The following is a 143,104-nucleotide window of genomic DNA, read 5'->3' as shown; positions in this document are numbered from 1 at the left end:
AAGAGCTCTTGCATTGGCAGGCTGGGAGGGCCTGGACTTGGACATAGTGTCTTGGTTTCACTTGTTTTATTTTATTTTATTTTTTAACTAAAGCTATATAAAGCTTGTGGATTAAACAGAATAAATTTCTAAATTTAAGAACGTTGCCACTCACTTTTATTCACTTTCCTGGGTACTACGAAACAACTTTAACTTCTTGGTAGAGGTGGGTGTTGAGGGAAAACAAAATGATGAAACAGGACTTTCCCTTTTTATTTTAATAATTAACTGCAAAGGGTGCTAGGGGGGGAGTATGGGGGTTCTCTGAACGTGAAAGGCAGGCAGGCAAATTCACCAGCAGAAGCAGAATCTAGTTGAAGTGGAGAGCACAGTATCATTGCACTCGAGTGTGGAGGGAGCCTGGCACTCCCAGAAGGGAACTTGGAGCAGCCTGTGTATGTGAAGGTGAGAACTTGGGCACCAGGAGTCTGAGCTGAGTATTTGGACCCATGGGTAAATTTGATAGTAATTTCTGACAGTTGAAACAGAAACACAAAATGCACATGTCTTATTTCAAGATAACTTAAGGGTTTTTGTTATTTTTGGCTTTTATCCAAAAGACCCAAACAGTTAAGACGTCGGCAGTGATGGGCTGGTTCTACATGAGTATGGTGGGGGGGGGGCTAACAAGGATTAAGACCGCCCTGCAGGACCCCATACCCGGGAAGAGTGGAGTCTCACAAGTGCACAACTGCCCAGGTTCTCCCGTGTGTTAACGTGGAAAGGAAACTTGGATGACATGGGAGACGCAGTGTTGAGCTGCTGGAGGTTGACTCCCAGTGTGAACAAGCAGTGAGCGCCAGTGGAGGATTTCAGCCCTTCATTTGGAGCATTTATGACGACTCCTGAAGCTCATGAGTTTTCAGTCTTCTCTTTAGCTGCTCTTAGCAGTGACTCCATATTACCCAACTGAAACCAGACAAACAGCGGTCTTCGACTACACAGTGAGGTCAGGTTGTTTAGAGGCTAGCCCAGGCTACATGACACTGTCTCAAAGATGGAGCTGGGTGTGTTAGCACACAGCTATGATCCCAGCACTCAGGAACCGGCAGGAGGGTCGTCTTTCTGAGCCTTGTCTCTAGTTTGCTTTGAAACGGGTCTTGCTGTTGCATTCTTGAACTCATTACAGTTCAAGCTACAGCCAGCAGGATGAGTCAGCATTTCAGCAGGCAGCACTAATGGACTCAGTTAAAAAAGTAATAAATGAGGTGGGAAGGGGACTAGAGTGGGTATAATGATTTTTTTTTTACACGTACAAGATTGTCAAATTAGAGCATTTTTTGTTCATTTTTAAAGCTTTTTTTTTTTTTTTAATTAAGGAGGGCTGGGCATGACGCCCCAGGTTCAATTCCAGTGCTTGGTAAGTGTGCTGAAGAATCAAGTTCAGGTTAACATGAGATCTTAGGGACAATGGAAAAGTTGGGGTTTAAAGTGATGGGTTCGGGGCTTCAGGAGAGACGGTTCAGCAGTCAAGACACTTGCTGAGGTCCTGAGTTTAATTCCCAGCAACCAATGGTGGCTCACAATTGGGATCTGTGCCCTCCTCTGGCCTGCAGGTATACATGCAGAGCACTCATACATAAAAAATACAAATAAAATTTTAAAAATTTAAAGTGACCTGTTCATGTGCCAACATGGACAAGGGATCACGTGTCATAGTTTCAGCTGTCAACTTGACACGGTCTTAGGAATCGCCTGGAAAGAGAGAACCTTAGCAGAATAATTGCCTTCATCAGGTTGGCCTGTGGCCATGTCTGTGAGCCATATTTTCAGTTATTAATTGTGGGAAGGCTCAGCCCGCTGCAGGCTTGGGCTGTTAAAGAAAGGCCACCGAGCCAGGCCGTGGTGGCGCACGCCTTTAATCCCAGCACTCGGGAGGCCAGCCTGAGCTACAGAGTGAGATCCAGGAAAGGAGCAAAGCTACACAGAGAAACCCTGTCTTGAAAAAAAAAGAAAGCAAGCCAGCTGAGAACTGGATGTGGAGGCACATGCCTTTTTAATCCCAGCACTTGGGAGGCAGAGGCAGGTAATTTTTTTTATTTTAATTTTGAAAAGTGAAAGCTAGCTGAGCAAGCCTGTTAGAAACATTCCTTCAAGGTTTCTTCTCTAAGTTCCTGCTCTGGTTTCTGTAAGACAAAGTAAACCATTTTCCTCCCAAGAACTTGTTTTTGGTCTTGTATCACAACACAGAAGTAAGCTAGAGTCCTGTCTTTTTTTAATTATGTGTATGTGTGACCCAAGGAAGCTATAAGACGGCATGGAATGGATCCTGTGAAGCTAGAACCAAGGCGCTGTGTGACCTTTCCATTGTGGGTGCTGGGAACTGAAGTTCTTCTCCAAGAGCAGTATGCTCTTGACCTCTGAGTCCAGTGAGGATCTCCAGACAGTCTCACTGTAGCCCTGGCTGACCTAGAACTCTCTTGTAGATCAATCTGGACTTGAACTTACAAGAGATCCACCTCCTTCTGCCTTTTGAGTGCAGGAAGAATTAAAGGAAGTGCTGACAGATGCGCCCACTTTTCCTGTGCTGACGGTCTAAGGGCCTCATGCATGCTGCGAAACACTCTCCATCTCCACCTCCCATTTTTATGTAGCCCAGACTGGCCTTGGTCTCCCAACTGCTTAGGATTACAGGAATAGTATACATTTCATTTGCTGGGTGTCAGGATCTGAGGGGGGTTATGGGATAGATGAACTGAATACCCTACATATGAAAAAAAATTTTTTTTCTGAAGTACAACATGAGTTTGTTAAACATCAGGGGGAATCTGCTTGAACTATGCAAAGTTAAAAAGTGGAGGTGAGGCTGAGGAGCAAGTGTGAAGACCTGAGTTCAAATCCCCAGCACCCCCGTACAGCTATAAGCATGGCAGCATGTGCTGGAAATCCCAGTACTGGGAGATAAGACCAACAGAATTTCTGGCCAGTGAGGCCAATCAATTGGTGAGCTGTAGGTTCATTGTGAGATCTTGTCTCAAAGAATACAGCTGTGGCAAGAGGCTGAGGAAGAGACCCAACATCTGGCCTCTCCATAGGTGTTCCAGGGTACGCTTAGACCACACAAAACGCAGTTACAGTCCTCCTGCCAACGTGGTTCTTACAGCCATTACAAAACAACTTTCTGGGGTTGGGGATTTAGCTCAGAGGTAGAGCGCTTGCCTAGCAAGTGCAAGGCCCTGGGTTCAGTCCTCAGCTCTGAAAAAAAAAAAACAAAACAAAAACTTTCTATAAAGTGATAGCCTTGATGGTCACCTCATAGGGCTCTGTAAGGATTCAGCGGGCAGGACCTGCCCTGGGTAAGGCTCAGATGCGCAGGGGTGAGGTCGGCAGCTGTTGTGGGATGGGGCAGCAGGAGCAGTGGGCATAACTAGTGTCTCCGATTCCATTGCTGCTAACTGGGCCGGCATGGGTTGCCATACGTAGAAGGCTGTGCCCTGTCATTAAAGGTTTGATAGTGTCTGTCACATTAGATTCTGGTAACTTCTAGCACACCGTGTGGTGCTGTGGATCATGGCAAAATACAGAAATGGAGGCAAAATACGGAAATGGAGGGGTTGGTGGGGGTGGACCTGGGGCAAAGTACAATGTACAAAAGGATGAGAATGTCTCCGTGAGACTTGTAAACTGATGCCATTTACAATGGATTTGCACACAGAAGCAGGAGGATTACCCGCTTGGAAGCAGCCTGGCCTACTTAACAAGAACCTGTATCAAAATATAAAAGTTATCCAGGAGTGGTGGCACTACCTGTAATCCCAGCACTCAGGAGGGAGCAGGTGCATCTCTGAGTTGTAGGTCAGGCCTAGTCTACAGTTCAGAACAGCCAGGGCTACACAGAGACACCCTGTCTTGAACCTCCCCGCTCCCCCCCCCCCAAAAAAAAAAGTTGTGTGGTGTGTGTGTGTGAAAAAACCAGGCTCATACCTATGATACCAGCACTTAGGAGGCAGAGGCAATAGATCTCTGTGTGTTCAAAGCCAACCCGGGCTGCAAAGCAAGCACCAGGCCAGAACAGAAGACCTTTAGGTTTCATTCTATGCAGTGCTGTTCATGAGGCAGTTTTGACTGCTGAGGCTGACTTCCCCAGCCAGTCCAGTACCTGCCTTGCACTCTAATGCTTCTGTAGGTTGGCACAAGAGGAACTGCAGTTAGAACTATGAGTTTTACACTGTAATAAATTTCAAATGAGCTGGGCAGTGGTGGCACACGCCTTTAATCCCAGCGCTAAGGAGGTAGAGGCAGGCAGATCTCTGAGTTCGAGGCCAGCCTGGTCTACAGAGCGAGATTCCAGGACAGGCACCAAAACAACACAGAAATCCTGTCTCGAAAAACGAAAATAAATAACATAAATTTCAAATGAATCTTTGGTTTATTTATTTTTTCCAGACAGGGTTTCTCTGTGTAGCCCTGGCTGTCCTGGATCTCGCTCTGTAGATCAGGCTGGCCTCAAACTCACAGAGATTCACCTGCCTCTGACTCTCAGGTGCTGGGATTAAAGGTGTGTGCCACCATGGCCTGTTGAGATTGGCAGGGTTTTTTTTTTTTTTTTTGTTTTGTTTTTTTTTGTTTTTTTGTTTTTTCGAGACAGGGTTTCTCTGTGTAGCTTTGCACCTTTCCTGGAGCTCACTTGGTAGCCCAGACTGGCCTCGAACTCACAGAGATCCGCCTGGCTCTGCCTCCCAAGTGCTGGGATTAAAGGCATGCGCCACCACCGCCCGGCTGTTTGTTTTGTTTTTAAGATTTATTTATTTATTACGTATAATGTTCTGTCTGCGTGTACGCCTGCCGGTCAGAAGAGGTCATCAGATTTCATTATTGATGGTTGTGAGCCACCATGTGGTTGCTGGGAATTGAACTCAGGACCTCTGGAAGAGCAGTCGGTGCTCTTAGCCTCTGAGCCATCTCTCCAGCCCCGAGATTGGCAGTTCTAAAGGACAATTTTTAGATTTCTAGTCAGCTCACAAAGCACCCACTTAGGAAGGTTTTCACCTGTCCTGTTTGCTCCAAACGCTGAGTGAGAAACTCCATGCTGAGTTTGCTCAGCATCTGCTCCTGTGGCAAATGATTGCTCCCCCTTGATCGCCGTCAACATCCAGTAGCCATCTTCTGCTGTGCTCATCTTCAAGGGTCTCCTCTCATCTGGAACCATCACCACCGGTCCCTGTGATGGTAGCAGATCTCCGGCTGAGGGCGCTGTTGTTTCCAGTTGTCTTTAAACTTCATGACCCATTTGGACACAGAAATTACTGGAATTTCCATTTTGTTTAGCTTAATTTTCATAGTGTAAAACAGAAATTAGACAGCAAGTAATAAGTCGTTAGCATAAAGCACAAGGTGAGACATGCACACTGTACATCAAGGCCATTTACTGAGAATATATTCCAGCCCAGTGGGAGTGGGAGGCCAGCTTGATCTATATAGCAAGTTCCAGGCCAGCCGAAGCAATATGGGTGAGTTTCTGTCTCAAAAAAAAATCCATTATTAAATGGCAAATTTTAATAAAGCAAAACCCAGAATTCCTTTGGCACCATCTGGCAGGTGCTTTTCAAACGATTCCTGGTCTCAGCTGTTCTCTCAGATTCGTCCACTGGGTGGCACCTAGCCCCTGCTTGATCACAGGGGGAGCGAACACCCTATGGGAGTTGGTCCTAAGCCTCCTGTCCTCCATTAGCTTCCTTTTTAGTGTTAGTATTTTCGGCAGGGTCTTCTGTAGCCCAGGCTGACCTTGAGCTTGCTGTGCAGCCAAGAATGACCTTGAACTCAATCCCTGCCTCTCAAATGATGAGGTTGCACCCCCCTACCCATGTACACAAGCATGGGTACACACACACACACACACACACACACACACACACACACACACACACACTGCTCTTCTCCGTTCCCCTGCACCCTCTCCCCCTGTCTTTGCCCTGGAAGCAGGAAGCCCTCCACTGCTCCGAAGGTCTCCGTGGGCTTCCAGGTGAACTGGCTCCTGAACTCTTGCCGCCTCGGCCCACCCTGAGCGCTCAGAATTCATGGCTGTCCTCAGCTCTCCCAGTCCTCTTCAGTCCATACCTCCGTACTGGGGGAACTCATTACTTCTTGAGGTGTTCACTGAGCGGATCTGGGTTCTGTCTGTCAAATCCAGAGCCCACCTCTCCCTCTAAGCCCTGGTTCCTGCCTCATTAGGTGACAGGAAGCATCCTGTCTCGGGGTTCTGCCATCTCTATCACACATGGCTGTCACATGCTTGCCGACATCTGCCTCATCTCACTCATAGCCATGTATTTGACTCTATGGGAGTCTCATGAAGTTGAGAGATGGCCGCCCAGGTTCAGCGCTGGCTCTGGGGGCCTCACACCCAGCAAGGCACCTCTTTCCCTACGTCACAGGATCGGACTCTGCAGACAACAGAACCTGCGATTTGCAGAGGCCCTGGGAGGGCTGTGTGGAGTGAGGAGCGCCTCTGACTTGTGCAGGGGCTGCTGGAGGGTTCCACACCCTTCCCAGGATGGTGTGCTGAGGAAAGACAGCCGGAGGTGAAGTCAGCAGAGAGAGGAACCCAGGGCCTAGAGTCTGGGGTGCTAATGGCTATCTGTGGGTGTGTGAGAACTCTGCCTGCCTGGGCAGATTCAGGTCTGGGCAGATTCAGGCTGCCAGCTCTTTGGAGGTCACCAAGGCCGGGGACAGTCTCAGTTTATTTGTTACTGTTTTCGTAGAGACCTGTCTGCCTTGACCTCTAAAGTTGTGTGTGTGTGTGTGTGTGTGTGTGTGTGTGTGTGTGTGTGTGTATGAGACAGAGACAGAGAGGAGAGGAGGGAGGAGTGTTTTGCTTGAATGAGTATGTATTTGTACCTCCGATGTTCAGTGCCCTCAGAGGCCATTGGATCGCCTGGGACAGGAGTTGTATGTAGATGGCTGTATGTGGGTGTTGGGGAGTAAACCCCAGACCTCTGGGAGAGCAGTCATTGCTGACAACCACTGAGCCATCAATCACACCAGCCCCTAATTTTTTTTTTTTTTTTTTTTAAGATTTATTTATTATATATACAGAAGAGGGCACCAGATCTCATTACAGATGGTTGTGAGCCACATGTGGTTGCCAGGAACTGAACTCAGGACCTCTGGAGGAACAGTCGGTGCTCTTAACCTCTGAGCCATCTCTCCAGCCCTAAGTTTGGGTTTTGTAGACAATGGTTTCCCTGTGTCGTCTTGGATAGCCAGGAACTCAGCTTGTAAACCCGGCCATCCTTCAGCTCTCAGATGTCTTGCATGCCTCTGTCTCCCAAGAGCTGCATTAATTAAGGCATCTGCCACCATGCCTGGCAGGTATTATTGTTGTTGTTGTTGTGTGTGCATTTACACGAGCAGAGCTGTGTAAATGTGCATTTATGTGTGCCACAGTGCACACGTGGAGGTCAGAGAACAAGTTCACGCAGTCGATTCTTTCCCCCTTTAGGTGAGATCTGTGGGTTGAACTCAGGTGGTAAGGTTTCCATGGCAACTGTTCACTTGCTGTTTATCTTTTTGTTTTGGGTTTGTTTTATTTTGTTTTTGGAGACAGGGTCTCATTATGTAGCCCTGACTATCCCGGAACTTGCCGTATAGACCAGGCTGGTCTCCAAAGACCATTCTGCCTCTGCCTCCCGAGTGCTGGGATTAAAAGTGTGTGCCACCATGCTAGGCCCGTTTGTCTTTTTGAGGCAGGGTCTGATTATAGCTCAGCTTAGCCTCCAATACTTGGGAATCATCAGCTTCAGTCTTCCTGTATGTCGGGATTATAAACATGTGCTACCATGACTGGCAGATGTGTTGTGGGATCTTGAACCCAGGGCTTCATGCGTGCTGAACTGCCTCAGCATCCAAGAAAAGATTTTTTTAAATCTTTTATTTTATTATATTTATTTATTTATTTTGGTTTTTTTCGAGACAGGGTTTCTCTGTGTAGCTTTGTGCCTTTCCTGGGACTCATTTTGTAGCCCAGGCTGGCCTCGAACTCACAGAGATCCACCTGGCTCTGCCTCCCCAGTGCTGGGATTAAAGGTGTGCGCCACCACCGCCCGGCTTAATCTTTTATTTTTATGTGCATTATTTTTACATGCATTTATTAGACATTATGTGTCTGTGAATGTGTCAGATCCCCTGGAACTAGAGCTATAGACAGACAGTTCTGAATTCCCATGTGGGTGCTGGAAATTGAACCCAGGTTCTCTGGAAGAACAGCCAGTGCTCTTAACCGCTGAACCATCTCTCCAGCCCCCAAGGAAAGATTTTAACGTAGATCTAACCACAGAGAGGAGAGAGAGGGAGACAGAGAGAGGTGTTGGGAAAGTGATAGAACGCACCAAGAGTGCCGTGAGGGCTTCCAGTGGCTGAGTATACATAATCTAGGGCGTCTAAGGAAGTCTTAGAGGTTTGGTAAGAGCCTTAAAGATGACAGGGCAGGTTCTGAAGTCCTCGGAGAAGGATGATGATTTAGGTGTTATCATAGGTCACAGGGTTGGGCAAGGAAGTTAAGGACATGTTTTCATTGTACCCCAAGTTTATGGTGTCGAGAGTCCTACACTATTTCAGGTTTGCATCTGGAAAGGCAGTCAGGCCACAGATGCTTAGGCAGTACACAGGGCTCATTGCCATTTTAACAGCTTTCTCGAATGTACGTGGGGGTTTCCCTGCATGTATGTCTATGCACCATGTGCATGCTTAAAGAGTGTCGGATCTCCTGGAACTGGAATTACAGGCAGTTGTGAGCTGCCATGTGGGTGTTGGGAATTGAACCTGGGTCTTGTGGAAGAGCAGCCAGTGCTCTTTACTGCTGGCTGAACCATCTCTCCAGCCCCACGTTTTCACATTCTACTTTTAAGTATCTCTACATAAAAGGAACATCATGTATACACAAGCAGCCTTCATAGCAAGTGGTAATTGTTATGGAATCTTGACTTCAGTGTAAAGTAAGAGGTGTCTTTCCCTCCTGCGGTCCTTTACTTTTCTTTGTGTGTCTATCCTGCCTCAAAATGAAGTGACTGCAGCCAGGTGATGGTGGCACACATCTTTAATCCCAGCACTTGGGAGGCTGAGGCAGGCAGATCTCTTGTGAGTTCGAGGCCAGCCTGTTCTAAAGATCGAGATCCAGGACAGGCAGCAAAACTACACAGAGAAACTCTGTCTAGAAAAACCAATGTTGTATGATATTTTGTTTGTATTCTGACAAATAAAGCTTGCTTGGAGATCAGAGAACAGAGCTAGCCACTAGTTAACCATAGAGGCCAGGCAGTGGTGGCACACACCTTTAATCTCAGCACTTGGGAGAAGGAAGCAGGACGATCAAGAGTTCAAGGCCACCCTGGGCTACATGAGATTGAACCAGTCTAAAAGAGAAACAGAGCCCTGCGGTGGTGGTGCACATCTTTAACCCCAGCACTTGGGAGGCTCATGCCTTTGATTCCAGCACATGGGAGGTTCACATCTTTAATCCCAGCACTAGGGAGGTGGAGACAGATTCCCCCACCCCCAACACACACACACCCATTTGGTCTGAGGATTCCTAGAGGTAAGAATTCTCTGGTGGCTGCTGCTCTGATTCTCTGATCTCAGCTTTCACCCTAATATTTGACTCTGGGTTTTTATTTAATAAGATTAATTAGGATCACGTATCAACCAAAAATTATTAAAAGAAAAAAAGTATGACATACACAATTCAAGTTTGGAGATTGGAAGTGGTCTGGATCAATGGTGGTGGCTTAGGGTCTCTGATGGGTTTATAGAAAAATGCTATTAAGGTGTTTAGGGTTAATCTTAAGGCCTGACTGGGGCTGGGGACCCATTCTAAGATGGCCTACCCACATAGCTACTTTCAGGAAGCTCATTTTCCTCACAAGCAGGCTCTCACATCTTGATTACATTAATTGAAATGGAAAGACCCATCTTCATTGTGGGAAGGATCTGGGCCCTGGAAATGGAGAGAGAGGCAGCTGAGCTCCATCCAGCATTGCCCACATTAACTCACTGTTCTCTGCTCTTGATGGGGGGATGTGATGTGACCAGATGCTTCAAGTTCCAGCCACCCTGAACTCCCGATGGCTGTAGCTGGAACCTGCAGGGCCTCACCCTCTGTCTCACTCACTTTTCTATTGCTGTGATAAACACTATGACCAAGGCAAGTGTTTAATTGGGTTTATAGCTTCAGAGGGTTCGAGTCCATGACGTCAGAGCAGAGGCCTGGGGAGCTCACAACTAGATCCACAGTAGGAGGCAGAGAGAGACACTGGGGACAGCACGAGTCTTTCGAAACCTCAAAGCCCACCCCCAGGGACACACCTCCTCTACCAAGGCCACACCTCCCAATCCTTCCCAAACAGTTCCACCAAGGACCAAGAATTCAAACATAGGAGCCTATGGGGGAGGTGTTCTCATTTAAACCACACCTGTACCTGTCAAGTGCAGTTGTGGGAGCTGGGCCCAGGCTCCCAGAGGAAGACTCTTCTCAACTGTTTGTCTTTTATCCTACAAGGCACAGTCTCCTGATCTATGGCCACCACTATCTATGGCTTTGTGAAATTCACACTGCTCTGTGGACTCAGGACCCACAACATTTGGCCTTCCTCATGGATTTCCTCAGGCATGAGTTTCCCATCCTGGGTATATCCCTTGAACACCCATCTGTCTGGGCTTTCAGGGGGGAAGGTGGAGGAACTATGTGTCGAGGTGGGAAGAGCTCAGGGTGAGCTTTCACCGGCCCTTCCTGATGGGGTTGAGCAAGCCCCTGCCCCTCTCCGGGCCTCCGTGTCTCTCTTACAGATGTATGGGTTGTATTGATGTGTCCGAGGATGCTGTAGGCTCTTCATGGCTCACTTCTGTCTAGAGGAGATGTGACATTTTAGGAACAGCCTCCACAGAAGCAAACTGGGTCTTAGGATTCTCCCAGAAGCCAGAGAGGGGACAGGGCCAGGTGCTGTGAGAAGCAGGCTAGGCAGGACCTGGGTGCTGCGGGCTACACAAGGACTCACTGTCAGGACCTGTGACTGTGTCCCTTACTGTGACAAAATGCATGGCAGGAGGGACTCAAAGGAAGAGAGCGTGATGTGGCTACACAACCTCATGGAGAAGACATGGCTGCTGATGCGGCTCGGCCAGAGGTGGCAGGAACTCCTGGTGTAGCTGCTGGGTTGCTGTTCCTGGGGATATGTGAACAGAGGCGGGGCCACTGACGTGTTAAATACAGAGTTCCAGCTGGACGTGGTGTTGAATGCCTTTAACCCCAGCACTCAGGAGGCAGAGGCAGGTGGATTTCTAAGTTCAAGGCCAGCCTGGGCTACAGAGTGAGTTCCAGGTCAGCCAGGGTTACACAGAGAGACACTGTCTCGAAAAACCAAGAAGTGGGCCATGTAGACTTCCTTCTAGGAGTACCGTCAAGCGTGACTTACAGGGCATGGGTGACTCAGAAAGAGCTGTGTCACCCAAAAGTCCCACATCCCTGAGGGATGACCTCACAAGAGCTGCGTTGTGGAGCCCTGCCTTCAGCTTCTCCTCCTTCTCCTGTGAACTCCATGGAGGCAGGAGGGAGGGAGGGAATCCCCAGGTTGGGGACTGGTGAACCCTCCTCCTCACCAATGAAGAGCAGAGGCCCAGAATCCTCGCCACCTCTCTCTCTCTCTCTCTCTCTCTGTGTGTGTGTGTGTGTGTGTGTGTGTGTGTGTGTGTGTGTGTGTGTGTGAGTGAGTGTGTGTGTGTGTGTGTTGACTTCATTGCAATGACTATGGGGCTATGGGGAGGGGGGGAGTCTACTGGTCACCATAGCAACCTCTGCTCCATCACAGAGGAAGGTTGTAACACACCTGGAAGGAAAAAGCTGCCAAGGGCCACAGCTTGTCTGTGTCCTGGAGGATCAGGAAGTGGAGAAGGAACTAGACAAATGGCCAGGCTATGGCCTACAACAGCCTGCTCCTAGTGACCTATGTGTACCAAGCAAGTCCGACACCCCAAAGGTCCACAACTTCCCATAGGCTGGAGACCAAGTGTCCACACACGAGCCTGTGGGGGACATGTTACCTTCAAGCCGCGACAGGGCCTGTTGTTTGCACAATGTTTTCTGCTCACAGTACCTCGGGCACTTAACGGATGACAAGCTCTTCTCAGTCACAAGTCAACCCCGGAGAGTGGCTGCTATAATTATCCGCCCTTACGAAAAGCCGCTGGACAGAGGGGAAGGAGGGATTCCAGCAAGAGCAAGCAGGGGAGAGGGAGGCCGGCCATCGTCCACACAGCAAAGCCAGTCTGCTTCCCTGTTTCCTGTCTCATACACACACACACACACACACACACACACACACACACACACCCTGCAGGCATTATCAGGAGCCGGAGGGTGGAACAAGGCTGACGAGACTGAAGATGTGGGTTTGGGAACCGACTCTGATAGTTCCAAGGCCAGGGTAAACCATCTCTCTGGGCCCCGTTTCCTCCTCTGCAGAATGGAAGGGATGCTTTGCACATAACTGAAAACCAGGGACAGACATTTTCAGCGGGGGCCATGGAGATGGGCGCGCCTTGCAGTCTGTGAAGCCCGAGACACGGGCTGCTTTTCTTAAACCCAGAGCAAGATACAGGACGGGAAGTCTGCTGAGGATGGCCAAGAGTCTCAGGGCCATTGTCCCACCCTTCTCATATGTGAAGGCCCCAGAGTAGGAAAGGCAGGGCAGGAGAACCAAACCAAACCAAAACAAAACTACGAATCTTTATCTAGAACTTTCCTTTCATACCAGAGCCTTCCAGGGAAACAGAAACTTCTGGACTGTCATTGCTGAGTTCCAAACATTCCAAAGGGCTCAGCAGGAAGTCTGTCATCGCCTGACCCAACACTGGCATCAGTCAGACCGAAGCCTGGCTGGGAAAGCCCCTCCCACTGGCAGTCTCTGCCTTGGTCCTGCCCTCCCCCAGCGGCAGCAGTGAGGACAGTGGCCCAGCCCTCCAGAGGGCCAGCTCTAGGAGCCACTGGGAGTCCCTTCTCTGGGCAGCAGAGTCATCCCTGGGCCACAGGAAACCGCAGCCCGAGGACACCAGCGTACGATGTTCCTGGTGCTGAGCTTTACTGTGGGGTCACAAACCTTCCTGGGTCCTCCTTGGCTGGTGGGGGAAGTGTGCACCCCACACCCATCTGTTGGCGGCTGGCAGGGCTCGGCTCCAGGGATGTCATACTCAGGGAGTGGCTGCGTTCCCATGCTTGACTCCAGCTCAGTCTTGGTAGCCTTTAGCCTGAGAGCCCCTGGAGGGCTGTGATGGCGCCTGCTCCCACCAGGTTCTGCTCAGTTCAGGTTAGAACTGGGTACCACTGGTGTGCTCCTCAGCTACCTCCAGTGCCAGTCATGAAGAGCGCTGACCACTCGGGGAAGGACCCCTGAAGGGGCTCTAGCTCAAGCAAGGCAAACACGGCTCTGGCAGGTCCTTCTCCCCGAGTCCCTCTGCCTTGCTAAAAGCCGTTAGATGGCATTCCTAAAGCTGGCCCCCAAGGTCCGTTCCCTTATTTGGCCCCTTCCTCCCCCTGAGACTGACCACCAAGGTCCAGCTACCAAAGTATTGAAGTCCAACAATCAAAGCCCCCTTTGGCCAGGTGGTGATGGCTCACGCTTTTAATCTCAGCATTTGGAAGGCTGAGGCAGGAGGATCTCTGAGTTCGAGGCCAGCCTGATCTACAGAGTGAGTTTCAGGACAGCCAGGACCACACAGAGAAATGCTGTCTCAAAACTAAACAAAACAAAAGCCCTCTTTGGCTCACCCAATTAACATGCCCAGTTAAAATTATGCGCCTCATCACCTCATCCTAACACAGGATTTCCCTGTTATCTTTATGAACCCCATTTTCCTATGGGCCATGTTTGTCCCCTCTCTATTCAGAGGCAGACCTTTGTCCCCCAGGACAAATACCTCTTCCCCCTCTCCCTTCCCCTTCGTCCTCTATCTCCTGTCTTTGTCCCTTGTCCCTGCCTTCTGTCCCTCTGGGGCAAATAAATCTCTGTGCTGAGAACTTGGTCTTTGGTGTCTAAAGCCGACTCGGAGGTTCCCTACAACCCCCCTTCTGCGCAGGCCCTGCTGAGTTCACTCAGGCCAAGTGGCCGGGGGCGAACGAGCCTCTGCCAAAGGTTCCTCCAGGATTCCTCAGCCTGGTCGGCGGAGGTCAGGGACATGACATGCCTTAGTGACAGGGTCAGGGAGGGCTGCTCGCCCAGCCTTACCCTGCCGCGCAGGGCTGCTGGTCTTCACCTTTCATTTGGGGAATTTACACGGTGTCTTTTTTTCTTGTTTTTGAATTGTTAGGGCTTGAACCCAGGGCCTCGCACGTGTTAGGCAGGTGCCCTACAAGTGAGCTATAGTTTTCACAGACTTTTTGCTTTGTTGTATTTCCACAGCTTTACTGCAGTAAAACTGATTATGATAAGTTACCACATATTTCACGTTGCCTAGTTGGAGGTAGTTTATTTATGTATGTATTTCAGACGTATGGGTGTTTTGCCTGCATGTATGTATGTGCATCATGTGTGTGCAGTGCACTCAAAGGTCAGAAGAAGGTACCCAGTCCCCTGGAATTGGAGCTACAGTGGTGAGCTACCACGTGGTGTGGACACAGGCCTGGGGAAAGGAACACAGCTGTCCGATGACACAGGCCTAGGCCGTGACTCAGAAGTTGGGGCTGACTGCCTCCGACGCAGGTTCAGGTCCACCACAGGCCTGGGCAGATCGGCCTGTGAGAGGCCCGGGGAGAGCCGGCCCCGGCTTTAGGCTCAGCTTGGTTTTGGTTTTGTCTGAACAAGGTTCAGTAGGCCGAGCTGACCTCCAGCCTACGCTGGTCTGGTCTTGTCTTCCCAGAGGCCCCAGGGCTGCACACACTGAGCCCCCGATGCTCTCGATGGATGGTGGGTGTTGTTGGTATAGTCTCTGGGTTCTCCTTGGAGACAGCAGGCAAGCCGGGCAGGCACCATGGTGTGAAGGAGGCAGGGCATCAGGAAGTGAGTCAGCCACACTGGACACCTGACTAGGAAGTAGACAATAGAGGCCAGCATCCTGTCTCCATCTGTGTATACCTATTTACTTACTATTTATTTGTTTGGTTTTGCTTTAAACAGGGTCTCTACATAGCCCTGGCTGTCCTGGAACTCACTCTAGACCAGGCTGGAATCGAACTCACAGATCCGCCTGGCTTTGCCTCCCGAGTGCTGGGATTAAAGGCGAGCGCCACCACTGCCCGGCTAGGCCTCAGATTCTTTTTTTTTTTTTTTTTTTTTTTTTTTTTTTTGGTTTTTCGAGACAGGGTTTCTCTGTGTAGCTTTGCGCCTTTCCTGGGACTCACTTGGTAGCCCAGGCTGGCCTCGAACTCACAGAGATCCACCTGCCTCTGCCTCCCGAGTGCTGGGATTAAAGGTGAGCGCCACCACTGCCCGGCCAGGCCTCAGATTCTTAATCTAGAGGTTCCAAAGAGCCTTCCAGACTCAAGCTGGCTCCCTCTCCACACGCACAGCCTCCTCTCTCCCTTTCATTCCCACGAAGGCTGCGGTGGCTTTATGGGCCAGAGGTCAACCAAGGCCCCCAGAGGCCAACAGGGAGCCCTTTCTCCTTGTCATTCTGAGTATCATCCCCACCACTGGGCAGAGGGGTGGGGACTAGAAGGAAGGGGAAAGAGAGAGAAAGAATACCTTCCAGAAACTTCCCATCAGGTTTTCCCTTACTTCAGAATTAACCAAGACCGCTTAAGTCAGTTTGGGTCAGGAAACGCTTTAGTGGGACAGGTCATTCAGACTCTGCCTCCTGAGGCAAAGCGCTTCAGAGGTCTGAGGGACAGAAGGCAAAAGGCACCCGGGTTCCGCTCCAAGGAAGAAGAGGTCAGCCTCGGGATGCGTTTGCTTGAGGTTTTCCATCTGGCGAGAGGCCGAATGAGCTCTGAGGCGTGCTGGGTCTGCTGCCTTTCAGACATCTTTATTATCCTCCCACCACAGAAGGTGAAGCAGAGGCTCACCGGGAGTCTATAATAACAACGTTGCTCACTCCAAAGCAGAATGCTTAGCGTACCAGCCGTTTCTTCTCCCTTACCTAGAGGGGTGGGACTCTCACCCCCATTTTTTTTACATAATAAATAAAAAATGATTTATTTAAAAAAAAAAAGAAAGAAAGCTGAACAGAATAAACACAGACATCTGCAAAGACAAAAGTGCCTTTGCATGTGAGCAGAGGCAGGGATGTTGCTGTAATAGCAGGAGCTGACAGAGGACCCCCTAACTGCAAGTTTTAGCAAGCATCAGGTCTCCTGAGATTCTGTCGGGTTTTTCTCTTCTGGCCGAAAGCCCTTTGAAGCCATGGCCACTTCTCACCCCCATTTTACACCGGGCAAATAAGAACCTTGCCTGGGGTGGGGCAGACGGAAAGTACTGGTATCTGAACTCTCCTTGGTATTCCAGGATCCCAGAGTGTCTAGGGGTCAAGCTGGACACTCACATGATGAGTCAAGGGTCAGAGGAGACAGCCCTGGGCCAAGTAGGGAGCCTGAGCAATAACCAAGGCAGGACATAAGCCCTCTGAGAGGCCCCTCGGAATGGGGCTGAGGCCAGGCCAGCTGGTAGGCCAGGCCAGCCTGCAACCTGAGCCCATCACCACCCAACAGCTCAGCCTCTCCGGTTCCAGGCCTCCGTCCCAGCCCCCTTCGGGGAGCCTGAGGTACAGATGCCAGCTTGATTGGCGACAAGTGCTCACAAGCCAGTTTAGTACACCACAGATACTTCCACTCAGAGGCACCTCCGGAAGCTAAGGGCAAAATGTCTCATTCTGGAGACAGGGAAGCCAAGGGCGGTTATGCATAAAGGATACTGCTCTTGCTGTTTTACTCATCCTGGCAATGGAATGAGGGGATGACAAGGTTTACTGCCCAGCTGACACTCAATAAACACCGTCAGAACGGCTGGGTGAGTGAGAGCCGCTTTCCTGAGTCCATAGTACACACGGTAAAGCAGGTAAAGGCTCAGGTGACAGCCGGCTGTCAGTGCACAGCTCATCCCCAGCCCCCAGTGGCAACAGGGAAATCAGTCACTAAGAACAATAGCTTCGCTCTCACAAGCCTAAGTCGCTCATGGGCACATAACCGGAATCCATCTCCACACCTACACGTGAATGCGCTTACAAAGATCAAAACTAGGGGGCCAGCGCAGGCCCAGGCTGAGAAGTTACCAGCAGGATCCTTGTGTGACCCAAAGGGAACTCAGAAAACTAGACAGAATACTCACTATGCTCCCACCACTGGAGAGGTGGAGGCAGGAGAATCAGTCTTAGCTACAGGGTGAATTAGAGGTTTGCTTAGAATGCTTGAGACCATATGAAGAAGAGGAAGAAGGAGGAGGAGAAAGAGAAGAGGATGGAGGGGGGAAGAGGAGGGAGAGGAGGAGGAGGGGAGGAGCAGGAGGAAATAGAGGAAGAGAGAGGCTGAGACAGAGAAGAAAATAATGAAGGAAAGAAGGAGGGAACAGAGCGGGAGAGTTTAGCTCAGTGGGTAGGGAGCTGCCCATGTGAAAAGCCCTGGGTTCCATCCTAACACAGTATAAACTGGTGTGGTGTCTCATCCTACAACCCCATTAGGCATTTAGAAGGAGGATCATCTTCCACTACACAGCAAGGTCAAAGCCAGCTTAGTCTACATGAGGCTGATCCTGACTCAAATAGCAAAACAAAAACCAGACTATTATGCCAGGCAGTGGTGGTGCATGGCACTCGGCAGGCCGAGGCAAGCGGATCTTTATGAGTTCGAGGCCAGCCTGGTCTACCGAGTGAGTTCCAGGACAGCCAGGACTACACAGAGAAACCCTGTCTCAAAAAGCTAAACAAACAAAAACCAGACTATTAAAAAATGGCACTGGCATGCCAGGCATCAGGGCACACACTTGATTACAGTACGTGTTGGGGGGGGGGGGAGGCAGGTGGATCTCTGTGAGTTCCAGGACATCCTGGTCTACACAATGAGAGAGAGCCTGTCTCAAATAATCTCTCGCTGGACCTAGAAAGAATAGGCCAGGCCTGGATGTGAGGAACGACAAGGGCAAGTTCTTGCACTTGTACAGGTTCGTGGACCTGTCTGCGCCAGGGAAAGCCAAGAACCACGTGTCCATCCGAAGGAATGTGCCTCAGCCCAGCTTTCTCCGTCTTACAGCTCCTCCAGCCCACAGCAGTGAACGCCATGACCTAGCTGGTGCTAGGCAATGCCAAGGTCGAGGGCCACTGCTCGCCCGCAAGGGCTGTGTGAATTGAGCAGGTTGTGGGGTGCGGAGGGAGGTGAACCGGGATTCGGCACTCCTCCGTTCCTTCCCAACCCCCATCTGCCCAGCCGAGAAGTCTTGCGCCCACGCACACGCACAACACCATCCTTTGTCTCTGGCCTTCTCATTGTTCCAGGACTCTTACGTCATCCTTTCTCCAGAACTAGCTCATGTCTGTAGCTGCGGCCTTATGCAAGTTTCAACCAACAGAACCCAGCAGTTCTTCGTGATGATCCTCAGGCTGCCGCAGCTTACCTTACAAGGTGTAAATGCCAGCCCCTGTCCCTATTGGTCAGAGCATTCACACCAGGGCTCTCATTGGTTGATAGCCGACCTATAGGCTCGTCCTATAGGACCTGCTGCCCCACCCCCTGGGCAGAGATGCTGGAGTCAGATTTGGCGTTGGGTTTTGCAGAGGTCTTCTTTGCTTCCTCTGACTTTTCTCTGGCGTCAGGCCAGTTCCGGGTGCTCTTGTCCCCACCCCGATGCATTGTTCATTGTTTACTGAGGTGTAATTCTCCTGCCTCCCTGTTACCCCGCCTTCTTCCTCCCGATTGCTCGTTTTGGATGAGGCGCTGCTCACTTGCAGTGCTGGCCACCCATTATCTCTCGAGGCAAATCTCTTGCCCTCTGTGAGCTTCAGTTTCCCGTTTGTACATCGGGGCCGCTAAAACCCACCGTGTCAGGTTAAGAAAGGGATCTGCTGTGTGTCAGCTGCTGCCTGGGAGCCAGCGCTAAGATGGTGTGTGTCCTGCTTGGACCTAGTGCTCGTGGCTGGCAAAAAGCCCAGAGGCAGAGTTCGGCCAGGAGAGGGAGGAGGCCGGAGTCCCGGCCTCAGAGCTGGGCAGCAGATCTCAGTCCAAGCATCAAGCTTGCTGAGTGACCTGGAGGAAGTCTCCTTCCCTCCGGAAGACACAGTTAAGGACAATTGCACTAGAGGAGCGCTTCCCAAGCTGAGGGGAGTGTGAGGAGACACACTACCTTTGAGGGAATATTTTTCCAGAGGCCTACACCTACTAAATGCAGGATTTCTGAGCCAGGGCCGGGCACGGTGGACACACCTTTAACCCCAGCACTCAAGAGGCAGAGGTGGAAAGGCCTTGAATGTAAGGTCAGTCTGGTTTACATAGAGAGTTCCAACGTAGCCTGGACCCTGTCTCTAAGTAAGTAAGTAAGTTAATTAATTAATTAGTTAATTAATTAAATCCAAGCCCTAGACACTGGGGATGTGGTTGCTCAGCTGGAAGAGTGATTGCCGAGCATTCTCGAAGCCCTGGGTCAGTCTCCAGCAGAACATGAAACCGGGTGATGGTACATGCTGCAATCCCAGCATTCAGGATGCAGAGGCAGGAACATGAGGCCTATGTGGCATAGCCCATGTCCTGAGCAGGCCTTGCTGGTGGCCCGGTTTGCACAGACAGGTTAGAGCAACCCTTTCCTCATAGCGAGTACTGTTTGGCAAGGCTGTGTCAGAGAGACAGTGTAACCCAGCATTTTCCTAACACAGGCGGCCATTGGCTGCTACCTGTATAGAAGAACCTCTGTGGCTAACCCGAGAAATGGCACTCCTCTCAGGAACAAGGACTGCAAAAGCTTGTGCTGTGTGTGTGTGTGTGTGTGTGTGTGTGTGTGTGTGTGTGTGTGGCGGGGGAGTGGTGGAGGTGTTGTCCTCAAGGGCTCCTTCAATCCTGCGCTTGGAAGGAGTCCTGCAGTAAATTCAGTTCCTCCAGGGGAAGGAACTGCCTGTGTTCGGCTTCATTTTAGGCTTAAAGGCCTTTGTGAGTGCCGGAAGCTCGCCCTCGGTGTGGCCGGCATGCACTGGGAGTAAGAGACCAGAGAACCAGAGAACCGCACTGTTCGGGGAAATGAAATGAGGTAAATGGAGAGGCAGAGGTGATGGGAAGTGGGCAAAAGTGGAGTAGGAAGGTGGGAGTGGGGGCTGAACTCTCCTGGCGAGGATGAAGAGAGTCTAAAAGAGACGCGTCTATCCCTCTGGCTACCAGACGATCGAAATAGGGAACCCACGCGTCTCCTCAGGCATCTCATGCTAGAAGAAAGAAAAGGTTGAAGCCAAGCTTGGGTGGCGCACACCTTTGGTCCCAGTGCTCAAGAGGCAGAGGCAGGCCTGGTCTACATAGCTAGTTCCAGGCCATCCCGGGCTACATTGTGAGACCCTGTTTCAAACAAAACGAAAAGCTAAAGTGGACTGGTGAGGGGGCTCAGTGGGTAAAGGAGCTTGCTGCACGAGCCTGGTGATGTGAGTTCGATCCCTGGAACCCACATCAAAATGGTAGGGGCAAAACCAGTTCCCAAAAGTTTGTGCTCTGCCCTCCACACATGAGCTAGCACACGTACACATAGGCACGCATAATTTTTTTTTTAAGCTGAAGCTGGGTATGCTGGAGGGAGGGAGACGCTGTCTAGGGAAAAGGGCCCTTTCACTAAAAGGGATCGAAGAAACGGGGGGCAGCGACAGTTCCAAAACAATGCCCATCTTCCTTGGACATGCTGGATGTGGGGTTCTCCACGACGCCCTCCCCTTGATCACAGGCTCCCTGACTACTTGACCCACAGAATCTGAACACAATGGCTTCAGTCTTGGGAGATGGCAGGTGCCACTTCCCATTTCTTGGAAGACATCCACCATGCTTGCCCTACTTAGTGTTCAGGCTAATTGAGTTGCAAGTTGACAACCAGAAATGACTTCCAGAGGTGTGAGAGGGGAAACCCTAGCTCACACCAGGTCTGGTCACTATTTGGCTGAAATCATAAGGACCCCAGCATCTATCTCCATGAGAGGATGCCAGCCATGCCCAGCCAGCCTGCAGAAGCCCGGGAGCCCAGGAGAGAAGCTGAACCAGCCATGATGGTTTATGTCTGTAATCCTAGCACTCGGCAGGCTGAAGCATAGAAGCATAAGGCCAGCCTGATCTACATAGCAAGACCCCCCCACCAATCTGAAAAAAATAAACAAAAAACAAAAAAACCCTACAGATTGCCTAAATTCACAGTCTGGCTTTACCTCTCTCTAGGCGCTGTAGCCTCCTTACCTCTAATCAAGGGTAATAAGATCAGAGCCCATTTTATAAATGATAACAGAAAGAGAGGGGTGAATGTTTGCAGGGTGTGATAGCACACACCTATAATCCAGAGCTCAGAAGGTGAACACTGGAGGACTAGGAAGAAGCTCAAGATCATCCTTAGCTATGTAGTGAGTTCAGGGCCAGCCTGGGACACAGGAAAATAATCAACAAAGGGCTGGTGAGATGACTCATCAGCTGATACTTGTCACCACGCTCAACAATCTGTATTCCGTCAGTGGGACGCACACGGTGGAAGGGACAGTCACGCCCGAGAGTTGTCCTAAGACCTTCGTGTGTATAGGCGGACCTGTGTGTGTGTACATGCATACACATCCACATCCACAGATGAGTAAGAGAACGTAAAAAGGAGTCAGGGATGGAGAGACAGCTCAGATCAAGGGCACTTATTGCTCTTGCAAAGGATCTGGCTTTGGTTCTCAGTGCCCATGTCAGGAGGTTCACAACTGCCTGTTACTACAGTTCCACTGCCTTCTGGCTTCCCTGGCACCTACAAGCACATGGCAGCCACCACGTCAGGCTTTTTCCCTTTGTTCTTAAGATGGAACTGAAGTCTTCAAGCTTGTGCGGCCAGTACTTTACCAGCTGGACCATCTCCCCAAACACTGGCTTTTGTGTTTTTTTATTTTTGAGACAGGGCCTCACTATGAAGCTCTAGGTGACTTGGAACTCATGGACATCCACCTGCCTCTGCCTCCCAAGTGCTGGGTTCACAGGCATGCGCCACCATGCCGGGCCTCCAGGTCCCTTTCTCCATCTTATCCTGTTTGAGCCTCAGGAAGACCCTGTGAGGTTGGCTTGGCAGGGAGTTGATCCCTATTTGACAGCTAGAGAAACTGAGGCCCAAAGATAAGGCACAATGTCTCAGTGGCTGCCACAAATCTAGTTGTCCCTTCAACAAAGGCACCAGGACTTAGAGGCCGTAGCCCATTCCCTGTGTGGGTTCTGGAAGCACCCTATGGGGGCACTGGCCTGTGCTGCCCTTTGCCCTGGCCTTCTGGAAGGAGGGGCTGTTTTTCTACTTGGTGACAGACAGAACCCAGCCTAAGTCATCTTCAGGAATGCCTGACATTCCTCCATCTGTGATTCATTCTTTCTGTTGGGCAACCGTTCTGGGAACACTCTTTCCCTTCCCCTGACAATGTTACTAAGGGCTCCGAGAGCTGAGGACGGGCTGAGCATGGTGACCTACACTTGTAATTCCAGCATTCCAGAGGATGAACTGGAGAATCACAAGTTCAAGGCCAGCCTGGGACACGAGACCCCATCTCAAAAACAAAGAAAAGAACAAGGCTGGCCAGAGAGGTGACTCACTGTATAAATGCTGGGCAAGCAAGCATACTGAACTGAGTTTCATCCACAGATCCTAGATCCATAGACTTCAGAGAAAGAGAGGGTTGACTCCCGAGTTCACAAACACACACACACACACACACACACACACACACACACACACACACAGGAGAGAGAGACTAATGTACTTCTTTCCACAGATGGAGGAGCCAAGATCCAGGAGGAGGTGTGGCAATGTCCAAGGACACACAGCGGTCCAGAGTCTGGGACGAGACCGCAGCAGGTGTCAGGCCATGTTCCTGTGAGTCTCGCAGCCACCAGGAACCTCCTTCACGGGGCTCACTTCATTCTGGCAACCTTGAGCCCTGACTGGGAGGTCAGGCTGTGTGGGCAGCCCCGCCCACTCCTTCATGTGCTCGATTATGTCTCCTGGGGCTGAGGGTGGGATCCAGGGCCTCTCACAAGTCACACAAGCACTCTCCACCGAGGCCCCCAGGCTTTCCACTTCCGTTTCTTCTGGTAGTAGAGCCTGGTTTGTCCTTAAGGGAACCAGGTGGCCTCCACTCCACCTGCTCTCAGGTCCCTGGAGCCACGTTTGTAGGTGGCCCAAGGCCTAGCTCAGCTCCTATCCGGTGCATGGGGTGGTCTTGGATCCTTCCAGTTCATTCCTTTCTTGTCTTAGTAAGCCCAAATCGGCATCTCCTGTTTGCATTAAAGAATTCTAATTAAAATCAGGCACGATGACACAAGTCTGTAATCTCCACACCCAGGAGATGGAAGTGGAAGGATCAGGAGTTCAAGACCAACTACAGCTACATAGTGAGTTCGAGGTCAGCCTGGGTTACTGGAAGACTCTGCCTCAAAAAACAAATCTAAGGGGTCAGATATGTTAATGTACACCTTTAATCTCAGCACTCAAGAGGTGCAGACAGACAGAGGTCAGTATGGTCTATATAGCGAGGCCCTACCTCAAACAAAACAAAACAAGAATGCTAAATGAAATATCCACTTTGCCAGGCATAGTGGTGCACGCCTCTAATCCCAGCACTCAGGAGGCAGAGTTAGGTGGATCTCTGAGTTCAAGGCCAGCCTGGTCTACAGAGTGAGTTCCAGGACAGCCAGGGTTACACAGAGAAATCCTGTCTCAAAAACAAAACAAAACAGGAAGCCGGGCAGTTGTGGTGTATGCCTTTAATACCAGCAACTGGGAGGCAGAGTCAGATGGGTTTCTGTGAGTTCGATGCCAGCCTGGTCTACAGAGCGAGATGAAGGACAGGAACCAAAACTACACAGAGAAACTATGTTTCGAAAAACCAAAAACGAGCCAACAAACAAAAAACCAAAATAGGAAACCAAAATAGGAAATACCTACTTTCCCGTGAAGAGAGTAAAAGAGGACGAAAGAGTCACATTGGATAAGAATCGGCAGAGTCTGGCCTTGGCAATCCTCCTTTCCTGCCTCCCCAGCCAGGCTGCCGCCACCCAGCACAGTGCCAGCTACAGCAGGCAGGTGGGTTGAGAGGCAGGAATGTGGTGGGGGGATCGGTAGGGTCTAGACTCAGATCCAAGTTTGAATCCCTCATCTATCTACCTACTTGTGAGAGTCTAGCTGGCCGCAGGAGACAGACTCTAGGGACACTGTTGAGTGGCTCACTGAGAGGATTTTGGCTTTAATGGCCCCACCCTGACTGAGTCCCTTTACCTGGGCAACAGCTGCCTAGGGATAAGGATAACACTTGCCTTCTATGGATGTTATGAGGGCCAAGTGAGATATGAAGTTCTTGGCACAGAACTCAGACATTTAGTAAGTCTTCAATAAACAGTACCTAGGTGTTATGACGCCATCATGGCTGGCTCAGTCTGGAAGACCCTGTCGGTCTATCAAGAAACAACAAGTCCTTGGCTCCTCTTCCCAACACCCGCCTCTGGACCTCAAAACTTTCCCGGGATGCCTCAGGGCTGTCGTTCCTACCAGGCCGCTACAGTAAGCTGGGCCTGAGGAACATGGTTCTGGCCTCTTCTCTCCCGTCACGACTTTCAGTTTAGTGAGAGCCTGAGTTACCTCAGAGCCCAGTCTCAGGTCTTCTGCAAAGCTGCAAAGGATCCCATGAGCGCCTCCCTTCCCTCCTCCCCAGACTGGACACAGGTTGAATCGAGGATGCAGGCTCTCAGAGAGCGTGGTCTCTGCAGGCTGCAGCCTCCTGCAGCCGCCCAAGCTCCTCCTGCCTCCTCTCTCCTCTCAGTCAAGCCTGGCCTAGGGCCTCGGCGGGCATCTGCAAGAGAGCCACGTGTGCTGGCCCGGAGCCACTGCGGCTCTTGGGCGGCTCTCACAAAGGCTCCATTCAGAGTTGAGCTGGCCCATGGGACCGGGGTGCGAGTTAAGACACTGAAGAACGGGGTTGCCAAAGATGGGAGATGTGGGAGCGGCCAGCTGACAGCTGGGGCCACCGAGCTTGGGCTCCCCGGGGCCCAGGGAGGGTGAGTGTGGGAGCAGACCGAGGGAAGGATTACTCATGGGTCCTCCGCCCATGCTCTCGCTGGCATCTGCAGGCCCCTAGCCAAGAGTGACGCGGCCTTGGTTTGCAAAGCAATCCCTGCTGTAACAGCTGGGGCCTGTGCGCCATTTCTCCTCCCAGGGTCCCGAGCAGGAACCAGAGGCTCCCTGCAAATGCCTCTGCCTCTCCAAGCTGCTCAGCATGTAGAACAAAGCTCTCGCTGGCTCCCCACTGACCTCACCTCAGAGTCCAGACACACTCCCCTCCCCCGCCCCCCCCCCCCCCCCCCCCCCCCCCCCCCCCCCCCCCCCCCGGCTTTCCCACCTGAGCTCCAAACTCCTTACAGTGGGTCAGGTGGGAAGAAACGCACCCTCACAGCAAAGACAGACACGCGATACCGCCTGACCAATCAGGGTTCCTCCCCATTCCCAGACCCTCCGTTGGGTGATAGTCTCTGGCAGTCACATCACCTGAATCAGTCCAATGCTATGCCATCCACCAGCTTGGGCATAAAGCTCCAGAGAGGGTCTGAGGAAATGGTCCAGCTGGTAAAATGTTTTCCTTGCAAGCACGGGACCTGAGTTCCACCTCCAGAACAGATGTGGTAGCACACATTTGTGATCCCAGTGCTGGGAGACATAGACATTGGAGGCTTCCTGGTGCTTGCCAGTCCGGCCCATTTGGCTAGCTCCAGACCAATCAGAGGCCTTATTTCAAAATACAAGTTGGGCCTGGGTAGGGGTAGTGGCGCACACTTTGAATCCCAGCAGTGGGGGAGGGGGAGGGAGGCAGGTGGATCTCTGAGTTCAAAGCCAGCCTGGTCTACAGAGTGAGTTCCAGGACAACACGGGCTACAGAGAAACTGTGTCTCAGACAAATCAAACACATGCCAAGGTGGGTAGTAACGGAGGGATGACGCTGAAGTAGGCCTCTGGTCTTCATATGAGCTCAGACAGACACACAGACAGCGTTGGAGAAGCATTTCTTGTCTGTTTGAGACAAGCTCATTATGTAGCCTTGGTTGGATTAGAGCTACGTAGACCAGGCTGGCCTCAAACACATAGGGATGCTCCTGTCTCTGCCTTCTGAGTGCTGAGATGCCAGGTGGTGATAGCGCACACCTTTGATTCCCAGCACAGACAGAGGCTGAGGCACAGACAGAGGCAGAGGCAAGTGATCTCTGAGTTGGAGTCCAGCCTGCTCTACAGAGTGAGTTCAAGGACAGCCAGGACTACATTGAGAAACCCTGTCTCAAAAAACAAAACAAAACAAACAAAAACGCATGCCACTGTTAATCCCAATGGCGAGAATAAGACCACTACCACAATTTGAGCCAAATTTGAAGCAAGCTTGTTTTTTACTGGGGTGCATCCAAGAGCTGGCCAGGGACTGCCTACTAAGTTGGGTTAAAGAGAGCAGCCCCGAATCCATCTCTTGGGCCCCTTTTAAGAAGTAAAATCACGAGTAGTTTTACAGAAGGGAGACAACGAGGCAATAAGGAAACACAAAAATTCTTTAAGAAAACATCACATGGTCACCCACCATGTGATTAGGGAGGGCCAGGGAGGGTTAGCTATTCTCAAAAACAAATCAAGGTCATGGGTTGGGGAAGGTCAGGTTCCAGGAAACAGAGCAACTCAACCCTCAGAGATGCTGTGGATTGCAGGGTCGTCCTCAGCAATGACAGCAAAGCTTCAACCTCACGCTGCTGTTTGTCCAGCCTGGTTGCCATGGCGTGGTCTTGGCTGGGACTTCAAGAAAGTCACCTCACCTTTCTCTGCACCTTCATCACTCAGGAACTGGAGATAACCACACACACACACACACACACACACACACACACACACACACACACACACACAGATACCCAAACCGGAGTGTGCTCAGCACAGAGAAAATGATCCTCGGGAGTACTTGCTGGTTCCCGGCTGTAAGGCTTGACTAGCCATTTACCCTTCCTCGGGCCTCAGTTTCCCTGAGCTGTAGGTGTTTCCGTAGGTGACACTTGCTAACTCTGCCCTCCGCTGTAGGGACAGCTCCTGTGTCAGTCTTGTTTACTGCTTGTCCCCAGCAGCTGGCCCTGACTTTCTGACCTTCCTTCCTTCCTTTTTTCTGTGTGTGTGTGTGTGTGTGTGTGTGTGTGACAGATTCTCTTATAGCCCAGGCTAGCTTCCCACTTAAGCGTGACCTGGACCTCCTGATCCTCCTGCTTTAGACTTCTATAGAACAGACACGCACCATCCAGTGCCTTCTGATGTAAGCATACGCACTCTGGAGAGCAACGGACTTACTTCTCTATAAATGAGGCTTTTGAGGTAGAGAGCTTAACAACAATAACAACAACAAAAACCTTGCCTGTCGCCGGGCATGGTGTCAAACTCCTGTGGTGTCGAACTCTTGTAATCCCAGGATTGAGATACAGAGACAGGGGGACTGGGAGTGTGGGGCCAGTTTGGTCTACACAGCAGGTTCTAGGCCAGCCAGGGTCACTCTGCCAGAAAAACAGAAGAGGACCGTGCCTGGACACTTTTTCCAACCCAGATCACCCATCCCCAGAGGTCACCCCCTGATTTTTTGTGGTCCTGTACCCTCTTTAGGAGTTGGGGTACACTGTGTACCCAGACACCCTCTGGTATTCATTGTCCATCCTCTGGAACAGGATCCCCTGTCCTCAGGTGAAAGCTGGGGGGCAGCTGTGGGATTCCGGGAGCTTCCATGGCAGAGCCTACTGACATCTATGTCCCTTTCGGGTCTGGTGGCCATCATAGTTCACATCCTGTACAGCAGAGAGGAGTCCAGGGACATGCTGGAAGGCCTAGCTCAGAGGTTGACTCCTTCGGGGTTTTGGGTGGCCCACAGGAAGGGCAGGGGTGACTGGATGCTCCCTGGAGTCTATCTGAGCCCCTAAGCCACAGTCCTGGACTGTTTCAGCTAGGAGCCTCAGGGTGCTTGTAGACTATTGGGAAGAGGACCATGTCTGAGCCACAGTGTGCCTCCAGGGTGCACAGGGTCTCTGTAAGGCTAAACACGTCAGTTCTTAGCCATCGTGCCTGAGAAGGTCCACGTCTCCTCACTGATGGATAGATACCTGGAGGGAAGGTCTCACCCCAACTGATGACAATGGTCATTTAAAAGTGGGAAGGACAGATAGGCTCCTAGGTGAGGGAAAGGCTTCTAGAAAGATTAGTAGGGCAAGTGGCCCAGGTGACTGATGAGGCCACTGGTCGCTACTGCTCATCACATCTCCCAGGCCTCTCAAAGCAGGCTGGCACAGAGCCTCCAGCCATGTGTGCCACCTCAGCGGCCTTCACAGCTGGAAAATATGGGCTGACACACTTCAGCCTGTGCCACACTAGGTCATGTCAGAGACTCCAGGCTCAGGCTCCTCACCTGTGAAATAGGATAGTTGTTTTTGTATTATTTCCTTTTCTTGATTATCTTATCTTATTTTTACTTTTATTGGAGACAGGGTTTCTCTGTAGCCTTGGCTGCCCTTGAACTTGCTCTGTAGACCAGGCTGGCCTAGAACTCAGAGACCCACTTGCCTCTGCCTCACAAGTGCTGGGACTAAAGGCGTGCGGCTTGTTTTTGAATTGTGTTCTATGGTCAGGTCTTGTATAGATTAAGCTGCCTTGAGTTCTTCATGTAGCTGAGGATGGCCTTGACCCTCAGCTCCTCCTGCTTCTGCCTCCTCACAGGCATGCAACGCCAACCCTGGCTTGGAGTGTTCTGTGTTAAAGATTGATTTGTTTTATTTTATGTATATGAGTGTTTTGTCTGCGTGTGTGTGTGTGTGTGTGTGTGTGTGTGTGTGTGTGTCACTGTGTGCATGTCTGGTGGCCATGGGGGTCAGAAGAGAGCGCCAGATGCTAGGAACTGGAGTCATGGACAGTTGTGAGCTGTCCTGTGGATGCTGGGACTTGAACTTGAGTCCTCTGGAAGAACAGCCAGTGCTCCTAACCTCTGAGCCATCTCTCCAGTATCCTGTTTTATTTTTTACTAGGGCCAGAGAACTAGGTGCAGTTTGCAGATTCAAAAAACATACAGGGAGACTTAGTATCTAGTTCACACAGCAAGTAGCTGAGATAGGAAAATCCAAGTTCCCCCCAAGAGTGCAGTAGAAAGGATGTCACAAGTCACATCTCTCAGAAACGGCAGTCATGGGAAATTCAGGGGGAAGGGCTGGAGAGATGGCTCAGCAGTTAAGAACACTTGCTATTCTTCTAGAGGTCCCAGGTTTAATTCCCAGAACCCGCATAGCAGCTCACAACCATCTGTAACTCCAGGACCAGGGGATCCAATTTCTTCCGGTCTCCAAAGGCCTTGGGCATGCACAGTGTACACAGATACACATAAGGCCAAAACAGCCATACACATGCAGGTGTTTTAGTTAGAGTTCCTATTGCTTGACGAGAGACTATGACCATGGCGACTCTTATAAAGGAAAACGTTTCACTGGAGCTGGCTTACAGTCCATCATTGTCATGGTGGGAAGCATGGAGGCATGCAGGCAGACATGGTGCTGGAGAGGTAACTGAAAGTTCTGCATCTGGATCAGCAGGCAGCAGGAAGAGAGGGAGACACTGGGTCTGGGGCTCAGCATTTGAAACTTCAAAGTGTACCCCACCCCCAGTGACACACTTCCTCCAACAAGGCCACACCACCTAATAGTGCCGCTCCCTATGGGCCTGTGGGGCCATTTTCATGCAAACCACCACAGCAGGTGAAGATACGAACACCCAGCTCAAGTGTTAGGTCACCGACAGCAAGACCGCGGAAGGGCTGGCGAGATGGCTCACAGGGGAAAGGTGCTTGCTGCAAACTCACTGACTGATACCGAGTTTGATCCTGAGACCTGTAACGAGAGCCGCAAAGGTCTCTACGTATCGATTTATTATAGGGTTCTATGGGGAAAACAGACTCACTGCGACAAAAGGAAGCAACGATGTTGTCTCTTTGTCTTCCAGGAAAAGATGGGGAAGCTCCAGACCAGGTCACTGAACCCTGCACCAGGAAACCTTACATGGCCAAGAGAGACCAAGACCCCTTTCCTCTTCCCTTCTAAGAGGTCTCGCAGGCAGGCAAGAAGCACCACCTCTATCAAGCTAGCTAGTTCAAGGTCATGGGTGAAGCAAATACCCACTACACTTCCCCCTTAGTCTAAATAAGAACGTTCTAAACCTAATACAAACTATATATAATGATTATCAAGTATTGTCCAGGAGAAAGAGAGGGTAATAACAAAAAAAAAGTGGAACTACAACCAACAAGAACAACATCGAGTAAGAAACACACTGAATGTCCAGATCACAGGTAACTGGCAAATTACAGAGATTACTCCAATAGCTGTCCTGTCCTGAAGAATCTAACTCTAGGACCTGATATGCTCTTAGCTAAGACACGAAATGATTGTAACTGTAACTCTCTAGTCTTCAACCCATCAAAGACCTGAGAAGGAAAATAACATTGTAATGATATGGAGCACAGGAGGCCTTGGCGGGCTGGGCCAAGGGGCCCTGGTGGGTAAGGGAGACACGCCATGCAGACGTGGCGGCGGTGGGCTGTATGGCATGACAGGAAGTCACTCATATCATGCAGACATAGCATCCACGTGGAGAGTTTATTGTTATAGAGAGATAGACGGAGAAAGAGAAGGAAAGAGGGAGAGAAGAAGAAAGAGATGGAGAGAAAGGGAAAGCAGGGGTGCACACCTCGTGGCGAGAAAGGGAGGAGGGGGAAGAGGGAGACCAAGGGAGGGGTTTTTCCTTAAAGGAGGATTTACACCAGGACACAGGGTGGTCCCCAAGGGGTGGGCCAGAATGCCAACAAATATTACCTGAGTAAACAGGAAGTGCAAGCAAGCAACTTCCGAAAAAAAATGCAAGGAAAGACAGAGACAGTTGGCTGCCTGGACAGTCATCCAATGTTTCTCTGCAACGTTGGGGCATCTACTTATCACAGGCGGGGCAAATACCCACTCCAGGGACCCACAGGTCAGGGGAGAAAACCAACTCCCACAAGTTGTCCTCCAACCTCCACATGTGAGTCATAGCATGAATGCACCCATACGCACAAAACAAACAAATTAGAAAGAAGGGCTAGAGAGATGGCTCAGTGGTTAAGAGTATTTAAGCTCTTGCAGAGGGCCTGAGTTCGGTTCCTAGCACTCATATCAGAGAGCTCACCATTGCTCTCTATAACTCTGGCTCCAGAGGTTCTGATACAATTAACATGTGCTGTAAGTATAAAAAGTAGTAGTCCTTTATGTTCAAATGACAATGACCCAGGTTTAGAGTCTGAACACATATGACCTTGGGCAGGGCATTTCTCCTTTCCTTGGCTATTTCCTGAACCTCTCAAAACTATAAACTGTTTACAGTTAAAGACAGAGGCCTTCCTGTATCCTGGTGGCTTGGTTTCTACCTCATCCATCTTGAACCTGTCGGATGTGGCCTCAGGAACCACCCAGTGACCTCACTTGGGGTTCTTAGCAACTCTTTGAAGGTAGTAACTTCAAACCCCTCCAAAATCCATCGCAAAAACACCATGGATGCCTCCATGAGGAGCCTAGATCCACACTTGCCATGTCTTATCCTTCTTCGAAAGGCCCACACTCACCAGCAGTGGTGGTGCACGCCTTTAATCCCAGGACTTGGGAGGCAGAGGCAGGCAGATCTCTATGAGTTCGAGGCCAGCCTGGTCTCCAAAGCGAGTTCCAGGAAAGGGGCAAAACTACACCGAGAAACCTTGTCTCAAAAAGAAAAAAAAAAAAAGCCCACACTCCTATTCTCCTGTGTGTCTCGCTTCCTTTCCAGGGCCTCTCTTTCTCTTAACTCTTAAGCTTAAACTATCTCATTAAACCTGAGCTGTGCTTCCTATTGGCTAGTCCTGGAATTCTCGGCATCAGAGCCACCAATCACGGTTAGCTTTGAGTCAAGATGTCTACAAGTCTAAACTGCTGGGGCTGACAGCGGGGAGCCTGTCCTCTAGAACAGTCTCAGGAGATGCCAGGCCAGGGGGCTGATGCAGACCGTGGTTCAGTAAGGCCTGAGGAACTTTCTGTCCCCCACTGCCTCTCTCCAGGTTGCTTTGATCCATGAGTAGCTACACTTGTGGTGTCCTGACGGCTGCTAGCAACATCTTGGAAATCAAGTGTCCTAGTCCTGGAGAGAGAGAGAGAGAGAGAGAGAGAGAGAGAGAGAGAGAGAGAGAGAGAGAGAGAGAGAGAGAGAGAGAGAGAGAGAGAAACCAAGCCAGGCATGGTAGCTCAAACCTGCAATCCCAGCACTTGGGAAGCTGAGGCAGGAGGATCACTGAGAGCCTAAGGACAGTATAGCAAGTTTCTGGACAGACTATAGAGTGAAAGAAAGCACCACAACCAAACCAACCCAAAAAGTAACAGAACAAAAGTTAAAAAGGAGAGCAGCCTTAACACCAGCCCTTTTGACCTTTCTTTCTCCATCGATTGGGTGAGCCGAGTCATGTGGCCCACCCTGGCCCAATGACAGCACCCGATGTGTCTCGGCTGCTCAAAGTTGGGAGGGGGGTGTGCCTTTCCCGGCAGTAGGGGCCTGGAGGGAGGAGGAGTTTGTTGGGAAGTCCCGGGGGGGGGGGGGGGGGGAGGCCTGTGGATGGAACTTGAAGAGCTAGTGACCCCTGTGGGGCTGGGGCGGGAGGACCCCGAGTTATACAAACAACCTAAGCAGCAAGGAGCGGCCGGGCACTCAATGCAGTGGATCCCCGGAGGAAGCGGTTTATTTGGACTGAGGGTGGAGGTGTGTTTGCCAAAGATCCCTGGAGGCCTCGCCTCTGAAGCCTGAGATCTGAGAAAGACTTAGAACAACGCAGGAGGAGTGTGGGAAGAGGGCCAGAGGGGCCAGTAAGAGCAAAGATCTGTGGGCTTCAAAAGCCAAGGCACTGTAGACGTCGGCACCAGCCTCAGAGCCAGAATTGAAGCTGGGGGCGTAGCTCAGCCAGTAGTGTGCTTGCCTAGCCTACCCAAGGCCCTGGGCTCGATCCCCAGCACCTCCTAAGAGGGGTGGTGCGTCCCCGACGGTGGAGGCAGGAGGATCAGAAGTTGAATGCCCTCTTCAGCTCCACAGCGAGTTGTGTAGCCAGCCTGGGATGTCCGCATGAGATCCTGTCTCAAAACCCAGGAACAACAGACAGAAGTTCAGGTGGTAGTTTTCTGGGGGGTAGCCCAGTGGGAGAGCCCTTGCCCAACATGCATGAGGTCCTGGGTTCAATCCTGGGGATCACCTCCATGCTGGAGAGGGTGGTCCAGCAGGGAGCATTACTGAGCACGAAGTGGTGTGGCAGCTTTACCTACTTGGGAAAGCTGTTGCTCCTCATAGAAAGCGAGGCACAGAAAGGTTAGGCGATTTTCCCAGAGCCACACAGCTGAAACGGGTGATGATGAGCTTGGAATCCGGATGGTCTGACTCAGGTCCCCACCCTGGCAGCAGGAAGGAGACAGTGCTTAGTCCTTCATGCCGTGAGGCACTGTTGCTGGCAGCAGACTCAGGAGAGACACCCACACCTGGCAGACAAAGAAGGAAGCCCCAGTTCGTCTCTGGAGGGCAGGAAGGAGCATTTGTTGGAGTGCAGCCCTGTCCTCTGGCCTGAGAGCTGAGAAGAGGTAGGGAAGGGAAGCAGAGGGGGATCTGCGAACCAGGAGGTGTGGCTCCCAGGACTTGAGTTCTCAGGGACGCTCTTCTGAAGTCTTCAGCTGCCATGCCGGCGGGAGGGGGCCGTCAGAGCTCAGCCTGAGGATGTCAGCTGTGACCGATAGGGCCTTTTGGCTTCGGGGTCTGCTTTATGCCCTTTATGCTCCTCCATATTCTCCACAACAACTTTGCTTTCCCATGGACTTTGCGTCAAGAAAAAAAAACAAAACACCTCCTTATTGCTAGTCTTCTGGGGGCCCGGAGGTGGCTCAGTGGGCAAAGTGAGAGGACCTGAGTGCAAATCCCCAGCACTGGCATAAAAAGCCAGCAGTCTGGGGGTGGGCATCTGTAACCCCAGTGGAGATCCGTGAATCCCTGAAGCTCATGGACCAACCAGCTTAGCCTATCAGTGAGCTCCAGGTCACTGAGAGACTCAGAAAGTAAGCCGGAAGCTTGGTGGGATGGCTCAGTGGGTAGACACTTGCTGCTGAGCCTGACGACCTGAGCGGTGGAAGAAGAACAGGCTTCTGTAAGTTCTCTTCTGACCTCCACCTGGACGCCGTGTCAGGCATGTGTGTAGACACAAACAAGAGTAAATAAATAAATGTGATAACAATAAATGAGATAAAAATGTCGATACTGACTGAGGAAGACGCCTGACATTGACTGCTGACCTCCACATCCATCCACACACACATGCACCCGTACATGCATGCCCATGAACAAGCATGCGTGACACACATTCAAACAAGCAAGTCCTCTGCGACTATACCTACACCAGCCTAAGCACGTATGCGCAGACGGTCTTTGTTTTGTTTTGAGACAGGCCCTGCCTAGCCTGGAACTCACTCTGTAGACCAGGCTGACCTGGAACTCAGAGATGCACCTGCTTCTGCCTCCCAAGTGGTGGGACTAACGATGTGCACCAGCATGCCCTGGCAAGACCCTGGTTTTCTTAAAGATGAAGAGGGAAGACATGCCATCAGGAGGGAGCTATTGGGCCGCAGCTGGGGGTCCAGCGCTTCTCTCCACCTGGACTCTGTAATGTTTCTTGTCGTTGAAGTGATTTCAAACCAATAGAAAAGTTGCAAGATTCACACAATGAACTCTAAAATACCCCTGGCTGAAGACACCTTTTTTTCTTTTTCTTTTCTTTTCTTTTTTTGGTCACATCTTCTCTATATACAAAAGTTATGAAGATATGATGCATAGCTATATAAATAAGTACATAGCGGGATGTGGTTGTTCACACCTGTATGTTAGCATTTGGGAGGATGAGGCAGGAAGATTATCATATTTGGGAGGATGAGGCAGGAAGATTATCATACACTTGAGATCAGCCTAGCTACTTAGCAAGTTCAAGTCCAGCTTGGGAAACAGGGAGATCCTAGAGTTAGATATAGGCGGATGGAAAAAATGGACTCTCTAAAGTTGTCTTCACACACACACACACACACACACACACACCAAATACATGTAATTAAAGGCAAGAATCATATCTTTAAATATTTTAAGGGACTGGACAGATGGCTTTGTGGTTAAGAGCACTGGTTGTTTTGTCAAAGGACCTGAGTTCGATTCCTAACACCCATGTGGTGGCTCACAAACATCTGTAACTCCAATTCCAGGGGACCTGACACCCTCTAGCCCTCTTCTGAACTTTGAGGGCACCAGGCACACAGGTGGTGCACAGACACACACATACAAAATAAATGCTGGGGGCTGGAGATGGCTCAGAGGTTAAGAACACAGGCTGCTCTTCCAGAGGTCCTGAGTTCATTTCCCAGCACCCACATGATGGCTCACAACCATCTGTAATGAGATCTGGCGCCCTCTTCTGGCCTGCAGTGATACATGCAAACAGAACACTGTATACATAATAAATAAATAAATCTTTAAAAAAACCACCACCACCACCACCAACAACAACAACAAAACCTATGCTGGGGTGGTGGTGGCAGTGGCAATGGCGCACACTTTTTTTTTTTTTTTTTTTTTTTGGTTTTGGTTTTTTTCGAGACAGGGTTTCTCTGTAGCTTTGGTGCCTGTCCTGGACTAGCTCTGTAGACCAGGCTGGTCTCAAACTCACAGAGATCCACCTGCCTCTGCCTCTGCCTCTGGCAGTGGCAGTGGCAGTGGCAGTGGCAGTGGCAGTGGCGGGCGCTCGCCTTTAATCCCAGCACTCGTGAGGCAGAGGCAGAGGCGGATCTCTGTGAGTTCGAGGCCAGCCTGGGCTACAGAGTGAGTTGCAGGACAGCCAGGGCTACACAGAGAAACCCTGTATGGAAAAACAAAACAAAACAATAAAAGAAAAATAAATAAAATATTTAGGAAGTTTTTGTTGACACATGTTAATACATGGTGGTGTGTTTCATTATGGCATTTCCATATGTGTATATAATGTCTTTTGATCACAATCACCCCCATAACTCACTCTTTTCCCACCCCCTAAATCCCCTTCCTCTTCTCAACTGTTTCCCCTTTTACTGTCAGGGTTTGGGTTGTTTGTTTGTTTGTTTTTCTTAATTAAAAAAATATATTTGCCGGGCAGGGGTAGCGCATGCCTTTAATCTCAGCACTTGGAGGCAGAGCCAAGGTGGATCTCTGTGAGTTCGAGGCCAGCCTGGGCTACAGAGTGAGATCCAGGACAGAAACCCTGTCTCGAAAAACCAATATATATATAATGTATATAGATGTTTTGCTTGCCTATATGTCTGTGTACCACATGTGTGCAATACTCATACCAACTCACACCACAGAAGCCAGAGAAGGGTGCTGAATTCTTTGGGACTGGAGTTACAGTTGTGAACAATGTGGGAGCTGTAAGTTGAACCTGGGATCTCTGCAAGAGCAGCCAGTGCTCCTAACCACTGAGCCATCTCTCCAGCTCTTTTTCTTTCTTTCTTTATGAACTTCATTAGGGTTGTGTACAAGTGCAGGGTGAGAGGTCATTTTTAGGAGCATGGGCACATTTCCAGTGCCTGCACCCATGAAGAAAATGTCTCTCCCCCAGCTACTGTGAATTGCTTAGAGACCCTCAGGAAGGGATGGGCCTCATGAGTCTCTCCCTCATCCATGATGCTCCCAATATGGTGCAAGGAATCATAGCTGCTTGTGAGTTCAAGAGTGCAACAGCTGTGTCAGGGCCAGAAGATGGGGTTCTATTACACCCCGCCCCTCCATTACACCCTCCCCTCCATTACACCCCGCCCCTTCATTACACCCCGCCCCTTCTTCATTACACCCCGCCCCTTCTTCATTGCACCCCGCCCCTTCTTCATTACACCCCGCCCCTTCTTCATTACACCCCGCCCCTTCTTCATTACACCCCGCCCCTTCTTCATTACACCCCGCCCCTTCACTGCACCCCGCCCCTTCACTACACTCCGCCCCTTCCTCTGGCCCCTCTTCCATGATCTTCCCCAGCCTTGTTTTTGTTTGTTTGTTTGTTGTTTGTTCTGAGACAGATGTCATGTCCCAGGCAGAGCATGGAAGATCTTGAATTTCCTAATCCTCCTGCTTCCATCTCCAGGCCTTGAACTTGCCACGTACCTGAAACTCCTGCTTGCCTCTCCCAACTGCTGGGGGTATAATTATGCCACCGGGCCTGGTTTATGTGATACTGGGAATGGAACCCAGGACATCATGCGTGCTAAGCAAACACTCTACCAACTGAGCTACATCCCCAGACTGTAATATAAATGTCTCCTTGATAACACACACACACACACACACACACACACACACACACACACACACACACACGGAAATCAGAGGTCAGAGGTCAGAGGGCAACTTTGGGGAGTCAGATATTAGACTTGAGAAATTTACCATTAAGTGAGTACTTTTGTTTTTAGAGCTAGGATTATAGAGACAAAATGTTCAAAATTAAAATAAGACAAAAATCCCCGAATTTTAACATTCAGATCCTGTCTCAGTGACTTGGCACGTCTTATATAAACATGCAGAGCCTAACTCCCAGTGACCCACAATGCTTGGCCCTAAATGGCCCAGAAGGACAAGTCCTGCTATAAATTTTACTGCTTAACAACCCACCCAGCCTGTCCCCTCTGATAGAGACCCAGGCAAATGGCCTGTGAGATAAGACTGAAGAACCACCGCCCAGCTGCTGAAAGACTTCACCCCTCAGCCTGAAGATGGGATCCCTTCCCAGGGCTTCTTACACTGCAGTTCAAGAACTCTCTGCTTCCTTCTCTTCTGTCTTTCCCGTACATCCTTCACGTCTGTCACCATCCACACCTCTCACTCTGCAGCCCAGGTACTGAACTCACCAATGCCCAGGCTCGGCCCCAACTGCTGTGAGTCTAACCACCACACTGGCCTCTGCTCCCACATCTCAGTAAGCACTCACTGTGCAGTCTGAGGCAGCCTTGAGCGCCTGGCCATGCCCCTGCCTCAGCCTCCCAAGTGCTGGGATCGCAGGTGTGAGCCGCCACACCGGGCCCCTTACTCTGCCTCGGCTCTTTTTCCTCCGCTTGTTTTGTTAGGCTTCTCATTTATTTGTTGGTTTGTGTTTGAGACAGACTGACCATGTAGCCCAGGCTGGCCTTGAACTCATGGCCTTTCTGAGTCCTGGGATCATAGCTGTACACCACCCTGCTGGGCAACTTTCCTTTAGTAACCCTGGAACTTTAGAAGAAACAGATGAGTTATTTTACAGATCATTCCTTCAGTGGGGTGTGTCCCATTCTCCTCCAGCTCACCCTGGCCTCTGACCTCCCTCTGGGCTGGAATGTTACAAGAGTGACATGTGGTGCCTCAGTCATTTCCAGAAGCGCCGGGTGTCTGTGTCTTAGAGAGGCTTGATGTTAGATTTGGTCACCTGCACCTTAGGTCCATCAGGTTTTTCCACTCCGAAGGTACAATTTTCCCTCTTGCAAGTAGGGACGGGGCAGTCTGCAGGGACACTTAGCGGTCAGATAACTATCCCCTGCCTACTGGGTCTTGCTGGCTCATTTCTGATCAGCAGGAACGGCTGTGTTTCTCTTACCCTTGGTTATCCTCACCCCTGCGGGTCCTGGGATGCACTTCTCTCAGCCTGGTCTTCCAGCCTTAGGCTGTGAAAAGCCATCCTTGTTAGCAACACTCGGGTCGTGGTGCTCAGACACACTCCTTCAGTCCCGGGAGTGGACCCAGCAGCCCAAGGGCATGGACTGGCTCACCAGAAGACAGGAATCCTTCCAGAACCACACCTCCAAACACAGAGGCCAGAAACAGATGGCCACCGCAGATACGTGCAGGGGGCTCACTTGTCAGGACCCTGACGGTGTGTGGGAGGGATGAGCTGGGACGAGGGGCTTGTCCTTCTGCCACAGGCTGTTCCTGGTGCGTTGTGGGACGAGGCCGGCAGAGGCAGCAGTACACGGTGTCCTGCAGGAGACAGGCAGGCGGCTCCAAATACGGACGTGCAATAGGAAGCTTGGCTCCAGGCAGGAGCGCAGACGCCTCGCACAGGAAGCCAACCAACCAGCCCAACCCAGCTCCCAAGTGTCACACAAGCCACCAGCAAGGGAGGGAAGCTGGGGCTGTTGGGGGGCATGGGGTGCAGCTGGGAAGACATCAGACCTGCACAGCTGCTCTGCTTCCTGCATTGCAAGGGCTCTGCAGGCTGCTGGGATCCCCGCGCACCTCGGAACTGGAGAGCGCCTTCATTCTTTGCGAAGTGAAGGACTCTCCTCTTGTTATCTGGGAGAGGATGCGTTGGCCGTTGAATTTCAAATGGCTTCATGCCCCTTCTGCTTGCAAGCTGTGTTGTGAGGAACTGATTGTTTAGGCTTCAAAAGACCAAATAAATAAGCCGATAAATGAACCGTGAATCACCAAAGAGCCCTGAGCCACCAAAGAGAGGAAGAAAAGTCCTCAGGCAAACCAAACTTTCTGAGGAGGCAGGGCTGGCCTACTCGGCTCTGGTGTTGCTATGAAGCAGCTGAGGAGCTGACTGCTTCTGCGACTCTCCCAGGGCAACGCTGGCTGTCCCTGCACCTTTCAGAATGGGAAATAGTCACTTCATCTGGGCCAGGGCCACCAGCTCTGCGGTGAGGACCATTTCTCTATGTTGAAGGTCGGGTTTATATTCGGAGTTGAAAGAATGGTTGGAAAGGCAGGCAGGCATCTGGGAGACTCCTGGCTACCCCGTTGCTGCCCACATGATAGTGGATGGTGATTGGGGGGCAGCGGGCTGTGAAATGTGCCATCTGAAGTCAGAGCTGAGTTTGGATACCGCCCCTTCCATTCACCAGCTGTTTTACTCTGCTAAGTAACGTAAGCCCATTAAGTCTCCATCTCCCCCTGTGATGGGAACTCTATGACACTCAACCTGAATAGAGAAATGGAACCAGACAGTCTTGTGCGAAGGTTTCCTAGACCGATAAACGAATGTCTACTCAAGCCACAGACCAAAGAAACAATTCACACCCAAGTCTGGCTTGGCAGGGCAGTGAATTCAATTAGGGTTACCTACAGGTGTGTGGCGGCTTGTGAGCATCTACACCCTGAAGAAAAGGTTTCCTAGTCTCCCCTCATCACAGCTACCTGTCCATATATCCTCAGGAGGGGCAGGGTCTTGTGAACATCTTGCCCCAGCAACCTTTAACTGTTTAAGTACACATAGGTTCCTAGGAACGGATGGCTCTCCCAGAGTGCCTTTCATCAATCACAGTAACGGGCTATAAATCCTGGGGTCTGGGCTTCAGGAGCCTCTCCCCTAGCAAGGCTTAACTCCCCTCCCCTCCCCTCCCCAACCCCGACCCCCCACCCCCCACCCCCGTGTGTGAATGTGAGTGTGTGTGAGTGAGTGTGAGTGTGAGTGTGTGTGAGTGTGTGTGAGTGTGTGTGTGTGTGTGTGTGTGTGTGTGTGTGGTCCTGTGACTCCCCTAGCAACAGCTAACTGTCTCTATATCTTCAGGGAGGGGCTGGGCTTCTGAACCACTCCCATCTGGAGACTTTAACTGGCTCAGGCTTCTCAAGTTTCCTTTGAGTAGTCCCAGCTGCTGATAATCCAAGGCGAGGGCCTTGTGCCTAGAGGACAGACAGTGGTCACAGCAGATGGCACATTGCAATGCATGCAAAATGCTCATATTGAGTGCTCCGTGATCCTCTAGTAACAGTAAGGGCTCTAATGATGATGATGGTGGTGGTAGTGGTGATGATGATGATGATGATGATGATGTGAACCTTGAGTAGGAAGCTGCAGCCAGTGTGAACTTGAGGTAGAGATAGGGACCAACCAATGAGCAGTAGGTGGTACAGGATGTCCTCATCCAGATAGCCAATCCTGTTACTACCATCCATTTTCAGAAGCCTTCAATAGAATTTTTAAAGCTTTTATTACAGTGTGTATGGTGTGTGTGTGTGTGTGTCCATGCCCAGACCACAGCATGTGTGTAGACATCAAAAAACAACTTTTGTTTTCAGATAGGATCTTCCTATGTAGCTTAGGCTGACCTTGAAAGTCATCATATAGCCAAGGCTAGCCTTGAACTCCTTATAATCATGACTCTTCAGTTTCTTAAGTGTTAAGATTACAGGCTTGCACCACCACATCCAGCTCAAACTGGCTTTTATAACAGACTTACCATCAAGGTGACTCATTAATCTACTAATCCTGGGCGGATTAGTCCATTCCTCCAGGCAGAGTCCTCTAGACTAATCGTTTCTCTAGCTAGTGAGATAGCTCAGGTCAAGTGCTTTCTGATGAACCTGACAATTTGAGCTCAATCCTGGAACCCACATGATGAATGTACAGCAGTGATTTTCAAAAGTAGCCATCTGGGGGATGACGTGAAGGCTCAGTGGTTAAGATCACTGGCTGCTCTCTCAGAGGCCCTGGGTTCGGTTCCCAACAACACATGGAGGCTCACAACCATATGTAACGGCAGCCCTAGGGGATCTGACGCCCTCTCCTGGCCTCTGTGGGTACTGCTTGCACACGGTGCACAGACATACGTACAAACAAAACACCCATTGTATTTTTAAAAATACAAGTTTTTTTTGAGACTCTATAGACCAGGCTGGCCTTGAACTCACAGAGATCCGCCTGCCTCTGCTTCCCGAGTGCTGGGATTAAAGGTGTGCACTGGCTGTCTCATTCAGTTAACAAGTGTTTCTAAACCCTCTCCTTTACTCTTCATGGTCCAATCTTTTGATGTTCTCACACACAGGAACACCACGATACCTGTGGTTCCCTCCTCCTACCATGTGGATATCAGGAACTGAAACTCAAGTCATCCGAAAGCGCCTTGCTTGCTGAGCCGCGTGGCTGGGGATCCCCTTCATAGCTTTCATTGCTGGGTCTGGACTTGGACTTTTTGATTTGGGTATTTATCTATTGAAGTCTTTTCAAGAGCCAAAATGCTGTCTGATGCTTGACATGTAGTAGCCCCTCAATAAAAATCAGTGGCCAGCCAGGCGTGGTGGCACATGCCTACAAAGCAAGTTCCAGGACAACCGGAGCTGTACCACAGAGAAATCCTGTCTCGAAAAACAACCACCCACCCCTCCTCCAAAAAGCAAAACAAAGTTAGATTATACAGGACTTACTGTATTTGCTGGTGAGTCTGTAGAAGGCCTTCCTAATGGGAGGGAGAGCCGTGATCATTGATACCTAAAACTGACCTTATTTGGGTGGAAGGCCATCCAGGATTCGGCTGTGATGTGTAGGGCCACAGAGGGGTGGGGAAGGAAGTGCTTCCTCTCTCCAGAGCCGCAGAGAGAGCTAATGGCCTCCCCAGGAACCCAATCCAATTAAGGGTCTGGCTTCAAGTCAACTTGGGTTCCCTTCCTGGCTGGAACAACTTCCAAGCGACAAAATGAAACCTGTGACTTCCCCAAGACAAGCCAGTCAGTCTCCTGGCTGCCGAGCTGAAAGGGGCCGGTGAGGAGTACGGTTTCTGCTCCCAGGGGAGCAGGCTGCACGGAGCCTACAGGGTTTGGGTGGCCTTGGAGGAGAACAGAAAAAGGGCCGCTGTGCGCAGTGCTGAGGATCTTAAAGCAGGCCAGGGGTCAGGGCCTGGTCTCTTCTGCTTTCATCTGCCTGTCATAGGGAAGGGAACCTAATGAATGAGGAGGAAGAGCCTGCCTGAGGCCACAGAGCACCTTAAGGAAGAACTGGAAAGACAGGCAGCTGGCCCCTGGTCCCGCTCAGCTGCTCACTCTGAAGGCATTAGCAACTGTTTTTGTTTGTTTGGTTTTGGTTTTGGTTTTTTTTCTTTTAAAAATTTATTTTATTTTAAGCTGAGCATGGAGACACATGCCTTCAATCTTAGTGCTCTTGAGGTAGAGGTAGGTGGATCTGAGTGAGCTCAAAACCAGCCCGGTCTACATAGCAAATTCCAAGACAGCCAGGGCTACACAGAGAAACTCTGTTACAAAACACCAAATAAAAATAAATAAATAAATAAATAAATAAATAAATAAATAAATAAATAAATGTTACTTTAAATTATCTATGTGAGTATATACACCACTTGAGTGTGAGCACCGGAGGAGACCGGATGTCAGATCTCCTGGAACTAGAGCTACAGGTGGTTGTGAGTCCCCTGTATATGGGCTAGGAATCGAGCTCTGGTCCTCTGGAAGAGTATGCATGCTCCTTTTCTTTTCTTTTCTTTTCTTTTCTTTTCTTTTCTTTTCCTTTCTTTTCTTTTCTCTTTTGGTTTTTTGAGACAGGGTTTCTCTGTGTAACAGTCTTGCCTGTCCTGGACTAGCTCTGTAGACCAGGCTGGCCTCGAACTACAGAGATCCGCCTGGCTCTGCCTCCCTAGTGCTGGGATTACAGGTGTGTGCCACCACCGCCCGGCAATAATGCATGTTCTTAACTGTTGAACTATCTCCCCAGTCCCCTCAACTATCTTTTTTTGTTGTTGTTGTTTTTTAAACTGTGTTTATTTTGGTACCAGGGATCAAACCCTTGAGTATGTTAGATGAACACATATCTTAGTTACTGGTCTATTGCTGTAAAGAGACACCATGACCATGACAACTTACAGAAGAAAGAGTTTGTTGGGGCTGGCTTCTAGTTTCAGAGGGTGAGTGCTTGATCATCATGGTAGAGAGCATGACAGCAGGCAGGCAGACCACTGCTTGCACAGCAGCTGAGGACTTATATCTTTTTTTTATTTATTTGATTTTTATTATACTATATTGTTACACTTTTTCCCTCTTTTTATTTGCTGGTGTTGTTAATCTTGTACCATGTCTGACTTATAAGTTGAACTTTATCATAGGTTGGATGTATAGGAAAAACTATATATATATATAACTATATATATAAATAACTATATATATATATATATATATATATATATATATATATATATATATATATGGTATGCTTTGTTTCAGACATGCACTAGACATCTAGACATCTTGGGGGTATGTGTCTTGGAAAAGGGGCACTACTCTACATGGTTTCAAGTTTCCAGAGAAGGCAAAGACTTATGGAGAGGACAGAGCTGTTCGTTTATGTCCTGTTGACAGGAACTCTGCTTCCTTGCAAGGGTGGCTGGGAAGTGTAGTCTAGTCCAGTAGCTGGAGTCCACATAGTAGGCAGGAAGAGTGGGTGGACAGGCTCCAAAGCTACACAGAGAAACCCTGTCTTGAAAAAAAAAAAAAAAAAAAAAAAGGAACAATTAAATGAAGGGATAATCAGCTTAGCTGGGATTGACATAATGTTAATTATTATTTTGATAATTCTTGTTTTATTCCTAAAAAAGTTGGTTGATATGAGTGCCAAGATAACAGGCCTTAGAAAAAGTTACTAGAGAAAACATTGCTATTTTGACTGATAAGTTACAAGCCTTAGAAAAACAAACTAATACAAATAATAGAGCTATTCAGACAAATGCAGAAGAATTTAAAGGAGAACCAACTTCACCATTACATTATAAAATAAGAGAGGAACAGCCCAAGGTTATCAAACAATCAACCTTATTTTATCTAGTCCCCATACAGAACAACCGCCAAATAACAAGTATTCCCAAAGCTATGGAAGAGCTCACTAGATTCCTGTGGATATGTTAGATTTGAGGAGATTTAAGGAAGCAATAGTCTCATATGGTATGCCTTCACCTTTTCTGAAGCAGAGTTTAAATTCATGGTCAACTAGTAACAGAATTGTCCAACAAGACTGGAAGGACTTGGTTACAGCAGTATTGGAACCTGGTCCTCAATTACAGTGGAGGACCTGGTAGAAAGATGAGGCTAGGACCATTGAACAACAAAGTAGGGCAAGACCAACTTCTTGGAGAGGGAGATTATGCTCATGTACAAAGACAGTCTCTATATGATGACCATACCCTGGCTCTATGGCATGCAGCAGCTTTAAATGCTCAGGACAGAATTGAAGAAGTCAGAAAGAGAACTGAGTCATTTACTAAAGTTATACAGGGCCCAAAGAAACCTTCATTGATTTTTTTTTTTTTTTTTTTTACAAAGATTGACTTCAGCTGTAAATATAATGATACCAAATCCAGAAGCTAGACAAATAATAATTGAATCTTTGGCTTTTGAAAATGCTAATTCACAATGCAAAAGGGTAATTAGGCCTTTAAAGGCAAGATCAGCACACATAGATGAATGTATTAGAAAACTAACTTATAAGACTAACAAATGCTTTTCATTTGATCAGATGCAACTTGCCAAAAGGGAAAGTCCTCAAAGTTAGGGGCAGGGTTTTGTTTTTGTCTTTCCAGGAGAATGAAGGCATCCAACTAAGGAATTGGAAGACCACTGGACAAATGAGACATTTGAAGAAAAAGGATGAATCATCCAGAGAAAATATCCCAAGAAAAAGAGTAAATTGGCCTATTAGTATATCATATTTCCAACAGGATAATGTGGGGGGCCCAAAACAGCTTGACCACACAAACTATTATGACAGACTTAGACAGAGGCCCAGACACAGCTTCTGTAACAGGCTTACTGGCAGGTAACACCCAGAACCAGAAAAAGCTATGAGCTGACCCCACCCAGGGAGAGCCTGCATCTAAGGGGAAATACCTGATATTCCAAACATTCCCTATACCCCTAGACAAATGTCAGCCAATCAGGGTCCTGAAAATCCTGGAAATCTCCTCACCCCAACCTCTGCTATGATAAAAACTTCACCCTGCCTGGACTTGGGGCTCTCTGTTCTCATGGCTGCATCAGACTGAGAGTCCAAGCTCTGAGCTTTAAATAAAGGCTCTTTGCTTTTACATATGGGATTTGGGCAGGGCGGTGGTGGCACACGCCTTTAATCCCAGCACTTGGGAAGCAGAGGCAGGTGGATCTCTGTGAGTTCGAGGCCAGCCTGGTCTACAAAGTGAGTTCCAGGAAAGGTGCAAAGCTACACAGAGAAACCCTGTCTCGAAAAAACAAACAAACAAAAACAAAAAACAAACAAACAAACAAAAACATATGGGATTTGGTGTCTGTGATGGTCTGTTGGGGGGTCCTCTCAAATCTTGGGCATAACAGATAAAATTTCATAAATCTTCCCAAATGTTTGTTTCTGCTGTTCTTTACAGATACATAAAGCAAATGGTCTTTTTGTAGTCCCAATTCAATTAAAAATTAAAGCTGAATTTGGAGTTGAAACATGGCTCTCTCTTCTCTAAACCCAAGCATGTTTGTTAAAAGGAAAATCCAAAATCTCTGTCTCATGTCAAAAAAGCCACCTGGTATGGGACAGAAGAAAACCAAAATTAAGGGACTATTCTATTGCCTCTAATCTCATAATCCTTTGGTTTTATTTTGACTCTTTAAACCTTTTCTTTTCTTTCTTTCTTCTTTTTTTCCACAGCATTGGGGCATCATCTTCAGCCTATAAGCTTAGCATATCTGACAGACTCATTTGTGAAGTAGGATGTACACAAGGTCAACAGTTCAACCTCACATTTGGTGAGAGCAGTCCATGTACCAGAAACACCTGAACTCCACTAGTGTCCTGTCATAATTCAGGATTTTGAATTCTGGAAATTGCTGATGTTTTTGAATTTGGCTGTCCATTCTTCTTGGCTGTGTGTATGTGTAGCTTCATCTTGGCATCCCATTCTTCTCCACATCCCTCTATTAAATGTCAGTCTACTATCAAGAGGTGTGAGTTTAGTTACTCTTCTCTCTTTTTTTTTTTTTTTAAGATTTATTTATTTATTATGTATTCAGTTTTCTGTCTGCATATATACCTGCAGGCCAGAAGAGGGTGCCAGATCTCATTACAGATGGTTATGAGCCACCATGTGGTTGCTGGGATTGAACTCAGGACCTTTGAAAGAACAGTCAGTGCTCTTAACTGCTGAGCCATCTCTCCAGCCCTAAAACTTTTCTTAAGATATAAATATTATCAGGGTTGGGGATTTAGCTCAGTGGTAGAGCACTTGCCTATCAAGCACAAGGCCCTGGGTTCAGTCCTCAGCTCTGGAAAAAAAAAAGATAGAAATATTATCTCCAAATTTATAAAATTAATATATGTATATATATTTTAAACTTTTTGTCATGATATTAATGGTCATATAGAATACTAACTCTAGAAAAAGGCATCATCTAGTTTCCTGTACATGATTTCAGATTTGAGTCTTTATCAGGTAACTAGGAATTAAGTTTTTGTACTCTGGATGGATATAACAAATTATGGTCCTTTAACCTCTTTGAAATCTGCTGCACATGACATTTAAAATGTTTAAGTTTTCTGCAGTGAACCATGACCATGCCTAACAGTGCCCTTTGAAGTCTCCAAAAGGATGATGGGGCCCCACAATGATGATTCCACCTGCACTATGATAATGCCACTAAGCTGACAACATCACCTAAAGATCGTCTTTGGACTACAAACTGCTCAGAACAATTTCAAGGTGGCTAGCTGAGATGGTCCAGCTTCACAGACTACTCTAGCTGGAACTTTGACATAAGCCCTGCATTTTCCCATTACACAGAAATCAGACAACAAATGATTCAGCTAGCTCTTCCAGGACTTGACAATTTTCTCAGTTTTTTTTTCAGGGTCCCCTAAAGATGCCATTACTCCTAGACAACAGGAAGTAATTTTAAGAACACAACACCCAACAGTCCCAAGAGATGGGGAAGGTTTGGTTTTTCAGTGGGTTATGAATATTTGTCATCATTTAGGGGTGTTGGTTGCAAGTTGTTATTGGTAATGGTCAGGAAAGAAGCTGAACAAAGGAGATTAGATTCAGGAATCTCATTCTAAAAAGAAAACAGGGATATAGAAAGGGATAAAAGGGTAGATTATTTAATCTCTTTTTAAACCAAAAAAAGCAACTACTAGTCTTAAATATTTTACATTGATATGGATTTTGGTATATTGATACAAATTTGAAGTTATTTTTGTTATACTGTATAGATGTTTCTATTTTTGTTTAAGATGCTTTGTATATTGATACATATTTAAGGTTATTTTGGTTAGAACATACTGTACATGCATTTCTACTCTTGTCCAAGGTATGGTACCTATCCAGCTCATTTAACAATGTAATATAAATTTCTATCCCTTGAAAGTTATTACTTTAGGATAGTAAAGAAATTCAGGTTAGTAGTTAGTCACCTATTACAATCAAGCTTGTAGTCATGTTAGGTGTGTTTTCAAAGTCAAACAGAGATATATTTTAGATAGACAGGTGGTCTTCAAACACTTCAGAGACCTACAGAATATGGCATTTGAGATGTTTTAATAACAAGGTTCTTTTTTTATGACAATGAGACATGTCTGCTGGCAGCACCAATCTACTTCAGAAAAGATTATGGGCATTGAAGAAACTCTTCATGGAGTTTCTTTGTGGCAAAAATTAGCCACTGGGCAAGAAAGTGTTCTTGCCTCAACTGCTGACAGTATGCTGTCCAAATTGGACAAGCAAGACACAAAAGAAAGTGACTGCCAAACTTTGCCAAGACAAGGCAGGACAGTCCTTAAAAAAATTCTGCTTCACAGAAAAGCCTGTCAGCTATTCTAGGTCTGTAGGCAGAAGATGGATGCTCCAACACTGCAGAGGAATCTTGGGTGACTGTCCGGGTAGTCAACTGTTTCTGTCACTTTTCACATTTTTTGTAAATTGCTTGCTTATACTTCCTGCTTACTCAAGTAATATTATTTCCTTCTTATGTCTCTGATGGAGTTGAAGACTAGATAGTTATAGTTTTCCTTGTTAACAAATTCAGAAAAAAAAACTCACAAAAGAGGTGTAAAGTATATAAGGTTGAGAGATATGAAAAGATAATTTGGGTTGGTAATTCAAGTTAGGATTGAAAGTGAATTAGGTACAACACTTTAGACTCACCAAGATAGGATAGTTAATGGAGTATTTTCTCTGAATTTATCATATGCTATGGACTAGACATTGTTAATGCAATTATTGCCTGTATATATTTGAATATAATTATTGTACTTATTGTATATAGTTTTTCTATGTCAGTTAAAAATCTTTGCTTTTTATTTGGACAAAAAGGGGGAAATGTGTGATATTTTGATTGTGTTCTGACAAATAAAGCTTGCTTGGAGTCAGAGGGTAGAGCTAGCCACTAGCTAACCATAGAGGTTTGGAGGACTGTAGAGAGAGGGACAGGAAGTGGTAAGGCGGGGCTGAGAGAGGATCTTAGCCTTTTTGATCGGAGGAATGAAAGAGGTAGAAAGCTACTGGCAGCTGCTCCTGGTTCTCTGATCTCTCAGGTTTTACTCTGATATCTGACTCCTGGTTTTTATTGATAAGATTAATTAGATTTATGCATCATGTATGTATGTGTTCCTTTGTGTGGGTGTGTGCACATAAATACAAGTGCCCTTTGAGGTCAGAGACATCGGATTGGATTCCCCTGGAGCTGGAGTTATAGGTGGTTGTAAGTTGCCTGATGTGAGCTACACTCTGGTCCTCTGGGAAGCAGTACTAGCTCTTAACCACTGAGCCATTTCTCCAGCCCCATACATTGTTGTGGTTTTGTTGTTGTTGTTGTTGTTGTTTATTAGTTTTGTTTTTCAAGACAGGGTTTCTCTGTGTAGCTTTGCGCCTTTCCTGGAACTCACTCTGTAGCCCAGGTTGGCCTCGAACTCACAGAGATCCGCCTGCCTCTGCCTCCCGAGTGCTGGGACTAAAGGTGTGCGCCACCACTGCCCGGCCATACATTGTTTTTTTGAGTGCTCATAAGAACCCTGTAAGGATGCAGAGCAGGTGACAAGAGAGAAATTTGGTTTGACAGGCTCTATTACTTACTCACTGTGTGGCCCTATGCAAGCTGCTTAACCTCTCTGAGCTTTGTTTCTTTTCTGCTGTATACATTGTGTCTAGATGGTCTTTTCTCTAGGGAAGGTCGAGCTACTGGAACAGGCTGGTGGGCAGGAAGAGCTTCTGAGCATTTGACTTATTAGCATTTTACTTCTTGAGTTGAGACAAGCTGATCTGAAACGTCTCCACTCTCAGGTTTGTTCAATGATTTGCTCCTTCTTTGGAGGTTGGAAAGGCCAGTCATTCTATAAATAGTGCATTCAGGTTAAACTTCAGCCAACTTATGGCTTGGCCACAGCTGGCAGAAAAATATAGGATCCAATTCCCATTGTACTGACACACTTGAATTCAAAGCCAAACTGAAATTTTCCGTAGCAGAGTTGATTCATACTGGTCTTGACTGGCATCACCAAAGATTAATTGAGGAGTTATTGTATGTTAGGAGCCCAGAGAGAAACAGCCAAGCAAAACTCCGGAGATGGGAGGTGTTCATTCATACATTCACTTTTTCTTTTTTTTTTTTTTTTTTTTTGAGACAGGTATCATATGGCTAGGTTGGCTTGAAATCACTGTGTTGCTGAGGATGACCTTTGTCTTAGTCATCGTTTTTATTGCCATAAAGAGACACCATGACCAAGACAGCTCTTATAAAGAAAGCATTTAATTGAAGACCTGCTTACAGTTTCAGAGGGTTGGTCCATGATCATCTTGGCGGGAAGCAGACAGGTATGGCTCTGGAGCAGTAGCTGAGAGCTTTATATCCAGATCCACAGGCAACAGGCAGAGAGAGAGACCCTGGGCCTGGTTTGGGTTTTTGAAACCTCAAAGCCCACCCCCAGCAACACACCTCCTTCAACAAGGCCACACCCATTCTAACAATACCACACTTCCTCCAACAAGGCCACACCTCCTAATCCTTCCTAACAGTCCATCAACTGGGGATTAAGCATTCATTCATTCATCATTCATTTATATTTATATTTATGTGCATTAGTGTTTTATCTGCATGGACGTCTGTGTGAGGGTCCCCAAATCCCTGGAGCTGGAGTTACAGTTTTGAGCTGCCATGTGGGTGCTGGGAATTGAACCTTGGTCCTTTGGAAAAGCAGTCAGTGCTCTTAATCACTGAGCTAAATCCCCAGCCCAGGATTAAGCTGGCTCTAAATACTGAGCCTGTGAGGGAGTTCTCATTCAAACCACCACAACCTCGAACTCCTCCTGACGTTTCTTCCTCTGCTCCCAAGTGCTGGGATTTCAGGTGTCCGCTGCCATGCCTGGCTAGAAGGTGGAAGTTTAAAAGATAATACTTGAGGGCTGGCAAGACGGCTCAGTGGGTAATGTGCTTGCCACCAAGCCTGATGACCCGAGTTCAATTCCTGGAACCCACATGATGAAGAGGAGAGAACTAACCCTTGAATGCTGTCCTCTTAACATTGTTTTAAACAATCCCAACCCCCAAAACAACAACAAAATCCACCAGCAAAATCTCTGTGTGTGTGTGTGTGTGTGTGTGTGTGTGTGTGTGTGTGTGTGTGTACATGAATAAGGTTGCTTGCCTTCTAAGACCATAGTATGGGGCAGGAGAAATGCTCTTCCGGAGGACCCTGGTTCAATTCCCAGCACCCACATGGCAGCGCACAGCTGTCTGTAACACTGGTGTAAGACTGATCTCCAGGGATAACATGTCCTCTTTTGGTCTCCCCAGGCATGTACATGGTACACATGCAGACAAAACACTGATACGCATAAGAAGAAATAATTTCAAAAAAGAAATCTTTAAAAAATATGGATAGTTCTGGCTATTCTGTAGAAAGTGAATTGAAGGGAGGAAATAAGGTAAAAATTACTCACACTGGCGCACAAGCACATAATTAAAAAGAAAATAAATGTTAACAAGGAATATACCAAGAGGAGACTTTCATATGAATATTGGCGGCTAACATTGATCTATGATTCTTTGTTCTGTGAACTATCCTCATTAACCCTCTCAGTGACTGCGAGTTGGCACGTCCCAGGTCACATGGCTCAGGTACTTTCCCACTCTCTATGCTGAGCAAGGAAGCTCCTTGAGGCAGAGGTGTCTGATGGAGATTCACAGATGTTTGGGGTTTTTTCGGGCCACACTCACTCACGGTACAGCAGTGCAGAAGAACACTAGCTCGCTGACAGTTGATGGCTCCACCATCTTCAAGTCATGTGACTTGGGGTAAGCCGTTCCCTGAGCCTAAGTTTCCACATCTGCAAAAAGAGGAGGATGAGAACTGTGCCTGAGAAATGTCCCCACGAGGACACAGGGGTGACTAGGAAGACCCCGGCTAGGTGTGTGTCACACAGCATGGAGCTGGGTGAGTGGCCCAGTGTGCTGCCTGAAGGGTATCACACCAACAGCCGGAACTGACAGAGCTCCGATTGCAAGCACTTGCCCATTAATTCACGGCTGAACCTGTTAAATGGGTTCCGATTGAGACCTATTCTACACAGCACAAAGAGAGTCAGTAAGCCACCCTGAGCTGGGAAATGACAGTCAGGACTGGATGGAACCAGGCAATCAGCCTGCTGGGAGCTCACTGGAGGCCTACCTTGTGCTTTGGAAAACTCTACCCCTTTAGACGTGGTATTTATTTAGAGACACGCATCTCACGTAGCAGTAGGCCATCTTAATCCCTAAGCCATCCCTCCAGCCTCCCTTTCTTTCCACTTTCACGTGGGTTCGGGGATTCAAACTTGGGTTTGCCAGGCTTAAGAGGCAAGTGCCTTTACAGCTGAGCCGTCTCACTGGCCCCCACCCTCCACCCTCTTGCTTTTTAGGCACAGGGTCTCACAGGACTGGCCCAGAGCTTGCAGATGTGTTCCTGCCTCAGTCTCCAAGCACAAGGATTCAGACATGAGGCACCAAAGCCTCCTGGTGAGATGTGCCCAGGTACGTGATAGGTACTGCAGTATGGTTGATGTAGTGGAGCTGTTTCCTGTAGGCTTGGTGTGACCATGGAGCAGAGCAGCCGTGGTGACCCACAGAAGACCTTGGCCTGCGGTCATAGCAACAGGAGAAACAAACCTACACACCAGACACCTAAGCCTAAGGTACGGGGGCTGTTGACATTCCCTCTTGGGGAAGGGAGGTCACAAGACCCTCCTCTGAGATTCCACTCACCCCTCCCTCCTGCCTGGCTGTGTCATCTTAGAAATGCCGAGGCTCCTGCGGGCGCAGACCGCGGTGGGATTTCTCCGTGATGGCGGCTGCCGTACGATTCCTGAGAACCTCAGGAATTCTCCAAGGTGGACTTGGCGGTTCTTTGTCCTGTCCCTTCCCTAAGTGAAGTGAATAGATGTTTAAGTCTCCCCAGGAAAGGCACCCAGCCGCAGGGCTCCGTCATTCTGTGTACACTCTTATTGATGACCCAGAGAGATTCACGAACGTAGTCGTCACTGAAACGCAACAAACCTCTTCCCCAGAGAAGTATGTGTGTGCTACTGCGGAGGCAACAGACGCACACACATCAGTTTCCTTCCTGTTGCTGTGACAAACAAGACCAAAAGCCACTTAGGGGAGGAAAGGATTTATTTAGCTCAAGCTTTCAGGTCACAGTCCAGTCCTTCACTGAGGGACGTCAGAGGAGGGACTCGGCAGGAGCCTGAAGCAGAAGCTGACATGATCCCAGGAAGGAACTGCTGCAGGCTGGCTGACTCACACAAGCGTGCTTAGCGAACTCACCTTTCTTATACAGCCCAGGACCACCTGCAGAGAAACGCCGCCGCCCGCAGTGGGCTTGGCTTTCCTGTATCAATTAATAATCAAAGGAATCCCTCACAGATGTGCCCACAGGCCAATCTGATCGAGGCAATTCTTAATTGAGACTGACCTCTCAGATGACTCTAGGCTGTGTCAAGTTAAAGCCTAGTATATAGGACTATATACTAGGAACACACACACACACACACACACACACACACACACACACACAGAGTATACACATACTCACACATACATACACATATGTACACATGTACATGTTCTGGAGAGGAAGAAGGCAGAGGCTGGATGAGTGTTGGTAGGACCCAGAGTGCACAGGTCGTAGCTAGTGAGACTTCTAAGGAGTTACTATTTGAGCAAAGGACATGAGTGAGGGAGAGTTCTGGGAATTCTGGTAGACAAAGGGTTCGGAGGTAGATGAGAGCAAGTCAGTACAAAGGCCCTGGGGCAGCAGTGTGCTCCATACATCCAAGGACTAGAAAAGATCAGGTGGGGCTGGGGTGGGGCACACAGGGGAGAGTGGAAGGGGATGAGGTCAGAGGGGTGTGTGTGGACGAGAACACACCTCCACCCATCTTCAAGATTTCTCTGTCATAAAAACAAACAGGAGCACCGGGCGTAAAACAGTCTTGTCTTTCAAAGCTGGAAGCAAGGTGCTATGGGATCTCCCTGGATAAACACCCTTTCCTCTTCCCAGACCTGTGCTCCCATGCTCGGAAACATGAGAGCGGAAACTGGGACCCCCTAGGCATCACCGAGGCCAGGTTCCCAAGCACAGGCTCCGGGTCTGAGCCAGTGCCTGAGGGTGATCAGGTGGACAGCCGTCCTGGGGAATCACACTACCTTAGGGCTCGGAGGAGAATGCAGGCTTCCTCCCACAAAGAAACCGGAAGACCCACCCCAGCTGTGCTGATGTTTCCAGCGTGGGTCTTTGTGCTGGGGTGTGGTGGGCCCAGCGCAAACACGTGTGGACCCAAACTGACCTGGATAAACCCTAAACGGGACCCAGTGGATGCATGTCTTTGGGCCAGTCTGGGGTCTTTTAGGTTGTGCTGGGTCATTTTAGGTGTGCCCGTGTTTTGAACTTAGCATCTGGGATCATGTCAGAAAGGGTAGGCTGCAAGGGAACTTTAATCTGTTAACAGTTCTGTGAAAAATTAACATGAGGCCCAGTTCAGAGTCCAGCTGTCCTTTTGGTTGGTTTCTAGTTCACGTTTTTGGTCTGTAAGACAGGCTGCTATCATTTCTTACTCTTCAACAAACTCGCTGGTCACTGAGTTGAACAAGGTGCTGGCCTCGCCTGCAGGGGTGGACAGGACGCCCGAAGGCCCCATGAGGTATCAGCTCCCCCAACTACACAGGGCGGTAACCAGCACCACCCTCTAGTCTAGGTACTGAAAGGAAGTCTTGGGGTTTTGTTTTTGAGACAGGGTCTCATGTAGCCCAGGCTGGCTTCAAACTCAGTATATAGCTGAGGATGACCCTAAACTCCCCATCTCCTGCCTCCACTTCTGGGGTGAGGGGTGACAGACAGCAGCCTACTCAGTTTACGCATTGCTGAGACCTGAACTCAGGTCTTTGAGCATACTAGGCAGACGGCGGTCTACCAACTGACTCTATTAAAAATTCACTAGGGAGGCAGAGGCAGGCCGATCTTTGAGTTTAAGACCAGCCTGGTCTACAGAGCAAGTTCCAGGACAGGCAGGGCTACACAGAGAAACCCTGTCTCAAAAAAAAAAAAAAAAAAAAAAAAAAAAATTACTATTATTCGACACCTTTGACCCCAGCCCTTGGGAAGTAGAGGCAGAGACAGGCAGATCTCTGAGTTTGTCAGCCTGGTCTACATAGTGGGAACCTACCTTTTTGGTTTTTGTTTGTTTGTTTGTTTGTTCGGAGACACTGACTCTGCCTCCCGAGTGCTGGGATTAAAGGCCTGTGCCACTGCCGCCCGGCCTGGGAACCTATCTTAGAAAACAATTATTGTCTGTGTGTCTTGACACTCAGGTGGAAGTCGGAGGACAACTTTATTGAGTAGGTTTTCTCCTTCTGCTGTTAGGTAGGTCCTCCACCATCAGATCCAGGCTGCCAGTCTGGCCAGGCCGGTGCTTTTACCTGTTGAATCATTTGGCTGTCCTTATTGTATTTTTTTCTTGAGACCGTCTTGCGGACTGTCTTCAAGCCCTCAGCCCTGCTGTGTGAGCCTCCAGAGAGCCATGCACGGTCACTAAGTCAGGCCGAGGTTTAGGGTGTTTAAGGCCATTGCCAAACTGTGGGCTTAAAAAACAGTTGCACTTCAGAGCATTGCTGGAGAATCTAGCGACTTGCATTGGATTGAGTGAGGGTAAAGTGGCAGGTTGCATCGTATTTTTACACACCATTCCAATGTGTGGAAGCATTCTGATCCACAGCAGGCCGTTCCTCCCCAACCCCCGCCCAAACTTTGGCCTTTCTAATCAACTCGCTCATCACCCTAAGCTGGGAGGAACATAGAATGACTAGATTAAGCAAAGCCAGGAGGCACGTTTTCCTGAGGTGACATTCACCCCAGGCATTCCACTGCAGACCACTTGTCTCTCTGGTCTCTGCCCTCAGGGTCTAAAGTACTCTGGCCCCTGCGCGCTGAGGGCGCCACTCAGGTGGCTCTAATGCGCACTAAAGTTCTTCAGGTGAACGGAGGAAGGGAATTGGTCCAGGTGGTGCAAAGAGCGTGGATAACGCTTTAGGAATCTGACGCTGCCTCAGGCACCGGGGTTGTGATGGAGCGGGATCCTGTCCCATCGTTTCGGCCTAACTCAGAGCCTGTGACACAGCACGGCTTTATACGAATTTTTGAGTATCTTGACATCTAATAGAGAAGCATCCCGAGAGGAAGTCCGCAGTCAGAAGAAGAAAAAAAGTACTTCTTAAGGACATGAAAACTTTCGCAAAAGTTTTCCAGGAAAAGGCGGCCGCGCCTAACAGAAGGAGCCCGGGAGGCCGCCGCCCCGGGAGCGGGCGGGGATGATGAGTCCTGCGGCTGCAGCGGGGGAGAGGACGCGAGGCGGGCCGCCGCATGAGGTCACCTGGCACCCAACCAGCAGCAGCTGCGGAGGACGCGGCCGCGCCGCGGAGGGAGGCGGTGTCAGGCTCCGGCTCCGGGGACCTGGCCCTCCCGCCCCTGGGGGGCGTGGCTCGCGGGGACCGCCCCGCCAATCCGCGCTGCCCAGCCCAGGCCCCGCCCCGCAGCGTCCCCCCAGGCTCCGCAGTGGTCCGTCCGCTGAAGCTAAAGGGCCCCGCCCACCCGCCCGTCCCCGCCTTCCTCGCCCGGGGCCACGCCCCTGGGGGTCCGGCCCGCCCACTTCCCCCGCAGAGTCCCGAGGCGCCGGGCCGCTGCCCCGCCCACGCCCCGCCCACCGGGGCCCGCCCAGCGGTTTGAAGTGGCTGGGACCGCAACCCCCTCCGAGTCGCGCGCGAGGCGTGAGGCGGTGCTGAGGATCCGAGGCGGTGAGCAGCTTTGACGCCGGGACTGTCCAGCGAGCGAGCGAGCGAGCGAGTGAGCGCGGCGGGAACCCGCAGCCACAGCAGCCCCACAGCCGCAGCCGCAGCCGCAGCCGCCGTCCGCGGAGCCCAGCCCAGCCGGCCATGGCGCTGTCGATGCCCCTGAACGGGTTGAAGGAGGAGGACAAAGAGCCCCTCATCGAGCTCTTCGTCAAGGTGAGCGCTCGCCGTCCCGGGCGGCCCGTGGTCTCCCCCCACCCCCGACGCCCCGAAGCGCCCCCACGTGGCGTCCCCGCGGCCCGAGGCAGCGCCGTGCCTGCCGTGCCTCCCGCGCCCCTGCCCATTGTCTCGGCCCCGCGCCTTCCCGCCTCGCAGCGGGACCTCGGCGGACCCCGGAGGGCGCGGCGACACAGCCGACTCCGCAGGGCGGGACGCGCCCCAGCCGCGCCGCGTGGGTCCTGTCACCCTCCTGCCCTGTCCGACCCCACCCCGCCCGCGGAGCCCCAGCCTCCGGCCGCCCGGCTGAGGGCTCAGCCAACTTACTTGAAGGCTGGCGCTCCGCCGCTGTGAAACTGAAACTTTAATTTCGATGCGATGCTAAATAAAATAAAGGGGGAAAACCGGGAGCGGGGCTGGGTGGCGCACGCCTTTAAACCCAGCAACGCGGAAGGTGGAGCCAGGAAGATGGGGAGTTCAGGGCCAGCCTTGGCTCCTTACTGAGCTCAGGGCAAGCCTGGGATGCGTGGGACCCCTCAACCCTGCCCTCCTCCCCCCTAGGGGAGGGGATTTTTTTTTTCCTAATGCGGGCGTGGTGACTAGGCTATGACCCAGCGGAGTGCTTTGAGTTCGAGTCCAGCTACAAATGTGAGCCCACGGCACCCCACCCCCCAACCCAGACAACAACAGGGGGCAAAAAAAAAAAAAAAAAAGAAAGGAAAAGAAAAAGCGAAAAGAAGGGTGGATGCCCCAGGGCTTCCGGAAAGGACGGAGATTCCCGACTCGGGTTTTCCTGTCCGGTATTTTACTACCATCTGGTTTTCTTGTTTCTCAAGCGCGGCGCCTTTTCATATGATGCAACCTTTTTGGCTGCTCCGGTTGGTGTTGCCACCTCGGCAAGCGCTTTTGGTTCGAAAGAAAAATTGATTGCCAGAAAGAATACTTCTTAGCTCCCTCGGGCTTTAAAAGGGTCATTCCTCTCGCCCCGTCAGCTTTTAAATCCTGAAACTGCCTTCTTTGCCTAGAAACTATCCGAATGCTCTCCGCGCCCCTCCCTTTGGAGCGTAGTGAAGGAAGAGAAAAGTTACAAACATCTGGGTCCTCTGCTTTCCTGAACCGCCTTTGAAACCCCGGGATTCTGTCAGCCCCTAAATAGCCAGGCTTATGTAGAAACAGGCAGCACATTAGAAATTCAACAGGAATCCATACTCGTCTGCCCTTTCTTAGTTTTAATTTGAAAGAGCGGAAATTATTGAAGGATGTGTTCCAGAGGTGGAAGGCAGAAATCTGCAGGGTGTTAACAATGTTCGTCTTAGTATTTTTCTTTCAGTTGCTAGTTTTAGAAACGGGTTGGTCTAGAGCAGTTGTTCTCAACCCGTGGGTCGTGACCCCGGGAGCTAACGACTCTTAGGGGCCGCCTAAGACCATCGGAAAACAGATATTTATTCACATTACAATTCATAACAGTACCAAAATTACAGTTATGAAGTAGCAACGCAAATAATTTTATGTCTGAGAGTCAACCACAATATGAGGAACTGTAATAAAGTGTCGCAGCATTGGGAAGGTTGAGAACCACTGGTCTAGAGACTTGAAAGAAAGAAAGGCATAGGACTCCCAAAATATCATTGTCTCTGTGACTGAGGCCGCAGACATAATTTAACTTTGAGGTGTGTAGGAAGGAATCTGAGCTAAGGGAAAAGGAAGAGGTGAGTGGAGAACAGCACAGAAGGGATAAGGCTAGACCAGAAATCTAGACATAACAAATTTTCCTCTCATCTGCTGTCTCCTGTTTTTCTTCTTAGAACTCATTATGTAGTCCAGGCTGCCTCAGTCTGCCCAGTGCTGGGATTACAGGTGTGAAACATCATACCCAGCAGGAAGGAGTTTTGATAAACTAAACACAAAGCAAAACAACCTCCAAACTGTATATATAATCTGAAGAACAGTGCTTATTGGTAAAATCTTAGAAGTGTTATTCAACTCAGAATTATAAGCTGAGTAATACAAGCCCGGCCCTTTAAATCCCGGCACTTGGGAGGCAGAGGCAGGCAGACCTCTGAGCTGGAGGCCAGCCTGGTCTACATAGGGAGACCCTGTTTCAAAATCAACAGCAACAATCCTAACTTAGAGTCACACACAAATACTACCATTTCTAGCTTCTACTCAGTGGGGTTCTGGAGGTCTTAGCCAATACAATAACAACAAGGAAATGTTTAAAAACTAGGAAGGGGTTGGAGATGTAGCTCAGTGGTGGAACACTTGCCTAGCATGGGCCAGGCCCTGTGTGCAATTTTTAGCAACACACAAACACACCCTTAGAAAGGAGGAGATGGATGCCTGATGCCCTGCTCACTGTTGATTTAATGCTTCCATGAGGAGATGGGTGGATGCACTTTCCCAAGGAGGAGTCACTTGCATGCCCCTTCCCAGTCTTCCATGTCTGTGCTGTGAACCATTGAATTCACAGGTCTGTCAGCACTTGGAGCCAAGGCCAGTCATGGAATCCTGTGCTCATTGGTTGGGCCATCCTGGGCAATTATTTGTTTTCTCTCAAGCTTTATTTTTTTTTTCATCTGTGAAATTATTTTTTATTTTTTTATTTTATTTTATTTTATTTTTTTTTTGGAACTGAGGATCGAACCCAGGACCTTGCACTTGCTAGGCAAGTGCTCTACCATTGAGCTAAATCCCCAACCCAGTGAAATTATTTTTTACTCTTCTGTGCTTAATATAGGCCCATTTTATGCTGATCCAGACCCGGTTAGTTGTTTGAAAGGAGGAAAAAGAAAAGTAAAATGTGGTAAAGGGTGTTGGTTTCTTCTCAAAACCTGTATGCGGGGAAGGCAAACGGGGAAATACTCTTATAAATAGTTACTTTGAAAGTAAGAAGGGGCAGAAACTGGTTGTCTAGGGTGATAATGCTAAACAGTGTTAGTTATTCAGCCAACTATCCTGAATTTGTAGCAGATAACTTTTTTTGGGGGGGGGGGCGATGGGGAACGTAGGATCTCACTGTAGTTCAGCCTGGCCTGAATTAGCTCTGGAGCTCACACTGGCCTCAAATTCACGGCAGTCCTGCCTTAGCCACCCAAGTGCTCTATGTATAGGCTTGAGTCACCACTATGTGTCTGAAAACTTTGTGTTAAAAAAAAATTGCATTCATGCCAGGCGGTGGCGGTGCACACCTTTAATCCCAGCCCTGGGAGGCAGAACCAGGCGGATCTCTGTGAGTTCGAAGCCAGCCTGGTCTATAGAGCAAGATCCGGGACAGGAACCAAAACTACACAGAGAAACCCTGGCTCAAAAAAACAAAAAACAAAACAAACAAAACAAAACAAAAAATTCATTGTGTGTGTGTATGGGACAGCACACACATGGAGGCCATTGGGCACTTTAAGAGAGCTAATTCTCTCCTCCTACCTTGTGGGTTCTGGAGCTTGAACTGGCTAGCCAGGCTTGCTCAGGTGACCCACTAAACTGTCTGCCTGGTCTATATCTTGTCCAGAATGCCTGGATGTTAAGGTACTCAGTGCTGGAAAGGAAATTGCTTCTCTCCTCTTTCTGGGCATTTAAAAAATATGTGATTAAAAGACATTTTTATTTTCAGGTATGTATGTAAATGTCTGTATGTGCGTATATGCACATGTTTGCAGGTGCCCTCAGAAGAGGGTGTCAGATCCCCCAGAGCTGTTACGGGTGGTTGTGAGGGGCCTAATATGGATGCTGAGAATCGAACTCTGGTCCTCTGTGGGAACAGTGTGTGGGGGGGGTGTGCGCGCGCATGCGCACGCTCGGACCTTAAGCCCTGAGCCATCTCTAGATAATTTGTTGTTGTTATTGTTAGTGTATGTCTTGTTTGTCCTTTGCAATTGGAAACAATTTTCTTTGTTCTTCCTGACTCCATTTTTGTTTTTTGGTCTTTTTTTTTTTCTTTCGAGACAGGGTTTCTGTGTATAGCTTTGTGCCTTTCCTGGAATTCACTCTGTAAACCAGGCTGGCCTCGAACTCACAGAGATCCTCCTGGCTCCGCCTCTCGAGTGCTGGGACTAAAGGTGTGCTGCACCGCCGCTGCGCCCCCCCCCAGCATTTTTGGTCTTTTTTTTTTTTTTGACAGGTTTTTCCTTTGTGTCTCAGCTATCCTTGAACTCCCTATGTAGCCCAGGCTGGCCTCTGACTTGCAGCAGTTCTGTCTCAGCTTTCTGAGTGCTGACGTTACAGGCATGCAATACCCTGCTCCTTGAAAAACTTATTTCTTAGATCCTGACGTTCTGAGTCATGAACCTTGCTCTTGGTCCTTTGTCCTACTTTGTCTAGCCCCGGTTGCCAATACCATGTGATTTGTATCTACTTAACTCTTTTTTTTTGGTTTTTGAGACAGTTTCTCTGTGTAGCTTTGGAGCCTGTCCTGAAACTTGCTCTGTAGACCAGGCTGGCCTCGAACTCACAGAGATCCACCTGCCTCTGCCTCCCGAGTGCTGGGATTAAAGGTGTGTACCACCACCACCTGCCTCTACTTAACTCTTTTTCCTTCCTAATTTAATACTTCTGATCTTTTCATGTATCTGTCCTTATTTTTCACCAATATTTCTTCTTGGCTGAAGCCATGATTAGCAGCCCTGAATTAGTGAGAGTTTTCTTGCCTCAGGCTCCTGAGTGCAGAGATTACACACAGAGTAATCAGGAGTTTGGATTTTTGGTTTGCTTGTATGAGCCCACCTGGTTTTGACACACTGTTTCTCCCTCTCACTGGTTGGTTGTCTGTATGAAGTGATACATTTTGAATCCCAAGTAGGAGGCAACCCTTCCCAGTGTTTAGTTTTATGGGCTGTAATTTAAACTTTAGGTAGTACCCTTTTGAATTGTGATATCACTGTCTACAGTAGTTCCCAAGCTTCTGCGATTGGGAGTGGTTTTTTTTTTTTTTTTTTTTTTAAATGTAATTTTCTTTTTTAAAAACATTTAAAAAAAGTTATTTTTTATATTATGTATACAGTGTTCTGCCTGCATGTATGTCTGCAGGCCAGAAGAGGGCACCAGATCTCATTACAGATGGTTGTGAGCCGCCATGTGGTTGCTGGGAACTGAACTCAGGTCCTCTGGAAGAGCAGTCAGTGCACTTAACCTCTGAACCATTTCTCCAGCCCCTGGGAGTGGTTTTTATAGGACATTAATCTGCAGAGTGAGTTCAAGACTTGGACTAGATGGTGATAACCTGTCTCAAAGAGAGAACTGGGTTGTAACTCTGGTAGAGTTCTTACTCAGCTTGTTAGGTCCTAGGATTGACCCCCAGTACCACAAAAGAGAACAGACGGCAAGAGGTATGTGCCTGTGGAGTCCTACAGTTCATGGCAAATTAGGCCAGGAGATAGACATAAAGGTTGAAGGAAGCTTGAACTTGACCCTGAAAGGTAGGGGAGTAGGTGGGTTGGAGGTAGGTAGCTGAGAAAGGGAATGCGAGTTTAGACATCATTTGTGATGTGAACTCCAGGAGCAGCTGGTAGTGATGCCTCTGAAATAAGAGCCTCGGTTCGGATCCTGACAAGATCCTGACTAGTCAGCTGCGCTGTTAGTGTGCCCATTTTTGCACGCTTTGCTCTCCCGGACTTCTCCTGTCCCCTCCTGGCTTGTTCTCTGCTCACCCTCCTAGTCCCGTTGGGGAAGATGTGAATGGATCCTGCTGCCGGTCTCAAGTGGGAGTTTTTTATGTTTCCTTTCAAGGGCAGATTTCAAACCTTTCAAACAGATGAAATCATTTTTCTATAGAAAGTGGTGCCGAGATGGAACAACTTCAAATTCAGTGAAAGACAGTGTTCCTCTTTCTAACTGGTTTGCTCATTCGGGCTTTCTAGAGAGCAAGTTAAGGACTTGGAACTAGTGTAAAATGTGAGGTTAATGGAAACTTTGTCCTTGTTACCTTTTCCCAGGGCTGTTTCTGTAGACCTAAAGCAGGTTCCTTTTGGCAAATGCCAAGTGATGATTTTGGTTAAATACAAGATTCTGAAAGGAGCTCAGAATGAGGAAGAGACAGGAGGTGTTGGAGCCAAGGGGACTGAGCCAGGGAAGCCTAATGTAGAAGTGACAGGTAAGGGACAGTCAGGTTGTTCTGGAAGGATGCCTGAGGGGAAGGATGCCTGAGGGATGCCTAGAAGCCAAAGAGGAGTGGTGAGCAAGACTTCCCCTCCCCCTGCTTCACCACAGGAGCTGAGGAGCCTCTGCTTCTCTCTTCCGGTGTGTCCTGAGTAGGGAATGAGTGAGTCTCTCTGGGAAGTGAGTTAGGCGGGATGGGAAGTGTGATTAAGGCATGATGAGTTAAGATTTTTATCAAGTAGAGCAAAAAGCTCGGATAGTTTTCTCAGCTAAAGGCTGGTACAGAGACTGGAAAATGACATTAGGGTTCTGACTACAAACCCTGGAGTGTGATAGAATGGAACTCTAAATTAAGTTCAGGACATGCGATGTGAATGTCTTAGGAGCTTTTAGTTCTGGTGCCTTTTATGAGACTTGGCTCACAAGACCTCAGCGGTCAGTACCAAGTATCACTGAAGAATATCAATTAGCTTTTTATTTTATTTCAGTTTTTGTGGTACTAGGGATGGAACCCAGGGCCTTATGTATGCTAGGCAAGCACACTACCTCTACCATGCCTCAGCTCTTTAAAAACTTAATTTGAGACATGGTCTCACAAAGTAGCCTTAGCTGACCTGGAACTCTCAATATAGACCAGGCTAGCCTTGAACTTGCAGGCACCCACCTCCTTCTGAGTGCTGAGATTAAAGGCAAGTATCCTCACTCCTGGCTCCTTTTTAAAAATACTATTTATCTTATGTGTATGGGTGTTTTGCCTGTAGTGGATTAAATGTGTGTACCCCTCATTGTGTGGAGCTGGGGTGTGGGTGCTGGGAACCGAACTCAGGTCTCTTGCTGCTCTTGCACTTAACCACTGAGCCATCTCTACAGCCTCAGGTCTGGGACTTTTGATCTTCCTGTTTCAGTCTCCAGAGTAGCTGGGACACTGGGCTCAGCAATTTAGCATTTAATTTTTTCCCTCTTTATTGAAAATATAGAATCATTATCATGTATTAGACTAATTATAAACTTGTGAAAGTCACAACCTAATGTAGGTAAGTCGGACCATGTTTAGAATAAGAGTGTTGGAGTATTGTTTGAACACTAACAATATTGTTCCTAGGGCCAAGTATGGACCCCAGAGAGCACCGCAGGGTCTTGTACTTGTACTGTTGGTGGGGTTTTGTTTCCTTTATCTTTAAATTTAAAATGCTTGGAGCCTAATAGCCTTCCATGCTTTGATGTTGCTGTTGTGTATGTGATGAAGTTATTTCCAGCTTTATGGGCGAACTAATTCTTAGGAAGAACATTGAATTCTCATTGTAACAGTTGTAAAGCTGTCAATCACCTGGTGTAGCACAAACACAATTTTACCAGCTCGAAGCATGGCTATTTACTTGTATGTGTGGGAGAAGAAGAAAATAAACTCTGAACAGCGGGATACAAAACTGCAGTTAGATGGAGCCCGGGTAGGGACTTGGTCGGATCTGCCAGTGCTCTTCGAGTTCTTGCCGAACTGCCGGACCAGTTGCTGTGTTTTCGGAGGTGGAGAGCAGGTGGTAGATTACTCAAGTGAGCAGTCCTTGAAACTAAAAAGGAATCCAATTAGGTGTTTGTGCCACTTAGGAATACTGGGAGAGTAGTCGCTGTGAAATCTGACTACATCCACTAGCTGGGAAAAAAAGGAGGTGGTTGGTTACACTTAAGAAATTAGATGTTGGACGTGAGCGTAACAAACATGCAAGGCTGGATTGAAGCTTTTGCAAAAATGTAAGCAGGGTGTACCCTCTTGTATTGCTTGACCGGAGGACAGCATGTTTTAGTGAATACAGAAGTCCACAGTTTTGCCCTAAAGATGGTTAGTGCTTTTCAAGTGTTCATTAAGTCCAGTAAAGGTCTCCAGCCATCGGTAAAATGGGTGTTAATTGTACTTCACAGTCAGTAGGGCCCTTAATTGCTAATATGCCCTAATCCTTTTTAAAAATTTTTACTAATGAGTCCTTGAGAACTTTTGTGTAATGTTTCATTTAGTCTTCCTGTGAGAGCAGCTCAACCTGGTATGTAACATGTATTGAGTCGACTTCAGGAAATCTTGCTTAGATTTTATAAAAGAGACCCGACAGTGTCTGGATCTGTCTTCCTACAAACACATGCCCTGTCCAATCTTTGCTAGAAGGAAACAACAGGTTTTTTTTTTTTTTTTTTTTTTTTTTTTTTTTTTTAAATAAAAGATGGTTTCTCTGTGTAGCCCTTGTTGCCCTTGACCTTACAATGTAGATCAGACTGGCCTCCAACACACTGAGATCAGTTGCCTCTGCCTCCCCTGGGAGTAAAGAAATGCAGGACCACACCTGCCCTCAGAAAGCAAGGTTTTCTGTTTGTGAAACCCAGCAGCAGCTACAGCCGCCCCACCCTCTACCAACCGAGCTGTGAAGAGCACCGCTAATACTTAGAATTGTGCAAACAGGTGTTGATGAAATGCTTTCAAGGTAGGAGTTCCTTTTGTGCTCTTTAGGAGACATCTGTGAAGCAGGCTTTCTCAGACATCCAGCCCCCAAATCGTGACACAGAGACTTACTGGTAATTACGAATGCTTGGCCTTATCTTATGCTGTCTCACTAGCTCTTATAACTTCATTTAACTTGTTTCTCTTCATCCATGTTTTGCCTCAGGGCTTTTTACCTTTCTTTCATTCTGTATGTTCTACTTTACTGCTTCCTCTGTGCCTATCTGGCTGGCCCCTGGCAGGCTGGCCCCTGGCAGGCTGGCCCCTGGCAGGCTGGCCCCTGGCAGGCTGGCCCCTGGCAGGCTGGCCCCTGGCAGGCTGGCCCCTGGCAGACTCTGCTTTTCTCCCTGCCCGCCAGCCCTCCTGTCCCTTTACTGCGTAGCTATTGGCTATTTAGCTTTTTATTAGACCAATCAGGTGCTTTAGGCAGGCAAGGTAAAACAGCAACACATCTTTACATAGTTAAACAAATGCAACACAGTTTTATAATAGTTAAACAATTGTTCTGCAGCACAAACAAATGTAACACATCTTAACTTCTCCCTTCTGGGTGTGTGGACTGGGAAGTGGTGAGATGGTCTGCCTAGGAACTGTTGAGTACATGTTGGGATGGATAATGACCGGAGCAAATAGCAGTTGAGAGACCAATAAACACAGCCTTTCTTTTCTCCTGAAGGAGCTTGCAGTGTAGCTGGAAGATGGGTAGGTGAACCATGGTTGACGAGTGTCAGGTGCTAGCCCCTTCTTTTGACTGTAATATACGATGACTTATTCCATTTAGTCTTCAGAAACCCAGTTGAAGCTGGGAGGAGGAGTTCATGTCTGTATCTTGCATTCCTGAAACTGAGACAGAATTATCACAAGTTCCAGGCTACCTTGGATTACATAGTGTAGGACTCTCAAAAAATTAAAAATATAAATAAATAAAAATGAGCTGGGTATGGTGATACAAACCTATAATTCCAGCACTCAGCAGGCTGAAACACAAAGATCTCTTAGTTCGAAGACCAAAGATCCCATAGTCAAAAAGCAAAACCAAACAGAATAAAATCTAATCCTGGCAGTAAGGAGGTGGAGACCGGAAGATCAGAAGTTCAAGGTCCTGGCTGGCCCTGGGATATGATCTAAGCCAGCCTATGCTACTTGAGAACCTGTTTCAAAAAATAAACAGAAACCCTCTCACAAACAAAAAGCAAAATTCATTGAATTAAGAGCTTCAGAATGATTTTCTATGTGACAGCCTAAATGACGGAACTGATTTAAAGAGGAGTGGAATATTTAAGCATGAAAGGTGTTACTGAAGCTCTAACTGACTTGTTAGTTTAAAGAGGCTCAGTTATTAGTTCTGTATTCCATTCTGGAAGTTTGGTTTATTTAAAGTAAAACTGACACTTGTCTGAAATTTGCTGATTGTTTGTTGAATTTGTTATAAACCCTTCTCCTCTTGTGTGTGTGTGTGTGTGTAGTGTGGGGGAGGTGGGGGAGAGGGAGGGGAGAGGAGAAAAGGAGGAAAAGAAACAGAGGGAAAGGAACCTTGGGGAAGCAGGTCCACACCCCATCACTCATCAGTCCCAGTACCCCTTCCCTGCTGTCTCTCTCTCTCCCTCTACAGCACTTCATCCCAAGCAGGCACATGTCTCTAGTTTTCCTCTCCAACTAAATCTGCATGCCATAGTGATGGAGAAGTTGCCCACTGATGTACTGCACCTGCAACAGTGCCTGAACTAGTTACTAAACAAAGGAAAGGAAAACAACTGGCTTCCACCTGCAAGTTGACATGGGGGGATGGGAAAGGATTTCAGGTGATCATTGGAATGGCAGCAAGGATCCATGGAAGCAAAGAAGTATGGGCATGTTTAACACCAATCCTGCTAGAACATAAAGTACATGTGCAACCACAGTGGGAGATAAGAATTGCTGTAAGCCAGTGGTTCTCAACTTGAGGGTGTCGAATGACCCTTTCACGAGGGTCGACCAAGAGCAGTAGAAAACAGATATTTACATTACGGTTCCTAACAGTAGCAAAATTACAGTTGAAATAGCAATGAAAATAATTTTCTGGCTGGGAGTCACCACAACATGAGGAACTGTATTAAAGGGTCGCAACATTAGCAGCATTAGGAAGGTTGAGAACCACTGCTATAAAGCAATGTTTTTTTCAAAATCCACCTGTGTTCCTCCCCTTCCTTACTCCCCAAGTGCAGAGACCATTTTGTTGCTCTTTGCTAAATAAAAAACTAGCTCCAGATCCACAGCCTGACATTCAGGCTCACAACTGTCACAGTCTAGACCCCGTGAATGGACACTTGCATCCCCTGCCTCCTGGGCCGTTACCCTAGCTAGCTGGAATGCTTCTGTTTCTTATTCCTGAAGCAGCCTTTCCTATTGCAGTCCATTTGTGAAAATCTAGGTGATTCTGTAAGACTGTTCACATATCTTTATTAATTCTTCAGGATCACTTTCCTGTTAGCTCTCTGTGGAAAGCCACTTTTTGCCTCACATGTCTTTGCCATAATAAAGGAGGCCCGTGTAGGTAGGACCCCGACGTTCATCGTTGTCTCCACTGCAGGATTTAGTAGATCGCTTGCTTCCTAACAGGCACGCAGTACGTCTTACTGTGAGTCAATGCATTTAGGTAGAATTGCTAACTCCACTGCTGGTTAGAGGGCTGGAAATCCCCTTTAAAATATGCAGTCCTTCGGAAAAGGACCGTCTGTTCAACAGTTGTGTTTGGTGGGTAGTTGACAGAAAATAAAGCACAGGCTGGCTGATATTGCTGGCCGTGTCCTTAAAACCCCGATGATTTAGTGGTGAGAATTTGCCTGGTCAGCTGTCAGCTCCATTTCTCGGAAGCCTTCACTCACTCTCGTGTGACCTGTCTTTAGTTTGGAGGGGTCTCAGCTTAGAGAGTCTCATTTGACTCTAGCTTTAGGATAGCTGGTGCTGCTTACAGTTAGTGCTGAATTTTAGTTCATCTTCCAAGTCCCAAGCAGTAAATTAGGAGTTTTCTTTTGGAAGCTGGAGAGATGGTTTGGCAGTTAGGAGTACGCGCTGCTCTCGCAGAGGACCCAGTTTGGTTCCTACAACTGCCTATAGCTTTTTTTTTTGGAGAATTAAAAACTGTTATCGTACAAGGGTCAAAATGGATGGGAAAGTATAGCCGTGGCGGGCAGTCACTGCCCTGATTAGCATTGTATGCCCATTCCAGTGGTCACAAATGGACCAAAGGTTCCACCACTCTGCATCAGGGTTTCCCAATGCTGTCCATTTGCTCCCAATCCTGAATTCTGATCCTGAGACAAGAGAAGGTGCCAGACAGTGCCTGGGCCACCATGCCCACAGCATAAAATGCCCATGGTGTAACCCATGACAGCCCATCTTCACGTAGTCGAAGCAGCTGGGCTGGGACAGCTGTAGGGACCCAAGGCCACTGGCATCTCTTTCACAGCCACTGTCGCTCTGCTCTAGGTCTCATCGTGCCTTTAACTCCAGAGAATCTGGTGTTCTCCTGGCCACTGGGCACTAGGCATGCAGGTAATGCACATGCAAAGGCAAAAACACTCGTACACATAAAATAAAACATAAGTAAGTACCCATGCCTTTAATCCCAATATTGGGAGGCAGAGGCAGGTGGATCTCCTGGAGTTTCAGGCCAGCCCTATCTACATACTGAGGTCAGTCTCACCACCTCTATCTGGGGGTGGGGTGGGGATGGGAGGGAGGGGGCGGGCTGCAGCGTTGTAGAACAACTGAAAAATATAAAAACAATAAACAAAACCAAAACTTTATTTTAAAGAATTTTTGTTTTTCTCTGTTTCAGGTGCCTAATTAGTTGTCATCCTCTCCCCCACCCCCTCCCCCAACTGGGGACTGAACTTTGAGACAGGGTCATGTAGTAAACTGCCCTGCTTTCTGGTTGCTGGGATTGCAGACATGAGCCACCACTCATGGCTCTAGGGAAAGCTTTCTTTTTCTGTGTATGATTTTTGTTGTTGTTCATTTGAAATAGGGTCTTATTCTGCAGTCCAGTTAGGCTTTGAAAGAGAACTTTCATATGGTAAAGTATAGGAGTCTTTTCTTCTCTAATGCTGGAACTGAGAGCAGTCTTTCCTAAAACAAAGTGAAATTTGAGCTTCAATCAAGCCTGCTTTCAAGATTTCACTTGATCCCCCCCCCAATGCTTATATCGTCTGTCATTTCACAGACTTTGTACCACTGCTTTCTTCCCTGTTGTTTGTGTCTTTCCCTTGAAATCTATTTTCCTAAGTAGGCTGGCTGTGATGCTGGGGCTTCGGTGATTGCCAAACCTGCCACTTTGCCATGTCTCAAGCAGAGTCAGGACTCACCCAGAAAGCACGTTGTATTTCGTGTCCTCTTCATTGCAGCTTTTTCGTGACTGCAGAGGCACAAATCAGTGCCAGTTTAAGCAATTTTCATTAAACCAGGAGCTGTTCCAGGCCCAGGGGAAGCCAGGCAGATGCACTGTGAGTGCCTGTGGCCAGAGGCGATAGTGTAGGAAGGAGCACTCCTCCGGAGTCCCAGCAAGCCTTTTCCTGGGGAGCCATTGTAACTCTGGCTGGGAGGCTTTTCCCCTTGCAGAAGCCTGGTGCTAGTGTATTTAGAGTAGATGCTGCATTTTCCAACTGCAGGGCAGAAGGGATGCACAGAAGAGCTGTCCATAATAATTGAGCAGATACAGACATTTGTGGAGTGCTGTGTGTAACTGCACTGTGGATTAACTCATTGGACTTTTTATTATTCAATAAAATGCTTGCTGAAGAACAGTGCTGGGCTCCCCCACCCTCACCCCTCTTTGCAAACGCTTTATTCCAGAGGCAGCTAGAGGAAAAGAAACAATAAAAAAAGAAAAATCACATGACTGGGAAAATGCAAGTGCTTGTTAAACTCACAAGAAGCCAGATAAATAGGTTGAAAGGGTGAAGAAAGTACTGGGTTGGGGCTGGGGATGTAGTTCAGTGGTAGAGTGTTTGCCATGAGGCTCTGGGTTCGATCCCCAGTACTATCAAACAAACAAATCCATATAAAACAAATGAAGAAGAAAACAGTTAGGGAAAGTTAGTGCCTTAGTTCATACTTGTTTTGCTTTAGTATCTCAGAGTAGTTCTTAGGATATACTCAAATGCAAGCTTAACTTTTTCTTACCCTCCCACCTCCCCTCCCCCCCAGCTGAGGACTGAACCCCCAGGGCCTTGCGTTTGCTGGGCAAGTGCTCTACCACTGAGCTAAATCCCCAACCCCCCCCCCTCTCTCCCTCCCTCCCTCTCTCTCCCTCCCTCCCTTCCCCCCTCTCTCTTTCTTTCTCTCTCCCTCTCTCCCTCTGTCTGTCTGTCTGTGAGACAGAGTGTCTCAGTGTAGCCCCACACTAGCCTTGACCCTGCAGTCTTCCTGCCTCAGCCTCTGGGTGCTAATATGTGTCTGAGGTCTGAGATCCCCAAGTTAGAGTCGGAGGGTGGTTGTTCTCAGAGTATCATCTTGGTCCGTTAGAAGGCGCAGTAGTTCGGATTCATGTTTCAGGTGTACAGTTCAGTGTAGTGCTTTGCTCTTTGCCAGGGTGTACTGGTGAGGGTGGGTACTGGAGAGCAGGAGAGGGGCCGTGGGACAGTGCTTGCCATGCTAGTGTGTGCACTTGAGTTGGGATCCCCAGCACCCATCAAGCCGGAGTAGCATGTGCGGTTATCTCAGTGCTCCTGGGAGACAGACAGACAGACACACATGAGAGTGAGTCTCTAGAGACCTGCAGGCCAGCTAGTCTGTGTGAGTAGTATGACTACATGAGTGAATGACTACAGAGACCCTGTCTAAACAAGGTGGAAGATGAGGACCCACACCCAAGTTTGTCCTCTGACCCCTACATGCATGATGTGGCACGTATACCCACCCCCACACTTTTTATTTTTAAAAATTGGATGCCGGAGCCATGCAGCATGCAGTGTTTAAATCCTGACTCCCCGCTTCACTTGGTGTCTGCACTGAGGTAGCAGAACCTGACTCTTGGGCTTTGGTAAGATTAGAAGTCTTGCTGGAGAGATGGCTCAGAGGTTAAGAGCACTGACTGCTCCTCCAAAGGTCCTGAGTTCAATTCCCAGCAACCACATGGTGGCTCACAGCCATCTGTAATGAGATCTGGTGCCCTCTTCTGGCCTGCAGTCATACATTCTGGATACATAATAAATAAATAAATCTTAAATATATATATATATATATAAAAGAGATTAGAAGTCTTAATAAGAAAACCACTTAGCGAGTGACCCCCAGCGGGCCCACTCACTTGCTCGTATGCCGCCTTGGGATGCAGCTAAGACTGCACTGGCCTGTGGTTAGTTACGGTGCAGTATGTGTGGTTTCAACCTCTGGGATGTTATGAAGATCTGCTTGGCGGCTTGGTAAAGAAGTGGAGAGCTTTGCATTCTAAATCAGAAGTGAGGAGTTAGTGCGACGGAAGCCCCAGGATCAGTGGGGCCTCCTTTCTGAGCTAACTGGCAGCTCACAGTTGTGCTGGTAGTCACCAAGTGCCTGACGGTGAGCTCCATCTGAGTCCTGCCTCGGCTCCCAGGACTCTAGCTAAAGCATTAGGAAGAGTGTTTTTCCTGCCTCCTCTTCTACAGTGAAATTTCAAAAGAGGTCAAGAGTCCGTCTGTGACATTGGATAGAGTGGTTCTGTAGGGTATTTTTAATTACTGATTTTTGGTTTCCCGTGCTTCCAAATTCCATGCTTTCTTATTTTTGTTTTTATTGTATGCAGTTATTAAATTGATTGGTCATATATTAACTAGTATTAAATAATGCTCTCTTAAGGGGAAACATAGATGTGTATGGATATTTTAAAATCTCCATCCCAAGAGACTTTGAGCTCATTTAACTTGTAGCAGAAGAAATAGAGGTAGTGTAAATTTACATGAAATTTTATTTTCCTTTTTGAGAGAGTCAACTTATGTAACCCAGGCTGTCACTGAAATCGAAATCCTCCTGCCTTTGCTTTCTGAGTGTTGGGTTATATGCCTGTGTTACCACACCCTGATTTACAGGCTTTATGCTTAGAGTTTTCATCTCTAGCCGGCCTGGAATTCCTGATGTCGACTTTGCCTAGAACTCAGGCATCTTGAGTGCTGAGAGTAAAGGCTTGTGCTATCCTGACTGGCTAGTGGTTTTTAAGGGCCAAGGGTGGATTTGCAGTCTCCTAGTCTTCATTTCTAGAGTCTAAGTGTCTAGTTTCATCTTTCTATCACAATGGGATGGTAATAAAGCTGTAAACTTGAGTGTATGGTTGTAATTAGTAGGTGACTCAAGGATCATAAAGTGATGTTATCTTTTATCTTATTATAATGTTATAAACTTTTTGAAAGTACTTAATTTACTCCCACACAGGACACAGTAAACTGATAAAAGCCAAGATGCTAAAGTCGGGATAATAGACAGCTCTGGGTGCTGATTGTGGGCCAGGCACAGGATGCCAGCCTTTTATATGTGTTAGCCAAGTTAATCCTCACATAAACTCTGAAATAGGCATGCCAATTCTGTGTCATATGTGAGGTTCAGAGAGGGCCAATAAATATAGGCTGGGATCTTAGAGTTCCTGTCTGAATCTTTCTTTTCTTTTCTTCTCCCCACCCCTTTGTTTTAGGTGCTGACTCTTGAACCCAGGGCCTCACGCATGTCACTCTGTCTGTGTTCTACCACAGAGTGACAACCCTAACACCTCTGATAACATTTAGAAGGAAATTATGGGGTTTCCATTGCTTCACTTCTTTGTGTTTTGGGGGCCTGGTTGATTAGTCTCTTGTAAAAGACTTTAAAGGGTCTCTCTAGAAGCACAATAGAGGAACCTCACTTGCACATTGTGTATTTGGATTTCAGAATTGTTTTCCAGTTTAGAAATGTCAAACTGGGCCAGGTTTAAAAAGCTACATCCTAATTTGTTAATGTTTTTCTCAAGTCGTTTCTCTTTCCTTTCTTTTCTTTTTTAAAACTCCCCCTTCAGAGGAGCCCACCCTTTGCATTGTTGGTAGAAGAAAAGCAAGGAAGTTTCTTTTTGTGGAGAGAGGAAATGGCTCCGTTCAGGACTTCATCCATATTAGGTATAAACTAAATATAGCTGTGTGATCCAGGGGTGAGGTCACACTTACAGTTTCCTAAGCAGGGCTAATGAGGTCCGCCAGTACTTTTCAATCTGCCTCCCCGGCTTTTTGGCTCCCTGAAAAGGCTACTACATGGATTAGTCCTGTGGTCTTCTATATGGACCTCTGCCCCTTAACATATACCAAACCATTTATAAGGACTAAGAGTAAAGAACTAAAATGTCTTGACCTTCTCATTGTCTTCTCATCCCCTTTCAGGCTGGCTTTATCAATGTTCAGCCTTTGTCAAGGGTATTTGTACTTGAGCTGGACTCGTGTAAGAAGCCTGTTCTATGTAATTTTTTTTTGTTCAGTGTTTTCAATGGTTAGATTCCAGTGTGGTTAAGTTACAAGATTTGCTCTGATTGGCTGCTTGTAGAGGTAGCGGAGAACTGAAAGATGGGCTAAATCTCCTGGTTTGAGCCAGAATACATTTTGTTCTTACTTAGATAAGGGCTCTTGAAGCTCCCAAAGCATTTTTACTCATAGTAAATGTGTTCAGCTCTTGTGACCCTTCCTAGAGCCCTTTGCAAGACACCCAACCACAGAGAATGTACATGCTTCTAAGGAAGCATGGACTTGCTTATGGCATATCTTCTTTTTTGTAAGTTTTTTGAGACAGGGTTTTTCTAAGTAATAGCCGTTGCTGTCCTTGAACTCAATTTATAGACCAGGCTGGCCTTGAACTCAGAGAGAGCTGCCTGCTTCTGCCTCCCAAGTGCTGGGATTCTTTTATTTCATTTTTTTTTTTAAACTTTGAGAGGGGATCTTATTCTATCCCAAGCTGGCCGTACCTCACTGTAGAGTCCAGGCTAGCCTCGAACTTATGGCAGTCGTCTTGCCTCAGCCTTCTGAGTACTAGAATTTATAGTTATGAGAAGCCACTGTGGCCATATAAGGCATAACTTTAAAAAGGTTTTGAAAATTTATTTATTTAGACAGTCCGAGTCTGTTCTGGCTGACCTGAACTTTGCAGAGCTCTCTTTCCTTGGCCGCCCAAGTGCTGAAGTTGCAAGCATGTGCCACAATGCCTGGCTGCTCATGGCATCTTGGGATGGATAGCTTGGAGCAGAACTAATACTCAGCACACTGCAAGGGTCTTAGGGATTAGTTTACGGAGCGAAATGTTCTCCAAGCATAGTTGAGATAGCTCTGCATTCTTCTTCTCTGGCCTCCTGGCTGCCTTAGCAGAATGGGTCCCTTCTCTCTGGTCCAGCTGGTGCCCATTCTGCCATCCATCTGAATCCTTTCTCATGCTTCTTTGTTCCTGGCTGATGTGAATTCCAGGAGTTCAGGATCAGGGGTGTGCTGGTTAATCTTCACTTAGCCAAGAGGCCAACTGTGATGGTCAGGCTTTACTGTAATCACCCAGGAAACACACCTGGGAGTGTCCAAGGGCATTTCTAGAGAGGTGTAACTGAGGACTGAAGATCTGCCCCAAATGTGGACACCCTTCCTATCCTCCTCTATCCTCCTCTGCTTGGATAGAGAGGGAAAGGAGAAACCAAGCTGTGTGCCAGCATCCGTTGTGTGCGTCTGGATGGTGGATGCAGAGTGGCCAGATGCTCGCTCTCCTGCAGTGCCTTGCCTTCCACAGTAGACCGGCCTCCCAAATTGTAAGCCAGACAAACTAACTCTTCCTTAAGCTACTTTTGCCAGGAATGTTGTCATAAAATGAGGAAAAAAATGAATATATCTCATCTTTTATAGCTGCCTATCATATTGGGATAAATGGAGATATAGGAGAGAATCCATTAACTTAGTAAATATTTGTTAGGATTCTGGGGCAAACTTTTCTGCATATTACAGGTATAAAGAATATTATGTTTGTTGCTGGTGTGGTTGGTGTTCCATCTTACATCATAGCAAACGCCACAGATAAAAGTCTATTTGGTCTTTAAGCTTACAACATGCAATTTGGGTTTGGCCAGGAGCTTATTCTATAGCCACTGGTCTCAACTTAATAACAGGTTAGCAAGGGTGTTAGAGTCTTAAAGTCATGTAACTGGCAGGCCAGGCTTAACTCCTGCATGTATGGTAATAGGTCTCTGCTGTTGTCTGTAAAGTAGGTGCTGGCTAGGCTAGGCTAGGTTTATTTTAGATGCCAAGGTTGTAGCCTGGACTTGAGTAGAGACCCTGACAGAAAGTTAAAGCTTGGCCTACGGTGTGTGCGCAGCTCAGCTGGTAGAGTGTTTGCCGAGCATGCCCGAGGCTCAGTCTGATTCCCAGCACCACATAAACTGACCGATGGCCCATGTTGCTAGAAGGTGGACACCAGGCTCAGAAGTCCACTGTCATCTTGTCTATGCAGTGAAGTCAAGGGCAGCCTTGGACTGTAGGAGACCCTGTCTCAAAAATGGGGAGTGGGAGGTAGGGAGAAAGTTGAGACCTCTCAGGTCCATAGTCTGGTCCAGAAAATTAACTTTTCACAATCAGAAAAATAGTGGATTGGAAAACAAATGTCGACGAATCAAAGTGCTTAGCAATATGGAGGCAATCTGTGAGGAAATTAAAAACATTTGGACTGACTTTATTTATTCCAAATAGACTATTTGAATGATAAAGGAGTTTGATTGTATCTAAAGTAAGGCAGGGGGTTGGGGATTTAGCTCAGTAGTAGAGTGCTTACCTAGCAAGCACAAGGCCCTGGGTTCAGTCCTCAGCTCCCGGGGGGGGGGGGGGGGAGGCAGGCACAGAGGTATTGTTTAAATTTGCCTTTATCATATTCTTTTGGGACTGTCTTTAAAATGGTAACTAAAAATTTCAGTAATAAATATGCTCTTATACTATTCAGATTAAAAAAATAGGTCTGCTAAGGAGGTTAAAGAGGTAAATAGGAATTCTGAATATTAAGTTTTAATAGCTGAAGTAAGATAATTTTGTTTATAATTTTTAAAAATTTAGTTTTCAAGTGTAGCCTTGGCTGCCCTGGAACTCACTCTGTATACCAGGCTGGCCTTGAACTCAGAGATCTGCCTGCCTCTGCCTCCTGAGTGGTGGGATTAAAAGCGCGCAGCACGACACCACTGCCTGGCTGTAATTCTGTTTTTAAAGTTTACCCTCACATAAACTTATTTATGTTCTGAATTTGTTTTGTTTTGTGTTTGAGACAGGGTCTTATGTAGCTCAGGCTAGCCCTGAACTCAAAGTAGTCCTCCTGCCTCAGATTCCAGGCCTGGCAACATATAATCTCTTAAAGAAAAAACTACCTAGAAAATGTAGATATATTTGGAGGTAAAAACTTAGGCTTTTGATTTCATAGTTGAACTCTTAGTCAAGTGTCTACCCAGGCCTGTGTATTCCCAGCTCCTTAGGACGTTGAGGCAGGAGGGTCACAAGTCCAGGCCTGCCTGTGCTGCCGAGTGAGGTCCTTGCCCCTCTGGGGCATCTCCTTGAGACCCTGGCTCAAAGAGTGCTTGCCTAATATGTGCAAGGCCCTGGGTTCAGTCCCACTACTGGGGTTGGGAGTTGGGGGACAAACCCAAACCAAACAAAAAAGAAATAGCTGTTGCACATAGAATTTAGGTAGAGGCTAGAGAGGTGACTCAGCATTCCCAGCACCACATGGCAGCTCACAACTGTCTGTGACTCAATTCCAGGGGACCCGACATATACAAAATAAAAATAAATATATTTAAAAAATAAACAAATTTAGGTAGCTGCCATAGCACAGATGGGAGGAATTTTTCATTGTTTTTCATTCATTCCCAGTATTCTTGATAATTTAGGTTGGAGTTATATGTATTTTAAGTTAACTTTAGGGAAGAAAAACTTTGTGCTTGAAATAAGAACAAGTCATTCAGTAGAGCTGGGGTGTGGAATTGGTCTGTCTGGCTCATATCTTCAGTCTGTGGTTGTGGTGACATGACATGGCAGAAGTTTCCCAGGGGCTTTTCTCTGTAGACATCCACCCTCAGGCATAATGGGCACTGCCCACGGGTGACCCTTGTACTGGATATACTTATAAAATATGCACTAGACTTAAAGACTTAAAGAATGTAATGCCTTATGTTCTTTTTTCTTTTGTTTTGGTGTTTTGAGACAGGGTTTCTCTGTGTAGCCCCTGACTGTCTTGGAACTTTCTTTATACACCAGGCTGGCCTTGAAACTCACAGAGATCCTCCTGCCTTTGCCTCCGGGGTGGTGGGATTAAAGGTGTGTGCCACCAATTCTAGGCCAATGCTCTAGGTTGAGATGATGATGTTTTAGATGTTTGAGTTAAATAAAGGTACTATTTATAGTGGAACATGGTGATGCATGCCTTTAATCCCAGCACTTGAGAGGCAGAGGCAGGTGTGAGGCCAGGTTGGCCCACACAGTGAGTTTCATTCAGGGCAGCCAAGGCTATACAGTGAGATCCTGCCTCAAAAAGAGAGAGGTTATTTATATTAATTTTGTTTGTTTTTTGAGATGGGGTTTCACTATATAGCCCTGACTGACCTGGAACTCACTATAATCTTTGTTTATTTAGTTTTTGTTTTGTCTTTTTTTTTTTTTTTGTTTTTTTTTGGTTTTTCGAGACAGGGTTTCTCTGTGTAGCTTTGCGCCTTTCCTGGAACTCGCTTTGGAGACCAGACTGGCCTCAAACTCACAGAGATCCGCCTGCCTCCCCAGTGCTGGGATTAAAGGAGTGCACCACCACTGCCCGGCTTGTTTTGTCTTTCAAGACAGGGTTTCTCTGTGTAGTTTTGGTGCCTGTCCTAGATCTTGCTCTGTAGACCAGACTGGCCTCTAATTCAGAGATCCACCTGGTTCTGCCTCCTGAGTGCTGGGATTAAAGGCATGCGCCGCCGCTGCCCGGCTTGTTTATTTAGTTTTTAAAGATTTATTTTTATTTATGTGTGTATGTCTGTGTCTAGCATGTGTGTGCAGGTGTTTGGAGGCAGCTGGAATTACAGGCATTTATAAGCTATCTGACATCAATGTAAACTCAGGTCCTTTGAAAGAGCAGCAAGACCTCTTAACTCTGAGCCAATTCTCCAGCCATTTATTCAGTTTTTTGTGACAGGCTCTCACTACGGATCTTAGGCAAGGCCTCAAACTTGCTGAGAGTTCTAGGGGTGTGCTGACTGATCCCTGCTGTTCCTAAGAGCTTTTTCCTTTTTCTTTTTTGCTGGGGAACAGGCTGTCTCAGAACTGACAGCTCTTCCCCTGCCTCAGCCTCTGAGTGCAGGGTTACAATTGTGTCCTTTTTTCTTTTTCTGAGACAGAGTCTCCTGTGTTGCTGACCTTGAATTAATTCACAATAAAGCTGAACATGTCCTTGAATTCCTGATATTACTGCCTCCGTCCTTCCCCCTCTTCCGTCCTTCCCTGGCCCCTTTCTCCAATGTCGCTCTTACAGATGTGGGCCACCATGCCTACCCGGACAGTGTGCCTTTATTGAAGAATTTGGAAGAAAAAACGATGGGTCCCCAGGGAAGGAGGTGGGATCACTTTCAGTCAAGGTTCTAAATTATATGGTTTATAATTTCTTCTGAAGAAAGAGCAGCCACTGTTTCTTCTGGGCAGTGAATACAGATAGGCAAAGTTTTTATCGTGGTCCTGCTCTGCTCAGGTGGAGTGTCTGGGTTTTCTCCACCTGACATGGTATTTTTAAAAAAGATTCTGGCTGAGACAGTCCAGGTTTGATCTTTTTTTTTTTTTTTTTTTTTTTTTTTTTTTTGGTTTTTCGAGACAGGGTTTCTCTGCGTAGTTTTGCGCCTTTCCTGGAGCTCACTTGGTAGCCCAGGCTGGCCTCGAACTCACAGAGATCCGCCTGCCTCTGCCTCCCGAGTGCTGGGATTAAAGGCGTGCGCCACCACCGCCCGGCCCCAGGTTTGATCTTAACAGATTAGAACTCCTTTTTTCCTGTTCAGCATGTGCTCCAAGTAGGGAACCAGAGTACTTGGGCATTCTCAACTGGTGTTAATTCCCTCAAGTAATGTACTCAGTATTTTAAAATTCAAGTTCTAGTATATTTAAGCAATTTAATATTTGTGCAGCGTTTATAAACATTTGGTGCATTTTCTTCTATTTTTTCCCCCTTGTGTAACAGCTCTGACAACAGTCTTGTAGACTAAGCTGGTCTTGTACTCAGATCTGCCTGGCTCTACCTCCTGAGTGCTGGAATTAAAAGCGTTAACCACCACCTGGCTGCATTTTCTCAAATGTGAAAAAGGAAAGAAGCTTCTTATTTCTACCTCCTCTCTCCCCAAGTGTGTGCTGAGGTTGGGAATGGTTTTTGGTTTGTAGACTGTCCAGGGGAATAGACCCCTTTACTATGTCTTGAAGGGCTGGACACTACCCTGCTGCAGGCTGTATATCTCCCCACCCCCCCCAGGCTTTTTTCTACCCAGGTGTTTAACCCAAAGTTTCCCGAGCCCCTTGAGCTCTCTGTAATGTCCTGTCATCCCAGTCATTGTCACAAACACAGGGCTGTACTTTTCGGGTTTGGTTGGACCATACTTTCTATCTCCATTGCCTTTCCAGCCAGCCCTGCCCAGCCTGGCTCCATCTGTCTGTCATCAGTCCCATACCTCAGCCTGATTTTTCACTGAGTACGTTCTTACTGCCTTAAATGGAAGTTGGACTTTGGCCTCTGTGTCCCTATATCAATTCCTTTCATTCCTTTCTTGAGTGATCTCTCGCTTCTTCCTCCTGCCACACCCGAAGCTCAGAACTACACTCTCTGCCTTGGAGTGTGTTCTTACTGATCACTTTCCACATGTTGACTGTCTTTAGAGATTTAATCTATTTACTCATTGGATAGCGATAATAATTTGAAGTACACGTTCTTCCCCATTTTATGGAGGAAACACTTGAGAACCAGAGAGGTTAAATAAGTCTCTAGTATCACACAGGTAGTTAGTTAGAAGCACCAGTATGCTTCAAACCAGGCATTCTGCTTTCAGTCCCTGTTAGAGACACTGAGTTCAATACTCTTGATAGGCTGGGCCTGTGGTGTTGGTTACGCAGCGGCACTCGTGGCTGGCCGACGGAGCAGAGTGCTGGATGTATTGGTGATGGAAGATTCACCAGCCATAGTTACTTTTCTAGAGCTTTATTGGGAGAGAGAGGGAGGGAGAGAGAGGGAGCTTTATTGGGAGAGAGAGGGAGGGAGAGAGAGGGAGCTTTATTGGGAGAGAGAGGGAGGGGAGAAAGGGAGAGAGAGAGAGAGGAAGAGAAAGAGAAAGAGAAGGAGAGATTTCGGAAAGAGAGAACACAGAGGGCACGCCCGCCTTTTAGGCTGGGACGCCATCGCAGGCTGGTGATGTAATTAAGGACATAATCCTTATATCTGGCACACACCTTTAATCCCAGAATTTGGGAGGCAGAGGCAGGCGGATCTCTGAGTTCAAGGCTGAGGCCAGTCTAATCTACAGAGTGAATTCTAGGACAGCCAAGGCTGCACAGAGAAACCCTGTCTGGAAAACAGCAAGCAAGCAAGCTCTTGGTAAACATTTGTCAAACAAACCAATGGGTCATTTCTCCTTTGAGCAGGAAAATCTGCCTTTTAATGTTTCAGATGTCTGTTGTGGCCTGGTTTTGTGCTCAATGAGCCTAGTTAGAAACTCTATTTTTCTTAGTCTAGGTGATGTCTGTGAGCTATTCCAACATCACTAAGTGCCCAAGGGTAACCAAGTACTCAGAGAAAGGGAGGAAGGAAGGACGGGCCTGGAGTGGAGTATTTATCTTCAGAGATCAGGTCTGTTCATTCCTGCTTGTTTGCCTGCTGTAGTGCTTGGAGATGAGGGTGTGCACAAGGCGGAGAAAGGAGAGCTGGGTTCCAGGCACAGGGTGTTCTGTGTGATGTTCTGCTCTCAGACCTGGGGCGGGGGGAATACGACCCAGCTCACTTGCGGGAGAGCAATCTAGATGGCAGCCTGTGGGAAAGAGCTAATTATAGATGGAGCGGCACCCTGGGATGCTGGCTCTTCTGTCCTCAAAGAGCTTTCCTTCCCTTGGTCCTCAGCACACAGTCTTCCATTCTCCACACTAGGGCTACCCCTTTTGGTAATACTGGGGATTAACTCCCCCTGAACTAACCCAAGCCCTTCCAGCTAGTCTAATCTAGAGGTAAATGACAGTACTGATATAGCTACTTGTGATTGTGAATAATAGAAAGTCCAAGTTCAGTGTGGCTTCAGCAACCAAGGGAATAAATACATGGATAAAAGTGCAGCAAGAGCAGCAAGCGTGTGGACGGCACACCAGATTCCAGCTGTTTCTTCCTGACTCCTGCCTCTGTCCTCTGGTCACATCCAAGGAGTCCCTTCTGCAATCTTTGGGGTGTGTGTATGTGTGTGTGTGTGTGTGTGTCTGTGTGTGTCTGTGTATGTATGGAAGATTCTGGGAATTGAACCCCAGGCCTTTTGCATGTGAGGAAAGTATTTTACCACTGAGCTATGAGAGAGAGGGGGAGAGGGAGAGAGACAGGCAGACAGACAGAGACAGACAGAGAGAGAATTTGAATGAAAGAATAAATATGAATCTATCTAAGTTGCTCAGGCTGGTTTTGAATTCTCTATGTAGCTGAGTGTGACCTTGAATTTCTGATCCTCCTAATTCTACCTTTCAAGTACAGGAGTTAGCCGGTGTGCGGTGTGTGACACCATACCCAGTATGTGTGTGACACCGTACCCGGTGTGTGTGTGTGTGTGTGACACCATACCCTGTGTGTGTGTGTGTGTGTGTGTGTGTGTGACACCGTACCCGGTGTGTGTGTGTGTGTGTGTGTGTGTGTGTGTGTGTGTGTGTGACACCGTACCCGGTGTGTGTGTGTGTGTGTGTGTGTGTGTGTGTGTGTGACACCGTACCCGGTGTGTGTGTGTGTGTGTGTGTGTGAGAGAGAGAGACACCGTACCCGGTGTGTGTGAGAGACACCGTACCCAGTGTGTGCTGTGCGGAGGGTCTCATGTATGCTAGGCAAGCCGTCTACAAACTGAAGTACACCCTAGGCTCCTTAATTTAAACTTTGGATAAAAATATGTCAGGAAAAAGCAAATAGTTTTCTAAGGCACTGGCCTAAAACACCTTCTTTGCAATTCAGACTTTAATTGTTCACCAATCAGTGAAAGCTAGTAAGTGGTAAAGTATTTATAGCAGCTGAAGTCCCAGGCAGGGGAAGTTAGAAAACCAGTGAGATGGTAAAGTCCAGCACAGGCCGTAGGCATGCAGACAGGAAGAGTGTCAGCACACAGCAGTGACTCAGGAGACCACAGGGGAGTCATGGCTGCGAAGAAAGGATAGGCTTGCTCTAGCCCGTCACTCTGTAAAGGTGGAGAACCTTGATCAGGGCCCCAGAGCTACATCTTTACAAGGTCTCATGATCTGCTGCAACAGAGCTGAGAGGTTGGATGATGGGTTTGGGCTAGAGTAACCCAGAAGTTTCTTTTTTTCTTTTGGTTTTCTAAGACAGGGTTTCTCTATGTAACAGGCCTGGCTGCCCTGGAATTTACTCTGTAGACCAGGCTGGCCTCGAACTCAGAGATCCATCTGCCTCTGCCTCCCGAGTGCTGAGATTAAAGGGGCACACCACCACCTGGCTGAAGTTTCTTAGAGGCGGGATTTGGGGCTTGATTGAAGGGCCAGGAGAGCAGAGTTCCTCTCAGACAGAGGAGACTATGATTTTAGTCATGCACCATACAGCCCAGGATGGAAGGGGCAACCTGGGATCACAGCAGGGACCTCATCTAAGGAAAGAGGCAGAGGGTTCTGACAGACCTCAGCTTTACAAAGTGTGTGTGTGTGTTTGTGTGTCTGTGTGTCTGTCTGTCTGTGTCTGAGACCTTTTCTTTTAAAAATAGAACTATTTAGCCACAGTTGGTAAATGAATCAGAGTTTGGTCATTTATCAAGGAAACTGATACCATCTTGAGTCTCTGGAAGGTGAAGTGTCTGCTTCAGCTCTACAGGTGTAACCATGGGCAGCTGTAACCCTGGGAGCTGTGGTGAAGAGGATGCTTCAGACTTGCACTTAGCAGGGCATTTAGCTAAAGCAGTTGACCCATTTTAGTCACCACAGTAAGTCTGATTCCAGGTGACCTTCGTAGTAACAGGGGCAAGTTTAAGATGGGGGAACGGTAGCTGCTGTATTTCAAGTTGATCTCTCCCTTTTAAATTAAAGAATAGTATGAAAAGACTTTTTTTTTCCCTTCTTGTTTGTTTGTTTGGGACAGGTTTTCTCTGTATAGCCCTGGCTGTCCTGGAACTCAGACTGGCCTTGAACTAGAGATCCTCCTGCCTCTGCCTCCCTAGTGCTGGGATCAAAGACGTGCGCCACCACTGGGCAATTTATGGCACTTTTGAGAAAATGTTAAACAAGTGTTACTTTACTTGAGATGAGGTTGGGGAACTTCAATGTATTTTAGACTGAAAATTTTATGAGTTCTCATCAGAGTAAGCACTGTAGACTACAGGTAATAGGAGGGCAGGAGTCAAGTCGTCTTTCTCTCTTTGGATCTTTTTTGGGTTCATTTGGGTCCTCACAGGAGTAAGGAATGGACAGAAACGTTTGTGTATATGTGTGTTTGTGTGCATAAAAGGTCAGAGGTCAGCCTTGGCTGCTGTTCCCCAGGAACATCTTTCTTAGCATTTTTATTTGATGCATATAGATGTTTTGTCTGAATATATGTCTGTGCATCACTCATGCACCTGGTACCTGCTGAGTAACAGATGGAGGTGTCAGGACCCTGGAACTAGAATTGCATACAGATGTGGATGCTGGGAATTGAAACTGGGTTCTCTGGAAGAGCAGCAAGCTCTCTTAGTCACTGAGCCTTCTCTTTATCCTAGCCTGTTTGCTTCTGGAAAGTAAGTAGGCTACCCCAGCTTCTACTCACTTTAAAACTATTAATCTTTAATTTTTATATTTGTGTATGTTTGTATGCTCATGTGCACGCAGGTACAGGAGGAGGGAGAAGTTGTGGATCTTCTGTGGCTGGAGTTTTCAGTGGGTGCTGGGAACTGAACTCAGTATCTCTGCCAGAGCAGGAAGTGCTCTTAACTGCTAAGCCAGCTCTCCAGACCCTACCCCTCTACCACTGCTTTAAAAAAAAAAAAAAACAAAAAAAAACAGACTGAGCCATCACCTCCAGCCCCTCCTTTTTGGGGGGAGAGGGAGGTGAATGTCATGTAGCACAGGTTAGCTTTTCTTTAACTGGCCCAATCACCAAGAGAAAGAAATTAAAAAAAAAAAAAAATTGAACTCACTGAGATCCTTCTGCCTCCAACTCCCATGCTTGGCCATTCTTGAATTTCTTTATCTGGGTGGATTAATTAAATTTGGGTATGCTTTAGTTAAGATGAGATAGGGTAGCATTATTTTTGTTTGATTTTTGAGAAAAGGTTTTACTATGTAGCCTTGGCTGGCTTGAAATTTGCTATGTAGACCATTCTTGAACTCAGAGATCCTCTGCCTTTGGCTCCCCGAGTGCTGGGATTAAAGGCATGCACCATCACTTTGGACCAAGAAGCCTTCTAGGGGGTGGGGGAACACACATTGCTGTTTACCAACTGGTTATCAGTTACTGGCCTTCAAAGAGCAGAGTCCAAAGAAGAGTTTAACCATGGAGCAAATTCTTTCCAGGTGTTGATATTTTTCCCCCTCTCAAAATTTTTTTTCTTTGTCAGTGTTTATGAACATTCAATGTACCCACCAAATGCATCAGACTTTGAATTACTAGAAGTGTTTTGTAAAACGGCAATGTCAGACCCCCACCGCAGATGTACTGAATCATGTCTAGAGGCGGGATCTCATAATTTGCATTTAAATCTATTTCATTGAAGGCTTTGTCTCTAGGTATTTGAGAGTCCTGCTTCTGTGGACTTTTCAAACAGATTTCCTCCTCTCCAGAGCTTGTCCACTTCTTGCTGCCAGGCAGTGGTGGCACACGCCTTTAATCCTAGCACTTGGGAGGCAGAGGCAGGAGGATCTCTGAGGCCAGCCTCCAGAGTGAGTTCCAGGACAGCTAGGGCTATTACACAGAGAAATCCTGTCTCAAAACAAAAACAAAAACAAACAAACAAACAAACAGAGCTTCTGGAACCCTACTTCTTTTTCATATATTTTGATTTGATGTGTGTGTGTGTGTGTGTGTGTGTGTGTGTGTGTGTGTGTGTATGAAAGGTTCATGCCCATATTGCTAAATACTGTAAATTTATATATTAATTATGTTTGTTGCACACAAATTACACATACTGAAAGGAAAGGACATACAATGAACAGCAGCTTCTTCTGCCCCTTACTTTGGAGCCTCGTGTTATTTCTGACCCTTTGTATGTGTTGACTGTTGATTCCTGTAACAATCCAATGAGGTCCGCACAGTCCTTTTTTGTAGAAAGGGCAAACAGCCTAGCAAGGGCTGGTCACTTGACTAGAGGGAGTGGGCGGCGTTTTCTGAGAGTCTGGGTCTAGATGAGTGCTCCTAGCTACCTCCCTCTGCTGAGTGAGCGGATCCAAGTATTAACTGGATTAATTGGAAGAGCTTGCTTTGCAAGAGCAGAGTTCATCTTCAGGAGTGAAAGCTGCTGTGCTGGCCTGGAGTTGCATCTAGCCTTGCCTGGTTGTGTGTGATTGAAAAGGGATCAGCCAGCTCCTGTCTCCGTGGCCTAGGCTTCAGGAGCCATTGATGCTGATGCTGCAGGAGGAAATGGGAACACCTCAAGTCTGCTGCCTTTCTTTAATGTTCTTTTGAGACAGGGTGGGTCTCTATTATGGAGCTCCAGCTGTGTCCTGGACCTTGTCTGCAATCTTGTCCTTGGCTTGCATTTGCAAATGCAGAGCTTGGAAACAGTGATTCCTGCATGTCATATCATTTGACTTTATCAAATTATAGTACTGTGAGGTGGTACAGGCTGGCCATGGCCTGAGATTTTTGATACCCTAAATAAAGATTATTTTTGTTTTCACTTCAGTTACTGCACTCAGTTTTATTATGTGGAATTGTTACTAATTTATTGCATGTCTGGGCATGGTTTGTGTGTTACAGTGTGTGTGTTTGTGCTGTCTGTCAGAAGACAACTTTGGAGTAGATTTTTCTCCACCTACCTTTACGTGGGCCTTGGGGATTGAACTCAGGCCACCTAGCTTGTGCTGCAAGAGCTGCACCTGCTAAGACATCTCCTTGACCCTATATACGTGCATACATACATGTATATATACACACATATATATGTGCACACACACATACCTACATGCACATTGTATACATAGACAAGCTAGCACACATGCACAACACATCAATACAAATAAATTTTATGAGAAAAAATTGAGAAAGGTTCTTAGAGTCTTTCCCATTTTCTGAAAGAAAAGGAACTCTGGGGATCCTAGTGACTGAGTGCTTGAACTGAAGGTCTTGTTAAACTTGTGTTCCTTTTATTTTTATTTTTTCCAGTGCTAATGAAACAGTCTTGAAATGATGCGGTCTAGGGGTCTTGATTGGGTTTGTTTTATCTGCCAGTTGAAGAATTACAGGCAGGAAAAATCTGTAGCCCAACAGGTAGCAGCAGCAGAGAAATCTTGGGCCCCGTAGACAGAATCAGCAGTTCAGCAGTGTGAGGTCTGGGGGTTTTAAAGCCTCTGAAGAGCCTTCCTCCCCCACTTTATGGTTGGCGAGCTGGAAGACATATAGGATGGCTGATGGGTTCACAACTGTTGTGTGACCTGTGTGATGAGGCCCTAAATTGTTGGGTCAGTCCATCAGCAGGGGGCCTGCTGGTGGGAGGATGAGGAAGAAGCCGGCCATCTTGGAAATTTACCACCTCTATTACTAGCCTTGTCTCTCCCTCCCTGTCTGCTTACCAGAGAGTCGTCCAACTCCTAGTCTCTCACTAGGCTTCAACCTAGGACATGCATGCCAGGCAAGTGCTTTACCGCTCAGCTAGACAGTTTCTCTGTGTAGCGCTGCCAGCAAGCTCTTTTTGTTTGTTTGTTTGTTTTTGTTTTTGAGACAGGGTTTCTCTGTGTAATAGCCCTGGCTATCCTGGAACTCACTCTGGAGGCTGGCCTCAGAGATCCGCCTGCCTCTGCTTCCCAAGTGCTGGGATTAAAGGCGTGCGCCACCACCGCCCAGCAGCAAGAAGTATTTTTAAACTCATTTACTAAACTCTTAGCGCATGTTGGGCGCTCTGGGTCTCTGACCTAGCCAGCCTCTTACGTGTGCTTCGAGTCAGCTCTCACAGATGTTAGTTTACTGACGATCGCACAACTCATGAAGTAATAAAGCCACTGTTCAACTCCAGATGTGAAGTCTGAGTCTGAACTTGGGTACTCCTGGGTGCTCTAGACCCAGTAGAGACATGAGACCTTGAGAGTTCACACAGTGGTGTCAGCAGGCTGACCATAACTTGAAGATAGGTGATAGACATTGAGGGGCATTCATTCACCTCGCTGCTCTGTGATCTGTAGTCATGTGAGTGCTCTGGCAGCTCTTCTTCCTTCCCCGCCTCCCTCCTGCTCTCCTTAGTTTTGTTTTTTGAGATGGGGTCTTGAACCTATAGAGTAAGAAATGTTGGCCTCAGATTCACTGTGTAATCTAGTAGTCAGCAACTCATTCCTTGCTCAGCTTCCTGCATTCTGGGCCTGCAGGTGTGCACCTCCACACCACAAGGCATCTCCTGTAGATCAATAGCACCTACACTAAAGGTAAATGGAGTATTAAAAACGTAAGGCATCCTTGGTAACAGATGGCTCTGTATGTGTGGAGGGAAAGAAGTGAATGGTAAGGACACCATTCAGGTCTCAGCTTCTTTCCTCCCTGTCACCATCACCTCTCACCCCTAGCCCGGAACAGAGAGAAAGTTGTTAAAGCCCCCTCTTCATTATTTTTAAATCTGACTGCTCTAAGGACTGATTAAACTAGGTTTTCTAAGTGAACAGTTCCTTAACCTTGACTTAGTGAAACATTAAACTATTCATGGCATCTGCTACTGCCCTTGTTGTGCTGTGTGGGAGCTAATCCAGAGGTTTCTCGTCAAATGCCAGTGTTGTGCAATTGTAGAATTACACCAGCCCCGGAGGAGGGAGAGCTAGGGAGCAAGAGCCACATCAGGCGGCATGGTAGACAGAAATACCCTTTCAGGACAAAACTCGAGTGCTAAGACCCACCCGTACCTCCCAGTATGGTTTGTATGTACCCTTGGCCGGCCCTGAATTGGTAATCCTCCTGTCTCAGTTTCTTGAGTGTTAGGAACACAGACATATGCTATCAAAAGTCAGCTGATACTCCTTTTGTTGTTGTTTTGAGATAGGATCTTACTATGTGTGGCTCTGGCTGTCTTGGAACTTACTAGGTAGACCAGGCTGGCCTTGAACTCACAGATGTCCGCCAGCCTCTGCCTCCCAAGTGCTGGGATTAAAGGCGTGCGCCACTATGCCTGGCTTTATATATTCGGTTTTAAGCCTACTTTTCCTCCTTTGTTTAGATTGGTGATTTTTATTCTTTTACTTTATAGGTTCTTTCCTCTGGGCCATCCGTTTGACTTTCTAGGCTATAGTTACAGCTTTCTGTTACTATGTGAAATATCGGAGAGAACTTCTGAAGAGAAAAGTTTTGGTTTGGTGGTTTTGAGTTTATGGTGTTGAGGTTACAGCTTTGGGCCTCTGGTGCAGCAGTTGGATGGCAGTGGCTAGAAGTCTACGGCAGAACAAATTGCTGATTTTGGTCTTGAAGCAACAGAGAAGAGGAAGCTATTGAGGTCCCATTATGTTTTTTTTTTTTGTTGTTGTTGTTGTTGTTGTTGTTGTTTGTTTTTGTTTTCTTTCTTTCTTTCTTTCTTTCTTTCTTTCTTTCTTTCTTTCTTTCTTTCTTTCTTTCTTTTTTTTTTTTTCTGAGACAGAGTTTCTCTGCATAGCTCTGGCTATCCTGGAACTTGCTCTGTAGACCTGAGTACTGGGATTAAAGTCGTGTGTCACCCCTGCCCACTGAGGTTCCAAAATCTTGTCAATGGCATGCCTACAGTGACATAAAGCTCCTACTGGTCCCCACTTTCTAGGCCTCTGTAGTGCCTTCCATGTGGGCCATGGGGCCAGGCCTTTACAGTGGACCTTTGGGGACACTGATAACAAAGTCACAGCAGAGTCTGTCTGCTGAGCCTCTTATTTTGGTTACTATAACTTAGTCTAAGATAACTAGTGGTTCTTTGTGTCTCCTTTAGACTATTTTGCTGAGGCTTGCTAGAATTTCATTTGTTTCCAGGTACTGATACTTGTTGGTTGAAACATTTTTATCATGGCTCCTAAGTATTTTGTCATGTAATTTTCTATCTCTGTCATCTTGCTATTGGCATCTGTCGGTTGCCTTTCAGAAATTCAGGGTTGAATTTCTCAGTGGAACCCCAGGCATTTCATTGTAAAGTCCTGGGTCTGCTTGACTCTTCTCGTAAATCCTGAGCTCAGAGAGAGGAGGGAGAGCACTTGTAGGCACAGGGAGTCTAGGAGCCCCACTGGGTCGCTACGGACAACCACAGCGTGGAGCCTTAGAACTGAGAACTGGCCAAGAAGCAAGTGCCTTCTCCACCTTCCCACCGCTGCTTCCCAGTATGACCTACCTGCACTCGCTTTTCCTGTGGATCTCTGCGGTTCCTGTAATGAAGTCAGGGTTCCTGCACTGACCCTGGATTCTCTGAGATTGCAGTCCTGCACTGTGAGGCTGGTTTTGAATGCTTTTTTTGGGCTATTTTATTTTACTATTTCTTACTAGTCTGTGTGTGCTCTTGTCACAGCACACATATGGAGGACAGTGGGCAAATTTGTGGAGTAGGGTCTCTTCTTCCACCATTATGTGGGTTTTGGGGATCAAACTTAGGTCATCATCAGCTGTGTGATTTACCTGGTGAGCCAACTCGTGGGTCCATTCCTTTGGTTCTTTAAAAAAACAATTGTACGTTTTTATTTTAGGTGTATGAGTGTTGATCTGCATATATGGTTGTGCCTGGTGCTCATGGAGGCTGGAAGAGGGCTTTAGGTGGAGTTATACACAGTTGTGAGACACCATGTGGGTACTGGGAATCGAACCTGGGTCCTCTGGAAGAGCAGTCAGTGCTCTTAATGACTGAGCCATCTCTCCAGCCCCTTCTTAGATTATTTTAAAACACAATATAGCTAAAAAGCAGACCTGCTTTAGAAAGTAAATTTTTACACAGTTTGCAGTGTTAGGACTTACTTTCTGATTCATTCTGACTGTATATATTTTGTTATTAATAAAAATTAGTATTTTTTAAAATTGAAGTTCTATCCTATGAGTTCTGATTACAGTGGTGTCTGAGATTCTCTTTATATGGATGTCCCTTGTTTCTTTTTTCAAGTTCTTTGTGACTTCTGTTACTTAATTGAGGAAGCTTTGGCATTGGCTCTGGACCCCAGGGCCTTGTAAGCACTGTATCAGTGAACTGACCCCCAACTGCTCAGTACCCAGTACTAGTTAGGGAATTCATTAACTTTTTACTGATGTTCTGAATGTTTCAGCGTTACTTTAGGAAAACTGTACCCTCTCCAACCCAGAATGTGTATCATCAATGATTATAGTTTGTATTAGGAAGTGACAGAGGCATTGTCTATGGAGGGACAGAAATGGAATAGAAAGTATTTTTTTGTAGACTTAATTTCTTTAAGACATGTTGTGAGTTCAAATGCACCCCCACCCCCACCCCCAGGGTTTCTTTTTGTAGCCCTAGCCGTCCTGGAACTAGCTTTGTAGACTAGGCTATCCTCAACTCAAAAGATCTGCCTGCCTCTTTTTTCTTTGGTAAGTCTAAACCCCAAAAGGACTCGTTCAAATGAACCGGGACGAAAAAGTAATGCTCTTGGCCACACTATGCAGGATTAGTGGAAGTGATTAGAATGTTTCTATCCAGAGTCATTGTAGCTCAGGCTAGCCTCCAGCTTGCTATGTAGTAGAGGATAACTTTGAACTCCTGACCTTCCTGCCTCTATTTCTCAAGTGCTGGGATTATAGGATGTGCTATCATACCACCCCCACCCCCGGTCTCCCTTTTAATCTTGGAACATACCTAATAAAAATTAAAGAGTTGTTTGGCTTGGACTTGGGAAAATTCTACCTTGTTCATCATTGCCTCAGGGAAGTTAACTGTTCATTCAGTAACTAGGATTAGGAAAAGCTTATACAAGTGCCTGATTATTTTCCTGCTCCATGAATAATGTGGGATATTTAGAGTGGATTCTTTTTTACTGGGAGATGATTGGCAGTTATTTAATTCTTTGGAGACAGACATTTATAAATTTCCTGGTTTTATGTTGCCTTATATAGCGTATTGTTGCTGGGTCTTTAATCCCAGAACTTAGGAGACTGGGGCAGGTAGATCCCTGTGAGTTTGAGGCCAGCCTGGTCTTTGAAGTGAGTTCTAGGACAGCCAGGAATACACATAGAAACCCTATCCCCCCAGCTCTCTCCCCTCCTCCCCCACCGAAAAAAAAGAATACTGTCCGACCCATGGCAGCCTTTGTCTTTGTCTGGGTCAGGAATGTATGTATCCTTGGGCATGGTGCACGGTTCAGCATAGCAGCCTGGATTAGTGAACTTTCTGTTGCTGTGATAAAACACCGTGACCAAGGCACCTTAGAGAAGGAGGGGTTATTTTGGGCTACAGGGGTCTAGAGGAATAAGAGTGAGTCCATCACCATCACAGTAGGAAGCATGGCAGCAGGCTCCATGCTTGCAGGCCGTGGGCACCATGCTTGCAGGCAGTGGGCACCATGCTTGCAGGCCGCGGGCTTGGCTGCTGGAGCAGCAGCTGAGAGCTCACATCTCAAACCACAGATAGGAAACAGAACAAATTGGGAATGGCTTATGGCTTTTGAAACCTCAAAGCCCATACCCAATGACATACTTCTTCCACCAAAGCCACACCTCTTGATCATACCCAAACAGTGCCACAAACTGGGGACCAAGTATTCAAAGACAGAAAAATATGAGGGACATTTCAGTCAAACCATCACACAGCTACTAGCCAAATGTGACTTTGTCTTTTGGTTTTTCAAGACAGAGTTTCTCTGTGTAGCCCTGGCTGTCCTGGAACTCACTCTGTAGACCAGGCTGGCCTTGAACTCAGTACAAATGAGACTTCTAAAGATAAGTAAAATGAGATCTTCATTACATTGGGACTATCCTGATTTTAAGTAGTCATTAACCAGATGTTGCTGCTGGCTGCCACACTGGAAAGTGGTAATGCAGTCTCCTTGTAGTACAAAGCATCTGGGGCAATTCTCTACTGGACTGGTCATTTCTAAGAAGAAACTGAGGCAAATGAAATAAGACCCGCATTTCACCCTCCTTGCCGCTCCTAGTGTTTCCGGGTGGAATTCATAGGAAGCTCTGCACGAGTGTCCTTGTTTGTGATCTTGTTTTTAAATGTTTGATTCTCTTTCCAGGCTGGCAGTGACGGGGAAAGCATAGGAAACTGCCCCTTTTCACAGAGGCTCTTCATGATTCTGTGGCTCAAAGGAGTTGTGTTTAGTGTCACAACCGTTGACCTGAAAAGGTAAGACATGGCTGTGGTGTGGCTTGCAAGTTTGTAGTTTATCTGTAGCTTGGATCCTTTTCTTGTCCTTTGCTTTGATTTTACATGAAGGAAACACATGTTATTCAGGTTTTCTGTTTAAGGCTAGATTTAATAAACGAATGGGGGTGATAGTGTACGCCTTTAATCCCATGGAGGCAGAGGCAGGCCAGCCTCGTCTACAGAATGAGTTCTATTACAGCCCAGGCTACACAAAGAACCCTATCCTGAAAAAACCAAAACCAAGAAAGAACGACATTTCCAAATGGTAGTATTTCCTCCATCGGTGCATCCGCCCCCTTGGCTGTGCAGTCTGGGTTTTCCCTGGACCCTGTCAACCTTAAATCTCCTGAGCAGCACCTGAAGCTTTAACGTGGATGCAGCGCAGTCTTGAGTTTCTCAGTGTGAACATGAGCTACAAAGAGCTTTGCTTTCTGCCTGACATCTTCCTGATCTCAGGTGTGCTAAAATGTGAACAATAGCGTTTGGATCCTGAGGGAGAGCCGAAGTGGGGACATAGTTTAGTGGTAGAGCACTTGTCCAGCTGGTGCCACAAAGATTGGGGACAGTCACGGTGTGAGGTGGGCGAAGACAAGAACAGGAGCTTTAGAAAGCTGAGTAATGTGTGGTCTGTTCATTTAACCTATTTTTCAGGGAATAATGTATTTTCTGTGATATGTAAATGATGTCTGGTATAAAATAAGAGTAGTCTTGCTAGGCTAGAATATGGGAGGCTAAGAAGAGTTCTGACAAGTAGGAAGCTTTTTTTTTTTTAAATCCAAGAACTTTTATTTTTCCTTAGCAAATGTGTCTGAAGAACATTTACATTCCCACAGTCCCCAAAGACAGATCCTCAATAGCTTTCCGGACAGTCAGCCTAGCCAAAATGGTGAACTCCAATAAGAGCCTGTTCTTGGGGCTGGAGAGTTGGCTTCAAAGCGCTGGCTGTTCTATTGGAGGACCTAGCTTCAATTCTCAGCATCTACATGGCAGCTTACCACTGTCTGTAACTCCAGTTTCAGGTGATCAGACACCCTCTTCTGGCCTCTGGAGAGCACCAGACACACAAGTGGTACACAGATATACATGAAGGCAACACACACACACACACACACACACACACACACACACACACACACCAAAATTAAAATAAAAAAATATTTGTACCAATGGAAAATCTAGGTTCTGGCAGTGAAATGTATTCAGTTTTCTGATGGTGTATGTTGAACCCAGGGCCTTGTGTGTGCTATGTTAACTATCCCATAGCCCCACATAATGCTCCTGACATAGAGTCATAAATGCCACAGTCTTGTTTGCTTTTAAACATTTCCGGTTAAGAGTGCCTAGGGAAGACCGGTCAGGCTGCTGTTTGACGGCCGAACTGATGGTGGTTTATCCTGAAATGTCATAGAGCTCTGCCCAGTTAGGTTAGCATCCCGTGGGTCTCTGCCATGCCTGATCATTTATTTTTTACTTCTTTGGAACCGTTTTTAAAATTTTGAAGATTTAAAAGTGTATTTGTGAACTGGGTGGGTGACTCTTCTCTGGGAGGCAGAGATAGGAGGATTGTTGTGCATTCAAATTTGACCTGAGCTGTAGAGTGAGAGAGGCTTTGTTTCAAAAAGGGAAGAAAGTATATTTGTTGAAACTAACCAGTCTTTCAGGAACCCCTCGGAGATAGTTTATTAATGTAGAAAATAAGCCTTTGATGCCAGCTAGTAAGAGTTAAACTGACTGTAGGCTCCTGAGAAGGCATGGATCCGTTCATGTTGGGCAGAGCTAGTTTAAGAATGAAAGAAGTCATGCAGTAGCCCTGCTATTACTTTTATTTTCCTACATGTATTCACAAAGGAAGTTCTCAGTATAACTCCTAAAAATAGACCAGACACCAGACACACACCCTTCCTATGTCCTAAACTACGGGTGCTCCCCGATTCCAGTTTTGGCTTGGAAGAGATGAGCTGATGGCCATGCTTTGAAAAGCTTTCTTTGACTGACTGAGTACAGTGCCTGATTGTCTGAAGACCAGGAATACTGAATCTGGTGGGGAAGTGAAGGAGTGCATCAGGGCCTACTTCTCACTTAGACTCTGTAAGGCATTATTGCTGCAGGTTGATTGATATGAGGGCTGGTAGGTTTGAGAGTATTGTACTCCATATACAAAAAGTGACACATAGGAAATAGGTATTTGGGGTCTTATAGCCAGAAAATACCAAGGATGTGCATTTTTCTAGGGTTATGCATCAGATCAAGAGCAGAGAACACCTGAAGTTAAGGTCTAGTACATCTAAAATATATTTCCCTCCTAGAGACAGGATTTGCAATATTCCTCCTGCCCTGCCCTCCCATTGCCAAGTAGAGGTATTGCAGGTGTTTGATATCACATTTAGCTTAAACATTGAGGAGGGTAAAACGAAGGTTCACAAGGCCATGATGACTCCCTCCTCCGGCTCCAGCCAGTTCATCAGTGTTCTTTCATGGAGATCGTTGCTTTTAGGCAAAGTCTGTGATATTTATCCGTTCAGATCTTTCCTACGAGCTTATAGAGTTTTGAACATTCTTAAAAAGAAAGTAACCCAAGAGAATGAACATGGGCTCAGAAACAACATATAATAAAGTTGTCACAAAGAGTGAAGTACTCCGTGCTATGAAGTACCTTCCATAATATATACTTAGTTTTAAAGCTTTGTAACTCTTTTTAGAAATCTGTGGGGGAGAAAATACCCGCTGAGCTCATTTTCCTGCAGATCTTAGAAATTGCCCACTTCCACAGTGAAAGTACTGATCCCAGAGCATGCCAGTGCAGAGTGATGGCCCCCTGAGAGCTACTGAGAAGCCCACTCGCTCTCGGAAGCAGTGATTGTTAGCTTTCATGCACAGGAACAGGCGGGTCTGGCTCTGGCACAGTGGCGCGTGTTCTGAGTCTCAGTTGGTGTTAATGACTGTGCTGGCATATGTTCGCCTTCTGTGAGCCTTCCAACACCGCCATTGCCTGCTCTCAGTGCAGCCTTAATGCTTTAGTGGGAGTTGTTTCCAAGCTCGTTTCTCTGTTCTTGATGAAGTTGTGTTAAAGGCATTTTAGATAAAATGGCACCCAGGCTACAGAAAGAATCTATTTCAGCAATTGCTATTTGAACAAAAGCTGCAGATGAGCATACATTAGAACCGGGAGTCCAGCAGCAGACACGATCACATAGCATCACGGGGAGGAAGAAGCAGGGTGGCTTGGGAGAAAGGAGTGAGGCCTGGCTCTGCACCGAGAGCCCCGAGAGGAGTTCCCGAGTCCGAGGGCACGCAGCCTCATCTTCTTGGGGTCAGTTACTCGTTCAAGTTAGGACAGAGGGAAGGTTATCCTTCAGTATCAGCTGTGTGATGGGCAGTGTTCAAGGTACTTTTGACTATTTTCAGACCATTTTGGCATCTTTTTTGAGACAGGGTTTCTCTCTATGTAGCCCTGGTTTTCCTAGATAGAACTCCCTTTGTAGACCAGGCTGGCCTCGAACTCAGACATCCACCTGCCTCTGCCTCCTAAGTGCTGGGATTAAAGGCCTGTGCTACCGCCAGCAGCTGGTTTTGACCTCTAAATGAATAGAGTTTATTGGTTTACAGGGCTTGTGTTGGCTGACAGGCACATGGCAGTAAACAGGGTTTTAATTTGAAGACTTGTGTGTACTACCCTCATTCTGCCCAGGAGTTCTTAAGCCAGAGACTAGTGTCTCTATTGCTCTGTTACATCATAGTCCAACCTTCCAGTACTATAGCTAGGCATTGCAGGTGAGAAGGGAAGAGAAAGCAGGAAGTATAAGAAGGTGAAGGCGTGCGTGTCATCTCAGAGTTTGGGAGGCAGAGGCAGGAGGATGGATCCCGGTTGAGTTCCAGGCTAGCCAGGTCTACATAGTGAGATGTTGTCTCAAAAGACAAAAACAAAATAAAATATAAGATTGGTAATCTGATGAGAGACAATCAGAAGGACACACACTAAGACACCTGCCTCTGTACAGTAATGACCTAGTTTGGGAAAGTGCATAGAAATGATAACTTTAAGAAGTTAGCTGTGTGTGTGTGTGTGTGTGTGTCTGTCTGTCTGTCTGTCTGTGGTGTATGAATGTGTGTGCAGCCAGAGAGGAATGTTGGATGTCCTGATCTATCACTCATCTTCATCCCCTGAGAACTGGCTCTCTTTTATTTTATGTGTATGGGTGTTTGCCTGCATATCTGTCTGTGCACCACTTGCATGTCTGGTGCCCACAGAGGCCAGAAGAGAGCATCACATCCCATAGATCTGGAGTGACAGATAGTTTGTAGCCTACTATGTGGGTGCTGGGAATTGAATCTGGGTTCTTGGTAGCTAGTTCTCTTAACCTCTGAGCCTTTGCTCCATCTCTGAGAACAGGGTCTCACCATTTTGGCCAGGCTGGCTCTTGAGATCTGACTGTCTGTCCAAATGACAGGCACATGTGCCCATCCCCGGATTTGACCTGAGTCCTGGGGGTCTGAACTTTGGTCTTTATGCTTGTCCAGCAACCACTTTCTATACTGACCCATCTCCCCAGCCCTAACATTAGCTTTCTATCACAAAAAGCAGTCATGTCTGTCACAATACCAATGAATCATATTTTCTACGAGCTTTCCCTTGAGAGAATAAATGGAGGTCATTTTTTTAAGTCCTGGGAAATGTACAGTTCTATTTTCTGTTAAACATGGAAAATCATCTTACTTGCCCCGTCATAATGATTTCCTTCTCCAAATGTAGGCATACCATTTATAATACAGTACATTGATCAGACTCAGAGTCAAGTTACTGTAGTAGCAACATTGTTATGGAGGATTATTGTGGTAGTTTAAACTTCAATGTAGTTTCATAATAGTTTAAAATACAACAACGGAGCCATGAAAATGATCGTACCAAGCCTTTGAAAAGGAGTTATAAACTCAGAGCAAAATCTAATTTCCAAATAAACCCACAAGATGTTTTCAGTTTTATTATGTCTCAAGCTGGGCATGGTGGTACATGCCTGCAATCCCAAGGTTATAAGGAACAAGAATCTTTAGTTCCAGGCCAGCCTGGCTACATGTGAGGCCCTGTCTCAAAGCAGCAGCTGCAGTAGCAGCAGCAACCATCCCTCAAAACAACAGCCCACCATCATGTCTGTCTGTCTTGTCCTACTTTGTCAAGTTGAGAAGTGGGTGACATTTCCTGGTAGATCTCCAGTAACAGATGCATGAATGACACATGCAGAGAGTAACTGTAACGGAACAGGGAGGCTTCTAGAGAATTGCCGGTTTCCTGTGGCTATTAGTCATTCAGGAAAGGCGACTTCATCTTCCTTCATGAAGCTGCTGAGGCTCCTAGTCCAGCCCTGTAGTCCATCTCAAGACAGTTTCACAAATAGATTCTGAACTAGATACTGTGTGTCCGTCAGTCTGTCTGCCTTTCTGTCTTTTTCCCTCTGTGCCTCTTCCATAGGTGAATTTTGCTTCCATAGGTGAATTTTTTTTTAAACCTCTCCAAGAGAATGTCAGAGAGAGTAAGTCCTGAGGCTGCCAAGAGTGAATTAGAAAAGTTATTAGTATTTTTCTTTTTTTAATTTATTTTTTAAAGACATGCTTATTTTTAAATTATGTATAAATGTGGAGGCCAGAAGAGAGTATCTGATCCCTGAGCTGCCTGCTGTAGGTGCTAGGAACCGAACTCAGATCTCTCTAGCCCCATAATGAATATTTTTCTAAATTCTACTTATACATTGTGTTATTAAAATGTCTTCTGAAGTCTTGAGTGATATTTTATTTTTAAAATATTGTTTCTTAGCTTGGCATTGTGGTACACGCCCTTAATACCAGCACTCAGGAGGCAGAGGCAGGTAGATCTCTGTGAGTTTGAGACCAGCCTAGTCTACAAAGTGAGTTCCAGGACAGACAACCCTGCTTCAAATCAAAAACAAACAAGTATGTATGTATGTATCCATGTGTCTGTCTGTCTGTCTGTCCGTCTGTCCGTCCGTCCGTCCGTCCGTCCGTCCATCCATCCATCCATATCTCTTCACAAATTTTGATACTGAAGTAGACAAAAATGAGCTGATTATAACATGTAGCAAAAATCAGTGAAATCCTCTAACCACTTTAACTGGACAGACCTTAGGAAGGAGGCGCTTGTGACTTCCCAGCTGTGACTTCATTAGTCAGCCAGAAGATTCCAGGTAGTAAGTAGTAAGGAACAACTAACTGAGAAAATATCACAAAACAATTAGAGATCCCCTACTAGTAACCTTTGTGAGGCTGGGTGCTTTCTGTTGTTTTGTTTTTGACTGCTTATATAATGTCAAGTATTCTCTTGCTATATATAATGCTATGCATTGAAAATTGGTACCTTTGAAACAACTCAAGAGACGGTCCTTTCTGCTCCCTTTGGGTCAGAGACAGGTGACCCTCAGGAGCCAGCTCCCGTGTGGGGTCACTGTGCTGTGCTCATGTTTTATACTGAGCAACCGCAACCAATCTACCAGCCTCATATGCCTTCTTGTTGTTGTGAGTGGGGTGAATTCAATTTTAATGGAAATTAAGCCACTTAAGCTACTTATAATATTAGCCTCAACTGGGTTCCCCTTTTCCTTTCTTTCTCTCTTGTTCTTTTTCTTGTTTTTGTCTTTCTGTGTGTGTGTGTGTGTGTGTGTGTGTGTGTGTGTGTGTGTGTGTTTGTTGTTGTTGTTCTTCTTCCTGTTTTTCATCTCGAAACAAACTGGGAAAGGACGGAATAATTTATTTCCGTCAGAGTCCTAGAACTCTGGAGTGCTGCACAGCTCAGGCAGAATTTCAAGGTGTAAACTCAGGGCCCTGGCTTTTGTCACTTTGGGAAAACTTGAATGAGCTTACGTGAGCTGCCGAATACGGGTTAAGGGCCTTTTAGGAAACAGATGGAAGATGTCCTAGAGTGGTCAGCCACTGCCTTGGGGTTTCTCTCAAGCTTCAGCCTCTGTCTGGAAAGCATCTGTAAAAGGGGCTGTTGTGGGTCACATGGAACTAGCATCCTTAATGTGCCAAGGAGGACTAGCAGTCGCAGATGGTCCTGTGGGCTGTCACAGAGCCTGTGAAGAGTCACCTTCCTGCCTGGCACTCCTGCAGATTCCCCATCGAGAGAAGCTGAGGTTTTTCCCCAGTTCCCCTCTCACTGGGAATGGAAGGGCCTTAATTTCAACAACTAATCCTTTTACGACCTTGGTTGTTTTCAAAGTCTGTATAGCTTTCAAATAAGATGACTAATTACCAGTCATTAATATTAATGCAAATTGGTAATCACAAGTATGCCTGGTTTTTTGTCTCATTGTCAAATAAATCCTCTAATCAGATTTTATTATAAATCATTTGATCGTGCATAACCAATTCTGAACCCTTAACTCCATTAAAGTTGAAACTGATATAACCTACCCCTTCATATAATGCTTTGTTAATGTGATACTGGGAGTTCTAATGCCCCCCCCCTTTTTTTGCATACCTTTGTTTAGCTGTTATTTACTTGGTCACTGGTGGATCCAGTGACTGTAGAGCTATACAGTTGGAGACTTTACCCGGACCTTTTATTCAGGTTTCATTCACTTTGCCCCTTCCACTAAGAAACATGTTTTTTTTGGGGGGGTGCTTAAAAGTTGCCATGCTCAATTGTGGAAGTAAGAGCTAGTTATGTGGTCCCTTCCATGGGCTATTTTTAAAGCATTGAGCCTTTTCTTCCCCTTTATACAACTCTAATCTGTTCATAAAATAATAATTATAAAAATATAGGCTTTATGTTTTTACTGTGCCTCCCAGTGCTGGGATTAAAGACATCACCACACAGCTAATCTTTATATCTTTGATTGGAATGTACCCAAAGAAAGAGGTCCTTTTTTTTCTAACCTAATTAAAAGATGGAGCCAGAGTAAAGTGTGAATGAAGGGGACCTGGGGAAATGGATATAGCAGGACTTATTGTAGTGTGTAGGGTCCATTCTTTTGGAAATCGTCTTTAATGGAAAAGTAATTCTCCTTTGTGATATACTTAAAGACAGTTTTAAGCCGGGCAGTGGTGGCGCACGCCTTTAATCCCAGCACTCGGGAGGCAGAGCCAGGCGGATCTCTGTGAGTTCGAGGCCAGCCTGGGCTACCAAGTGAGTTCCAGGAAAAGGCGCAAAGCTACACAGAGAAACCCTGTCTCGAAAAACCAAAAAAAAAAAAAAAAAAAAAAAAAAAAAAGATAGTTTTAATTCAGATTCTTTGCATTTGTGGTCAGAAAGGAAGGAAGAGAGCAAGCAGGCCGGCTAATTTAAAAATAAGAGAACTAGCTCTGTGGGCTGCAATGGCTGTGGGAAGCTCTTTGAAGGGATATGTTGCTAACTGCCTTTTTTTTTTTAGCTTAGAGTTTACTTTTTTAATTATGAAAAATTTCAAACATATCAGAATAGAATTAGCCAAATATGGTAGGCAGCCCATGCCTGTAATCCCAGTACTGGGGAGGCTGAGGCAAGAACATTAGAAGTTCAATGCCCACTTGGACCTGGGTTCAAGTGAATTTAAACACAGTGAATTTGGGTCCAGCTTGGGCTACATGAGACCTTGTCTTTAAAAAAAAAAGTAGAAAATCTTTTTCCATATTTTTGATTCAGTTGCCAAAATCTATCATTTTTGTGTTATTCCGATCTTAGCCTCTTTTCTGAACTATTTTAAAGTAATTTCTGGCCATTTCAGTCCTGTGATGTATGTCTCAGGTACTGGAGATGTTTTTTTTTTCTTTGGCTCTCATCTGTGGCTCAGGCTGGCCTGGGACCCTATACAGCCTGGTCTGGTCTGGAGCTAAGTGATTCTGCCTCAGCCTCCCACACCAGTGTTGGGATCACACATGCCAGGTCACCACACTGGGTTATGAGGGTAATTTATTTAATATTTGTATTATTTATAATCGTGTATGTTTGTGTCTGTGTGGATATGTGCACATGAGTGCAGTGCCATAGGAAGCAGAGGCATCAGATCCTTTGAACTGGACTTACAGGTGGTTGTGAGCCACCCCATGTGGGTGCTCTTCCTCTTAACCTCCGAGCCATCTCTCCAGCCCACATGAGTTTTTAAACGTGGGCTGCATAACAAAAGGTCCTAGACCTCACTTTGTTTATTGGTCTTCCCTCCCCGCCCCAAAGACAAGGTCTCTCTGTATCTTTAGTTGGCCTGGAATTCACAGAGATCTGCCTGCTTCTGCCTCCTGAGTGCTGAGTTTAAAGACGTGTGCCACTATGCCCAGTTTAGACCTGACTTGGAAATACATACCCTAGAGGCGAGATTAGATTCAGAGTGAATGTCGTGGTGCTTTGTGATTTCTTTGTCTTGTCACTGTCAAATACACTAATCATCTCACACACTGATGCTGATGTTCACTGGAGGGCTGGGGGAGCTTTTTAGTCAGCTAGGAACAAACAACATTCCTTCTTGTTGGTAGTTATAATCATAAAGTCTAGCCATCTTTATCAGTGTTTTATATTTTCCATTTTTTTCTAGTAGGAAAACGTCTTGTTGCATTTTGGATTTCTTTAGTAATTGTATATTTGGCCATGTGCTCACTGGCTTTTCTCTTACCTCTTTATTGTTTTTGAGACAGAGTCTTGCTTTTAGAGACTCTACTCTCTTTGTTCTTTGAGTGGTTCAGACTAGAGGGGATGAATCTCCTGCCGTAGCTTCCGGAATGTTTGGATTGTAGGTGTGCCACCATACCCCGTTGCCTTTTGTCACTCTTTCTTTTTAGATCTTATTTTCATATTGTGTGTGTGTGTGTGTGTGTGTGTGTGTGTGTGTGTGTGTGTGAGATTTGCCTGTGTGTGTGTGAGTGTGAGTGTGTGTGTGTGATTTGCCTGTGTGTGTGTGTGAGTGTGAGTGTGTGTGTGTGATTTGCCTGTGTGTGTGTGTGAGTGTGAGTGTGTGTGTGTGTGTGAGATTTGCCAGCATGTGTGTCTGTGCAGTGTCTGTGGAGGCCACAAAGGGCGTCTGATCCCGTGGACTGGAGTTACAGCTAATTCTTGGCCAACATGTGGGTACTAGAATTCGAACCCAGGTCCTCTAGGAGAGCAGCCTTTGCTCTTAACTGCTGAGCCATTTCTCCAGGCCCTCCTCCCTCTTACATAATTCTTCGGGCCTATATCTACTTAATCTTTGTTTTGAGATGGGGTCTCTGTCTATACCTTTGGCTGGCCTCAAACTCACCAAGATTTGCTGAGAGTAAAGGGGTATGCTACCATTCCTGGCTTTACTTAAGTTTTTGATGACTTAAAGTCATTTGGACAAGTCCTTACAAAGCGTAAGTATGTTTTACACACTGAATAGTTTGTCTATTTTGTGCTATTTCTTACCTTGCTCATACCATCTTTTACATATTAAGAGACTAGATAGTCTCTCTCTCTGTTAGTCTGATGCATATGGACATGATAAAGGGATCAGGATTTCTTCTTACAGTTCAGAACTGCGGGAGCTTGTTCTTCTTTGTTTTATTCTCACCCCCCAAACAAAGCAAAACAAAGAAAACTGGAAAAGAATGTAGGCCTAGAGAAGTTTGGCTCATCTGTCCTGCTCAGCGGTAGGCAGTGTAAAGTTGAACCTGCAGGCTGACCTTCTTGAGTCTGCCCCCTCATTTCCCAACACCTTTAGGCAGCCTAGCTGAATTTGGAATGAGAATGAAGAACTTTGTTTTTTTTATCTTTTTAAATGTTATTTATTTTTAACCATATGTGTGTGTGCCTGTGTGTGCCCGTGTAATGGAGGCTAGAAGAGGGTGTCAGATCTTCTGGATCTGGAGTTACAGGTGGTTGTCAGTTGCCCTATGTGGGTGTTGGGAGCTAAACATGGGTCCTCTGTAAGAGCCATACATATTCTTAACTCTTGATCCTTCTTTCCAGGCCCAGGATGAAGGATTTGTCTTTTGGTTGGTAAAGCAGAGACTCTTAATGCTCTTCCCGTACATTATGTGCTGTGTGTGTGGTTTCTGCTTGTTAGAGTACTGTGCAACTCTTAGACTTGGTGAACCCTGGGGCTTGCTCATTCTTACAAACTGGAGGGTTAGAACCACTCCAGAACTCGCTGTTGCCTTTTAGAGTGAAAAGTGATCTCATCTTGACCACTGTTTTGCTTAACAGGAAGCCTGCAGATCTACAGAACTTGGCTCCCGGGACCCACCCACCATTTATAACCTTCAACAGCGAAGTCAAAACGGATGTAAATAAGATTGAAGAATTTCTTGAAGAAGTCTTGTGCCCCCCGAAGTGAGTATCAGAATGTGTGGGCATAGTGCCACTGCTTTGAATAAAGCTTTGTTTGTCTCTGGATACTCTTTAAATTCTCACAACGTTGAATTGGGGATAACCAGGACTCCCTTGTAAGATTCATGCTTCATCAGTGTCAAATGGACTTTCTGCTTAGCTATACTAAGAAAGAGTGGAATCAGTCTAAGCTAGAGAGTCCCTAATCTGGCTCTTGGTGAACAAAACAGGTTCCAGCTCACCCAGTTGGAAAGTCTAGTTGGGCTGTGGGGCTGCCAGACCTACAGTTTGTTCTTGGTCAGTTTTGAAGGGAGCTTTTTGAAGCTCCAGTTCAGGGCAACTGCCTGGCATTCCTTAAGTCATTCCAAACTTTGAAGTCCTGCTTGTACTGTAATGGAAATTCAAAATGCAGATCGAAGGTTTTATATCCTACTTTTATTTTCAAAGCATTATTAGTTTTCTTCTAGACTTTACCAGCTTAATTAACCTGAAAATGTGTTTCTTTTCTTTTTTAAAGATGTATTTATTTGTGTATTTTATGTATATGAATGTTTTGTCTACATGTATGTATACACACCAGGAGATGGCATTGGATTCCATTATAGACAGTTGTGAGCCACCATGTGAGTGCTGGGCATTGAACTCAGGACTCCTGCAAGAACAGGAGTCTGCAAGAACAGGAGTCTTAACCACTTAGCTTAACCACTGAGCCATCTCTTCAGCCCTGAAAATGTGTTTCTTTTTTTCTGACCCACCCTTTCTTGCCAGTTGCTTTATCTTTACTCTTCATGTCCAGATAATTTTCCCAACAATGGGGATTGTTGGATCAGATGGTTCCAAAATTAGTTGCTCAGTATCTGTCCATCTCCCCACTAACTCACCTCCATCCATCCATCCATCCATCCATCCATCCACCCATCCATCCATCCATCCATCCACTCATCAGTCTGTCCATCCATCCACTCATCAGTCCATCCATCCATTCATCAGTCTATCCATCCATTCATCAGTCCATCCATTCACTCATCAACCCATCAGTCCACTCATCAGTCCATCCATTCATCAGTCCATCCATCAGTCTATCTTCTATTCAGTCATTATACAGCAGAACAATGTGGATCAGCAGGAAAGGAAGCTTAGCTCCTGCTCTTGAAAAAACATAGCAGCAGCCAGGTGTGGTGGCGCACATCTTCAGTTCCAGCACTCAGGAGGCAGAGGCAGGCAGATCTCTGTGAGTTCAAGACCAGCATGGTCTATAGAGTGTGTTCTAGGCCAGCCAGGGCCACAGAGGGAGACCCTGTCTCAAAAAACAAAGCACATAAGCAGCATAGTCAAATCCAAGTGGGATGCAGGAGTGGGTGGAGGAAAGGTTTGTGTAGGAGAGCTGACCCTCCCTTAACTAAGCTTTACTTGTTCAGTTGAAGTCCGTATACACAGTTAAGTGGAGGTGTGACTGCAGAAAGGAAGGATGCAGATCAGCACATTGTGTGCTGGGTTGGTAATTTTGTGCTATATTCTCTTAATCCTGCTCTAAAATACTAACAGCCTACAAGCCCTCCTCCGTCCTTCCTTCTCTGTGAGAGTCTCAAGTTTCTTTTCTCTCTGCTTTCCAGTAGTCCTGGGATCCTTTCATTTCCTGAAAAGTATCTGTGAACAACACTTAAAAGGATCCTAATTCCCTCTCCCAGCCCATGCGTCTAATTTGGATGCCAATAAACCACAGCCAAGGTCTCAGCAGAAAGGGGGACTTTGTACACTCAACTAGGAACATGCGTCTGACTTACTGGAAATGGCTCTAGATTGTTGCATCATAGAAGCCTCTAGATCTCTCTGTTCTTAAGTCTGTCAACTCTGAGGAAGGTACCAATTGGCAACTTATTCTCAGACCACTGATTGATAGTAATCTTCTCATGTAGCCAGGTTCATTGTGTTGACCTTAAATTCTAAGTGGAGAAGCAGTTTGAAGACATCCAGTCTCTATGAACAAAATTGTATTTTGTCATAAGCCATTTCTGAAATACTCATTACGTGCATTTTTCCAAGGATATTTTAAGTTTTTTTTTAAGATTTATGTATTTGTTATGTATACAGTGCGTATTCTGTATGCCTACACACCAGAAGTGTGTAGATCTCATTATAGATGGTTGTGAGCTACCATGTGGTTCCTGGGAATTGAACTCAGGACCTCTGGAAGAGCAGCCAGTGCTCTTAACCTCTAAGCCTTCTCTCTAGCCCCATTTTAAGTTTTTAAATCAGTGCATGGATAAACTGTGTATCCACTTGGGCCAAGAAACATTTTCTTATGTCTTCTCCTACTTTTCAGCAGCAACAAAGTCAGTTTTAGTATTAGTATTCCTTCTTGCTACAGCTTCTCAGAAGGAGTAGATAGTAGGGAAAATAGAGCTAAAACCCAAATATTCTGGTTTCTTGGCATCCGATGTATTAAATTAGACCTTGGAAATAAACATTTTCCACTCTTCCTTTTTATTATTTGTTTATTGAGACAGGACCTTACTGTGTTGCTTTGGCTGCTACACTGGCCTTGAACTCAGAGCTCTGCCCGCCTCTGCCTCGGGAGTGCTGCAGTTACAGGCATGTGCGACCATGCCCTGCAACTTCTTCCTTTTTTCTTTTCTTTTTCTCTGTGTGTGTCTGGCTGTCCCAGAACTCACTCCATAGACCAGACTGGCCTCGAACTCATAGAGGTCCACTTGCTTCTGCCTCTTGAGTGCTGGACTGCAACTTGTTCTTTTTTATATAGAAATTTCCTCTCCACTTTATTTGGGCGGGTTATAAAGCTGCTCTAACTGGAGATGGGTGGGAAGTCTTTCTGTTTTAGTGTTCATAGTGTGCTAAGCTCTTCCTAGGGTAGTTTCCTTTTTCTTTATAGCCTGAAGAGTTTCTGGTTAAAGTTTTATATAGACAGGATTTTATTTTTGTTGTTCTTCATCCTCCCTTCTCCCTCCTCCTCTTCCTTAAACCAAGGTCTGATGTAGCCTAGGCTGGCCTCAAATTCACTCATGTAGCTGTGGCTTTCTCCAGGCCTAATGAGTGCTCTTCATGCTGTGCCCTGTTACAGGTAAGGGGGATGGGCAGCAGAACTGCCCTGGCAGGTAGACCAGCCTGTCCAAAGGCAGCGGCTGGAACTGTGAGCATTGTGATGCCAGCCCTGCAGGCAGATAGATGCAAGGGCTCCAGCGTTTCCTGAGATGTGGCCACTGGTGCAAAGCTGAATGCAGAGGAGCATTCTGTGAGAAACTACAGGGTCTAACGGCTTGCTCTTGTCCTCTGGGGAAAGTATTATTTTTATTAGTTAATAATTTAGTTCCTCTTGTTTTTCTTTTAATAAAGGAACTACTTACCCAAAAAGCTTTAAAACTTGGTTTAAAACGTTTTATTTAATGTGTACGTGTGTGCCTGAGTGTGTGTGTGTGTGTGTGTACACCTGTGTGTGTGCCTGAGTGTGTGTATACACCTGTGTGTGCCTGAGTGTGTGTGTACACCTGTGTGTGTGCCTGAGTGAGTGTATGTGTACCTCTGTGTGTGCCTGAGTGTGTGTGTACACCTGTGTGTGCCTGAGTGAGTGTATGTGTACCTCTGTGTGTGCCTGAGTGTGTGTGTACACCTGTGTGTGCCTGAGTGAGTGTGTGTGTATACCTGTGTGTGTGCCTGAGTGAGTGTGAGTGTGTGTGTACACCTGTGTGTGCCTGAGTGAGTGTATATGTGCTGGGGACCGAACCTGTGGTCTCTTCTGCAGGAGTAGCAAGCCCTCTTGGTCACTGCTCTGTCTCTCTGGCCCAAACCTGGCTTTTTAACTGAACTGTAATTTGCTCTAAGAGCTGAAGGGTTAGGACAGAAGATGACAGACGTCAATGTGTAACTCTAGAGGCAGGGTCTGTATAAATAAGATAGGCCATTTTATTGTGTTTTGTGGTTTCAAATTCATGATCCTCCTGCCTCAGCTTCACAAGAGTAGGGGTCACACTGGGCTAGAGGAAGACACTGAAGAGGCCCTGTCTTCTCTACACTGGCTCTGTTGGCATGCTCGGTGTGGGTCTTCATTGTGAGTGAGAGCCATTGGTAACACGCCACGGCAAGCTGGCTGTTTTCAGAGTCAGGGAAGAGCCAGGGATGTTGGCTTTGGGATTCATGTCTCCACTCAGGTTAGGAAGAATGTCCATGCACGTGTGTGATTCCCATAAACGCATTCTGTTTGTTCACTAAGACACGTCGTGTAATGTTTATGGGAGAAGTTTCCAGGGTTAAACAGAAATTTGGAGACTAGGTGGACCTATTAAAAAGTAAACCAGCCTGAGTTTTTTTTTTTTTAGAAGATAGACCTTTACTGAATTCACAGTAGCAAGCAGAAGAAATGTAAATACACTGATTCCAGCACTCAGAAGGCTGGGGCAGGAGGATTGTGAATTTGAGGCCAGCCTGGAATATATATGTTTGTAAATGTGTATGTGTATGAGAGAGACACAGAATAAAACATTGCATTGTAATACAATTTCTTTCAAATTTTGTTTCCCCTTCATTTTAATTTAAGGGAAATAGACCAGAGAGCATCCTCTCGAATAAGTTGAAATAAGTAGTTTAGTGTGAAATTGTACCTTACTTTCCAAGGCCTTCCAGCTAATTAATATTCTCTGAAGCAGGGCTCAGGGACTGAAAGTCTCTAGGCCGTCCTCTGAGATGAAGCAAGGTCTGCTGAAGGAGGGGAGTGGCCCAGACTTTTCCCACACACGGACTTCCATTCTAAGGAAGAAACACTGATGAATATGTGTGGTTGAAATTTAAACACGTAAAGTACATGCGTGTGCACACCTATTCAAAGCTGGTGTGTCATGACTTTCTTAAAGTTGAAAACTTGGTCACAGCACAAAAGAGGGTTCAGTATGATGTCTGACATCCTATTTATTTATTTATTGCATAGCACTGAGGTCCTAAATAAACTACAGCGTGTTTAGCACATAGGGACTGGGAAAGGCCGGCTGCTGTTAGGAAGTGAATGGTCCACCTACTGCTTTGTCCTCAGCTGGCTGTGGATGATCAAGATGCTTGACCAGCCTGGGCTCCTCCTGCTGTCTGGTTCCCTCAGGCTGCTCACAAGGCCAGGCCAGTGCCCAGCATACTAAGCACCCAGCTGTGAGAGCTGTGCCCCCGGCTGCAGAGAGTTTGAGTGTGACTTGCCTTATTTCTTTGTGGTTCTTTTAAAGTTGTTCTGATAGCCTCTTGGCACTAATGGTTGCCGTGTTGGACGTGAAGATGGAGTACATTCCCTTTACCATGAAAAGCTCCCTTGGATGGCCTGCTTGAAAAGTCTCATCCTAGGACATCTATCTGTTCCTGTGTGTTCTCCTGGCCCAGACCCCTTAACAAGCCATTTCCTTAGCATTCTAATCACTAAATGGAGCTGGGGAGTGGATGCCCTTTGATTGCCAGGAATATTAATATGTGAACAAAAACACCATGCAGAGCTTTGTTTCCTAACGAAAAAAAAACCATTTAAAAACTACCATAGAAAACAGGTGATGGTGTTTCTTAGGTCAGGAACTGTTCAGAGATTTCTGCAGGTGTCACCTGAATAGTGGCTTGCAGATTGATAGGACTTGGGGTAATTTCTTCTGGAAGGATCTGTAATCCAGCATCACCTTTTCTATTTAGGTATTTAAAGCTTTCACCAAAACACCCGGAGTCAAACACTGCTGGAATGGACATCTTTGCCAAATTCTCTGCTTACATCAAGAACTCAAGGCCAGAAGCCAATGAAGGTAAAATAAAATAAAATAAAATAAAATAAATTGGATTGTCACAACAGAAACAAAACCCACACAACAGTTTGAGCTGTTATGAAGACAGTGAGTGTGAGGAGGGAGTGTGTGGAGTTGAGGCTTTCCTGTAAGGATCAGAGCTGTCGGTGGAGGTGATGAGAACCCCGGGGAAGTGGTTAAATTGCTGCGCATCCAGCACCTGCTCCGGTGCGGTGCCCGGAGTCTGGTAGATGTGTGATGGGAGGCATTGAGTTCTCAGACACTGAGAGTTACTCAAGGGAACCCCGCAGAGAACTGAGGACACGTCCAGGGGTGGGCAGATTGGTTGTGGTGGTGAGATAGAGTTAGCTTTGATTGACTGATAACTAAATCACTTGGTTATTGTGGGGGACTGGCAGCCTAAACGAGCTCTGTGCTTTGCTGTGTGTATGTGTGCTGCTGATTCCTCCTCTTGAGCAGTTTTGGGTGTGGTCTTTAGGTGATTGGACTCACCAGCCTGCAGATCATAAAACTAGAAATTTTGGTTCAGGTCATTATTATGGTGAGGGATAGTTTAGTAGTATAGAGACAACTTGTTTGTTTGTTTTATTTTTTTATTTTATTTTATTTTTTTTTTTTGGTTTTTTTTCGAGACAGGGTTTCTCTGTGTAGCTTTGCACCTTTCCTGGAGCTTACTTGGTAGCCCAGGCTGGCCTCGAACTCGCAGAGATCCGCCTGGCTCTGCCTCCCGAGTGCTGGGATTAAAGGCGTGCGCCACCACCGCCCGGCCGTTTGTTTTAATTAAAAGATACAGAGTTTGAGGCCAGCCTGGCTACATGGAAGTGTCAAAAAACCAAATAAAAAACCCAAACCCAAAAAGTTAGAACAGTAACAAAAAACAGACAAAAGTCTGCCCTCTAAAAATGGGTTGTGCCTGCTCTGGCTGTAGGCAGGGTGGTAGTTTGAGCTGGGCTCCGAAGCCCTGGCAGCCTGGGGATGGGGGTTGATGATCAGTGCTGTTGTAGCAGCAAATACCCAAAAGCAAAGCTCGTGCTACTTCCCCTGGTATTTCAGCTTCCAGCTCTAAGCTCACAGCCTTTCATAACTCAGTATGGGATTCCGTGTCTTTACTCTTGGTTTCTGGAGTGTTTTTCTTCAGTGGAGGGGGAGGGGACAGTTTTAGTGCCCAGGCTTGGCTTTTTACATCTATTTTTATAATGTGTTCCAGCGGCTGCCTTGGTTTAGAAGCAATTTTCTTGAGTAATTAGCCATTTTCCTGACTAAAAATGTCTCTCTCTCTATGCAATTTATACTCTGAGCAAATGGTTAAGTTGGAGTCCCCTCTTCCCAGAGTGTGTGTTTTGCTCTCTGCTTGTGCAGGCAGTGTTTTCACAGAGCTGGCCTTTATACCCAGGTCTGCTAGCTGACCACCCTGTGCTCTTTGTAATGTTTTTATTTCTGTGTGCAGTTTTTGAGGGCTGGAGTTTCGGGTGGATTTCTTTTACTACATGTTGGGTAGAAGAGGAAAATAAAGTGAGTTTTCCTTTGCCTTGGGGGATGAGGGCTGGGGAAGGAGAGTGACTCACTTAAGTATAACTTTGTATTCTATTTTTACCTGTCAAGTTGTTACTGCCTAAGTGGCCACCTACGCCTACTGTCTTTAGAGTGCTGCAGCCAGTAAGGAAGGACGAGGCAAGCACTTAACGCAGAAGGCTTTCTTCCTAGTCAATACCTATTGGTAAATAAGAATTCTAGTTGCCGAGCTACCTTTTCCCACAGGGACCGCCACTGCCCTGAGACTTTAGAAAACACTTTGAAATCCACTTTGCGTTGAATGCTGTCCCTTGTGTGCTGGCTGCCGTTCTCTTACCGTCGGTTGAGGGCAATTACACGCTTTTAATAAGCTGAGGCAGCGGCGGCAGCGTCTCCCAACTCACACTCACACTCCGGCAGTTTACACAGACGTGGGCGTCACCTTTTCATTGACAAGTCTTGGCTTTATCAGCCTGGTAAATATTTGTAAAATCCATTACATACGAAGAGTTTAAAGACCCTTAGGACCTAATTCTAAGGACTTAGCTGTCTAGATGTTATCGTATTAGTCTAGTGAAAATGGACAAGGGCTGGTGCTCAGATTGATGTCTCTATTTTACCAACAGAAATGTTTATGTCACATTTAATCTGCCCATTCAAATCATATAAGTAATAGAGCAAGTTTTGCTTATTGGAAAAGCTAAGGTTGTGGAGGGATAGTTTTTAATGCTATTTTTGTTCTTTGAGACTACCATACATGCACACGATGTATTTTGACACTGTCCTGTTCACTCTCCCCCCCCTAACTCCACCCATCCCCCCATCCCCCCACTCCTTCAACTTCATGTCTTTTTTTAATAACCCACTGATGACAATTTGTGCTGTTCATATATTCCTGGGTGTGGGGCCATCCACTGGAAACTGGGTGACCTACCAGGAGCCACACCTTTAAAGAAAACTGACTCTCTCTCCCCCAGAAGCCATCAATTGTCAGTAGTTCCTCAGCTAGGGATGGGGCTCATGCGTCTCCCCCATTCCCGTGCTAGAATGCTAACTGGTTTGGCTTGTGCGGCGACCGCAGCTGCTGTGTGTTCATGAGTGTTCATGAGTCCTGTCCTGTCCAAAAGACACTTCCTCTGATCCTCTCTGACTTGCTGTTGGAGAGTAAATTCAATATAATTTCAGTATGTAATTCAATAACAGATCCTAGGTGACTGGGAGTCGTTTTATATAAAACCGTGTTGTGCATATTCACATTATTATGTATTAGAAATGCTTCCTATCAGCCGGGTGGTGGTGGTGCACGCCTTTAATCCCAGTACTTGGAAGGCAGAGCCAGGCGGATCTCTGAGTTCGAGGCCAGCCTGGTCTACAGAGCGAGATCCAGGACAGGCGCTAAAACTACACAGAGAAACCCTGTCTCACCCCCCCCCCAAAAAAAAATGCTTTTTGTCATTTGTGACCCCAGCATTCCTGAGGCTGAGGCAGGAGAAGACCGTGAATTGTACCACCCCCACCCCAGTCCTTCCAGTCAAAACAAGTGTGCCTCAGGCTTTAGAAATGCTCCTTATTCAATAGGACTTGTATCTGCCATTTCCTAGTTGGACCTTGTAGATGGCCTCAAGGGGTTTGGCCGTGACCATGCTACCCAAGACTATCCTAGATTCCAAATACGTGTGGGCAGGCCCAAGTCTTTCCTCCTCCTCTGAGATGGCGTCTTACTGTGTGACCCTCAGCTCTCCTGGATGCAGATTATAGACTTGTGCCATCGTGTCTAGCAATTTTACGCATTTTAATTTTGCCAAAATTTCAAAAGTCTGTACCAGTTTGTATTTTCTGTAACCTCAAAGTGGTCATTTCCATAGACTTCTGACTCGTGTGTCTGCATTTTTTAATTTTGCTGTATTTCCATAGGCCAAAATGTTTTTAATTTTCATAATTAATTTTAAGCTATGTATACTGCATTGCATTTTGTTTCTTTGTTTTTTGGGACTAGCTTCCTAGAGATAGGAGAGTAACAGTCCTAACTTGCAGACAGACCACTTTCTGGCGACCTGCTGCTGCCCCCCAGTGGTTAATCTTGGTGTTTCCTTGTCCTATCAACAGAGGCCTTTGCCTGGGAGCTGAGCCTTGGAACTTTGTTGGGTTCATTGACTGGCAGTTTTTGGAACCTCCTCGTGCCTGTTTGTGTCTTTTTTTCGTTGGCCATACCTTACGATGAATCATTAATTTTTATTAATAATGACATAAATTATTACTGATTTTCCTTTCTCCATTTTCACTGGTTTTGTTGTTTGTTTTTTTGAGACAGGGTTTCTCTGTGTAGCCCTGGCTGTCCTGGAACTTGCTGTGTAGACCAGGCTGGCCTCAGACTCACAGAGATCCACGTGCCTTTGCATGCTGGGATAAAAGGTGTGTGCCACCACCACTCAGCTGTTTCTTTTCTTTTAAGTATAACCATAAAAAGATTTTTCCATCATGCCCTCAATTCCTTACTAACCTAGCTATTTTTAACCCTGGATTGTTATTAGTTCATATTATTAATAATTGTATCATTGTGTTTTAGCTGTATATGCTTTACCATTGTCTTGTATAATATTAAAAGAAGGTAGTAGCTATTGCTGTGTTTTTTTAATCTTTATTTTTAAATGATGATTCCCTGTCATGTCTCCAGGTTCAGCTGAGTGCTCATAATTCCCCAAATTTATTTCTGAATTCTATCATCCTCTGCTGCCTATTTGTTTTCTAAAAAAACAAAGCAAAACAAAACAAAACAACCCAGAAAAAGCCCTCCTGTTTGATTGTGGAGAAAATGAGGGTGATCTTGATGGATCCAGCCTGTGTGTTTGTCGCTGTCTGTAATCAGGTTTGGCAGGGAGAGCACCAGCTCACAGAAAATGACGTGGAGGAGACTTATTCCTTATGAAAGCTCGGCCTATAGTTAGGCTTGCACCACTAGCTCTTATAACTTAAATTAACCCACATTTTTATTAATATACATTTTACCACATGGCTTTTCTCTTTCCTCTTCTTGGTAGCCAACTTGTTCCGAGTTTTGATGGTGCCTCTTGTGGGTCTTGATTTTCTCCTCTATCTTTCCTGCCTAGTTATTGGCCATTCAGCTTTTTTTTTTTTTTTTTTTTTTTTTAACACCAATCACAGCAACACATCTTCGAACAGTACACACATAAAACTTGGTATTTACCGAAGTAGAAACTTCATCCACTCTCTTTTTACGTGTTAAAGGGGATTTTTCTGTGTTTCATAGCCAGACACGGTGCCTCCTTCATTCCCATCGTCCCCCACAGATGCTTAGCAGCAAGCTCAACACATTTTCTAATTTTTATGTGCATTGGTGTTTTGCCTGCATGTATGTCTATGTGAGGGTGTCAGAAGCTCTGGAATTGGAGTTATAGACAATTGGAGTTACAGACAGACATGAGCTGCCATTTGGGTGCTGGGAATTGAACCTGGGTCCTCTAGAAGAGCAGCCAGTGCTGTTAACCTCTGAGCCACCTTTCAGCCCCGTTCTCCATACATTTTTAAGAAACTCGTTTTTTTTTTTTTTTCCTGCCTGGCATGATGACCCAGTAATTCCATCACTCACAAGACGGAGGTAGGATGACCGGAGCAAGTTTGAGGTCAACCAGGACCACATAGTGAGACTCTGTTACACACAGTATACTGTTTGCTATCATTTTCTGTAGGAAATTGTAGCAACCACCATACTTGGGAATACTGGAAGATTTCCATTTCCTCCTTGAGATTGGGAGCTAGAACAGGGTGCTCACTGTCACTGCTTCTGAGGGTTTTCTTGGTAGTGTCAGCCTGAGAGAAGGAAAGGAAAGGTCCATGTCTTAATTACTTTTCTGTTGCTGTGCTGAGATACCAGGACCAAGGCCACTTATAGAAGAAAGCATTTATTAGGGCTTACAGTTTCAGAGGGCTTGTCCATGGTCATCACAGGAGAGCATGGCAGCAGGCAGACAGGTGGGTGTGGTGTTGAGGCACTGGCTGAGAGCTTCCGTCTGATCCAAGAGACAGACAGAGACAGACAGACACACACACACACACACATACACACACACACACACACACACACACACACTGGGAATGACATGTACTTTTGATTCCCCCAAAGCCCATCCCCTCGGGACAAACGTCCTCCAAAGGCCACATCTCATAATTCTTCCAAGCAGTTCCTCTAAGCACTCAAATCTACTCTAGTTTACAAGATCGAGTTTATATTTTGTTGAATATATCCCTTCTACTTGTTCACACGGCTTCTGAACTCTGTTGCTTTTTGTCTTTTAAATTCATTCATCTTTTGGTTCCTATAAGTTCTTACATAGCCAGACTTCATCCATTGCCACAGAGAAACTGAGGGATGGGGAGGGAGGTAGCAATTGGAAGAAGTGTTGATAGGGTGGATTTATGTTGCTGGTGAAATACCTGATGTAAAGCGTGTAATACTTGACTTTATGGTTTAAAGGCTCCAACCTTCTTCATACTTACACATGTATGTATTGCTGTGAACAAGGTCATGATATTTACCCTTATTTTTTCTTTTTACCAGATGTTAGCATGAGTTAATCTATTTTGAGAATTGTGGGGGAGGTGGATTAGGCTGGGGATATATAGTTCAATAGCTAGGGGGTTGTCTGTCATGCACTAGGTCTAGGATCCAGTACTCCCCTCCCCCCCCCCACATACACACACACACACACACCACACACCACACACTCCTCTCCAAACCAGCAACAACACAAAAGGAAGGGGTTAGTGGAGGCTGTTGTTCTATATTCCTTTCTATAATGCTCCTGCTCCCTCCTCTAAGGCTAGCTGACCTGACTCTCAGGTGCGTGCACGTGGTTTAGTCCGACTTCCGAGGCATTGACAGCCGCTGTCTCTAGTTCTGGCTCTCAAGGAGGCAGCCAGTTCAGAACTGTAACTGTGCCTTCCCGTTCTGCTCGGGCCTTGGGCGAGGCAGTCCTGTTCTTGGCCTCTTATGTGTTACAAGACAGGCTGAGACCCCAGGCACTGGTGCCTCCTGACCACTTTCTCGTGCTCTCCTCTTGATAAGAATTCCTCCCGGCTGTGAATCAGTAGACTTGCTTTCCCCACCTGTCTTTGCGGTTACACACCAGCGGGTTGGGCTGCAGCATGTGTAGTGTGTGTGTGTGTGGGGGGGGGGGGCGTTTGTTGGTTGGCAAAATAGACAGGACTCTCATTTGTTTATACGCTTGCTGGAGCGAGAGTGTAGACAAGCTCCAGGGGCAGGCAGGGGCCTTCTGTCTTGCTCTGGAGCCGAGCTGAGGGTGTGAGGGCCCGGGGTACTAGTGAACATCCCGCAGTTACTGAGGCACAGCCCTGCTCAGGGCTGGCTTCCTCTCTGACGGTGTTTGTGTCTGTTTCAGCGCTGGAGAGGGGGCTCCTGAAGACTCTGCAGAAACTGGATGAGTATCTGAATTCGCCCCTCCCTGATGAAATTGATGAGAACAGTATGGAGGACATCAAGTTTTCCACACGTAGATTTCTGGACGGCGATGAGATGACATTGGCAGACTGCAACCTGCTGCCCAAGCTGCACATTGTCAAGGTGGGCCTGCCAGAAGTGGGGGTGCTGCCGGAGCAGTGATTCTCCACCCCGTCAACACGTCCTCGGGCCACTTAATAGAAAGTGGAGCTGGGCTGTGTGAGACCCTGTCTCAGGGAGGAAAACACTGAGACTGGAGCAAGAATTTTTTTTTTTCTTTTCCTGTGACTGAATAAAAACTCAAAGATGTCATGGGTAACTCTGAACTGGCCTGACCCTGTCAAATCCCGTTTGGTGATCAACCCCTACCTGACCTTTTTAATTCAAAACCAGAAATGCCAAGTGGTCACCACGCTCAGTTATTAAATGAGCATTAGTTATGTAGTAAAGCTCTAAGATAAGAAAAACCGTTTGAGAAGCTGGTATGCAATCCCAGCATTTGGGAGATGAGGGCAGGAGATGGAGAGTTCAAGGCCAGCGTAACTAACATGAGACTATACCAAAAACAAGCCCAGACTAAAAAAGGAAGAAAAGAAAGCAAACGGAAAATAGCGTGTGTTTAAAACATACTTCCCCAGCGATGATTGTACTCAGCCATCTCCCCAAGTCCGAGGCAGGCTTCTGTAGCCGCTGCCGCATTTCCAAGTGCATGCAGCATGCGCTCCTGGTCCTAGTGAAATGTAGCTTGCTCTCTCTGAGTGCGCGCGTTCACCTGGCTAACCTGGGAGGCCAGGAGGGTGCCTTTCTCCTTGCTGGGTTACAGGCTGTTGTGAGCTGCCCAGCATGGAAGCTGGGAACAGAACATGGAAGAGCTTCTGCCTCCAGAATGTGCTGACAAAGGTTCACAGAATGAATGGTCCTTCAGTCAGACGTACTTAGTGTGGAGACTTGGAAGGTAGGTGTAACTCTTGGTCTCTTGTATTTTATAGGTGGTGGCCAAAAAATACCGCAACTTTGATATTCCTAAAGGAATGACGGGCATCTGGAGATACCTGACAAATGCCTACAGCAGGGATGAGTTCACCAACACCTGCCCCAGCGACAAGGAGGTGGAAATCGCATACAGTGATGTCGCCAAGAGACTTACCAAGTAAACAGCACTTTTGAGAGAGATGCCTTCAGATCCCCCAGAATCCGCTTTCCTAACAGACTGCTCTGCCTCCTCTAAAATAGAAGTGTATTTTTTTGCATGAACATGCAGTTACTCAAGACTAGGATTAAAGGTAGACAAAGTGTAGTAGTTATCTCCAATACACACTCCTAAGCAGTATTATTCTAAAATCTTCTACCCGGCCCCCCTGCCCTGCCCATCTCCTCCAGTTCGGAGGCATTCCTCCACAAGCTCGTCACACGAGAGGCAGTTTGCCATCCCTCTGGAGCCCCGACCAGCATGTCCATCCACTGTGTAGATGGCAAACTTGAGGTCCAGTGGTCAACCATTAGAATAGTAGCCGTGACGTCAGTGGGCCCACGCTGGTGTGTAATGCATGGTACAAAGAATATTTATGTATTGGGGAGAATTGTAATATTGAGTAAGGAATATGGACGGGTTGCTACTGTGTTGGACATGCTATTTCAGTGTCCTCTGCCCTGGAGTGTGCTGAGGGTGTTGCTGTCTGGGAAACTGCCTTCCATAGAGAGACTGCTGGGTTCTTGGTAGATACTTAATTTTGCCCAAATGTGTCCTTTGTATAAATTGTAACATCCAATACTATGTAGAAACCGAAAGACTGAGGGCTGGGAAGACATCCTCAAAATGATGAGAGAAGATGGGTGGGTTCTCTGTTATGTTACCTGCTGTGGGTTTCACCCGGGGCCTTAGATACATTTGCAACAGTATTTCTGCCTTTATTGTCACAGCTCTCTCTCTCTCTGTGTCTCTGTCTCTCTCTCTCTGTCTCTCTCCCTCTCTCTCTCTCTCTCTGGGACGGAACCCAGGGCTCTGTGTAGGTCTGACAAGGCTTTGTCCCCGAGCCCCGCCAAGCCTCCCTCCCTCTTGTGAGAAGCTCCTTTCTTGGGTGGCCCTGGTCCTCCTGTCTTGGAGCAGCAGCACTACACAAGCTGACACTCACTGCTGCAGCGTGGTGAGCAGCATGGGGACCACTCAGACCTCACTCGGGGTCAGGGTCAGCTTACTGGAAGGTCAAGTACACGTTACTCCTAAAGCAGACTCTGGAGGGGGTGTGAAGAATGCATCATCCAGCCCATCTTAAACTCCCGTGAAGCACAGGTCACGTGCTCCCATTCCACCTCCATTTGCTTTAGACCGAGGGGAGGCCCTGCACTTCTCTTGGGATAAATTGTGGTTGTCGTGGTGGTGTGTAGTTCCCCAGTTTTGCCTAACGTCCACTGCCACACTGAGGACTAGCACTGTTTTGTCCTTGCTGTTTGTGTTGAGTAAGATGTCACTCTGAAGCCCTGGTTGGCCTGGACCTTGATAGGTGAACCAGGCTGGCTCAAAGCTGTGGCCATCCTGCCTTTTCCTCCCGAGTGTTGGGATTGTGGCCTGTTTTCTCCTTTTCAAACAAAGTCTAAGCTGAAAGTTGTTTGTAGTCTAACAGGAGAAAGGGTTTGGTAAAAAGGAGAGGTTTGCTGTGTATTTACTGTCCCCTCACCCAAACAAAGTGGACTCTCTAAGCAGTCCTCCAGAGCCTGGATGTGACTGTACTACAGTTTTGATGATTTTTTTTAATGTAACTTGTTGAAGAAGTGCTGTTTCCCACAGGCTTTCCGCCCCACAGTACGCCGCTTCGAGGTGGCCTGCTTTCCCTTTGGTGTGCAGACAGTAAATAAACGCCGGCTCTGAGGAAGCGGTCTGACTCATCAGCAGCCCCCTTTTAAACCTGACCAGTAGTTGGCTTCGCATGGGGAAAGGGGAGCTTTACAGTGTGTCCCTGTGGCTCAGGGAGATGCCTCGGCCACAGCTTCCCCCTTATTTCGGATCAGGGTGTGAGCACCCATCACTGTGCAAACACTGGGTGGGGATGTGTCTGGTTCCAGGGGGAGGCACTATCTTTCCTCCTTTGAGAAGTGACCCTGCAGTGTCTCCACGGGCAGAAATGTCCCAACTTTACATAGTGACAGCTTGTCCTTGGGTAGGATTGCAGCTTTCATGAGGAAGATTCCAGAGAGTGAATGCCTGTTCTTTCCGCAAGTGGATGGAGTGAGGGCTTCTCACACCAGAGGTTGTGGAGGACAGTGAAGAGGACAGGCTGAAACTGGCGGAGATGCCCACCCCTGGTGGTTATTCTCTGTGGCTCCTGATTTGCCTCATGGTTGCTCTTGCTGTCTCTGGATGTCCAAGGAAGGGAAGCCTGCCTTGGTTTTGACAAAGGCAGAATTGTTTTTCTCTGTAGAGAGATAGTTTAGTTTTCTGTGAAGAAAGTCAGACAGGTTTGAGATTGGCAATGGACGGAAGCTGTGAGAAGGAGGCCTGCAGTGAGCACCACCACCCCTGGGCAGAGCTCGTGGCTTAAAACCTGGAGATCTGAGACGTGCGAATGTGGAAGTTTCCATGCAGCTGATGCAGTGTGTGGGCTCACATCCACACCAGTGACTCATCCCTCTGTGTTTCACCTCCTTTCCTTACCAGCCCTCCCCTTGGAGGCGGAATTCTGAGTGGAGTCTCCCTAGTTTTCAGTGGATACTGAGAAACTATTGAACAGTGGGCACGCCTCACTATTCTAATTTCTGTAACTTCCTTGGTTCTGTAGATACAGATTTTCAATGCAATGCAAATAAGATTTTCTCAGTAGCATTAGCTTTCATAGCTCTAAACTCTTGAGCAGTTTGCATACCATGAGGAGATTCTGAGTGATTTGTACACTGAGTGGATCAGCTCTAGAATGTAGGCATTTATACTTCGGCTGAGGTATTCTGGAATCTTGCCAGAGTTGCATGTAGATAGGGTTTGTTTCTTCATATTTAAACTCATTTAGGAAATATCTATAAAGTAAAAATGAGGGGAAGTAGAAATTATTTTTTAGTGAAGATTTTGGTCTACATCCCATCAAGTTGTAGTGGACTCACCAGTTTCTTCGGGTGGCAGTAATCAACATTTGGTCAGAGAGAGCACGTTTATTAGTGAAACTCACAGCAGACTTCTAAAGGCTCATCTTTACAATTATCAAAGTGTGCGGAAAAAATTTAAGTCCCAAGCCATAAAAATTCAGCACCCAAGCCATAATGCTGACCAAACAGGATTGGAGTATTTGTTTATAGAATTCCTTGGGTAGGAATGAAAGCCCATTACGGAATGCTTGCATTTTCTTTCTTCTCTCTGGAGCATCAACACCAGTAGATTGCTGGCAGCTATTGTATTAAAAAAGTAAATAAATATATTTTCACTATCAAAGAATTCTTTTGTCTCCTTCATGGAAATAACTTGGTATAAAAGTATTTGAGAGTGCTTTTCTGATATGATTCAGCACATTTAATAGGAAGGAAAATGAAATGCTATCAACTCACAACTGGTGTAGTGAATGATTTAGTAAAAACTGATACTCTTAGCAAAATAGGGCAAATTTAAAAATATTTTGTTTTTATGTACACACACACACACACACACACACACACACACACACACACACACGCTCATGTATGTAGGGGTGCCTGCAGAGAGCAGAAGAATCCTCTGGAGCTGGAGTGACAGGCTGCCTGTTGTGGTCCTGAACAAGAGCGATAAACACTTTTAACTGTCAAGCTGACTCTCAGCCCCTGGACCAGTAATATTTTTTTAACCCGATAAAAACTTCACCAGTAACTTCCCAGAAACTGTGACAAGAGCATGAAGTGGAAGCCGTGTCCCGTCACAGCTGCTGTCCCTCTGCTTTTCACAGCTGCTGTGAGGTCACCCCAGCAGCGCAGCGAGAGTGGACGGCGTGGGTGGAAGCAAAAGAATGATGGCGTCTGTGTAATCCAAAACAGTGTGCAAATTCTCAGCAGAATGCAGCTGAATTCTACATACAACATTAAATATATTCAAAAGTCAGGGCTGGAGAGTAGCTTAGCAATTAAGAGCGCTGCTCCAGAGGACCTGGATTTGAACTCCCAGCCACCCATATGATGTTTCATAACTGTATCTCCAGTCCTAGGAGATCTGTCACTCTCTTGGCCTCCTTGGGCACCAGGCATGCGCGTGATGCACAGACACAGGCAGACAAAACACCTAGATATATACAATGAATTTAAAGATTTAAAAGTCAGTATCATTACCATATACTCACACTAAGCAAATGAGAAGTTAAATTGCTAACATCAGTTTCTTCAGAAGGAGACCTGGGTGGTGGAGGAAAAATAAGTAGGAAAAATGTAAGCTTATATAAAGTACCTGTTTTGAAAGAAATTATTTTGGTTTTTCAAGACAAGGTTTTCTCTGTCTTCATGCCAGCACTTGGGAGGCAGAGGCAGGTGGATCTCTTGAGTTTGAGGCCAGCCTGGGCTACAGAGTGAGTTCCAGGACAGCCAGGGCTATACAGAGAAACCCTGTCTCGAATAGAAAGATGTAAGAAAAAAGTTAGTAGTGCACAGAAACAGGAGAATAACATCAGACCTCCCAATAGAAACCCCAAAGCCAGGAAACACAGCATCATTTCAAGTCCTGAAAGTAAATAATGGCCAGCCGAGATTCTTAGATCCAGCGAAGTTCTCTTAAAATTGAGAGAACAAGGAGGCCATCTCAAGATAAGCACCAACTGAAACAGCTCATGACCACCACGCCAGCGTTGCAGAAAATACTTAGAGGAGCCCTAACATGGGGGAAAGGAGACTGGAGAAGAACAAATTTCATATGATTGCATGAGCAAAGGCAGCTAGGAAAGGACCCATTGTGTCCAACACAGCCAGAAACCCCTGGTGCAAGTAGAGAGAGAAAGGAGCAATAATCCAAACCGGAATAAAAACCCAGTTACAGCAACTAGCAAACCTCTCCCAGGACCCCTAAGTGCAAATAGTCTTCTTCCTTTAAAAGATGCCGATACCTCAGACTGAGAATCAGACCCACGTGTGATCTGGTGTGGTGGGTTTCTCAACTTGCCACAGTAGAGTCACTTGGGAGAGAGTCTAGAGGGATTGTCTAGATCAAGTTGGCCTATGGACATGGGAGGATTTTCTTACATTCATCGAATCATAGAAATCTTTTATCTTTAGTTAGGCTTATATCTCGGCTTCTGAAGCTATTGTTGTTTTTTTTTTCCTGATTTCTAAGAAAAGATTAACTTATTTCCTACCAAAACTCCAGTACCATTCTTCACAAAACTATACATCTATATATCCTGAAGTTTATATGGAAAAGAAAAATACTCTGAACAGCCAGAATAATCATAGAACAATGTTAGAGATATCAAATTATGCTTGGAGTCATAGTAACAAAAACAGCATGGTACTGGCCCAAACTCAAGAAATGTAGACCAATGGAATAGACTAGAAATAAACTCATAGCTACTGGCACCTAATATTTGATAAAGGTGTCAAAAATACATTGGAGAAAAGACAGTAATGGTGCTGGGAAAATTAGATATCCACATGAAAAACAAAACTAGATGCCCAACTCTCACCCTGTGCAAAAGTTGATTCAGATGGGTCAAAGCCATAACAATGTAAGGCATGAAACACAGCCTAGGGGAGAACATAAAATGTAGGCACAATCCTCGTGTCTTCCCTGTTGCTGTGACAAAATACCCTGCCCAAAGATGTCCTTGAGGAGGAGGGCTTTATTAGGCTTACGTTTCCATGTTAATCCTTACAGGGAAGGTAAAGTCAGGGGCGGAGAGGATGAATGCAACCATGCCACCAGCTTGCTGATTTTGCTCATCATTGCCCTTCACTCTTAGTTCAGGGCCCAGCCTAAGGAATGGTGCCGCCCACAGTAGGCTGGGTCAGTGAGTCGACAGTCTCCCACAGACATACCCTCAAGCTAACTCCATCTAGACAATTTCTCACTGAGGCTCTCTTCCCTGGTGATTCTAAGTTGTGGCAAGTTGACATTTAAAACTAACCACTGCAGGTGAAGGCATAACATCGAGAACAGACACGTGGGATTGCAGGGTATTCAAAAGCTGCTTGCTGCACAGCGAAAGCAATCACCAGAGCAGAGTGATGCCTACAGATTGAAAGAGAATCTTCACCAACTGTCCTGGGAAAACCTTCACCAACTGGGGACTAATGTCTACAATCTGTATAGATTTTTCTTTTTTTAATTAAAAAATGAACCATCAGTAGGTGGGCAAATGAACTGACTATAGTCCTAAAAGAAACAAATGACCAGTAAATATTTGAAAGACCATTCAACATCCTTAACTAACAGGGAAATGCAAATTGAAACTATATTGAGAGAGAGTCCATTTTACCCTAGCCAGAATGGCTATTACCAAGAAACAAATGCCTCCCAGGGCTGGAGAAGGTGCTGAGCAGTTATGGGCACTCACTCCTCTTACAGACCTGAGTTGGCATCCTGGCATCCACTCTGGGTGGCTCCCAACCACCTCCTACTCCAGCTCCAGAGTATCTGTTCCCCCTGGCCTCCGAGGCACCTGCACTTGTGTGCACACGCAGAGACGCATTGTATGATTAGAAAATCAAGTGGCAAGTGCTAGCAAGGATGTGAGGAAGAACAGCCCCCATTTAGGTGATGGGAAGGCAAGCTGGTGCAGCTGCTGTGCACGTCAAAATGAGGTTCCCAAAAAATTTACACTAGAACTAAATCACCCAGATGTACCACTCCTGGTTATTAACCTAAGAGCCCCCAAGCCGACGCATCCCAGAGGTGCTTACACATCTGTGTTCATCGGAGCACTATTCATAATAGCTAAGCTACAGATCCAGGCAGGTGTCCCAACAAGAGAGGGATGCATTAAGAAAATGTGGTTTAGCTGGGCAGTGGTGGCGCACGCCTTTAATCCCAGCACTCAGGAGGCAGAGGCAGGTGGATCTCTGAATTTGAGGCTAGCCTGGTCTAGTCTACAGAGTGGGTTCCAGAAAAGGCACCAAAGCTACACAGAGAAGACCTGTCTCGAAAAACAAAAATAAAAATAAATAAATAAAAATTTAAAAAAAGAAAAAGAAAATGTGGTTCATGCACAATGGGAGTATTTTCAGCCATAAAGAATGAAGTTGTTCTCTGCCTTGGAACAGCTTGCTCCAGTCTCTCTTTGAAGAAACTGAAAAGAGGAGGAAGAAAACAGGAAAGTTGTGTCCTCTACAGGAAGATGGCTACCACTGTGCCAGATCATACCGTGTGAATTACCTCAGAATCTCAAAGGCAAACGGCCTGATTTCTCTCATTTGGGCGTCCTGATTTTATATAGATACATACAGTCATATGTGTACAGATGACATATGGAAGTAGAAGTGAAACTCCAGGGGAACAAAGGGGCCTGCCTAGTGGGAGGGGAGGGCCATGAAAGGGAGGATGATGGGATATGGGGGGGAGCATGCTCAAAGCACATTATATATTTGCTTGAAAACGGCCTTATGTGGCCAGGTTTAATAAAGCGAAGCAAGAGGAAGACAACATTGGGGGGGGGGCGCTGCAGAGAGCTGGGAGCAGGGTGGGGGAAGGAATTTAGATATGAAAGCAGAGGGGGGGGGGTAATGTATTCACAGCATCTTGAAGCATCTTTACAGTTGTGCCGTCTACGGTACTCAAATAATACAGACAGCTCACATGTCTGACTAGTGGACTGGCATGTAGATCCGTACAGTGAGTAATACATGAAAAGACATGAAATACTGACAGATGCCACAGCATGGACGAACCAGAAAAACTGTTCTGTGATACCAGCCAGACACCAAAGGTCACATACTGTAGGATTCTGCATATTCCAAGTGTCCTCGGTATTGGGGAGGTGGAGACAGGGCCCGGGGTGCAGGAGTGTCCTTGGAGTTTGCTGGCCAGCTTGCTAAAACATTGAACTGTAAGTTAATCTGTGGGAGCAATCTGGACTCCACGTGTGTACATGCTGAGAGAGAGAGAGAGAGAGAGAGAGAGAGAGAGAGAGAGAGAGAGAGAGAGAGAGAGAGAGAGACCTATCCAAATTAAAGCAAAGAAAGGAAAAGTTACAAAACAACTGAAAACCAGGAAAACAAGATCCACACAAGAGGATACCGCAGCCTGAGCATGTGTAATGAAACCCCGGAAGGGCAGGACAGGGCAGTGGGCTGGAGCTGCATTTGATGGATAATGGCTGAGAATTTTCTGAAAGGAGTCAACCCCCAAATCCATGAAACATCTGTAAAGTCCATGCGAAATAAAAACACACCTAAGCACATCACGGCGAAACTGCGGACCATTTAAAACAACCAGATAAACGGCGCAGAGCCAACGAGGGTGCCACGGATGGCTTTGCAGCGGGGGGAGGTCCGCCAATAAAAGTTCCATACTCAGTGAAGAAGGAGGACAACCACAAGGAGGACAGCCAGGCAGATCGGGCTCTGACTCGGCCTAAGGAGGAAATGGGACTCGGTGTGTAGCCCAGACGCTAGAGTGATTGCTTAGCAAGCCTGAAGCCCTGGGTTCAATCCCTAGTACCGAGGAAACTGCGGTCTCAGCTCTGAGGAGGTGAAGACAGGACCATATGAAACTCAAGGTCATCCTTGGCTACTTAGTGAGTTCAAAGCCAGCCTGGGATATATGATACTCTGTCTCAAAAAAAATTTTTTTTTCAAAGAAAAGAGGGGAGGGGGAGGAAAAATTTAAAACGTTTAACAACCAAAATTTAAAACATTAAACAACCAAATAGACCCAGCTGATGTGTGTAGAATTCTACATCCAGCAGCTTCAGGATGCAGGTTCAAGTGCACATGGAGCTTCTAGCAAAAGAGAACATATACTCTGCTCTGTAATTCAGGCCTCAGGAAAATCCCCTCTCAACCGGTGCTGACAGGCTTCCCAGCCACGCTGCCATTTTAAATGCTTCATCTAACAAGCGTGTACTATCACGTTAGTAACGGTTCCAAGTGCCTTACCTTATTAGAGTTCTTTCAGGATCCTAATATAGAGCATTCTCATTTAGCGGATGAGGAAACTGAAGCCCACGGGGTAAGACACTTGTTTAAGGTCAGCTAGGAAATGGCTGTCCCAGCGATGGACTGCAGCGGTATGAAGTTGTGCCCTGACCTCTGAAGCGTGCGTGCTTTTCTCGTTAAGGTTGCCAACCAAACGAATTAGATTATCAGGTAAACTGAGGCCCAGCTGGGGCACACTCAGCACTGGGTTCCTTCTCTGGGGGGCACATCTCTTGCGACAAGCCCAAGTGAAGAGGCCCCAGGCTCGGACAAGCTGTGCCCACCCACCCAAGAGGTGGGCCCTGGTCCCAAAGCTCTGGCTGTCACCGGGGCTTTCTACAAATGCCCGGCAGGGGGCGCAGGCGACCCTCTCTCGGGCGCCACTTCGGCAAACGGCGGGAGGCCAGCTGCAGGCCGCCGGCAGTTTGGGGAGTAGTCAGCTCAGATCCGCAGCGCCGCCGGCTTCCTTCCTCTTTATCAGATCTGTCAGGGCCGCGACGTGTCGTGAAGGCACCTCCGGCCTCCTTCCCTCCTTCCTGTGGCGAAAGGACGCAGCCATCTAGCGAGCGACACTTCGCACCCCGGGGCCCGGGCAGGGCAGGGGGAGGGGCCTTTCGCGCCTCTGCACCCTCTTCTCGGCCTGCGCCCCCCGGCAGACTGCTAGGCCTGGGTGACAGTTGGGTCAGGGCGAAGCGAGGGCGCTGCTGCCATCCCTCCAGGGCCCCTGGACCCGGTGACACCCAGGACGTGCATGCGCGTGGCTGGGGCCTGAGCCACACGGAGCAGTGGGTGCCACCTAAAAGAAAGGAAGGCGCTGGGCCTCTGGCAGAGGTGACGGTGCGTGAAAGTTCTCCAAGGATCGGTGACAAAATGCATCTTAGGCTCCAACGGAACATGGTCTGCACTCAGAAGGGACGATTGGAGAGACGACCTTGATGCACCCAGGACAAAAGGAAAAGAAGCCGCTGCGTTCTGATCCCATGTCATAAAATAAGAAAATGACAAACCTCTGTCTCCTCAAGAGTCCCCTTGTTCTCTGATTCCCTCCCCAAATAAGAGCAAACCATTTTCATTCAACCATCTATAGCGCTAAGGTTCCTTCCCTCCCTCCCTCCCTCCCTCCCTCCCTCCCTCCCTCCCTCCCTCCCTCCCTCCTTCCCTCCTTTCTCCCTTCCTTCCTCTCCCTCCCCCTCTCTCCCTCCCTTCCTCCGTCCCTCCCCCTCTCCCTCCATAGCATGGGTTGGAAGCTGTCACCTCCCATGCCAGCAGGGGGTCTAGCCAGGTGGACGTCTTGGCCCCGCAGAGGGTGGGGCAGCCCAGAGCTGGCCAAGGGGATTTTTCTGTGGGGATGTTCAGCAGCCTCACGGGGTGTGTGTGTGTGTGTGTGTGTGTGTGTGTGTGTGTGTGTGTGTGCGCGCTAAGAGAGCCCAGCGGCTCCAGCACCACCTGGCCAAGTGTTTGGCCCAGACTTCAGTGTGGAAGAGGCCGATCAGGTTTAGTCTAACGGGAGAGTAGGGCCTGGGGAAATCAGGAGGATTAGAGAAGGCTTGGCCACATCTGGAATCCCAGCACGTGAGAGGTGGGGACAAGTGGATGAGAATTGGGAGTCGGCCTCTGGTCAGAGACGGGCAGATGGAGAGCCTGGGCTCTCTTGCTCTCTCTTTCTTTGGAAACACTATTTTCAAAGCCTCCAAACAATTTCACCGCAGGCTGGAGAGATGCACAGTGGATAACGCACTTGCTTCACAAACACGAGGATCTGAGTTCAGACCCCAGAACCCAGATAAATGCTGCGTTGACATGGCAACCACCAGTAATCCCAGCACTAGGGGTCTCTGGGCATGCTGGCCAGATGAGACTGGCCCTGAATCATCAACCCAGGGTTTAACAGACCCTGCCTGCCTTCATGAACAAGACAGATTAGGGCAATGGAGGTAGACCTGTTAACCACATACACATGTGTGCTCACACCACATACATATGCCAGAAGAAAAGTATTTTGTCTCTTCTCCAGTAGTTTAAGAAATTGCTCCCAATTTCTACAAACCCTTCTGGAACTCAAGGGTCTTTGCAGGAATCTCGGGTTTGCCTGCTTTGCATTTTTGATCAGAAAATAAATGAAGTCGATCCCACGTCTCTGGCCCAGGATCGATTTTGCTACTGGCAGTTTTGGTTTTTGAAGGGAAAATCCTGCAACGCTCTGGAGTTACTTTTCAACTTGACATTCTACACCGGCTTTCCTTATCTGATGTCTTGTAGAAATAAATCATTACGGCATGAAGCTGGATCACTTCCAGCTTCTGTGTGACCCAGGAACTCTGAGCCCGGGTGACTAAGAATGGGGTCTTGAGCTCCTCGCCTAGCTAGGCTCTGAGTGGCTGAGTGGGCCCTCTTGGGTTAGTGTGGATTTGGCACAAATCCTCAAGGATCAGCAGGCGGGGACACCACACCTGTATCATTATCCCCTCCTTTTGGTTTTCAGGGTCCCTCCTCCCCTCTGATGAACCACGGAGCCACTCTTCAGCCCACGGGCAATCCTTGGCACCCTCTGTCCATCCCAGGTTAAAACACACCTGCATGGGGCAGCCCTGTGATTTACTGGTGTCGGTGCTGTGGCTAGATAGGAATAAAACAGAGACACTGGGCTTCTGCCTTTCAGAAGCTTCCAGAATGGCAAAGGAGAAACAATCTAAATAGAGATAGCTAGGCGTTGCCAGCCAAGGGTAAGAAGGATTCATGAAAGTACTGCTCACGGACACTCCCCCACCCCCAGCCTTTACCCAGACAGTCAGCTGACGTATGAAGAAATTTTTCACTAAGAAAATGACAGGGGATGAGGCGGGGGGGGGGGGGGTACTGCTTTTTTTAATTGTTTAAATGATGACCAAAGTCATTCTCACCGAGAATGTGAAAGCTCAGGAGGCAGGAAGCTTGGAAGCAGGCTCACTCCCCACTTCCTCCCACGGAGCTGGAACTCGGGGGGGGGGGGGGGGAGCCCTCAGGGACAGCCCGTTGGCTAGGGGTTTCTTTTTCCTTTGAGAGCTGTGGGGCTCTATTCTCTGTCACTAACAGACTATGTCGCAAGCATCCCCACATCATCTGCAACTCTAGATTTTGGTCAGGTCCCCTCACTGCTGCCTATCCCACGGTGAGCAGGATTCGGTTGTTTTCGGCTCTCACGGTGACACATTTAGTCACAGCGGACAGCCTCGAGCACACATCTGGGGCTGCACCCAGAGTACGGAGTTCAGAAGAAATAATCAGAAATGGGAAATGAAAGTGTGAACACTGAAGGAGGGGGAGGGGGCGGGGCGGGGGAGGTGTTCCACCACTGTGGCTCCCAGACGGGGTCTTAGGAAATGATTTTAAAATGTGAACAAAAGGAGCTATTTTCAAACTTTCGCTGGGTGTTCTGGGGGTGGGGGTGGGTGAGTACTCCATTCCTCTCTGCTTCAGTGGAACCCACACCCTCTGGCGGCTGAGCAATATCCACAGTCTCAGCCATTTTTATTTACTTTCCATTGTTTAGGGACTAGTATCTTATCCCCTGACATCTTGATCTTTTCAACTAACTTACATGTATTCTTTACAAGTTAATGACTTGAAAGATTTTTTTTAATTTATTATCAGTAGTGTGTGTGTGTGTGTGTGTGTGTGTGTGTGTGTGTGTGTGCATGTGCGTGCACACATGTGGCAGTCAGAGAACAACTTTGGGAGTCGTGTTTCTTTTTCCATAGGTTCCAGGGCAAGCTTAGGTTTTCAGGATTGTAAAATAAGTAGCTTGACGTCATCACCAGCCCGGATTCTAATGTTCTCTTTGTGCGAACATTTCCTCAGCTGTTTTCTTGTTGTTGTTTTGTTTTTAGTTTTGCTTGTTTTAATCCCACCCCACCCCCATGTGTGTTTACATATACATGCATGTGTGTTTACATGTACATGCACGTGTGTTGCTGTGGATCAAACTTGGGGCCTCACATATGCTAGGCAGGCAGGCTCTCTCTCCCCAAGTTGCATGCCCAGCCCCTGTGGGAATTTTTTTATTTTTACAGTTCGGTTCAGTGGTATCTTCCACAGCTCTGAAGCTTCGAGAACCCTCTGCCTGTTTGGGCCAGTAGGGCAAGAAGTGCTTGGGTGAGGAACCCGAGGGCCTTGGCTCGCAGGTGCATGGTGGATCGGACTGGTACTTGGGACACCACGAGGGATGGCTCTTAAACCCAAACTGTGGGGTCACAGTAGAGAAGGCTGTGTGCAAGGCGTCCTGGAGGGGCCGCCAGGCAGTGCCCTTGCTATGGCATTGAAGGCTGAGGGCTCGGCTTCCACCACAAACCAAGTGGCGCTGGTTCTGGGGAGCAAGGTTTTGGCTCCAGGTCACTTGATCATCCTCTCAACTCAAGTGCAGTTTTCAGGGGTTCCAGGGCATGCTCTGTATGGTTTCTGACCTAAGGATGCCTGGAAGGATGCCCAGGTCCAGGGTGCCCCCTTCTCTCTCTGCCACTGGGCACTGACCGCTCTGGTCGTTCACCACACATTGCCACCTTCCTCCCCTCTGCCTGCTATGGTTGCACTTCAGGCCCTGCTGGACCGTGGGGCTAGAACAGCTGTGCCTTCCTGCCCCATGGCATGGGGAGTCTCCTCAGGGAGTCTCTGGGCAGCGGCATTGGTGGTGACCGAAAAGCTGGCTCCTTTGAGGATTGTGTTTGCTTTCTAGGTAGACACCCTGTAGGAATGTGTTACATATACCTTGGCCGCTTCCTCATCTTTTTCAAGACAATATGATGCTTCTTAAATGATATTGGACAATTTTAAGTTATCCATAATTCCTGTCTCCTAATACATTCTTTTTCTGTCTTTTGTGTATGAATACTCCTCTCTCTCTCTCTCTCTCTCTCTCTCTCTCTCTCTCTCTCTCTCTCTCTCTCTCTCTCTCTCTCTCTCTCTGTGTGTTTTACAGGGCTGCAAGTCACGTGAACATGTTCTCTTAAGCGGCTTCCCTCTGCCCTGGCTGCAGCCTGGCCATATATGTCTACATTTTACACAGTGAGTGGGAAATAATAGTTTAAAAACATTTTTTTTTTAAAATAGAGCCTCAGGTTCTTAGTGGAACAGACAATTTTTAAACATTTAAAACATTTTTATTGAGATCCACTGTTGCCTGTAGGACAGCTTGCCTGGTCACAATGCAAACTAAAGGATGTGGAGCTGGAGGTGGCTCAGCAGTTAAGAGCACCGGCTGTTCTTCCAGAGGACCTGGGTTTGATTCCCATTACCCACCCAGTGGTTTACAACCATCTGCAACTCCAGTCCCTCTCCGGCTTCTGTGGGTGCTGCACACATGTGGTGCGCACACATACAAGCATGCAAAACACCTGTATACATGACAGAAAAAGGGGGGTGGGTTCTGACCTAGTCTGCTGCTACTGTCCCACAAGCAAAGGTAGCCAATATCCTTCACTTATAAAATACAAGGGGATTTTGACCCCTTTGTGTTTATATGTGTATGTGTGTGCTGGCCTGGAACTCTTGAACTCACATAGATCCACCCTCTTCTGCCTCCAGAGTATTGGGGTTAAAGGCGTGCACCACCATGCCCTGCCTGTTTTGTTTTTGTTTTTGTTTTTGTTTTTTGAGACATGGTCTCTCACTGGTTCAGCTAGACTGGCTGGTCCAAATGCTCCGGGCTTCCTCCTGTCTGTTTCCCTGCCACTGGGATTACAGGCATGCACCCCTGTGCTCCGCTGTCTGTGGATGCTGGGAATCGAAGCTCAAGTCCTGTTTGCATGGTAAGCCCTTAACTCACTGATCCCTCTCTGCAGCTTTGGAATTTTGACATTCTTGATCTTTGCATCCATGAGATCATAAAACACGTCCTCTCTGGCATCCACATATCTTGCACTACTTCATATCTGTGCCATCCCACTGCTAAACTTGCCAGGACAGGAAACTCTGCCACCCTGCATTTGGGCCCCTCCAAAGTGCACCTCAAGAGTCTTCATGATGTAGCAGCTGGCTTCCCCAGAGGGAGCTTTGGAGACCAAGCTTGCGACACTTTGCATGACCTCACCTTGGAAGTTACAAGAGGGTACTTCCACCACCTCTGGACCGTTGAGTTAGCCCCATTCAGGAAGAGAAGGGCTTCATCAGGAGGTGGCACCACCGGGAGCCTTGCAGAAGTTGGCATCACTGTTTATCTGTTGTCGATAATGTACCTTTTGTAGTCTTTCTCATCGGGCTATTGAAATGGCAGTTCTTTGCGGCAGTGGTTGACACTGACGCACACATCTTTATGCACATGGCTCCTTCTTTCTGGATTCTTCTAAGCAATCCAATCTTTGCCAACGGACTCCCTGGGTCAACGGATCTTGCCGTATTTATGGTTATTGTTTCCGAGAGAAGAGAGCCAACGGTGGCCATACCCACTGTGGCTTTGTGTGTAGTGAGCGCCAATGTGGCCAGTCCAGCCAATGTGCACAGAACACAAGTCAAGCCTCAGTCCTGAAGAAAAGGGCAAGTGAGGGCCAGACGGATGGCTCAGTAGTTAACAGCGTGGGTTTCTCTTGCAGGAGACCGGAGTTTGGCTCCCAGCACCCACACTGGTGACTCACAACTGCCTGTAACTCCAGCTCCAGGGGATTCATGACCTCTTCTGGCTTCTGAAGGAATCTGCCCCCCCCCTCTGTCTCTCTCTGTCTCTGTCTCTGTCTCTGTCTCTGTCTCTCTCTCTGTCTCCCTCTCTCTCTGTCTCTCTCTCTCTCTGTCTCTCTCTCTCTCTCTCTCACACACACACACAAGTCAAACAAATCTTTAAAAAAGACAGATGACAGAGGTCATTCTGGGTTATGGTCTCTTGATAGCTGCTGGGGTCTGATTGGTCCTCTGCATGTTTTAAAATCAGATTTCCTACCAGAGGTAGAGAGAACAAGATGGTCTTGGGTTCGATTTTAGCTCTACCAAGTACCAGCTGAGTGAACATGGACGAGGTGCCCCATCTGCATGCCTCAATATCCCCACTGGTGAAATGGGGACCAGAGCACCAGGCTCTTGAGTAGTTGAGACAACAGATGAGGTGTCTGTACCACCACATCTGCCCCATGGCGAGCACCAACCAGTGAGGGTGGTCTGCTCCCATTTTCCCATTTCCTTTTCTGGGTGAACAAGCGTGGCACCTTTGACACTCAATGGCTGGAAGCCTTCCGACGCCATGTCTCCTGGGAGGAAAAAAGAAAACCCACCACAGTGTTTTTTTTTTTTTCTCTAATTATAACAGCGATGCATATTCACTGTAGAAAAATCTGGAAGCTGTGGGAAAGTACGAAGAAGGAAATAAAAATTACCCGCAATTTCACGCCCCAGATCTGCCACTGTTCACATGTGGGTGTGTCTCCTCCAGGGTGTTGGGCCAGGTCTTATTTTGAGAATTCTAAGATGTGGCTCCAGGGCAGTGTGACAGTTCTGGGGCCCAACGCTACTAAGGATGGGGGCAGGGGAGAGCCTGCTTTTGTGGCATGTGTGGAAGCAGACAGGATTTCAAGACTCCGCTTTGCTGCAGAGGCAAGTCACAGGGGGAGGAACTGTTCTTCATCCTTCCCAGCTCTAGAAGCCACTGCCTGAGCTCAGACAGACTCATGGCACTTACTGGCTCTGGGCTTCAGTGACCAGGGCTAATGCGTGGTGTGGAGGTATCTGTGGCAGAGAAAGCGCTTGGAGGCTTCCTGGGCCTGTGTGAGCACACAGGTTCCTTCCTCTGAAAAGAACAAGCCTCCTGCCATCTCCAGTCACTTCAGCAGCAGCGGAGTGAACATGGGCAAGCTGTGGAGGGAGCTGTCACACCCACGGTGGGACAAGGGTCTTATAAACACATGGCTTTCACCTCTGCCTTTGGAGGTTTTAGCCTGTGGCCCACTGGCCATGATGCTTTGGGAACTGTTCATCATGGGGGGCACACAATGGTGGCGGCCACAGCACAGGGTGAAACTGTTCCCCTTACGGCTAGGGTGATGACAAAGAGGAAGATGTTGGGGTCCCACAATCCCCTTCAAAGTCAAGTCCTTAGTAGCCGAAAGCCTCCCTCCAGGCTCAACCCTTACATTTTCTAGCTCCTCCCTCCCTCCCTCTATGCTGTGGCCACACCTTTATCACACCAGCCTTTGGAGAATATTCTAGACGTAGACTATAGCTCTCTATCTACAGTACTTGAATCAGACAAGGAGTTCCAGACCCAGCTGCAGCGAGGCAGAAATGAAGGAACTTACTCAAAGCCTCTGAGGTGACGGAGGGAAGTTGTCAGGCGTCATCAGGACAAGGAGACTTCCAGGTCTCAGTCCCTGCTCTGGTCCTTGGTGGCTGTGAGTGGCCATGACCTAGAAAGATGATGACAGCGTGTAGCTCGGACTGGGCTCCCGCTAAGTGAGTTCACAAGCATGGAGCCCACAGAGCAGCCCCTGGCACACAGTAGGTGCTGTGCAAACAGTAGGTTTCTTATAATTAGCGCACTGTGCTGTGCTCAGGGATTTACAGTAGGGGACCGGAAATAGATCCCAGGAAGAATGTAGGCAGGTGTGTTTGGTGTAAGAAATAAAGGTTTCTCTTGCTCCAGCCAAGCCCGGAAGTAGCCAGGCTACGTCCAGCCTTCCCGCAAGTACTACAACCACATGCAGAGTCCTACTGGGAGGCCTGGGAGGGACCGCAGTGCAGGTGGCCCACCACGGTGCCTGGAGCCGGCAACTGGCCTTCTCCGAAGCAAGCGGTGAGCGAGCACAGGTCAGCAAGTTACGGGGGTGGGGGTGGGTGGGGGGGTACTGCTGGGAGCTTTGACTGGTGTGGCAGCTAACAGTCAGGTGGCAGGACACAGAATGCTGTCTGGAGGTGGTGGGCCACGGGCACTGCTATTGGGGTACATGGCTGCCACTCAGCCTCGGGGTGACAGAAGCCACCAGAGAAGACAGAAGGTCACGGGCAACCTTTGTATGGTTGGTCAAGATGAGATGTCCCAGTGGAGAGAAAAGAAATTCCGGTGGTGTGTGTATGAGTGTGCGTACGTGTGTGAGTGTAAGTGTGGGTGATGTGTCTTGTGCCAGGTGACCTCTCAGGATCCATGGAGGGTGCAGAGGTACACCTTGCAGGTGAACAGGACCCTGGAAATTCTGGGGCATGGCTCTGAGCACCCCTGCTGGGCATGGCCCCTGTCCCCAAGGCGGAGGAGGGCCTCTCTCTACAGGTGTGTACAAGCATATGTAGATCTGACCCATCCCACGTCTCCATCTTTCTGAATCCCAAACATTCCTGTGTCGCCCTTGCCGGGGACCTGGTGGAGTTCACTGCCTGATGTGATTTAGTGCCGGCTGTAAATTGCCTCTTTCCCCTGTTTTCTGTCTTCCCCGTGCTCTCCCAGGTCCTCCACTCCATACCTTGGGTGTGTCCCTCGTGTGTGGCCAGATGTAGAACACACCCACCGTGGGGGAAGGGAAGGGCCTCTGGCTTGAGGGTAGAGCCCTGAGCACCAGCGACAGATCCACGTTCTCTCTGTTTATCGTGTTACTTCACATAGGATCTGATGTCTGGGCCCCTGGGACAGAACCTGATGCCACCTGCTTCTCCTATCCATGACCTTCTTTACCTCCATAGACTCCTCTGGGCTTGCTTCTTTGTGTTATTCCCTTTTTTCAGTAACAACAACAACAATGTATGTTTGTTTTCCAAGCTACCGACTGTGTAGCAATGAGGCCCTTCCACAGGGCTGGAGAGGCGCCCAGGGGTAAAGAACACTTGCTGTTCCAGCAGAGAACCAGGGTTCAGTTCCCGGCACCCACACTAGGTACCTCACAATTATCTGTAATTCTAATTCTAGGGGATCCAGCACCCTCTTCTGGCCCCTGCACACATGTGGTACATATTAACGGACCCAGGCAAACACATGTAAGCATAAATAAATAAAAAGCGAGCGAGAGAGAGAGAGAGAGAGAGAGAGAGAGAGAGAGAGAGAGAGAGAGAGCGCGTGCGAGCACACTTCCTGTCAGTCTTCTGCTAACCTCGTCCCCTGCACACTGTAGAGGCCAGTTTAGCCGCTTTTCTCTGTCCGGGCTGCACATCAAGCCCCTGCCACAGTGGAATGTGGGAAGGAGGACAGTGAAGCCCACCGAGCAGCCTGCCCGGGAGGGGGCGCTGATCCCTCAATTCCCAAAGTATCCTTGGACATCCCAGAGCTGGAAAGTGCAGGTTTCGGGAGTGGCCTCTTTCCTCAAGTGACATTGGGCAGATGTCATTTGCTCTTGTGAACTCCAGCTTTCTGTCTCATATCTGTGCTGGTCCGAGCAGAAGGAAGGAGGGACGGTGCTGTGTGTGTACTGCATGTATGTGTTGTGTGTATGTGGGTGTGTGCAGGTGTACATGTGGATGGGTGTGCACTGCATGAGTGTGCAGGTGGAAGTCAGAGGTTGACATCGGGTACCTTCCACGATCGCTCTTCTCACTAATTTCTGTTTTTGGTTTTCACATCTATTTGTTTGTTTTGCGTTTGTGGGTGCGGGTGGGTACAGCCTACAGATGACATGAGACACAGCTTACAGGTGGTGGCCAGAAGACAGCTGATTCTCTCCTCCCACTGTGTGGGTCCCGGGACTGCACTTAGGTCATCCGGATTGGCAGCCAGCGTCTGGCCTACCATGCCGCCTCACGGACACTGCACGCTCGTTTTTGAGATGGAGTTTCTCACTGAACCAGGAGCTCACCGATAGGCTAGCCCGGCTGGCTGGTGAGCTTTGGGGATCCCTGGGGCTGAAGTTACAGACACCGTGCCTGGCTTTTTATGTGGTCGCTGGGTCTCGAACTCAGGTGCTCATGCTTGTGCGGCGAGCACTTTATGGACTGAGCCGTCTGTCCAGACACACCATGGACTTTTGTGCCGCTGTAAAGAAAATGAAGTCATGAATGAAATGAAATGGAAATGAAGCATTTGCAGGGAGATGCACGGAACTGGGATTGTGTGAAACACATCTCACATACAGATAAATGCCACATGATTCTCTCACGTGTGCAGCCTAGACCTAAAATTACATGTGTGTGCACATATATGTGTGTTCATGGATGTATAAGCCATGGAACTAGAAAGGGGACCCTGGGAGGAGGAGAAAGAGGTCCTAAGGGAGGGAGAACGGAACAGTAGTGCTGAGATTGCAGAAGAGAGGACCATCTGGGGACGGGAAGGGATCTAGCCAGAGGGTCCAGAGACATGAGGAGGGATGTGGAGAAGAAGACAGATGAGAACAAAGGATAACAACACATATGTGTGAAGATTTCCTAACCCATTACTCTGTATGCTAATCTAAACTTTAAAAAAGTCAGTTGTGTTCCTGCGTCCACTCCCAGCCTTCTAACAGGCAGTGACTCCATCTCCTTCCCCCCACCCCCCACAGGAGCTGCTCTGGGCCAGTAGTGCCTGCATGTCACATGTCACATGTCACATGTCACATGACACATGTCAAGTGGGGAGACTCTACTCACCAAGTTGTGCTGATGAGACTGAGCAGAGCTAGGCCAAGGGCACAGGGTGTGGGTGTCTGTCACAGCCTCCTGTGTGGCAGAAAACACAGGATGTGCAGCATCCGGGTCATTCACTCACCACTGGGCAGAGTGGGGACCAGGAAACGCAGGTGGGTAGAATAGGAAGGCAGGTGTTTGAGGATCCAGCTCGAAGCCATCAATGAAGGTAGAAAGGGATGGTGGGGACAGTGTTGGGCTGTTGGTGGGATGGGAACAGTCTCTTGCCCATGTTCACTCTTCGTGTGGTGGCTGTGGTTCCAGGCTGCACAGGACAAGGTCCTTGTCTCACGAGGCCATGCTGACAGGGACTCAAGAGACAGCACAGTCCACTTAGGTTGACATTCTACTTGGGGCCCAGCAAGCATCATGTGGGTGTGTAGGGAGAGCAAGGAACTGTATGCTAATTGATGACGAAGCCAGGGCAAGGAACCTGGGTGTAAATGAACATTTCCTGTCCCGACTGCCTGATCCCAAATAACCACTCAGAGGCTTGGATATGAATGATAAATGCTTGGCCAATAGCTCAGGCTTATTGCTAACTAGCTCTTACATTTTAAGTTAGCCTATATTTCTATTTAGTTATAGAATACCTTTATATGCATGGCATTGGTCATCTCCTGCTCCCTCTGCATCTGGCTGGTGACTCCTCTGACTCCACCCTCCTTCTTCCCATCATTCTCAGTTTGGCTTTCCTGCCTAACTTTCTGTTCAGCTACCAGCCTGTCAGCTTTTATTAACCAATGAGAGCAACACACATTCACAGTGTAGAAAAGGATTATTCCACAGCACCAGACTTGACTGTGTTTTCTTGTCATACTCTCAGGACTTAATTATTACTATCATTTGTTTGTTTGAGAGATAAGGTCTCTCTACATTGCTCCAGCTGTCCAGAAACTCTCTGTATAGACCAGCCTGGCCTCAAACTCAGAGATCTACCTACCTCTACCTCCCAAAGTGCTGGGATTAAAGGTGTACACCACCCGGGTGAGGCAGGGCTTAATTTTCTTTTAACAGAATAGAACAGAATGCTAAAACATCTGGCATTGGCATTGGCAGACCCAGATGGGGTGACTGTCCTGGCTGTGACAGAGGGTCACAGGTTGGGTAACTTACAGAGAAGAGAGGTTTCTGAAGCATGATCTTAATTAGACTTATCAATAAAAACCAGGAGTCATATATTGGGGTAATAACCTGAAAGATCAGAGAAGCAAAGGAGCAGCCACCAGTGACTTCTTACCTCTCTGGATCCTCTGACTGAATAGGGGCTGAGATCCTGTCTCCACCCATCTTGTAGTCCTGTCTCCACCTCCCAACTGTGCTGGGATTAAAGGCATGAGCCTCCCAAGTGCTGGGGTCAAAGGTGTGAGCCACCACCCCAGGCCTCTATGGTTAACTAATGGCTAGCTCCGCCCTCTGATCTCCAGGCAAGCTTTACTTGTCAGAACACAAACAAAATATCACACAACAGGTTTCTTCAGTTTATGGTTCTAGAGGCTGTGAGGTTCAATGGCCCACACTACAGCATGTCTGAGGACCTTGTGGCTGAGGCAGCAAGATGGCTTTCCCAGAGTGACTGTGGAGAGAAGGCATGACTCATGCATCCAGAGATGAGGACTCTGTTCCCCAGGTCAGAGCTTGTGCCCTACTGAGAAATCCTGTTTACATGCCACGTGGGGGATTAAGCGGTCCACTTAGAAGATGTATTCAACTGACAGCTGTGACCTTGTGGCATTTCAGGGTGTGACTGGAGTTGCCCACTATTTCCCCCGGCATTGGAGTCTGATGGAATCTTCTGGAATCTCAGCCTCCCATACTCTTTCCTTACCTGTAACTTGGCCGGAGTCAGACCTCTTGGCTCAGCATTGCTGTGAGACATATTGTCACCTTAAGGCCTCTGAGCACAGGGGGTGTGACAAAAGTGGAGATTCCGCCAGTGGGGGCCGTTACTGATACTGCCTTTGCGGTGGTTAGAACGAGAACAGCCCCATAGGCTCATGCTTGGATATTTGGTTTCCACATGGTGAAACAGTTTGGGAAGGATTAGGAGGTGTGGCCTTGTTGAAGGGGGTGTGGCTTGTTAGAGGAGGTGTGGCTTGTTAGAGGAGGTGTGGTCTTGTTAGAGGAGGTGTGGCTTGTTAGAGGAGGTGTGGCTTGTTAGAGGAGGTGTGGTCTTGTTAGAGGAGGTGTGGCCTTATTAGAGGAGGTGTGGCTTGTTAGAGGAGGTGTGGCCTTGTTAGAGGAAGTGTGGCCTTGTTAGAGGAGGTGTGGCTTGTTAGAGGAGGTGTGGCCTTGTTAGAGGAGGTGTGGCTTGTTAGAGGAGGTGTGGCCTTGTTAGAGGAGGTGTGGCCTTGTTAGAGGAGGTGTGTCAATGGTGCGGGTTTGAGGTTTCAGAAGACTTGCACCTTTGCCCGTGTGCTCTCTGCCTTCTGCCTGCTGATGCTCCTGCTCCCACGCCTGTGCTCACCATCACAGACTCACTCCCTGGAACTTGCAAGCCCAGTGAAATGTTTTCTTTTATAAGTTGCCTTATAAAAGGTCACAGTGTTTTATCACAGCAGTAGAAAAGTAACGGCTACAGTCCTTGCCCTGAGTCCTTCAGCCATGGGTTATAAACTCAGGCGGAAGGGACCCTTAGAGATCAAAGAATCCGCCCCTCCCACCTCATCCCTTCTGGGCAGTGCCCTTCCCCAGCTCGCCCTCCCCTAGTGTGCACCCCCAGCCCCTACCCCTCAAAGTTGCTAATGCCATCTGCAGGAGAAAGTAGAGAGTGCACTGGGAATGGCCTGGGGCTTTTAAAGCTCAAAGTCCTCCTTCAGTGACCTACTTCCTCCAGCAAGACCACGCCTCCTAAACTTACCCAAACAATGTCGCTAACTGGGGACAAACGTCTGAGCCTCTGGGGGCATGCTCATTCAAACCACAACTGTGGGGGTTTTTTGCACACACCGGCTGTGGCCACAGCAGGCTGGTACACCAGCTGCTTGTGAGCACAAGGCTGGATGTTCCCTGCTTCCCAACCAACAGCCTGTAGAGAGCCACGGAGTCTTCTCGGGCTTCCCTTTCAAGGAGGCCTCTGTCGTCAGTATTATTAACCTTGACTCTGCATGGGAACACTGCTAAATGGTGGTCCCCCAATGTGGGCTAGGCCTTAGCTGCCTGAGCATAGGTTTGCTGGCCTTTGCCAACACACGCTCTAGAAGCCCATCTTGACCCAGCCTCACCAAGCACCAAGTACCCCATTTCTGGGTATGCCAGGGGACAGAGTCCCAGCTATAAGATGGAAACCTGAAAGTTCCAGACTATCTGTACCCCTCACCTGTTGGCCGTCTGTGGGGAAGTTCCTTCCTTTAATTTCCTCACTCTTAAATGGGGGTGGGGGCGGTGCTGGCAGTTATTTGCTCCAGGGCTCTGGAAGCCTCGCCAGGCATGCATGTAGAAGTGGGTCTGCAAAGCTCTGGGGTGAGGGACCATCCCCAGCACTCTGGATAGTTCTTGCTTAGGCAGCTGGGGCTTCCATCTTTTGGAGGGGGCAGCTTCTGCTGCTGGACCTTTGCCAGCCTGGCAGAGCTGGTGTATCTGATGGCCATCTCCCAGAAGATGGCATTCACCTAGAAGGGCATAGTGATACTCTCACCTAAGGTTAAGCCCAGAGACTCAAGCTGGCAAAGAACCTTTCAGATCAGCCTCCTGTCCGAGGCGTCAGGAGGGCTGGTGTTCTTCTGGATCCAAACAAGAAGACAGAA

At 47.4% G+C, this 143,104-nt stretch overlaps 2 protein-coding genes and 1 pseudogene across 2 annotated transcripts in view; 2 read left to right on the top strand and 1 right to left on the bottom strand.

Moving 5' to 3' along the window:
- The window catches only part of Srrm1 (serine and arginine repetitive matrix 1), a 32,264-nt gene extending 32,126 nt beyond the window's left edge, over nt 1-138 (top strand). The window contains 1 exon segment of the mRNA XM_037203063.1: nt 1-138. This exon segment is cut by the window's left edge and continues 905 nt beyond it. The gene's annotated coding sequence lies outside the window, so the exon portion shown is untranslated.
- Nucleotides 139-57,272: 57,134 nt separating this feature from the next.
- Clic4 (chloride intracellular channel 4) lies at nt 57,273-122,181 on the top strand. The gene is made up of 6 exons (XM_028875461.2): nt 57,273-57,533; nt 93,612-93,721; nt 104,880-105,005; nt 110,670-110,776; nt 117,706-117,887; nt 118,754-122,181. The coding sequence occupies exons 1-6, from the start codon at nt 57,462-57,464 to the stop codon at nt 118,916-118,918; spliced, it is 762 nt and encodes a 253-aa protein (XP_028731294.1). The 5' UTR covers nt 57,273-57,461; the 3' UTR covers nt 118,919-122,181.
- On the bottom strand, nt 69,217-69,545 carry LOC114697245 (annotated as a pseudogene).
- Nucleotides 122,182-143,104: the final 20,923 nt, after the last annotated feature.

The sequence above is a fragment of the Peromyscus leucopus genome, chromosome 2 (genome assembly GCF_004664715.2).
Source record: "Peromyscus leucopus breed LL Stock chromosome 2, UCI_PerLeu_2.1, whole genome shotgun sequence".
Lineage (NCBI taxonomy): Eukaryota > Metazoa > Chordata > Mammalia > Rodentia > Cricetidae > Peromyscus > Peromyscus leucopus.
This window is presented reverse-complemented; position numbering and strand designations above follow the sequence as displayed.

What these genes read in the sequence shown, in the direction of transcription:
- Clic4 (XM_028875461.2), top strand. Translation starts at nt 57,462, where the DNA reads ATGGCGCTGTCGATGCCCCTGAACGGGTTGAAGGAGGAGGACAAAGAG. An exon ending in TCATCGAGCTCTTCGTCAAG is followed by an intron (nt 57,534 to 93,611) that starts GTGAGCGCTCGC and finishes TTCTCTTTCCAG; the next exon opens with GCTGGCAGTGACGGGGAAAG. An exon ending in ACAACCGTTGACCTGAAAAG is followed by an intron (nt 93,722 to 104,879) that starts GTAAGACATGGC and finishes TTTGCTTAACAG; the next exon opens with GAAGCCTGCAGATCTACAGA.